Genomic DNA, 144,179 nt, shown 5'->3' with positions numbered 1-144,179 from the left:
ATGTACTGCGAAATCATTCCTATATCAGAGCAGTAGTTAGTTTGTTAGTTAAGTTTTCAATCTGAGTATGGGAATTCCTACCTCAGCGATGATATGATCTCATATATGTATTTTGTGTTGAATATTTGCAGGTTCCGACTGGGCTCTCCAGAAGATAATCCTTGAAATGATAAAGTGCTTCACCCTTCCTAGATGATATAAAACCCTAATCTACTATAGACTTTGCACTTTAGGGGGCAATCTGTTACACTAAAATTTGTCACGATGACTTTTTGCAGTCAGTATGGCTCCATCAATTGTCATACTATCCTCCTTGGCAAGTCTCATACCTCTGCTCCTCATGTCAAACTCCAAGAAAGAGAGAAAGTCTTAAAACGTCAATATAACTCTGGTTATGCAGTTTCTCTTACCCTTACCTGCGTGTACGCACCTCAAGTTCATAATACCTGCGTACTTGTATGCTCTGTCTGTAAGGGGGCAGGTGCGTACTCCTGTAAAGGTCAAAAGGTGCAAGTTTTACTTCAAAAAAGTTACTTGTGGTCGAATCTAGAGCATTCTAGAAGATGGTTTGACATGTATTGAGCGCCTCCAGATGGTTCATGTATCCCTATGAAAGAGGAACTTATCCCATCAAAAGGGGAGCTATCCCATTGAAATAGGAGCTTATCCCATTTATGGTGGACCTGATTAACTTCCTCCAAAGCATTATAAATACAGGCATTGGGCCAGAGGGAGGGGAGGCTGAAAGCTGAACATTCCTAAGGGTAGATGCTGCTGAAATTAGGACTCCCTTATAGAGCTTGAGAGGAGAGATTCCCATCCTTTCTTAGCTTCATTTGGAAGTGGGTGAGCTGATCAAAGTAAAGGAGAACTCTTGCTGGACCCTGGGAGGGACCTGCACAACACCAAGGCACTGGTTGTAATGGTTTCTTTTGTTTCCACTTAATACAATTAAGTTCATTTTTCTCAACAAGTTGTTATATATAATTTGTTTCATATACTCCTTGGTCTTTATGATGAATATGTTTTATTTTATGAGTTACTCAGGTGCTATGTAATCGTTTGCTTGTTAGTGAATGCAGGTTTCGAAGAGAAGGAGGAGCTCATCTGGATCGGAGAGGCTGGACTGCTACAAACAATGTTGGACTAAAGGTATGTTTTAAACACCTGATTGCTTGTATTCTAAATGCCTATTTAGGGAAAGATAGTACTTAATTGTCTTGTTTGTCACTAGAAAGCCTTAGCTTCTAGGGAGGTTGGTTTTGTCCGCAAAATTGACTCTTTCCGCATGAAAATTCTCATCCTCCCATGTGGAATATTCAACGAATAAGTTCTTCCACTTGATAAGATACTCTGAAATTGATCGATTTTGTAACTGTCGAGTTCTTGTTTCTGTCATTGCTTCTGGTTCCAATATAATTTTTCCTTCCATGTCAAGTTTTGGCAATATTGTTTGAACTTGGAGCTTGTCGCCTATAACCTTCTTTAAACATGAAACATGGAAAACTGGGTGCAATCGAGAAGCTTCAGGAAGCTCCAATTTGTATGCCATAGTACCAATCTTTTGCAACACCTTGTACGGACCATAATACTTTGGTGATAATTTATTATCCTTCTTAGCTTGCTTGAGGGACATTTTCTTATATGGTTGTAGCCGTAGGAATACCCAATCACCTACATCAAAACTTCTTTCAATGCGATGTTGATCTGCTTGTTGTTTCATTCTATTTTGTGCCAACACGAGGTTATCCTTTAAGAGTTGGAGGACATGTTGTTGATGTTCGATGTGATGTTCCACTGACTTAACCTTAGAATTTTCTCTTAAATATGATGTGATGGATGGTGGCTGATATCCATAAAGTTCCATAAATGGGGTCATTTTTGTTGCTGTATGGAAAGAAGTGTTATACCACCATTCAGCTAGAGGCAACCATTTGACCCATTGTGTCTGTTTATCAGATACAAAGCAATGAAGATATCCTTCCAAACATTTGTTTACTATCTCAATTTTCCCATCAAATTGAGGATGATAAGATGAGCTATGAGCTAACTGAGTACCAAGACAAGAAAATAATTCTATCCAAAACTTTCCAGTGAAAATGGGATCTCTGTCACTTACAATAATCTTTGGGTTTCCAAGTAGCTTTTGAATTGTTTCCATAAATGCAGTAGAAACTGTACTGGCTTTAAATGGATGTGATAATGCACAAAAGTGTGCATACTTGGTAATTCTGTCAACTACCACCATGATGACACTCTTTCCCTCAGACTTGGGTAAACCTGTGATAAAATCCATTGAAACCTCCTCCCAACATTGGCTTGGAATGGATAAAGGTTGTAATAGACCCAGTGTCTTAATTGCTTCAACTTTATTTTGTTGGCAAACCAAACATTCCGCCACAAACTTTTGAATATCTAATTTGAGGCCCTCCCAAAAAATTTCCGTCTTAACCCTGTGGTAAGTTTTTAAAAACCTGAGTGCCCTCCTAAGGGAGAAGTGTGCAATTCCATAAGAATCTTTTGTTTTAGCTGGGAATTCTCACAGAGGTATAAGCGATATTTGTACCATAACGAATCATTTTTCCAGTTAAATGTATCCGACGTACTAGAGTCTTGTTGTAACTTTCAAATAAGTGCCCACACTTCTTCGTCATTCTTCCATTCCTCCCTTGCTTCGTTTATCCAATTTGGTTGGATAATAGAAATGGCGCACAACAATGCTTCCACATCCTCATCCTTTCTTGAGAGGGCATCTGCCACGACATTTTGCTTCCCTTTTTTGTAGATGATTTCAAAGTCATAACCCAACATCTTTGTGACCCATTTTTCTTGCTCTTCAGAGGATAATCTTTGTTCTAAAAAGTATTTAAGGCTATCATGATCCGTTTTTACCTTGAAGTGTCTTCCCATTAGGTAGGGTTGCCATTTCTTAAGTGCATGGAGTATTGCCAACATTTCCTTCTCATAAATAGCTTTGTGTAAAAACTTTCCCATGATTGGATGACTTTTGAAAGCAATGGGTCTTTCATCTTGCATTAAAACAAGACCAATTCCATTTCCTGAAGCATCACATTCCACAATAAAGGTTTTTGTGAAGTTTTGTGTAGCTAAGACCAGTGCTTGGCACATTGCCCCTTTAAGATGCTCGAAGGCCTTTGTTGCTTCTGGATTCCATGAAAATGCATCTTTATTCAATAATGTTGTTAGAGGTGCTGCTATTCTCCCATAATTCTTAACAAACTTGTGATAATACCCTGTCAACCCAAGAAATCCCCGCAGATGCTTTATGGATGTGGGGATTTTCCATTCCTTAATGGCTTTAATTTTGCTAGGGTCTACCTTAACTCCTTCATGAGATACAATATGACCCAGATATTCCACCTCTTGTACTCCAAAGAAACATTTGGATATTTTTGCATATAATTGTTTCCCCTCCAATAGTTGTAGCACCCTGTCAACATGTTCAACATGATCCTTTTAAGACTTGCTGTAGATTAGTATATCATCAAAAAATACTAACACAAATTTTCTAAGGAATGGTTTGAAAATGGAATTCATCAAACCTTGAAATGTTGAAGGTGCATTGGTAAGGCCAAAAGGCATGACCAAAAATTCATAATGACCCTCATGAGTTCTAAATGTTGTTTTCAGAATGTCTTCAGTTTTCATTCTGATTTGATTATATCCTGAATGAAGTTCCAACTTGGTGAAGTAAATTGATCCATGCAATTCATCTAGTAATTCATCAATGACAGGAATGGGAAACTTATCTTTAATAGTGACCTTGTTGAGCTCCCTATAATCCGAACACATGCGCCATGATCCATCCTTCTTGTGCCCCAATATTACTAGAGAAGAGAAAGAACTTTGACTCATTTGAATTATACCTGCCTCTAGCATTTCTACAACCATACATTCAATTTCACTCTTTTTGGCATAGGGATATCTGTACGGCCTGATGTTTGGAGGAACACTTCCTGGAATCAGATGAATAGCATGATCATGATCACGAATAGGTGGGAGAACTTTGGGAGTCTCAAATACCTTGGAATGATTTTCCAAGAATTTTTGGAGATCTGGAGAAATAGATGATTCCAATGTGGAAACATCTAGCGAACATAATTGTGCAATTATACCTCTTTGTTCCTTTTTTAGAAGCTTCGTCATACTGTTAGAGTTGATTATCTTTCCTAGTTTCCCTGAAATACCCCTTAATTCAACTTCCTTTCCTTCCATAGAAAGTTTCATGAAAAGTTCTTGAAAATTAAAAGCTATTGTACCCAGGGATTGTAGCGATTGGACTCCTAGTACAACATCAACACCTCCCATTGGAATGGAAAGAATTGGGCTAGTCAATACATATTCTCCCATGGATAGCTTGATATTATGGCACTTTCCAGAGCAATTTATTATTCCTCCATTTGCAACCATCACTTGACACTCTAGTGCTGGATATAAGAAGCAATTCAATTCTTTTGCTACCTTACAATGAATAAAATTGTGGGTACTTCCTGAATCAATCAACACTATTACCTTTTTCTTCTTTATTTTTCCTTCTATCTTGATGGTTTGAGGAGTGGTAATTCCTGCCAATGCATTACAAGATATGGTCAGATTCATTTCCTCTTTATCTAGGGTTTGTTCCTGGAGTATATCCTCTTCTTTTGACCTTTCTTGCTCCTTTTATTCTTCCTCTTCAAAATCTATGTAGAATAATTTCTTCTCAGCACACTTATGACCTTTAGTGTATTTGCTATCACAACTGTAACAAAGCCCTTTTGATATTTTTTCTTCCAATTGTTGTGGTGTCAACCTTATAGGTTGTGGAGGACTAGAGGCAACAACACTTCCATCTTTATAGTTGTGAGTGGTATGCTTCCTGGTTCCCATAATTTTGCTTTCCATTTTTCTTGCTACCATAAATGCCTTCTCTAATGGATCAGGTTCCCAAAGGAGAACATCATGTTGGATATTATCCTTTAAAGTCCCTATGAACACATCAATCCTATGCTCCTTTGGAATATTTTTTACCCTTATGTTCAATTTTTGGAACTCCTCAATGTGCTCCATTATTGAACCCTTTTGTTTGAGACTTATCAATTGGATAAAAAAAATGTTGTTTTTTTATCCTCATAGTTTGTTGTCAATTCTTCCGTAAAAATTGCCCAAGTGATAATTTTTTTATGAGAGTAAATCCATTGATACCATAAAAACTGATTTGGTTCCAAATATAAAGTTGCAATACGTACCTTTTGTGTTTTTTGCAAATTATTGAGATCGAAAAATTGCTCCATCTGTAATATCCATGTTGCGGGATCCTTGCCATTAAACTTCCTCATATCGATTTTTGGAATATGGTGGGTCTTCAATCCAACATTAGAGTCTATGGAATCATGATTAACATTTATTTTTTTCTCATCGTGAGTTTCCTTTACTACCCTTTCACCATTAGTGACCATTTCTTGTAGCAACTTATTCATATTTATCTTCAATTTTCCATCTTATCATCCATGCCATCAATTTTAGCGTCCATGCCATTCATCTTAGCTTCCATGCCATCCATCTTAGCTTCTACACCTTTCTTTAAACAATCCATCTTAGCTTCTACACCTTTCTTTAAACCATCCATCTTAGCTTCTACATCTTTCCTTAAACCATCCATCTTAGATTCTGTTGCTTTTTGTGCAAGTGACACTTGTTGCACTTGGTCTCGTAATTTTGATATATCATGTTGCATTTCTTCCTCTGTTAGGTAAACTTGACTCAGGATAGATTCAAAGTTGACTAGGTTAAACAGTGATGGTTTTAGGACACATGGTATTGTTGACCCATAGTATTCGGCCTGTGGTATTATATGTAATGGAGCTTATAGAAGGCTGGAAGGAATTCATTGTAATGCGAGACCTAGAGGTGAGGGGTGAAGGCTCACTTGGTTGGATTGGCCAGGGTTTTGGCCAATGCTAATGAGATCTTATTAGGTTGGGCTTTTCCCCGAATTTGGGTTTTTCCTGGTTAAACATTTGTGTTTATGTGTTTATGTGTTTATGGTTGTTGCTGGTTATTTTTTTATATATAGTCCTCTCAGTAATTATTTATGTTATGCAGTTAATTTTTTGGTATCAGAGCCAGAGGTCTCGAGTTCAAAACACACTGGGCTCCCATTACGGGGGAGATTGTTGGCTCCCTATTAATGGCGGTGTAGAAGGTCAAAACTCCTCATGTGTTTCGTGGCATGTGCTGAAATCTGGCGATGTGTCTGCTTACTAATACCTGCGGGTTTTGGTGTAACGGTAATCGCGACTCCAACATCCTGTTCTTCATAAGTCATGCTAGAGCTTTTAGGTTTCTTACTAGGTGTTTTCATTTTCTTTCCTCGGGGCATCAATTACCGATTCAAACTAATTTTTCAAACCAAGCTTATGCAAAAATTTAAAAAAAACTACAAACCTTTTTTCACTTTGTAGAAGCTCGATATTGAATCTGATGTATCTCTGCAATTTCGGATCGTCCAGTTCTGAAATTACAACCTATAGTAGCCCTTTGTGTCCTCTTTCCAATGCCACCAGTCTGATCCAAGTTGGATTCTCCAAGGAAGAATTATGCACAATCTCCCAAGATGACCTGATTATAGACTAGTTCAGTAGAGCGAACTTGTACGACGTGCCACGAGTCACTGTTTCGACCTTTGGATCTAAAAAATATATACAAGAAACTACAGCCTGTCCTCTTTCTGTATCTTCTTATGAAATTTCAATCCGATGCTCAGAGAGAAAGTTATGACGATTTTCCCCAGGTCACCTGTTTGGAATGTAATTCAGGAGTCTGCAAAAAGACCAAATTCCTCAGATCATATCTCTGTAAATATAGTGCGAAAAGCTCTAAAATTTGGACCCAAGATTTAGTGCAATTTCTTATCAAATGGGTTTTTTTTATCTTCTGAAACAACGTAGAAAAAACATTATAACAAAAATTCCACGATGACCTGTTTGGAGCAGCGAAACCCTAGAATCCAAAGCTCTGATACCAAATGTTATGAAACCAGCTCACAAAAATATAAAAAGGAGAGATCCACGCCTTAGAATTCAGCCTCTTTGAGGGGGAAACCTCCTTTATATTACATAAATGTGCAATTCTTGGATGATTCAAATGACAAAACCTCCTTTCTATATATAGGAGTCTAAGTAGTCACAATATAACCCAACCGACCTAAGAATAATAATATAAAGCCACAAAAATAATAATAGAGGGATTCTTTGGGGCATAGTGATAACAATATGGGGACAATATGGGCACAACAATATTAATAAGGGATACAACTACAATAATAATGGGGTAATCACTAGTATTATAGGGACCCAACATTTTACACCCTATGGAGATGACTTCGAGCAGGCATTACAGACACTAGAGAAAGTCCTGGAAAGATGCATTGCTACTAGGCTTTGATTAAGCCACAAAAAATGCCACATGATGATGACCGAAGGCTTGATCCTAGGTCATTACATCTCAGCAGTTGAAATTCAGGTAGATCCAACAAAAATTCAGGTAATCCTCTTACTACCTATACCTTTCACTCAAACAGAGGTACGTAGTTTTTTGGGATTTTCTACATATTATCGGAGATTTATAAAAAAATTCTCCCAAATTGTTACACCATTATATGCTTTGATAGGAAATATCAATTTTATATGGACTGAAAAATGTGACATTGCCTTTGCATAATTAAAACGACTAGCATCAATAACCCCAGTACTACGGGGTTTGAACTGGGATTTATCATTCCAAATTTCATCCGATGCATCAGATATGGCCATTGGAGTTGTTCTTGGCCAAGAATAAGACAATAAACCCTATGTGATATACTACATCAGCAAAAATTTAACTCATGCTGAGTTGAATTACACAATGACTAGGAATGAGTTTCTAGCTGTAATCTATGCTATTAACAAATTCAGACACTATATAACAGGATACCCTATGGTCATATATACTGATCACTACTCTATCAAATATTTAGCTAATAAACCTATTACAAATGGAAGAGTGACATGATGGTTAATCCTTTTATAGGAATTTGATATAACGATCAAGGATTGACCAGGAAAGGAAAATCTGGTGGCAGACTTCCTCTCACATGTGCCAAGAACAAATGACGCAGTGGTGGTAGAAGACCACTTCCCCCAATGAGAACTTATCTGCGGTGACCATGAAAACACCGTGCTACGCAGATGTCGCGAATTACTTAGTAGTGGGAAAACTACCTAAACACGTGACGCCCAGAGAAAGAAAATTATTAGTGCAACATAGCACTCGATTCTCCTGGATCGGAGGATACCTCTTTCACACAAGAGCCGATATGCATATCCGTAGGTGTATTAGGGAAGAAAAAATCTACGATATCGTAAAAGCCTGCCACGATGGACCTTGTGGTGGACAGTTTACAGACTGCGGGACTGGACATAAAATCTTACAGATGGGCTACTATTGGCCCACCATTTTTAAGGACGCCAAGAAATTTCTCCAGGCATGCGATAGCTGCCAAATAATGGGCCACCCCAGCCAGTTTGACGAGATGCCCCTACATCCATAGTTAGTCATTGAACCTTTTGAACATTGGGCATTAGATTTCATTGGCCCAATAAATCCATCATCTAATCAAAAGCCATATATACTGGTTGCAACGGAATACGTGACTAAATGGGTGGAGGCAATAGCATTACCAAGAGCAACAGAGGACACAGTAATCCACTTCCTTTTTGAAATTTTCATGCAGTATGGCTTGCCCAGAGAAATAATTATGGATGGAGGGCCACAATTTGTAGGCCATAAGATTGTTTCTACAATAAAAATCATAACATTTTGCACAGAATCACATCTCCATACCACTCGTAGGAAAATGGCCACATAGAAAGTACCAACAAAGTAATCGAGGCCATTCTAACAAAGACAGTCGCCTCGCATAGATGCGACTAGGCTACTCGATTGCCAGAAGCCCTATGGGCATATCACATGACTTGGAGGAATACCACAGGATACTCCTGATATCATCTGGTGTTTGGTAAGGAACCTATCTTCCCCATAGAATTTGAAATTCAAACATTGAGGATAGCCCAAGAAGTAGGGTTGAATTTGAATGAAGCACAGATTAACAGACTACAACAAATAAATGAATTGGATGAAATCTGGCTATCAGCTCTTCAGCATACTGCACTTATTCAACAACAAAGAGAAAAATGGCATGACGCCCTCATCATGAAAAAGATATTCCATGAAGGTTACTAGCCACTTCTATACGATTCCAGGTTCCAGGATTTCCCGAGAAAACTCCATACTAGATGGTTAGGTCCCTACGAGATAAAAGAGGTGTGTGGTAATGGCACCCGTACATTAGCCATGATTGATGGGTCTACTTATTCTTTTAAATAAAATGGGTATCGGGTATGCCTCTACCACAAAACACTTACAAGGGAGTCCTTTTGCGAACAGATACACAAAGATTCTATGATGCAAATTCTCGCTGAAGAAGGAAACTCTTTGACAACACCAGTCAAATAAAGAATTTATTTTGAAACCTCTACATACAATTGTTTTTTTGTTTTCTTTCTATTCGATTGTATTTTATTAGAACAATAGAGATGATTGTTTGTTAGTTTTTTTTCCTGCCATTTTTTTCTTGTTCCCTACAAGGAACAGTTGTTGTTCCCTATAGGGAAAAACACTTTTCGTGTGCATTTTTTTTTCTATTCCTTATACGGAATAATTGATATTCCCTATAGGGAACAACACTTTTCATGTGTATTTTTATTTGATGTTCCCTATAGGGAACAACACTTTTTGCGTGTATTTTTCTTTGCTGTTCCCTATAGGGAACAACACTGTTGTGTGTATTTTTCTTTGTTGTTCCCTACAAGGAACAACTGTTATTCCCTATAGGGAACAACACGTTTTGCGTGTATTTTTCTTTGTTGTTCCCTACAGGGAACATCTGTTGTTCCCTATAGGGAACAACACTTTTTGCGTGTGTTTTCTTTTTTTGTTCCCTTAAGGGAATAGCACCTTGTGAGTATTTTTGGGAACACCCTTTCTTCCCCTTGCATGATCATTCCTATCCCATCCTATTTTACTCTTTATGAACGTCTTTACGGCACAAAAGTACAATACATATCTAAGGACAACAATTATGGAGTCTATTGAAGCAGACAAATATCTTGAATATTTTCATCTTTAACAAGATTGCTTTGTGATGATGGAAAAAGAAAGGACACAATTATCTATATCACTTCACTGTCCTCATTTCTGCTATAAATGAAACTGATTGATTATCTTTACCATGCTAGTTCTCCCCTATCTCGTATAATTCTCTTTGTTTATTATCAATAAGATTATGGGTATATTTTTTCTATTTATATGTTCAAACTTCTTCTGCCATCCCTACTCTTAAGGAGTACTAAGCCACCCTCTATATATAAAATAGGGAGTGTTTAATATCTCTCTCTCTCTCTCTCTCTCTCTCTCTCTCTCTCTCTCTCTCTCTCTCTATATCTATCTATATATATATATCTATATATATATATATATATATATATATATATATATATATATATAGATATATATATATATATTCACTAACAATTTTATGATCTTTTTTCCATAGATGGAGGATAGGGGGTCTCATCACAAGCTAGCCTACCATGATCATAAGGAAGGAGCGAAGTGGAATTACCACTATGGCCACCACACTAGGGATATGATCCAATGGATGCATTAAGAAACCAAGTCCTTGGAACAGGAGGTCTCATCACGAGCCGACCCGACCACTTTTGCTACTTCGCAGTGAATGGCAATGTGTTCATCTGGTTACCATGCCAGCACATTGGTCTCTACTATGGACATCATAGTGCACTTCCCCAATTATAAATAGAGGACCATGGCTCCCAAGGGTTAGAAAGCAACTCTGTCAAGGCTATGGATGCCTGCAGGCAACAAAAGCTCTGCTTATGGTATTGAAGTTTTATTTTATACATCAATAATTATTACAATGCCCACTTCTTATTTTTCTATTTTTTTCTACGGAGAGATTATTTCTCTAACTTACCTTGAACCTTTATGCATGAGTTAATCTTTTAAAATCAATCACAACATTTTTGAGTCGAATAACGGCGGTAAAGTATCATCTCCTGCGTATGCTGTCCGTTTTCTTTATTGCATCACCTCACAACATCTTATCACTTAGTAATAATTCTCGTTACATGCCTTGTTTTCATTACTCCAATATCCTTTTATGATCCTTTCATTAATATATGTACCCTGCCGCTTTCATTACCCAATCCATCACCCTTGTACTTCGCTACCAACTCGTCATCTTTTCATCCATTCGGTTGTAGGTGACCTATCATTTTGAGAGGGGCGAGGACCTCCAGTATACTCATGCATGTGTTGTCATCTTTTCATTTGATTCTATAGAATAATACAACATCCCATAATCACAGAGCATGTGGCATTCTAACAGTCTTCAATAATGGTATTTATGTTTATAAAACATCACCTAATAGAGCCATTACAACCATTTGTTGTTCCATATCTTGGCTCTGCTCATTGTTGTGCTTTCTCCACTATAATAATCGTTTGCAGAAGTCAAGCATCATGGGAGGATGAATAGTGTGCTGAGAACCATTAACACTGGCTGTCTTTGATGAAGCCAGGGAAATTCTAGCTCGTGCAGGATGGACAACATACTTTACAAGATTTCAACCCCCCAATGAGGAAATCACCATCGAATTTTTATAGCATCTACACAATGGAAAATCATTGGTAAGAGGTAGACAAATCACTATAACAGATGCTGTGATAGTAGAAGTATCTAGGTTGCTTGCAGAAGGACTAGTATGGGATGACAAGCGATTGAGTTTGCATGGCACTATGGAGGTTTTCAAGCATGAAGGACAAGAGCTAATCAAGAAGGGTCAAGGCATTCGACCATATTCTCTCAGAGAGCCATGAGAAGAATCGGCATGAATTGTCTAGAACTATATTACCTGCAATTAGCGTAGAGATGTGGTAAGGCCACGACAACTCAAACTTTTAGCAGTTTTAAAACACAAATGCTTTGTTAATCTGCCTGCATTGTTGAATTCATTATTGCATGACACTACCAAGAGGCTAAGATAGTCTCAACATCCAGAAACAATAGTTAGCCACCATTGTCTGATCAAGTTAATAGTTAGTCACAACCTTGCCTAACAAAAATCAACCTAGGATGATCTCATATTGGCCCTCGAAAGAGGTGAAAACCTGCCAGCACCTAACCCAAGAAAAAGGATTGCCCTTTCAGGAATCAAATCTCACAAACGCAAATGATCTACAAGGTTGAAGTCAAACCAGGGAATGTTTGAAAATACTCAAGGTAGTGCTCGTCAACCCATACAATTATCCAGCTCGGTAAATGTATAATACTTGCAATTAGAGTTAAGAGGACAAGATAACCTTGAACTAGAATCTGAGGAACGAGCAAGGCATCCTAACGATGAATGAAGAAATGAAGTGGGGCCTCCTCCAACACCAAATATGAGTTCTCAAGATGATCTTTTGCACAATTTCGAGGCAGGGATGGCCTAGGTTCTGGCTAACATGAATATCTACATGCAGCCTGAAGAACCGTTTAATCTTAACTTAGGAGAAACCCAATCTCCAAGGAATTTTGGCTATGCAAGAATTTTGTCTTCCTCAAAAGATACAAACCATGAAGTAGAAACAAATACAAAGGATATTGAAGAATTAGGGAACCAATCTGGTGAGATGCTCCTAGTGGAAAATAATCATGAAGATCTAGAGACAGAAAACATAGACCAAGAAGAGGAAGCAGAGATAGAGGTTATTCAGGAGTTCGATAATCAATCTGGAGACATGATCTTATTGGAACAAAGCCAAGGTGAACAATTGGGCTCCTTAGAAATAGAAGCTATTAACGAGACTATTAACAGACTAGTTACTCCTCAGAAAAGGTACAAAGCCAAAACGAAATTGAAGAAGCTAAGAAAAGAACACCAAAAGCTTCATAAGATAGTCAAGAGGCTTTGAAGAGAAATAAAATAAATCACAATGGGAAAGGTTCCGAAAAATACACCTAAGGTAGTAAATGTGGCTGTGCAAACGGAAGTATATGAAGGTAGGGCTACAGGAACTCAAACTGAGCTCATTCCTACTCAAACAATCATCACTCAAGAAGGACCGCATGTAGATTTGGTAGACGTAGCTAATCAGACGGAGGTTTGGACCTCCTACAATAAAGAAGTACAGTCAGAAGGTATCCCCTCTTATAGCATAGGCACTCAGACAGACATACAAGCCAAAGACATTATGATGCACCATGACCCCATTCTACTAAATCTTCAGGAGGAATTGACAGAAGCCCGACTTGTGTTGGAATGATTTGAACAAGAAACCATTTCCTAGCAGAAATATCAAAAGTTGCAGAACTAGCTTCGGGAAATGACTATAATAGAGAGTGAGAATCTTGACAGGTGTAGAAAGGCAGAAGAAAAAATGGTGAAGATCAAGTTTAAGCTAGACAGAGTCATAAGTCAGAAAAACACCATCTGCACACTGTATTCAAATGTCCTGGCATGCAAGTCTCCCGCCACCATTTATGCCTTGTTTTTATTAGAACGGTGCCTCTTATTGAAAATCAAAGCCGTAAGAGCTGGTAAACCAATTGAATTAGGAACAATTGAAGATTTTATAAATTGCTGCAAGCAACATGGTGTAAAGGTCCAAAGGCTTCTTTGTGAGTTTTATCTGCACAATTTTATATTAGAGAACGAGGTGGAAAAGAATCCTAACCCTTTTGTAGGAGATGTTCAATTCTATGCCTTTATTTCGTTTGCAATTAACCAACTCAAATTGTTTTAAGCTTATAATGCATTTCAAAGATAGGAACATGGATTGGATCTTTGGGTGAGAAGTGAACCTAAGCACCCCTTACAAATGTTTACCAACCATAAGAGTCTGATGAAACGAGAAGGGGTGATTAAAACTTTAGGGCCCATACATAAGGAGATTGTGTAGAAAGGAATATCATATTTCCTCTCCATTCAAGAAATATCTCTGACTGCATCTAAGCTTAGATGGATGTTCTCCTGTGAACGATAGGGAACCATTTAATTACATAAATTTTAAAGCTGCTCTGGCTCGTATGGTCACTTATATCAATCTTATTTTGAGAGAAGGACCTTATTGGTTAGGATGCTGGTTTCGCATCCCCATTATTTGGTATCCCCTTGAAGAGTATCGGGCTAACTACGAATTGCCTGAAGGAAAGGAAGGGCCTGCATTTGCACTCCTGGCTCAACATCATCGTTTTAGACCAATTTTTGATGCTTTCTCTCGAGCCTAATCTTTAAATGCACTGCATAAGAACTATTTAATTTTCATGAGGACATGAAACAGGGTAAGCAAGGGAGTATGTTGAGTTACGAAATGGGTATGTATTTACTCTTAATTCCATAACCTTTTTCCTCTTTGATTATCTCTTTCATTTCTTGATATGCTAACATATTGATAGATTATGATAAGAAATGGATGAACTACTTTCGATTAATATTTAGCCATCGTAACTAACTCTTATTCATTTTTATGAAGAGAAACGACGAAAGGAACAATTGTTGTTCCCTAGATACGGATCAGCATAAACCAACAAAGGAAGAATGAGGCACGTCAGTTGTAGTTAGGTGGGAGGACGAATTAGGAGGATCAACGCTAAATATGAAGGGTGTCAAAAGATAGAATTCAGTTGCAAATCCCTCAAGATCTCCCAATCTTGAGGGATCACATTTATCTTTTACCTCTTTCTGACTATAAAAGCAAAAGACTATAGGAAGAAAGGGGATCAATCTCTGTTTATTTCAAATTGTAATTCTAATTTACAGACTCGTGCTGTTGGAGGAACATGACCGTATTGTAATGAGAGTTGGGTTCAATGATTAATATATAATTTACGTTGTTGTTCATTAATATTCTCTGAAGTAGCTCAGTAGTATTCATTGGTGGCTAAGGGCCCGACCTGTGGTGGATCAAATTGCATCCTTTGTGTTATATATTTCTAATTCACTCAAGTTTGTGTGGTTTGATATTTTTCCCATTTTCTATGAGTTTATCTTATTTGTTGTTTACTGATTTTCTATATTGAATATTTTCTTTACATGTTTCGTAGCATTGTCATTTTATTCTATTTATGCTTATTGTAGATCAAATTAATTAGCCATTAAGACAGTGAACCTTATTGATTTAATCAGTTGAAAGAGTTTGGTTACCACTGTTAACGGGAAAAGTGTCTACTCAGAACGCCCCTATCCCACTAAGGTGTGACAGTACCTTAGAAACAAACAGAGAAAACTAATTTCGTATTCTTCTTTATGAACTATAAACGAAGAGGAATAGGATGAACCAACCTGTGTCTTGTGCTAGTCCTTTGATCCAATCTCTCACCTCTTTGACAGCTTCCAGCTACTTGCTCCCTTACTTGCCCAGCTTCACCAAGTTCCTGCAAGATCACAGAAGAGGAAAACTACACAAAGACATGGATTTATATTCATAAATAGCTTAGGATCAAATTTAAGCTAAACATGCAAATATAACAAAACATCATTGATACACAAGCATGTAGGAGAAACTAAAATAGTTTTATTGATATAACAAGAAGATCCAGGAGGAGTTACAACTGATGATTCCTGATCCAGCATCAACCCCCGAGCAAAGGAATCCCCTCTTCACCTCCAACAAAGCATAAATCACCCAATACACTGATCTCTATCTCAAAACCAACAGCAAATCTCTCCAATGTACAAAATTCCAGCCTCTGGATCTCTAGGATGAGGGATCCATATATAGATGTATGCAAAGAGGATGATTCAGCTTATGATTTGACTAGTGGCTTCTCTCTGTCAGTTCTTGCTTCCACTTGGAGACTGAGAGCCTCTTACTCATCCTTGGTCGAACTCAGTGAGGCAAGTGTCATTGGGGAAGATTCTGGAAGCTTCCATTGTCTGTCCACCTCGCAGAATGACACTACCATTTGTCATTTCTCGCTCAGCGCACCCTGGTAGTGCATTTAGGTGCGTTGCAACGCACCTAGCTAGTGTACTTGGGTGCTATGCAACGCAGCTAGCTAGTGGAGAAGTTGAAATGATCCTGATTTGACTGATTCTGAGCAGTTTCTGGTGGAGAACTTCTGGGAGAAGCTGTAATTGGTTGACCTTGTTCCTCTAGGGGTAGGAACAACACTTTTAGGGACTTAGGATCCATTGGTTTATGGACATTTCATGCTTAGAGCTGTAAGGCACAAAAATGTCTATAACAGTTGCCCCCTAAAGTATGAGGCCGTTTATCGGGTGAAATTCTTTTTTAGGAGGATCCAAAGTTCTTTCAATGCTGGGAGGAGACCTATAATAAGATACAATACAATACATTATCTTCATACTGTTTTCATGATCTAGCTGAGGCGGGCATTCCCATGCTCAGCTTTATAAATTCATTTTCATGTACATAGGACAGACAATCGTCTGATGGTAGACTGATGATTCTGATAGAGCCATCATCCCTTTTGGTAGGATGATTATCTGTGCTGCAATGCTATACATTTCAATGTCTTTATTTTCCTGAATATATATCGCAGCCTGGATGGATGAAACTAGATCTGGGGTCTTCAATCTCGTCCGATCTTCACTTGAAGTACAAGTCGATCCATGTGAGAAATGTTTTGAAGTTGAACATGGAAAGACATCGCTTGATTACCAGTCAATGATGTAAACTGTTAACAAGCACGAGAGGAATCACCGATAATGATGATGACCCTCAAGGTACTGCAGTACAATTTACGTGGTGTGAATAAAGGACTTCGCGTCGAACACCACGAAAAATCTTTCAGTCGAAGGTCATTGATGTATACCTGTCGCCGGAAGTGAGAAACTTGCCATTGAGGCATGCAAGCTTCAAAGTACTGAATGGGGTGTTCCTAGCTCAACTTCTTGGATAATGAGCTGATGTCGACAAGAAGCGATCCGTCAAAGGAGGGCCTTAATGAATCCCACATCAATGACACGAAACGGAGCAAACGATTTTGATGGAGGTGAAAACGATCTGATGATATATGGTTCAGGATGGCGGTCATGAAAGAATGAAGTGTAATGTAAGGTAGTGGATGGGACACGGATGACTTCTCTGGATGACTTCTCTTGAACATGTTGACGACACTTATGTGATGGATTGGTAGCATTTACCCCAAATGTGGATGGTATGGCGTGACCATGGTGATGTGACCGGTGAATGAAACAACCCATCCCGACTTAGGCACGGAATGGAAGTGTCATGTTCAAGAGCGACTTGCTACCAATAAAGATTCTTTGAGTTTCTTCCCAATTTTTCCCCAATCATTGCTGACCAGTACCTCTTTATTTTTGTCAAGCTTGAGGAGGATAACATATGCTTGTTCTATAATTTTCCCTTCGGGCAAACCCATCGCTATGTTTTAACGAGCCTAGCGATAGTGAAACTCGTTCTCGTCTAAAGACAAGTTTGTCGCTATTAATCTTTTTAACGAGTTTAACGACAAAGATAACTCGGTCCTTTTCATTTTTAGAGAGTTTGAAAAGGTACGTAAAGATAACTCCGAAATTCCTTTTTCGTCATCTAATCCCTTAAGTCTGAAAAAGTATAAAACAATACAGAAGGGATGAATTTTCGATAGTTTTAACGAGCTGAACAAAACAAGCGCTCGATCTTTTTGTGCAATAATCCCTCAGGTCCTAAAAGATTAAAATCTAGAGGAGGGATAGCGCTTCCGGTCACTTTAATGAGCTGGAAGGCCAAAACTCGGCAATCTTTTCATATTTTACGAGTCAGTTGAAAAGAGCTTAAAGAAGACTCGTCTTTTGAGGAACGAGTGATAAAACGGGTAGCAGCTAATTCCAGGTAAGGGTTGGAATTTTCCAATCACGGCAGTGTCACAAGGATGGCTAGTGAAATCACTCTTCGCAGCTGTTCCTCAAAATGGGTAAACAATCAAATGGATGTGAATGATCGGCCAATGGAAAAATGGAGGTGATGGTGCAAACACGACCAAGGCTCTAATGGCTGAAATGCTTCATTCACAGTGGTTATTTACCGGGGAATAGTTCATTTTTTAACGAGATTAAAGACAGGTGGAAACATTTTCTCATGTCTTATGTTTATTTTTTAACGAGCTTGAACTATGTGCTAAAACTGCTCGATTAGATGGTCTTGTTTTGATTTTTACCATAAATAGCTTCGTCTTTCCAAAGATAGTACTGTATTTTCAACTGCTTCATCAAACTAGTTAGAAATGAACAATATTTGCTTGAAAATGAGATTAAAATGCTAATATTTTACTTTGAACTATGTAAAAGCAATCAAAAAGTGTTTTTTACCTCTCATTTTACCATTTCATTTGAACTTGGTTTGTTGGAGCTTTGAAGGTGCCTTTTCCCCCTCAATTTTCATCAACTGATTTCAGGAGATTCTGTCGACGATTCTCGGCGCCGTCTGGACCAGGTAGGAGCTAAACCCGAGCTCTTTCATTTCATGGTTTCCTTTTTGCATTCTGTGCTTTATTCCCTGCTTTTTTGAGCAACTAGGGTTTGATGGGTTCATTCTGCCATCAACGCACCCTTAGTACATCGAAACCTGCGTTGAATGTTGGCTTGCATGAAGGCAATTTGACATTCAACGCAGCTGGAACACTGCTGCAGGTGCGTTGGGCGCAGAAAGGGAATTTTTTGCATAGTTTTTTATGAAAAGTTTTGCCTGTTTCTCATCAAAATCGGGATCTAACTCCTCTCTTGTTTGTTTTTTCAGAGATCTCGGAGCAAGATGACCCTTACATGGTGAGAATGAGAACATGAAGAAGAGGACATGATTGCCCTACATGATCCAGTTACAGTGAATGCGCTGCGGAATTGTGGCTTGCTGAAGTTCTTCCGCATCTCTAGCATGAGACAGCAGATCAACTTACTGCAGTATTTGCTCGATGCTTGGGATCCTATCAATCAAGTTTTCCAGATTAGGGGCAAATCTATCCCCTTGACTGCAGTAGACATCTACTTCTTGACTGGCTTGTCAAGGCGGGGTGCCCCCATCCCTTTGTCAGGTTCGGCCCGAGGAGGTGACTCTGTGAGAGATTATGTCTGCCAGTATTGCAAGGAAGGATCTTAGCCGAGTAAAGACGGCAAGATCATCATCCGTGATGTCACTGATAGGTCCCTTAGGTCTATCCTGTTTACTTTTGGTAGGATGGCCTGTAGTGCGTCTCTTCATGTAGCCAACAGATCCTATATGTAGCATGCCTTGGAATGCCTCCAACCGAAAGTATTCAACTGGTGTGACACGGTACTTCTTGTGATGAAAGATCAGTTGACCAAGATAAAGAATGTGAGGTTGGACAACTTTGGGTTCGGTTCTATTTTGACCGCCTTTGCCTTGGAGAAGATACCACTGATGCAGCCGCAGTACATTGCACTCGACTTACCTTCTCCTACTGAACCACGTATGCAGAGACGGGTTGACCATATGTCTAGGCATGCTGGCCAGTCTCAGATTTCGTTTTTTGATACCTTCTTCAGGTGGTTTGATTGTCAGGAGATGGTTTATGCCGAGTATCCATACGCTGGCATGGAATTCCGGGGTGATCCAGATTTAGTACTGCCGGAGGGCGAGCAGTGGGGTGCTATTGGTAAAATCTCTGACCATATTGATGTTTTCTATTTTTGTTTATAATGTCCTTGTGCTTTATTCTATCAAGACTTTAATCAAACTCGTGTATATGCAGATGTTGGTCCTGTTCGTCCAGTAGTTCGCCTGAGAGTGCCAACTGTTGCCCCAGCAGGAGAGGCCGCCGGGAGGGTTATTCTTCGTGACTTCGATGTGGCCGAGACTCTCACAGCTGTGCAGGAGAAGGTTGAGAACCTTACTCTCGGTATTCCAAATGTGAGGATCGACGAGCTGCCTTTGCAGTTACAGCGGCATACTACTGGTGTGCCCAGACGATGGACTCATCTCTTACGCATGATCGCACAGGCTGTGACTTGCTATCACGAGCATCATTAGACTAGGGTGCCCCCTAGCATTTTGAGTTTTTGGGTCATGTGACCAATTTTTTCTTGGTTACAGAACATTATATGTAAACCATAAACATCTATATATATATTTTGATTTTAGGGGTTTTATTCTGGTTGAGCTATATGATCCACATGTAAAACATTGATGATGTGTTTCTTTTTATAAATGTTGCAAATGTCTATCTAACACATAGTTTGCTAATGAGTCAGTTAATGTGTTTAAGTTTCTGGAAATATGTTGGTATTGAATAAGATCAAATTGTCTTTCCAAAATCTTAACCCTTAGGAACATGTGATAAATAGCTGGGTTTCGGACGAAATATATACCATTGAGTTGTAGTATTACGAGTTGTGAGTCTAGCCTGACAATTAGTCGGCGTATACCATGGGTGATGGCATCAGAGAGATGTTCTATCAACGCGCTATACTCGGCGATGTTATTCGTTGATTGACCAATACATACACCTCTGAAACTTACCAACTCGCCGCTTGGATCAAAAATGGCCCAGGCTGCGGAGGACAGGATCCGCGAACTACGGCTCGCTCCGTCGGCATATCCAACACATGTCTCCAAAAGGTTTGACATCTGCAATAAATGTAAAAAGGCAGATTACTCGACCAAAGCAAACACTTTAGTGAAAACAAAATATAACAAAAGCATATTGGTTACTATTTAAGCATAGTTGCTTGACGTACAACCCATTACGAGTTTGTGCCAGTGGAACTCCGTCATAATCCATTAACTCGTAGGCTCCTTTTTCTAACACTCGTTTAACAATATAGGGGCCCAACCATAAAGACTTAAATTTACCTACTCCCAATTTATCAGATTCTTGGTCGTACAGCAAGACCAAGTCACCTTCTGAGAAGACACGGGGTTTGACATTTTTGTCGAACTGCGCCTTGACTCGTTTCTTATGGGCTTCGTTAGCCAAAGCGGCATCACGACGGGTTTCATCCAATTGGATTAATTCCAAGAAACGAGCCTCTTCTTCTGAAGTTACGGGGAGGAGATCGATTGCGAGTTTAAGAGACGAGATTTCACACTGGACTGGTAAGACTGCTTCCAGGCCATATACCAGTTGGAAGGGTGTGAACCCGGTTGCATTCCTTACCGACGTTCGGTAAGCCCACAAGGCTGAGTACAGGATTAGGTGCCACCTTCTTTTGTGAACTCCAATCATCCTTTGCAACATGCGCTTCAGGACCTTGTTGATCGCTTCAACTTGTCCGTTGGCTCGCGGATAATACGGAGTAGAGCTGTCGTGAGACAATCCTAGTTTTGCAGCTAATTCGAGCATCATGTGATTGCGAAAATGCGATCCATGATTTGTGACTATAGCCTGTGGTATGCCAAATCTGGCGACTACATGATTGAAAAAGAAAAGGGCAGCTGTTTCACCAGTATTATCTAATGTAGGCATCGCCTCGGCCCCTTTGGTAAAATAGTCAACTGCGACTATGATATACCCATGCCCCCCGGTCGAGGTGGGGTTACATGTCATGAAATCGATGCCCCATTTGTCGAACGGCCCAACAGAAACTATTGGTTGTAGAGGTGCGGGTGGTCTTCTGGTTTTGCTATCAAAAATTTGACAAGCATGGCAACTTCTGACTGCGGTTATGCAATCTTTGAACATTGTTGGCCAGAATTATCCTGCTCGTAAGATTTTTTGTTCTGTAGCATATCCAGATTGATGCCACCCACAGGCTCCTGAATGACACTCATTCAGGGCTTTTTCGGCCTCCTCATGGGTGAGGCACCTTCTCAGAACTGTATCGATACCACGACGGTAAAGTGTATCACCGACGATCATGTAGTCTTTTGCTTGGTATCGAATACGTTTTTGTTCAGAGTGTGAGGTGTTTGGCCTAAACTTTTGGGTTTGGAGATAAATTATTATATCTCCATACCACTCATTGCTTGTAGATATCAGAAACAAATTCTCGTCCACGATTGATTCTTCGGATGTTTCATCGTTGGACGACGATGGGAGATCGCATAATAGTTCTGCAAAAACTAGAGCTTTCTTTGACTTGGATTTTACAAATTCCAGATCAAACTCTTGAAGGATTGCTATCCATTTTGAATATTTTCCCCCCAGCAACTGTCGCAACAATATATAAATCATGGGGTTGCAATCGGACAGAATGGTAGTTTTTCGAAAGAGGACATAGTTTCGAAATCTTTGTATCGCTTGAACAGCTGCAAGCGCTAGTTTTTCAACATACGAATATTTGCTTGCTGTATCATTTAGGTTCTTACTTAAATAATATATAGGATGTTCAATTCCATCGACTTCTTGAACTAAAACCATTGCGATGGTTGTATCTGCTGCAACCAGATATAGGTTAAAATATCTTTGATAATCGGGGGCGTACATTAAAGATGCTTTCATTAGGGAATCTTTTAAAGAATCAAAGGAAGCTTGTGCGACCTGATCCCAGACAAAGGGTACTGTTGTAGGGAAAAGTATCCGAATCGGATGACCCTATCCCACTCTAAGGGTGATAGTACCTCAGCAACAACTATAAAGAAAACTACTTAAGGTTTACTTCTTTATGAAAGCAAAAGAGAGTGGATAAATGCACTAACCGTTGCCTTGCGCTTAATGTCGAATCCAAACTCTTCTCTATGGCCGCTTACTCCCAGCTCTTTGCTCTTTTTCCGGCCCAGCTACAATGAGATCCTGCAAAATGACAAAGAAGGAGACTACAAGAGGCATGCAATCATAACTGATTCACGGATTAGCATAAACCAAATATACAATTATCACAAAACATCATTGGAACAAATGCATATAGAAGAACCTCAATAGCTTTTATTAATGAAGAAGTAAAGGTTCTGAGAGTGTTACAACCATTGAAGGTCCTAATCTAGCAACACCTCCCAGCAGAAAGAATTTCTCCTGTTCACCTCCCTCAAGCAATCACCCAATAGCTCTATAGTGAAACCAACAGCATATCATTACTTTGCACAAAATTCCAGCCTCCTGAGCTCATAGGAGAGAGCTCAATATATAGATGAATTGAGAAAGGATGAGTCAGCTTGCAACAGATGTGTAGCTGCCTTGTGTCCTCTCTCTCTTCAGTTAATCTTTAGTTGATCTTCAGTTCTTGAGTCCACTTGGAGAACCTTGCTTCCACTTGGAGAAACAGAGCCTCTGACTCATCACAAGGCGAAATACCTGATCCAAGTGTCATTTTTGGAAGATTCCAGAGCAATGACTCAGTGTGCCACTTGTCCCATCTCGCTCAGCGCAGGTGGCCTTTGTTCCACTTGCTTTGCAACGCAGGTACACCACGGAGCAACTGAGTTTCAGCGCAGAAACCTAGTGGAGCACCTGCTTTGATTTCAGGATTGCTTGTTTTTTAGTGTTTTCAGGTGGAGAACTGATCTGAGAGCTGTTGGTTTGCTGACCTTGTTCCTCTAGGGGTAGGAACATCATGTTTAGGGAACTTTGGATCCCTTGGATTATCGACAATTCATGCCTGTTGCTGTAAGGCACAAAATTGTCTATAACAGATGCCCCCTAAAGTATGAGGTCGTTTATCGGGTGAAATGCTTTATTGAGAGGATCCGAAGTTCATTCAATCTGCTGAGAAGTGTCCTGTAATAAGATACAATACAATACATTATTTTTCATACATTTTCATGATCTAGCTGAGGCGGGCATTCCCATGCTCAGCTTTATACATACATTTCCGTACATAGAACAGACGATCGTCTGATTGTAGACCGATAATTCTCTGCTGAAATTATCATCCTTTGAGAAGGATGATCATCTGCTGTAATGATGTACATATCAAATGTCTTTATGTCCTGAATATATATCGCAGCCCGGATGGATGAAACTAGATCCGGGGTCTTCAATCTCTTCCGATCTTCACTCGATGTACAAGTCGATCCATGTGAGAATTTCTTGAAGTTGAACATGGAAAGACATCGCTTGATTACCGGTCAATGATGTAAACCGTTAACAAGCACGAGAGGAATCACCGATAAGGATGATGACCCTCAAGGTACGGCAGTACAATTCACATGGTGGGAATAAAGGACTTGGCGTCGACCACCATGCAAAATCTTCTGGTCAAAGGTCATTGATGTATACCTGTCGCCGGAAGTGAGAAACTTGCCATTGAGGCATGCAAGCTTCAAAGTACTGAAGGGGTTGTTCCTAGATCAACTCCTTGGATAATGAGCTGATGTCGACAAGGAGTGATCCGTCAAAGGAGGGCCTTAATGAATCCCACATCAGTGACACAGAACGGAGCTAGTGATTGTGATGAGGTGAAAACAAACTGTGATGTATGATTCAGGGTGGCGGTCATGAAATGGATGAAGGACAATGTATGGCAGTGGATGGGACACGGTTGACTCTTTGCAGAACCACATCTCTTGAACATATAACGACACTGATGTGATGGATTGGTAGCATTACCCCAATTGTGGATGGTGTGGCGAGGACCATGGTTATGAGACCGGTGAATGAAACAACCCAACCCGATGTGATACGGAGGACAAAGTGTCATGTTCAAGAGCGACTTGCTACCATTAATGCTGTGAGGTTCTCCCAATTTTTCCCCAGTCATTGCTGACTAGTACCTCTTTATTTTTGTCAAGCTTGAGGAGGATAACATATGCTTGTTCTATAACCTGCCCTTCGGGCAAGCCCATCGCTATGTTTTAACGAGCCTAGCGATAGGGAAACTCGTTCTCGTCTAAAGACAAGTTTGTCGCTATTTAATCATTTTAACGAGTCTAACGACAAGGAAAACTCGGTCCTTTTCATTTTTAGAGAGTCTGAAAAGGTACGGAAAGTTAACTCCAAAATTCCTTTTTCGTCATCTAATCCCTTAAGTCCGAAAAAGTATAAAACAATACAAAAGGGATGAATTTTCGATTTCTTTAACGAGCCGAACAAAACAAGCGCTCGATCTTTTTGTGCAATAATCCCTCAGGTCCAAAAAGATTAAAATCTAGAGGAGGGATAGCTCTTCCGGTCCTTTTAACGAGCTGGAAGGCCAAAACTCGGCAAACTTTTCATATTTTACGAGTCAGTGAAAAGAGCTCAAAGAAGACTCGTCTTTTGAGGAACGAGTGATAAACAGGGATAGCAGTAGATTCCAGGTACAGGTTGGAATTTTCCAATCACGGCAGTGTCACAAGGATGGCTAAGTGAAATCACTCTTTGCAGCTGTTCCTCAAAATGGGTAAACAAACATATGGAGATGAACGATTGGCCAAATGAACGGATGGAGGTGATGGCATATAAACACGACCAAGGGATTTTAATATGGCTATCAAAGGTTACATTTCTCAAGGTTATTTACCAGTTCATTTTTTCTGGATGAGCTTGAACTGTAGGGAAAGATTGCTCACAATTTATGTTTATTTTTTAACGAGCATGAACTCTGTACAAAAACTGCTCGAATATGCCCCCAGCATAATAATGCAGACGAGGCACATGTCCCTTAATCCCTAAGGGAACATTTCATTTTTTAATGAGGTTGACCTTGTAAAGAACTGTCCTCTTGACTCCTTATTTCATTTTTTAACGAGGTTGACATAATATAAGAACTATCCTCGTAACTTTTAGATCCATCAAAAATCGAAGGCTTCATATTCTGTTGCACCCATCTCCGTAAGATTACTCGGCGGTGGTGGGGCAAAAGTACCCATTAAAGAAGGGCCTTTTAGGAAAATTACTCCGATATATTGGAGAGGATGGTTGCCTCCATGGATCGTTGGAATGCTTCTCGTGTTGGATGGCGGCACAACTTCTGTCGAAGTTGTTGTCGAACTGCCTGATCGACTTTTTCTCTCGCCATTCAACGACTACGAATTCCCATGGTTTTTGTTTAATGTTGAAATTAAAGCATCATCTTGGCGCTTAAAACTTGACAACATCATAACTTGTGATGGGGAAGCATTTCCACTGTCAACCAGATTCTGACTTGGGTCGGGAAATGGATTAGTCAATACGGCTGGAGTGTGTGGGTTCTTTACGAATCTTTTAAACTCAGCTTTGTACGGGCAATCTGCCATCCAATGATCATCGTCACATATGTGACATCTCCTAGGTGTTTTCTCCTTTCTACGAGGAGTTTTTCGAGGAGATGACTTTCTTTGATCTTTCTTCCCTTCGTTTTGATTCTTCTTGCTTCCTGGTTGATTGGTTTCTTTGCCTTTATCGGTCGATACGGCATTTACTTCCGAAGCAAGAACTTCTTCATGCGCATTTTTATTCGAATCCTTACGGGCCTTCTTTTGATGGGTCCTTTTCGGATTTGTGTTTGCCGTGCCAATCACGCCATCGCTGGCATGAGAGTCACTATTTGATTTAGGAGGAGGAGGGATTGAAAACTCTGGTCTAGGGGCGTCTGGTATTTTGTCATAGAGCGTGCCGGACTGAGTATATACTAAGTCCAAATATTGCGCACGAGCGATAACCTGCTCTTCTGTTACGACTCCCCCCTTTGCCACATCTTCCGTTATGGCCGGAAGTAACGACTTTATAAACCACTCAGCTAAAAGCTGATCAGGGACGTATGTTTTAACCATTCTTCGTCGACGTCGCCACTCATGTATATGATCTGATATATGAGTTGCGGTTGTCTGTTTGAAATTGGTCAATATCTCTGTTCCTGTTTCATACCTTATTGGTAATTGAAAGTGGGTTAAGAATGTCGTGGCAAGAGAGCTAAAATTGTCGAACGAAGCTCTTGGCAATTCTATATACCATTTTGCCGCTGGACCTGTCAATGTCCTCTGAAAGAGGCGAAGCCTTATCGAATCATCATTTAAAGTGTTCGACGAACACCATAGATGAAATGTCATCACATGATTCGATGGGTCTTCACCTGGATTTCCATTGAATTTAGGAATGTCAGATGGAAGTTTGTGTGGAATCACTGGCCACCATGGGGCGTAAGCAATTGGATCATTAGTTAACCGATGTAAATCAGGCAACTCTAAAGTCACCACGAATGGTAACTGTTGATTCAAGTTAGGTGAAGCGTAACCAGGATACGATGGAATCGCCTGAACGGTCGGTCTTTGCATACCAGCATAATGGAGTTGATGCTGGTATGATTGATACGGTTGATGGACTTGACCACTATAAAGTGGTTGATTTTGACCATTTTGGATATATGGTTGTCTATTATTCGCAAAGATTTGCTGTTCAGAACCTTGGTACACTTGTTGGAATTGTGGTTGTTGGTATTGCACTATCCACGGTTGTGATACCATGGGTTGTTGCGCTACACTAACCATTGGACCAAGATGTGGGGTAGTTGTACCCGATTATACTTGTGTCGTCCCACCAGTAGGCGATTGTGGTTGGGTCGCCGGGTCAAGGGGCTGTTGCATGAGAACCTGAGAAATCTAAGGTTGACATACAACAGGCATCGTTTGAACTTGCGACATGGTTACAATAGCCGGTGTAGTTGGGATGTTCGTCACAGGTACACACTGTTGCATGGAATATACAACTCTTGGTGGCTGGGATAGCATAGGTACCCAGCTATTCGTTACAATTCCACCATAACTTGAATAAGGTTGAGAACTCCCGTATGAGTACCCTCCCGGAGGGGGTAATGAAAAGGCATACTGCCCCCCATATGGTGGTAATCCAGAGCTCAAGGCAATTGATTGTTCTGGAGGACTGGATGGCCTAATTAGATTCCCAAAAGGGTCAATTTGATGAGTCTCACCATAAGAGTTACCAGAAATTACTCCGGAACAAACAGGAACAGACCATACTGTCGAGATAGTCTCTTGGTGGACTCCTTCTAGCGATTGAGAGCTAGTTGGGACAGATGGTATGCCGGCGAACATTGTTGGATTTGCAGCAGGTAATTCTGCCGTCGCCGTGTCATTTGACACAGTCCTAGATGTCAACGGTTGTTTAGACATTTTAAGTCTATCCAATTGATCGCCTAGTGATTCTACAGGAACTTCCACTGGTGATGGACAAAATTCTGTTGTAGCAGGAAATAGAGTGACCCCTACTCCAAAATGAGTTGGAGTGGATACTTGCGGTTGCGCTATAATTTCCTCTATCGCAATCAGACCAGGTGGAAGAGGAAGACCGTCAGGTCCGTAAAAGATTTCCGGTGCCGAAGAAGGGGTTGTATCAACAGCGACAGATGTTTGAGGAACAAAACTCTCTGGACCAGTTACAGATGGAACTGGTTCAGTTATACAAGTATTTGCCCCCAGACTAGGATCAGTATTAATGTCCTTCTGTGGCAGTTGAACTTCTTCTATAGAGGCAGGGTTTCCGGAAATGTTTGGAGTAACTAGAATCTCAGATGTTTTCGGAACACTTGTTCTAACTTTTAAAGGAGATTTTGAACTGGTTCGACGAGCTCGCTTTGTCCGGATTGTTTTCGATTCCGGAGACAAAGATGGTTGACTCGCAAGCCTCCGTGAACGACGGATATTCAATTGACTTTCTTCCACGATTGTGGATTACTCGATCAACTAAAATATAAAGGGGAAAATTTGTGTTTCCAATTTGAATGAATTTTATTAGACGCTTTTAAACATAACTTTGCTTTTTCATGTTTTAAGAGTCGAGAAAAAGCTAAAGATGACTCTAATCTCCTTCGATGTATTAACGAGCCCGAAGTGACAAATGCTCGGTTGGAATTTTTCAGTTATAGAGTTTGAAAAAGGCCAAAAGAAACTGCTCTGGAGATCTAGGCAGAGGGTGTGCCAAACCTTTCGCGAAACCACAGAATACGTTTTACGGTACGGGTGGTCGATCTTCGTGAATGCTGTGTTCACTGCATCGCGATCAGTAGGGCAGCCGACACGGCTTCCTAAGGATAAAGGATGATTGCCTATAGGGGTCTCCCAATATATACGCGACGGTACGTGGGAGCACAAGTCCGTATTAGTGCCACCGACTCTCAGGAGGAATCACCCACCTTCGTAGAAATCGACAGTCACTATGTTTAACGACGCCGGAACACGTCTCTACCTAGACCTCTATGTGTTTGCGTTATGTTTCAAATGCGTTGTTAGGTTCATTCAGTATATTTTAAGTTGATCTTTTTAAAGTTTGCCTTTCAAGGTTCACCACGAGATGTATATGACAAATTCCTAAATGCAGCCTAAGATGAGAAGCAAGCTTTTTCAAATCTTTTTGACTGATGAAAATCTTAACTACTGAGGGAGAAGAAAGGCAAATTCTTTTCACACAGTTCATACAGCACAAACTAATGCACTTTCTCCTAAATCATCATGCAAACTTTTTCCAATGCAAAATGCACAATGCATGTATTTTCTTTTCCCTTTCTTAATGTTGATGTATTACAGAAAGAAAGTTGTTATATAACTTTGATTTCGATTTAAAGCGAAAACAAACAAGTTTGTCCAAAATCAAAAGACACCTTAAGATTTACTTGCTTAATCACTGGAAATGCATGAAATCAAACCATAATGACGAAAGTAAAATGACTAATTAGCTATGGACAACAAACAAGTTAACTCTTTAGACCAGCAAAATGCCTAACACAGGTTCAGATCTAAGAGGCCAAAAGCAAGACTAGTTTACTCTTCGTTATGGGAAATCGTAAATGAGTAAGAAATACAAAAGAACAAGTACAATTTCGTTATATAACAGAGGCGGAATGATGGCAAGTAAGGTTGGTTTCAGAACAGGTACAAGACTGGTAACTGGCTGCCAAATCTATAGTGAAAACAGGCAAGAGAAAAGGAGGAAACCCCAACAGCACTAGGCAAAATTGGGTCAACGCAGGTGCTGCACAGCCAGTCTAGCTCTCAGCGCAGGTAGCCCCTTCGGGACCTGCGTTGCAAAGCAGGTAGCCTGTGTACTACCTGCTTTGGAAAACGAAATTTGCATTTTCACAGTTTCCGGGTCACAATTTTCTCAAAAATGCACAGTTTTTGCTCAAATCAGAAGCAATCAGTCAAGCACACTCAAAGGGATGATTAGGAGGATGAAAAGCTATCACTAAGAGCTTACAAGGATCCTTGTAGATCAGCTCTTCAAATCATGAACATGCTCAGAAATGAGCTAGAGTAGCTGCCCTCTACTTCGCTTTTGATATAGTCAAAAGCTTTTCGATTTGGTACTCTTTTGTTCAGGAAATGAATAGAAAAATACTACAAACAATCAAACAGATACGATCCCCAGCGGAGTCGCCAATTTGTTGTAGGGAAAAGTATCCGACTCGGATGACCCTATCCCACTCTAAGGGTGATAGTACCTCAGCAACAACTGTAAAGAAAACTACTTAAGGTTTACTTCTTTATGAAAGCAAAAGAGAGTGGATAAATGCACTAACCGTTGCCTTGCGCTTAATGTCGAATCCAAACTCTTCTCTATGGCTGCTTACTCCCAGCTCTTTGCTCTTTTGCCGGCCCAGCTACAATGAGATCCTGCAAAATGACAAAGAAGGAGACTACAAGAGGCATGCAATCATAACTGATTCACGGATTAGCATAAACCAAATATACAATTATCACAAAACATCATTGGAACAAATGCATATAGAAGAACCTCAATAGCTTTTATTAATGAAGAAGTAAAGGTTCTGAGAGTGTTACAACCATTGAAGGTCCTAATCCAGCAACACCTCCCAGCAGAAAGAATTTCTCCTCTTCACCTCCCTCAAGAAATCACCCAATAGCTCTATAGTGAAACCAACAGCATAGCATTACTTTGCACAAAATTCCAGCCTCCTGAGCTCATAGGAGAGAGCTCAATATATAGATGAATTGAGAAAGGATGAGTCAGCTTGCAACTGATGTGTAGCTGCCTTGTGTCCTCTCTCTCTTCAGTTAATATTTAGTTGATCTTTAGTTCTTGAGTCCACTTGGAGAACCTTGCTTCCACTTGGAGAAACAGAGCCTCTGACTCATCACAAGGCGAAATACCTGATCCAAGTGTCATTTTTGGAAGATTCCAGAGCAATGAATCAGTGTGCCACTTGTCCCATCTCGCTCAGCGCAGGTGGCCTTTGTTCCACTTGCTTTGCAACGCAGGTACACCACGGAGCAACTGAGTTTCAGCGCAGAAACCTAGTGGAGCACCTGCTTTGATTTCAGGATTGCTTGTTTTTGAGTGTTTTCAGGTGGAGAACTGATCTGAGAGCTGTTGGTTTGCTAAACTTGTTCCTCTAGGGGTAGGAACATCATGTTTAGGGAACTTTGGATCCCTTGGATTATCGACAATTCATGCCTGTTGCTGTAAGGCACAAAATTTTCTATAACAGGTACCTCCTTTTTCAAAAGACATGTATAACCTTTAGCAAGTTCGGCGTAATTTGGAATGAACCTCGTCAGAAAGTTTTCTTGCCCTTGGAGTTTCTGAATCTGAAGCAAATTTGAAGGTGGAGGCAAATTTATGATTGCCTGCACCTTGCACGGGTCGAGACGAATCCCATCTTTGGAGACTACAAAGCCAAGTAAACGACCAGAACTGATGCAAAATACACATTTGTGTGGATTGAGTCATATTTTGTAGTGTTGGCAACGTAGAAATATCGCTCTTAAATACTGCGGATGATCAGTCCGCTTTCGCGAATGAGCCGGAAGGTCGTCGAGGTATGGTTGAACGATGTTTTTGATGTCATGGAAGGCATAATTCATTGCCCTCTGAAACGTCGCCCCTGCATTCTTTAAACCAAAGGGTAATTTTCGATACGTGAATGTGCCCCACGGAGAAATGAATGCAGTCTTTGACTGGTCCTGTGGGTGGATATTTATTTGATTATACCCCGAAAATTCATCCATGAATGAAAAGATTTCGCATCCGACGCATTCATCAATTATCTGGTCGATGAAGGGTGTAGGGTAGTTGTCTTTTGGACAAGCTTGATTTACATCCCTATAATCGACACACACTCTAATGGTCCCTTGTTTCTTCATAACAGGGACAATATACGATACCCAATCAGTTAGAGGAACCGGGTAGATGAAACCAGCATGGAGAATTTTTTCAACTTCTGCCTTAATGGCAGCGGCTTTCTTGGGGTGCACCTGCCTTAGCCGTTGTCGTACTGGTTTAACATCTGGATACATCTTAATTTCATGTTCAACGATACTCGAGTCGATACCTGGCATTTCACTGTATGACCAAGCAAAGACATCTCTGAATTCGTGAAAAGGAGCGTTATATATTTCCAGTTCTGAAGGAGAACAACATTTTCCAACATAAATATTCTCTACAACATTTGTTTTAGTCAAGATATTTATGGCTATAGTCTCTTCAATGTTGGATAAGTTTCGCTCGAAATCCACCGTATTTACAGTATTTGAAAGAAAATCAAATACTGAGGGATGATAAAGGTCATGTTGAGTCTCTTCTTCACAATCCGGAAGAAGGGAACGATGGTGGGAATCATTCCATGGTGCTCCTTCAATTACCATAGCTTGGAGAATTCCTTCATCGGTGACATGCACTTGTGACCAAGGATCTGAAGGAGTACCATATTCTCTAGACCTATCTATCCAAACGCTTGATGAGCGTTGATTTGGGTTTGCCTCCCATGCTAGAAACATTGATTGTTATAATATTTCTATTGGGCTTGGGGGCAAAACCATTGCATGATCCATATTGATATCATTTTCTGAGATCTTTGTAGAAGATATCATATTGCAGGTTCCTATCGATGCTACTTCCACCAGATGGATTGGAGGTGGAAGAGCGAAAGTTCCCATTAGTATAGGATCTTTTAGTAGGCCTACTCTAATATTCTGAAGCGAATGGGGGCTTCCATGGATCATGGGAATGCTTCCTGTAACTTGATAACCATTGGGGAGGAAGTTTTGTTGATCGACGATTGTAATCCCTCCTTGAAAGGGAAATGCAATCTTTCTAAAATAGGTCGACACAATAGCTTCCATGGCATATATCTTTGTCTTCCTAGTAGGATGTTGTAATCAAGATTCCCATCGATGACTTCAACATCTATTTCTACCGTTTTTCCCCCTAGTTCAACTTTCAAGTTATTTAGGATAACATATGGGGTATATGTCCTTCTGTCGAATGCTTTTAATGTCGTCGCAGATTGCGACAAGGTTGGAGATCCTAGAGTTTTCCAGCAACTCATCGACATAATACATGTAGATGCCCCCTCATCAATAATCGTTCGATGAACAGTTTTGTTGAGGGCTTTCACTTGAACAAGGAAAGCTAGTTGAGCCGGTAACTGAGGATCGTATCCTTTGTGGTCGAAGGATACAAGATTGGAATCCTTTGGATCAATCCCACCAATGGCCGATAACAAAGCCTGCCTTTGGGATGGGAAATTTTGTAGTACTTCAAGAGCCGACATAGCGGATGGCGATTGGGCCAAATCTTCCACTATGTTATAATGCTGTGCCGCTCTAGCGCGGGGATTAAATGTCGACTTGTGTACTACTCCCTTCGGTGGTTTTATTGTTAGTTCAGGAATGGTGGGTGGTACAACTTCTGTCAAAGTTGTTGTCGAACTACTTGGTTGATCTTTATCCTTGTCGTTTGACAGCTGCGGATTCCCCTAATCTTTGTTCCTTGTCGAAATCAAAGCATCATTCTGCTGTTTCGAAATCGACAACATTAGCACTTGAGATGGGGAAGCATTTCCACTTTCAACCAGATTTGCTCCTGGATTTGGGAACAGATCAGTTAACACAGCTGAGGTTTTCGAACATTTAAAGAATTTCTTAAGCTCAGCTCTGTGTGGACAATCTACGGTCCAATGATCCTCATCGCATATATAGCATGGATTTTTTGGTTTCCTATTTCCAGGAGGGTTTGAAGAAGATTTTTCAGGTGATGATTCATCCTGTTTCTTCTTCTTCCCTTTTCCTTTCTTCTTGCTTCTTGGTTGTTTGGTTTCTTTGCCCTTATCTGTCGATACGGCATTTACTTCTGAAGCAAGAAGTTCATCTTTTGCATTTTGATCTGAAATCTTACGGGCCTTCTTGGATGTAGCCTTTGTCGATTTCGTGTCTGTTGTGCCAATCACGCCATCGCCGGCGTGAGAGTCATTGTTCGATTTAGGAGGAGGAGGAATTGAGAATTCCGGTCTAGGGGCGTCAGGTATTTTGTCGTAGAGCGTGCCAGACTGAGTATAAATCAAGTCTAGATATTGCGCACGAGCGATAACTTGCTCTTCCATTACGACTCCCCCCTTTGCCACATCTTCCGTGATGGAAGGTAATAATGACTTGATAAACCATTCAGCTAATAGCTGATTGGGAACGTACGTTTTTACCATCCTACGACGACGTCACCACTCATGTATATGATCAGATATGTGAGTGGCTGTTGTCTGTTTGAAGTTGGTAAGGAGTTCTGTTCCCGTTTCATACCTTATCGGTAATTGAAAATGGGTTAAAAAGGTTGTGGCTAAGGTACTGAAGTTGTCGAACGAAGCTCTAGGCAATTCAATGTACCATTTTGTCGTTGGACCCGTTAATGTCCTCTGAAAGAGGCGAAGCCTTATCGAATCATCATTTAGGGTGTTTGATGAACACCATAGATGAAATGTCATCACGTGATTCGATGGGTCTTCACCCGGATTTCCATTAAATTTAGGAATATATGATGGAAGTTTATGTGGAATCGCTGGCCACCAAGGGGCGTAAGCAATTGGATCGTTTATTAACCGATTTAAATCAGGTAACTCTAAAGTTGCCACGAATGGTAACTGCTGATTCAGATTAGGTGAAGCATACCCAGGGTAAGATGGGATTGCCTCAGCAGTTGGTCTTTGCATGCTAGCATAATGCATTTGATGCTGATATGACTGATAGGGTTGGTGGACATGACCATTGTAAAATGGTTGATTTTGACCATTTTGAATGTACGACTGTCCACTGTTCGCAAAGATTTGCTGCTCAGAACCTTGGTATACTTGTTGGAATTGTGGTTGTTGGTATTGCACCAGCCATGGTTGAGAAGCCATGTGTTGTTGTGCTATACTAACCATTGGACCAAGGTTTGGGGTAATTGTACCCGTCTGGACCTATGTCGCCCCACCAGTTGGCGATTTTGGTTGAGTCACAGGGTCAAGGGGCTGTTGCATTACAACCTAAGAAATCTGAGGTTGACATACAATAGGCAGCGTTTGAACTTGTGACACCATCACAATAGCTGGTGTAGTCGGGATATTAGACATAGGTACACATTGTTGCATCAAATACACAACCCTTGGTTGTTGAGGTAGTATAGGTACCCAACCACTTGAGGTAATTCCAGTATAACCTGAATACTGCTGTGAACTCCCGTATGGATATCTTCTCGGAGGGGGTAATGAAAGGGCATACTGCCCCCCATACGGTGGTAATCCAGAACTCAAGGGGATTGTTTGCCCTTGGGGACCAGACTACTCAAATTGACCTCCAAATGGATCAATTTGTTGAGACTCGGCACAAGAGTTTTCGGATATTATTCCGGATGAACAAACAAGAACGGACCAGACTATCGAAATAGCCCCTGAGTGGGCTTCTTCTAGCGGTTGAGAGCTAGTTGGGACAGATGGTATGCCGACGAACATTGTCAGAGTGACGGCAAGGAGTTCTGCTGTCGCTGTGTCAGACGACACAGTCCTAGATGTTGATGGTTGTTCAGACATTTGGAGTCTATCCAAAAGACTACCTAGTGATTCTACAGGAACTTCCACTGGTGGTAGACTAACTTCTGATGAAGAAGGATATAGAGTGATCCCGACTCCAAAGTGCGTTGGAGTACTTGTTTGAGGATCTTCTACAATTTCTTCAATCGCAATCAAACCAGGTGGAAGGGGAAGACCGTCAGGTCCGTAAAATATTTCTGGTGCCGAAGAAGGGGTGGAATCGACAGCAACAGATGTTTGAAGAGAAAAACTCTCCGAACCAGTTGTAGATGGAACTGGTTCGGTAACACAAGTGTTTACTCTCAGACTAGGATCAGTATCACTGTCCCTCTATGGCTGTTGAACTTCTTCTGTAGAGGCAGGGTTTCCAGAAATGTTTGGAGTAACCGGAATCTTGGATGTTGTTCGAACACTTGTTCTAACTTTAATAGGAGAGTTCGAACCGTTTAAACGAGTTCGCTTTTTCCGTACTGGTTTTGATTCCAGAGACAAAGACGGTTGACTCGTAAGCCTCCGCGAACGACGGGGTTTCAATTGACTTTCTTCCACGATTGCGGATTACTCGATCAAATAAAATAAAAAGGGGAATTATGTTTCCGAATTAAATGAATTTTAGACGCTTTTGACACAACTTGTTTTTTCAGTTTTAAAGAGTCAAGAAAAAACAAAAGATGACTCTAGTCTCCTTCGATTTTTAATGAGCCTGAAGTGACAAGTGCTCAGATGGACCTTTTCCGTTAAGGAGTCTGAAAAGGAACGAAAGGGACTGCTCTGGAGATCTAGGTAGAGGGAGTACCAAACCAATCGCAAAACTACAGAATACTTTTTACGGTACGACAGTCAATCTTCCCGAATGTTGTGTTCGGTGCATTGCGATCAGTAGGGCGACCGACACGGCTTCCTATGGATAAAAGGTTTTAAGCCTATAGGGGTCTCCCAATATATACTCAACGGTGCGTGGGAGCACAAGTCTGTACTGGCACTTATCGTCTCAAAGTGGAGGAATCACCCAACCATCAGTGAGGACAATAGTTACCAGGCTTTACGACGCCGGAATACATCTCTACCGTAGACCTCTAAATGTTGTGCGTTAAGTTCCAAAGCGTTGTTAGATTCATTCAATTTATTTTAAGTTGATCTTTCTTAGAAGTTTGCCTTTTGGGATCACCACGAGATGTAGATGTAATTCCTAAAATGAAATCTAAAGATGATAAGCAAACTTTTATCTCTCTTCAGCAATGAAAATCCTAGCTACAAGGGGAAAATAAAGACACAATCTTTTCTCAAAGAGCAAAGAGCACACTGTAAATGCACTTTTTCCTAAATCAAGCCAAACAACCTATCAATATGCAAATGCACATATGCATGTATTTGTTTTCACTTTCTTAATATTGATGCCTAAAAAGAAAGTTGATGTACAAATCTGAATTTGCTTTCAAGTGACAAACACAAACAAGCTTATTTTCGAAATCAAAAGGTAGAGAGGATTACGACACTTTATGATTTTGAAATAAACACTCGTTTCGACACTAGAAAATCTCAAATTCAAACCAGAGGCAAAAGTAAAAGCATAATCGACTGTCAACAGCAAATAAACTTTCTCCTAAGATCAAAATCGACACTTACGACAGATCTAAATCCAAGGACGACAGTATGACTATTCTACTTTTTCAATGGAAAACTGTAAATGATGTAACAAACACACAAAGAACATCTACAGTCTTTTTGTACAAAGGAGGCGGAATTAAGGCAAAGAAAAGGTGTTTTTAAACAGACACACACTGATCACAGGCTGCAAAATCAGAGACAAAACTGAAAAATGAAGCAAAGAACCTCAGCTGCACAGGGCTAGGCTGATCAGCGCACCTGTTACACAGAGAAACTGAATTACAGTGCAGGTAGCCCTCTCGGGAACTGCGTTGAAATGCAGAATCTCTTCATAGAGCCTGCGATGGGGCAGAAATGAGAATTCTATCCGGGTTCTGGGTCACGGTTTGCAGTTTAATCTATGGTTTTTGGCCGAGTAAAAGCAATCAGTAATGCACAATCAGAGGGTGGATTTAAAGGAGGTCTAAGAGCTATCACAAAGGGTAATCAGATCATTTGTGAATCAGCTGTTCAAATCATAAACAAATCCAGTGAACGGATTGAAGTAGCAGGTGTATACTTCGCATTTGATAATGGCAAATGCAGTTCGATTGCTACTTCTGTGTTTATGGAACAAACAACAAGAGAAACACAAACAAACTAACTAGACACGATCCCCAGCGGAGTCGCCATTTTGTTAACGTGAAAAGTGTCTACTCAGAATGCCCCTATCCCACTAAGGTGTGACAGTACCTTAGAAACAAACAAAGAAAACTACTTTCGTATTCTTCTTTATGAACTATAAACGAAGAGGAATAGGATGAACCAACCTGTGTCTTGCACTAGTCCTTTGATCCAATCTCTCTCCTCTTTGACAGCTTCCGGCTACCTGCTCCCTTACTTGCCCAGCTACACCAAGTTCCTGCAAGATCACAGAAGAGGAAAACTACACAAAGACATGGATTTATATTCATAAATAGCTTAGGATCATATTTAAGCTAAACATGCAAATATAACAAAACATCATTGATACACAAGCATGTAGGAGAAACTCAAATAGTTTTATTGATATAACAAGAAGATCCAGGAGGAGTTACAACCGATGATTCCTGGTCCAACATCAACCCCCCAGCAAAGAAATCCCCTCTTCACCTCCAACAAAGCATAAATCACCCAATACACTAATCTCTATCTCAAAACCAACAGCAATTCTCTCCAATGTACAAAATTCCAGCCTCTGGATCTCTGGGATGAGGGATCCATATATAGATGTATGCAAAGAGGATGAGTCAGCTTATGATTTGACTAGTGGCTTCTCTTTGTCAGTTCTTGCTTCCACTTGGAGACTGAGAGCCTCTTACTCATCCTTGGTCGAACTCAGTGAGGCAAGTGTCATTGGGGAAGATTCTGGAAGCTTCCATTGTCTGTCCACCCTGACACTGCCATTCGTCATTTCCCACTTAGTGCACCCTGGTAGTGCATTTAGGTGCATTGCAATGCACCTAGCTAGTGTACTTGGGTGCTATGCAACGCAACTAGCTAGTGGAGTAGTTGAAAAGATCCTGATTTGACTGATTCTGAGCAGTTTCTGGTGGAGAACTTCTGGGAGAAGCTATAATTGGTTGACCTTGTTCCTCTAGGGGTAGGAACAACACTTTTAGGGACTTAGGATCCCTTGGTTTATGGACATTTCATGCTTAGAGTTGTAAGGCACAAAAATGTCTATAACAACCACTATTGAACTCTCGGTTGACATAATTGCTATTTGATTTTCTTAATTGAGATTGAGTGTGATTTAGATAGAATCAGCTAGAAGATATTGGTTAATGCTACTACACTCTCGGTTGATGCTATTGTCAATTGAATTACTTGTTTGAGATTTGATTACTATTTCAGCAGAGGATTAAGTCTTGATGCTTAGATGTAATATTTCCTTTAATAGTTGCAATTTTAGTTTTATAAATGCATTCGTTTACTCTTGTATCAAAGGTTTGTTGATAATGCAACAAGATGATGGAGCTTAGTGGAAAGAAGTCGCCTTCACTAAGTGGGCCCGCAGGCTATTTTTGGTGCAAAGTCTATTTTTAGACATATGGATCATGGTCTATGAGTTGCCGGATGCTATTTGTGGATGATTGGTCATGTTGGTAAAAATAGATGGACTTCTATTTTTAGACATATGGGTGGTTTCTATTTTTAGACGCCCAGGCTAAAAATAGAACAGTCGAATATTATTGTCTCATAATAATATTTGGACTATAAACATTATCTTATCCTCTTGGAGCACTTCAGTTTGAGCTACAGATGTGGCACATGTAGCTATCAGAGGGAAATACAGTTTCTTTGTGGGTCAGTTGAGCTATTGCATGCAGGATTTCAGTTAGAACACATGTGGTTGAGTTTCGGTGGAGTTGATTGTGGAGTTGATGGAGTTGTGTTTAGTTTGACTTGGTTAAACTAGTTGTATTTTAGTCTAACTAAAGAATACACTAGTGATGAGTTGTGTGAAATAAATATTAATTAATTCACTAATTATTAACTCATAAAGCAACTAAATAATACATCAGTTAACTCAGTGCATGTACAGTTCAGTGGAGACAAGTGTTAGAGGTTGAGATTGCTATCAGTTGTGACTATAGTTGTGCATGAGATTTGCACGTGCATGGATGGAGATTTCCCATGAGGCTTGCATAGTATAATCAAAGGAATTCAATTTCACAGAGTGATTGATTCTCTTGCAGGATTGTGCAGTGGAGGCAGGCAAACAGTGGAGGAGATTTGAGGCATTAGATTTGAGCTAGTTTGTGTATAACAGGCGGAGATAGTACTGAGTACTTGTGAGGAGTATTGTACTATGTATTGTTACATGTTCTCTATCATTATAATATACAGATAGTGTGGGGTTTTCAGCTGTATGCTTTCCCCAGGTTACATACTGTGTTAACGTGTGCATGTGATTGATGTTTCATGGTTTTTAATGCTGCTAAATTGATGATCAACGTAGAGGAGATTATGTATTGTGGATGTATTCCGCAATAGTGTATAATCGAGATAATCTCTGTGAATATGTGTCATATTATTCAAAATTTCTACAAGGTTTATACTTCAGTTTAAGAAACATTACTCTCTGGTTTCACAGCATGCACATATTGTGTACACTCTTGGAATAAAAGGAGTTTCCCAGGTTGATGAATAATGTGAGGTAATTAGGAGTTTTAAAAGACACCTTTTAGCACCCAACAACAGAGTAGGGAATACATGATAAGTAATAATAAGGAATAAATTTTGAATAGTGGAAGTGAATAACTGTAAATAAGTAGTAGGGAATGATTGCTAAGAAACATTAATTTTCTAGTTAATCATTAGTGGTTTCTATCATGTATATTTAGAAAACCATAAATGGTTTATGATTTTGTTTTTCCTATTTATTGGGCAATGGCCTTGGAAGGAATCTATCTATGTGAGTTTTAACTTACTCTTATGTTGCCAAAATTTCTTTGAATTCTTTATGCTACTACTAAAATCTTTAATTAAAAGCATAAGTAAAATATAATTTATTTTAAAATATTTAACTACTGAATAATGCATTGAATTGTGCTTTAGAGTGTGGGGATTATCCATTTGAATACTTTCTCCATGGAAATATTTTTTTAATGACTGTATGCTTTGTTTTGTATTACCGACCATGTTTATCTAGTTTTTGCACATTCTTCTCTCATTTACTAGTGTAAGAAGTATATTACACACCTCTACTTCCTTTCAATCATAATATGCCAACTTAAATATATAATTTAAATTATGATTTAAAATGAAGATAAAAAATATTAAACAAAACAACCAAATCAATATAATTTATATGGAGGGTAGCTTACATTTGTAATAAAATGTTGAAAATTTATGAAATGCATACTCCTAGGTACTTTCTCTCATTTCAAGAATGGTAGCTAGGGTGAATTGGATTCATTAAAATCTTGAGGCTTTAACAATATAGGGCTCAAGACCATTGAAAAAATATACTTGTTTAAGGCTAAAAGATGTCATGTCACGTTTGGGAATTAAACCTGGGTAGGGAGGATAACATTTATTCCGTCCAACCACCTATGCTAGACCAAATTAACTTATCTATCTATACATACATACATACATACAGAAATACATGTGGTAACTATTATTTGTACCGAAGTGTTGAAAATTAAAAGAAATAATGCACACACACACACACACACACTTAAAATCATATATTTAATATTTTTTAATAACTATAATTTTAGTTTAATTTTTTAATGAAATGGTATGGAACAACCTAGGAAGGTTGAACATATAACCATACTCAACTTGAAACTAATCAACCATTGTTATGCTAACATGAGGGCTTGTTAGGGATAAAAAGAAGGGAAGTTTTTTTAATTTTTCCTAAGTTTGGTGATACTAGACAGAGGGTGGTTGACACCATGCACAAAATCTATGTCGATGCTTGAAAAAACATGTAGATGTATGATGGAAGCTGATATGACATCATGGTAAATGAAATATTCCTTGGCTGATAGGGTATCCTCTAGATGTGCAGGGTTTTTAGACATGGGTAGTGGTTGCGATTCAACTTGGTATGGTTTGACAAATGGTTGAGGCTTTTCCCATATGAGGATAGATCATAAAGGTGAGGTAGTTGGGTGAGTTGGATAGAGATTCCCTAGGACCAAATGTTAAAGATCAAGGCTAAATAAAGGGTTTCTATTGATGATCAAGGGTTTTGTTGACTGGTCATTGGTCGATGTTATTTTGGTTCTACTCTATTCTATTCAATGATGTTCTATACTGGTCATGTTATCTCATACTATTTTTGTTCTATTATCAAATTGTGTGAATGATAATGTTGAGGCTCAAGTAATTTGTCAATTTGTTGCTCTTATCTAGTCAATGTATTGTAATGGAATTGGCCATATTGGTAACATATGAATAATTGTAGCATGAGTTCTTGCAGTGATACTTTTGAGATATTGTATATTTACACTTTTGATGTTTAATATAGAGATGATCTATATAAAGGTTTTGTTCTATATTCATGACGATATTTCATTTATGTGTTATGTCAATGGTAGGATCACTAATTGAGTTATTGAGTTTGTGTTAGGTTTTTGGAAAATGTCTATGTGAATACTCTTGTTGTGAATAATGACATCACTACATAAATGAATGAACTATATTTCTATTACTATTTATTATTGGAGTTATTCCTATGCACACACGGTGAAGGCCAGTTGACTAGTTACTTTTTTATCTAAACTGTATATTATGTGTGATGTTTACTTGTAATAGATGGTGGGAATATGCTAATGTATGTATTACGAGCTTATGAATGTAAATTTTTTAATTTTTTTGTCTATTCTCCATGGAAACTACACTTGGATGGGTTAGGTTACTTTGAGCTAGAGTTATTTCCATTTCCCCTATCTCCTTGCATAACCCTCAAAGGTTTTACAAACCCATCAACATACCTCAAGTGAGACCTCGTTTTCTTGCAGGTGTTAAAAATTCTAGTATCTTAGGGTGCATTGTTCGCATATTTGCGAACCCTGGGTCACTCCCCCTACATACCAATAAATGGTTTTGTTTTTGGGACCTAAAGGTTTGTGGTAGAAGATGGGACATGGAGGTGGAACAAATAATAAATTTAATGGTGGTTTGTTATGCAACCAGATCACAAAATAGAAGAAAAGTTAGATCAACGACTTGAAAATTAGCCTCTTCGAGGGGGAAACCTCCTTTACATCACATAAATGAACAATTATTGGATGACACAAATTAAAATACCTCCCTGTTATATATAGGAGTCTAAGGGGTCACAATTTCATCATAGCCTAGTAACAATAATAATGTAAGGGAAAAAAAATAACAATTGTGGGCTTCTATGGGGCACAATATTAAAAAAATTGGTTTTACATGGGCACAACAATAACAATAAGGGGATGCACTAATATTGACAATAAGGGGCTACACTAGTAATAAAGGGACCTAACATGCCCCTCTCCTTAAAAAAAAGTTCTTTCCTCAACGCTGGAGTAGTTCTAGATGATTTTGTATAAAATTATCATCCTCCCATGTGGAATCTTCAACGGGTAAGTTCTTACACTTAATGTGACACTATGAAATTGATCAATTCCATAGCTATTGAGTTCTTGTTTCCCTGACTACTTTAGTCTCCAATATGATTTTTCCTTCATCAAGTTATGGAAATACTATTTGAAATAGGAGCTTATGGAAAACTGGGTGTGTTATAGACATTTTTGTGCCTTACAGCTATAAGCATGAAATGTCCATAATCCAAGGGATCCAAAGTCCCTAAAGATGTTGTTACAGCTCCTAAAGGAACAAGGTCAACCAATGACAGCTTCTCCCAGAAGTTCTCCACCAAAAATCACTCAGAACTAGTCAAATCAGGATCAATTCAGAAGCTCCACTAGCTGCCTGCGTTGCAAAGCACCCAAATACACTGGCTAAATGCGTTGCAATGCACTTGAATGCACTACCCAGGTGCGTTGAGTGGGAAATGACAAGTGGCAGAGTCATCCAACGAGGTGGAAAGACCATGGAAGCTTCTAGAATCTTCTCCAATGACACTTGCCTCACTGAGTTCGACCAAGTGATGAGTAAGAGGCTCTCAGTCTCCAAGTGGAAGCAAGAACTGACAGAGAGAAGCCACAAGTGAAAACATAAGCTGACTCATCCTCTCTGCTTACATCTATATATGGATCCCTCATCCCAGAGATCCAGAGGCTGGAATTTTGTACTTTGCAGAGAATTGCTGTTGGTTTGAGGTTGAGATTAGTACATTGGGTGATTTATGCTTTGTTGGAGGAGAGGAAGGGATTCCTTTGCTGGGAGGTAGATGCTGGATCGGGACTCACTTGGTTGTATCTCCTCTTGGACTTTCTTGTTCTATCAATAAACTATTTGAGTTTCTCCTACATGTTGTGTATCAATGATGTTTTGTTATATTTGCATGTTTAGCTTAATCTGATCCTGAGCTTTTTATGAATGTATATCTATATCTTCGTGTAGTTTTTCTCTCTTGTGATCTTGCAGGAATTCGGTGAAGTTGGGCCAGTAAAGAAGTAGGGAGCTGGGAGCTAATGAAAAGAGGAGTGATTGGATCAACAAACTAGCGAAAGACACAGGTTAGTTACATCCTTCCTCTTCATTTACATTTCATAAAGAAGAATACTCAAGTAGTTTTCCTTGTTTGTTGCTAAGGTACTATCACACCTTAGAGTGGGATAGGGGCGTTCTGAATAGATACTTTTCCCAACAACAAATTGGCGACTCGTTGGGGATCATATCTAGTTAGTTTATTTGTGTTTCTATTGTTGTTCTTCTCATAAACTCAGGAGTGCTGAATCGAACTGCATTTTCCATTTACAAATGCAAAGTAGAGATCTGCTACTGTAGTCCATTCACTGGGCCTGTTTATGATCTGAACAACTGATCCAAAAATGCTCTAACAGCCCTTTGTGATAGCTCTTAGTCCTCCTTTAAATCATCCTCCTAATTGTACCTCATTGATAGCTTTTATCCGGCCAAAAACCTTAGATCAAACTGCAAACCGTGACCCAGAACCCAGAGACAATTCTCGTTTTTTCTTCAGCGCAGGCTCTGTGAAGAGACTCTACATTTCAACGAAGGTCCCGAGAGGGATACCTGCGCTGCAATTCAGTTTCTCTGTGCAACAGGTGCGCTGATTAGCCTTTGCCCTGTGCAGCTGTGGTTCTTTGCATCCTTGTGTTCAATTTTATCTCTGTTTTTTGCAGCCTGTTATCAGTGTGTGTACCTATCTGAAAACCCCTTTTCTCTGCCTTAATTCCACCTCAGTTGTATAAAAGAAACTGTATTTGTTTTTGTGTATTTGTTACATCATTTGCAGTTTCCCATTACAAAAGTAAACTAGTCATACTGTCACCCTAGGATCTAGACCTGTCGTAAGTGTCGTTTTGATCTTAGGAGTAAGTGTATTTGCTGTTGACAGTTGATTGCGCTTTTACTTTTGTCTTTTGGATTGAATTTGTGAATTTCTAGTGTCGAAACAAGTGTTTACTTCAAAATCATAAGTGTCGTAATCATCTTTTTAATTTCAAAAATAAACTTGTTTATGTTTTTCACTTGAAATCGAATTCAAATTTGTACAACAACTTTCTTTTTAGGCATCAATATTAAGAAAGTGAAAAAAAATACATGCATTTGTGCATTTGCATATTGAAAGTTTGTATGGTTTGATTTAGGAAAAGTGCATTTAAAGTGTGCTCTTTGCTCTTTGAGAAAAGATTGTGTCTTTCTTTTCCCCTTGTAGCTAGGATTTTCATTGTTGAAAAGAGATAAAAGCTTGATTATCATCTTTAGACTGCATTTAGGAATTGTATCTACATCTCGTGGTGATCCAAAAAGGCAAACTTCTAAGAAAGATCAACCTAAAATAAATTGAATGAACTTAAGAATGCATTGGAACTTAACGCACAACATAGAGGTCTAGGCTAGAGACATGTTCTGGCGTCGTAACACCTGGTGACTGTCGATCTCGCTGATGGTTGGGTGATTCCTCCTGAGAGACAATAAGCGCCAGTATGGATTGTGCTCCCACGTACCGTCGAGTATATATTGGGAGACCCCTATAGGCATAAAACCTTTATCCATAGGAATCCGTGTCGGCCGCCCTACTGATCGCAATGCACGGAACACGGCATTTGGGAAGATTGACCGCCCGTACCTTAAAAAGTATTCTACGGTTTTGCGATTGGTTTGGCACACCCTCTACCTAGAACTCCAGAGAAGTTCCTTTTGGCCTTTTTCAGACTCTATAACGGAAAAAGTCCATCCAAGCATTTGTCACTTCGGGCTCGTTAAAACATCGAAGGAGACTAGAGTCATCTTTTGCTTTTTCTCGACTCTTTAAAATTGAAAAAGCAAGTTGTGTGCAAGCGTCGTTAAAATTTATTTTAAATGGAATATTCATACCCTTTTTCCTGCGTTGATCTTTAGGTTGAGAAAATGGAGCCTACCAACCAAGGAATTCCCCTTGGTGGAAATCCTAGTCCCTTCTCCTCTTGGGGAGATGTTGGTGCGCCCCATATGGCCACATTGTCGCTTCCAGCACTGACAATTGGTTTGCCGGTCTAGCTCTTCTCAACCAATGTTGTTCAGAACACCACTATTCCTGAATATTCGAATCAATAGTTGGACCAATCCAGAGTTACCCACCAACCTTATACTTGCTCTAATTCTTCCTCTCCTCCTTCCTCTTCACTTGATGGGGCTGGCAAAGCCAAAAGCCAAGTTCCTAAGGAGAAGAAGGAAAAGAAGAAGAAAGAGAAGAAGAAGAAGGAGCCAAAAGCGACTGGGGGCAAACGAGTGTCGTCTAACGAAAATCCACACACTGCACTGACCAGGTATAAATCGCCATGTGTCATTTGCAAGGGAGACCACTTTCACAGAGATTGTCCCTGCATCCCTCGGATACTAAGGGACTGGTCTCCCCGTTTGCACAATCCGGTGGCGTCAACCTCTGATAGCCATGTTGAATGCACACCATCAACTAGCAAAAGTGAAGTCCCAGGACAAAAAGGGAGAGCTAGATCTCCCTATAGACTGTGCGAAGGCAACCATGCGCTCCACCGTTGTCCCTTCTTAGACGAGGCTAAAAGAGTCTTGGATGATCGTCCGGTTTCACCGTTACGACTCCCTCCTAGATATAAAAAACTCTTGCCAAGTCCTTCGTTAGTTGAAAATCCAGCTGGCCTGCTCAAGTGGTCAGCTGAAGCGCCGGTCATTGAAGATGAACTAGCTGAATCCATACCCGACGAAAGTCAAAAGGTCGAGGTGGCAGTTGACCCGGTCTTGCCTTCAGAGGTTTTATCTTTGAATGATACAGTCACTGAGGAGAATAAGGATGACACCGTCCAAATTCTCTTCATCAACACAGACTCCGACGAACACGGGGGCAACCCACCCATTCCTTTATCGCAGGAAGGAAGTTCGTCAAAGCTGTACCCGGTCGTCTACTCGGTCCCACCACCAAGCAACCTAGTTGTATCCTTCGACTGGAATCAACTAGGCAGACCCCGTTTACCAGCAAGCATACCATTCAGAATTATCGTCCAAATATACAGAATGGTTATGGCTGGCACCATCATTGATGAGGGGGCATCTGTGAGTATCCTTTCCTCTACTGCTTGGAAAGCACTTGGTTCGCCATCGCTTTTGCCTGAGATGAGAAATCTGACAGGCTTTGATAAAGGAACCAGTCGACCTTTAGGGATCCTCCCCAATGTGCCCATAACCTTGAAAGGGAAGACCGTTCAAATGAATGTGATGGTCATTCAAGGACCCTTAGATTATAACCTACTCCTTGGACGAGACTATATATATTGCATGGGAGCCATCATCTCCTCACTCTTTAGAGTAATGTGTTTTTCGCACGAAGGAAGAGTGGTCAAGCTCGTGGACCAGCTTTCATTTCCCGGATCACGCATCACAAATAGTCATATACCATCCCTAAATGGTCTCTTCACGCAAGAAATGTCTCAACCCACGGTCCGTCCTCCCGATGAGCGCGAGTGATTCAGAAGGATATGACTGGAACCCAGGGGGCATGCGTCCTGGTCTACTTCGGCAGGAAAACTTTGGGTATAGGGTAGGTTTCCGCGGGAGAATATGACTAGTCTGTACCCCGTCCGTCTTGGAAGAGGGGTTATTCTAGAATAAGATTCTCTTGTCAAAGTTATGTGTTTGGCGCTCGTTGTCACTCACCTTTGTCTATCTCGGTAGACATCGCCGAAGAAGTGTTTTGTTTGAAAGATTAATAGAACAATCTTTGGTAACCTGAAAGAGGTAGGCCTTTCCTGGTAGAACAAATGTTTTATCTGCAAATTGAGGGGTAACCTTGAAATCGTACTTTATACCTGGGGGCATGCAAACCTTTTGGAGTGCAAGCAAGGGGCGGCTATTTATTTTTTAAATTTTTAGGTCCTCCCTTTAAACCCATAGGTCTAACCCTTTAAACTCGTAGGATTAGTCGTTTCCGAACTTGCATAACGAAAGGATGCGGGGCATAGCTTTGGTAAGGCGCAAGCTCCATAAAAAATGGCATCTTACATGAGAAATTCTTATCATATGACTGGATTATCGAGCAGTTTTAGCACATAGTTCATGCTCGTTAAAAAATAAAAATAAGATCGAGCAAGTGTTTCAACCCGCGTTTAAGCTCGTTAAAAAATGAACTATCCTCCGGTAAATAACCACCGTGAATGTAACATTATCAGCCATTAAAGCCTTGGTCGTGTTTTCACTGTCACCTCCACTTTTCCATTGGCCAATCATTCACCTCCATTTGATTGTTTACCCATTTTGAGGAACAGTTGCGAAGAGTGATTTCACTGGCCATCCTTGTGACACTGTCATGCTTGGAAAATTCCAAGCCTTACCTGGAATCTGCTGCTACCCATTTTATCACTCGTTCCTCAAAAGACGAGTCTTCTTTAAGCTCTTTTCATCTGACTCGTAAAATATGAAAAGATTGCTGAGTTTTGGCCTTCCAGCTCGTTAAAGCGACCGGAAGAGCTATCCCTCCTCTAGATTTTAATATTTTTGGACCTGAGGGATTATTGCACAAAAAGATCGAGCGCTTGTTTTGTTCGGCTCGTTAAAACTATCGAAAATTCATCCCTTCTGTATTGTTTTATACTTTTTCAGACTTAAGGGATTAGATGACGAAAAAGGACTTTCAGAGTTAACTTTACGTACCTTTTCAGACTCTCTAAAAATGAAAAGGACCGAGTTATCTTTGTCGTTAGACTCGTTAAAAACATTAATAGCAACAAACTTGTCTTTAGACGAGAACGAGTTTCACTATCGCTAGGCTCGTTAAAACATAGCGATGGGTTTGCCCGAAGGGAAAATTATAGAACAAGCATATGTTATCCTCCTCAAGCTTGACAAAAATAAAGAGGTACTGGTTAGCAATGACTGGGGAAAAATTGGGAAGAAACTCAAAGAACCTTTATTGGTAGCAAGTCGCTCTTGAACATGACACTTCCACTCCGTGCCTGAGTCGGGTTGGGTTGTTTCATTCACCGGTCACATCGCCATGGTCTCGCCATACCATCCACCTTTGGGGTAAATGCTACCAATCCATCACATAAGTGTCGCCGATATGTTCAAGAGAAGTCAACCGTGTCCCATCCACTACCATACATTATACTTCATTCTTTCATGACCGCCACCTTGAACCATATATCATCAGATCATTTTCACCTCCATCAAAATCATTTGCTCCGTTCCGTGTCACTGATGTGGGATACATTAAGGCCCTCCTTTAACGGATCGCTTCTTGTCGACATCAGCTCATTATCCAAGAAGTTGATCTAGGAACACCCCCTTCAGTACTTTGAAACTTGCATGCCTCAATGGCAAGTTTCTCACTTCCGGCGACAGGTATACATCAATGACCTTCGACCGAAAGATTTTGCGTGGTGTTCGACGCCAAGTCCTTTATTCACACCACGTGAATTGTACTGCAGTACCTTGAGGGTCATCATCCTTATCGGTGATTCCTCTCGCGCTTGTTAACAGTTTACATCATTGACTGGTAATCAAGCGATGTCTTTCCATGTTCGACTTCAAAACATTTCTCACATGGATCGACTTGTACTTAGAGTGAAGATCGGACGAGATTGAAGACCCCGGATCTAGTTTCATCCATCCGGGCTGCGATATATATTCAGGAAAAATAAAGACATTAACATGTACAGCATTGCAGAATAGATAATCATCCTACCAAAAGGATGATGATTTCATCAAGATCATCAGTCTACCATCAAACGATTGTCTGTCCTATGTACATAAAAATGAATTTATAAAGCTGAGCATGGGAATGCCCGCCTCGGCTAGATCATGAAAATAGTATGAAAAATAATGTATTGTATTGTATCTTATTACAGGTCTCCTCCCAGCATTGAATGAACTTCGGATCCTCCTAATAAAGCATTTCACCCGATAAACAGCCTCATACTTTAGGGGGCAACTGTTATAGAAATTTTTGTGCCTTACAGCTATAAGCATGAAATGTCCATAATCCAAGGTATCCAAATTCCCTAAAGATGTTGTTACAGCTCCTAAAGGAACAAGGTCAACCAATGACATCTTCTCCCAGAAGTTCTCCACCAAAAATCACTCAAAACTAGTCAAATCAGGATCAATTTAGAAGCTCCACTAGCTGCCTGCATTGCAAAGCACCCAAATACACTGGCTAGGTGCGTTGCAACGCACTTGAATGCACTACCCAGGTGCGTTGAGCGGGAAGTGACAAGTGGCAGAGTCATCCAACGAGGTGGAAAGACCATGGAAGCTTCTAGAATCTTCTCCAATGACACTTTCCTCACTGAATTCGACCAAGTGATGAGTAAGAGGCTCTCAATCTCCAAGTGGAAGCAAGAACTGACAGAGAGAAGCCACAAGTCAAAACATAAGCTGACTCATCCTCTCTGCTTACATCTATATATGGATCCCTCATCCCAGAGATCCAGAGGCTGGAATTTTGTACTTTGCAGAGAATTGTTGTTGGTTTGAGATTGAGATTAGTACATTGGGTGATTTATGCTTTGTTGGAGGAGAGGAAGGGATTCCTTTGCTGGGAGGTAGATGCTGGATCGGGACTCACTTGGTTGTATCTCCTCTTGGACTTTCTTATTCTATCAATAAACTATTTGAGTTTCTCCTACATGCTGTGTATCAATGATGTTTTGTTATATTTGCATGTTTAGCTTAATCTGATCCTGAGCTTTTTATGAATGTATATCTATATCTTCATGTAGTTTTTCTCTCTTGTGATCTTGCACGAATTCGGTGAAGCTGGGCCGGCAAAGGAGCAAGGAGCTGGGAGCTACTGAAGAGAGGAGTGATTGGATCAACAAACTAGCGAAAGACACAGGTTAGTTACATCCTTCCTCTTCATTTACATTTCATAAAGAAGAATACTCAAGTAGTTTTCATTGTTTGTTGCTAAGGCACTATCACACCTTAGAGTGGGATAGGGGCGTTCTGAATAGATACTTTTCCCAACAATAGGGTGTACTGGGGAAGATTCAGGAAACTTTAATTTGTATTCGATAGTACCAATATTTTGCAACAATTTGTAAGGATCATAATACTTGGGTGATAATTTATTATCCCTCTTAGCTTGATTCAGAGACATTGTTTTGTATGGTCATCGTGTTAAAAATACCAAGTTTCCTATACCAAAACTTCTTTCACTACAATGTTGATCTGCCCATTGTTTCCATTAGGGGAATTTTGAGGTCTAAAATGGTTTTCCTAAGGAAATTATAAAATAGTAGTGGAAACAATGAAATAAGATTATATTACATCATCAAATTTTAGAGGGGGAAAAAAAACTATATTTTCAACTTATCTCCCTATAGCTTTACTCAAATTTCAAGTGGAAACACTCGTTGGATGAAACTTTTGATTCCTCATCCAAAGAGTACCCATGTTGCATAATTTTGATGGACCCTACTACACAAAAAATGAGAAATACATGAAAAACATGATTGCAATAACATTTTTTCATGTATTTCTCATTTTTCTTGTAGTAGGGTCCATCGAAAGTATGCAACATGGCTACGCTTTGGATGAGGAATTAAAATTTTCATCCAATGAGTACTCCCACTCTAAATTTGAGTCAAAACCTTAGGGAGTTAAGTTAAAGATATGAGTTGAAAAAGTATTTTTACTATTTTATTATTTTTTAATATTTTTACTTTTTTAATCCAAAAATGGTAAATCATCCCCCATGGTTGACATCATCATATTGAATCCTATTGGTTCTTATAAATTTTATTTTTGTTGTACATTTTTCTTAGGGGGTCAATTTTAGACCTCAAAAGTCCCCTAATGATTTTATTCTGCACTAGAGTGAGGTTATCCTTTAAGAACTGGAGAACATTTTGTTGATGCTCGATGTGATCTTCCCCTGCTTGAAACTTAGAATTTTCTCTTAAAAATGATGTGATGGATGGTGGACAATATCCATAAATTTCTGTAAATGGGATCATTTTTTCTACGGTATGGAAGGAAGTTTTATGTCACCATCTGGCTTGAGGTAACCACTTGACCCATTTTGTTTGTTTATCAAATATAAATGAATGAAGATATCCTTCCAAATATTTGTTCACTATCTCATTTTGCCAGTCGCATTGAGAGTGATAAGATGAGTTATGAGCTAATTGAGTACCAAGAAAATAAAATAATTCCATCCAAACATTTCCAGTGAAAATGGAATCTCTACTGCTTACAATAATCTTTAGGTTTCCATGTAGCTTTTGAATTGTTTACATAAATGTAGTAGAAATTGTACTAGATTTTAAAGTGTGAGATAATGCACAAAAGATTGCATACTTGTTAGGTCTATCAACTACCACCATGATGACACTCTTTCCTTCAGACTTGGGTAAATCAATGATTAAATCCATTGAGACGTCCTCCCAATTATGACCTAAAATGGCTAATGGTTGTAATAGATTCGAGGACTTAATTGTCTCAACTTTAGTTTGTTGGAAGACCAAGCATTTTGCCACAAACTTATGAATACTAGATTTAAGGCTATACCAAAAAAATTCCTTCTTGACCTTGTTGTATGTTTTTAAAAATATCGAGTGCTCTCCTAAGGGGGAGGTGTGCAATTCCAAAATAATCTTTTGTTTAAGTTGGGAAATCTTATATAGATATAAGCGATCTTTGTAACATAATGAATCATTTTTCTAGATAAACATATCAGATGTACTAGGATCTTACTGCAACATTTGAATGAGTGTGCAAACCTCTTCCTTAGAGTAAAAGAGCACATCAGTGATATTTCTAGAAATAGGTCTGATAAATCAGGTCTTGCAGAGCATGCTTGTTCCTCCTCTCACTATATATGCATGGAACAAGCTAAATTAATCCACAAGGAAGACCACTATTTAAAAAGAAGAATTAAAGAGGCTATAGAAATTGAAAAATCTTCGAATAATTTGAATAGGGATGATGGTCTTAAACTAAGAAATACCTGGAAACCCTTGTTAAACAAAATAAAGTAACTGTAACTTATACAAATTCTTCCTTAAGGCAGCATTTGCAAGTCAAGAAAGTAAATAAATTAATATATATATATATATATATATATATATATATATATATATATATATAGATATATATATATATATAGATATATAATTACATAAATTAATAACTAAATTCTATTAATTAACTAATCAAAATTTAAATTTAATTTAAAATAATTTATTTAATTAATTAATTAAATTGGTTCTATTTCAAATTTAGTTCAAACTTATTTTATTTTAGGCCAAATTAATTTAATCTTATAAAAAGTTTTAAATTTATTAATTAAACTCAATCTAAATATTAATTAATTCATTAATTAATATAGTTTAAAATTTATTAATTAAACTAAATTTAAAATTAAATAAATTTAAAATTAATTTAATTAACTAATTAATCAATTAAATTGATTTAATTTAAATTTAGGTTAAATTAATTTTATTTTTTAATTTAGCTCAAATTAATCTAGTTAAAAATTTTTACTTTTAATATAAATAACTAAATTCTATTAATTAACTAATCAAAATTTAAATTAATTTATAACAATAATTTATTTAATTAATTAATTAAATTGATTTTATTTCAAATTTAGTTCAAACTATTTTTTATTTTAGGCCATATTAATTTAATCTTATAAAAAGTTTTAAAATTTATTAATTAAACTCAATCTAAATATTAATTAATTTATTAATTAATATAGTTTAAAATTTATTAATTAAACTAAATTTAAAATTAAATAAATTTAAAATAAATTTAATTAATTAATTAATCAATTAAATTGATTTAATTTAAATTTAGGTTAAAGTAATTTTATTTTTAATTTAGGTCAAATTAATCTAGTTAAGAAATTTTACTTTTAATACAGTTTTAAATTTATTTATTTATTTTTTAATTAAAGTATATAATTTAAAACATAATTAAAATTTATTTAATCCTTTTAGTTTAAACTAATTTTACTTTTAAATGAGACCAAATTACTTTAAGTGAATTTAAAAAAAAAAAAAAAAAAAAAAAGAGAGAAGTTTTAAATTTATTAAGCTCAATTTAAAAATTAATTAATTAATTAATTGATTAATCAATATAGTTTTAAATTTATTAATTAAACTAGATTTGAAAATTAATTTAATTAATTAATTAATTAACCAATTAAATTGTTTTTATTCGAAATTTAATTTAATTTTATTTTATTTTTAATTTAGGTCTAATTAATCTAGTTAAATAAAAATTTACTTTTAATATAGTCTTAAATTTATTTAAAAAAAAGAAATAAAATAAAAATAAAAATAAAATAAAATAATAATAATAATAATAATAATAATAATAATAATAATTAAAATTTATTTATTCCAGTTATTAATAAATTGATGAAAATCAACCCGACCTCTCCAAACCTAGGTTAAGCTATCCATCCTTCTATTAATAGGTTCTCATTCTCTTGACTCTCTCTTCTCAAAATGCAGATCTCATTACCCTGATGATGGACTCACCTTGCTAGTCCGAAACGTCGGTTTCAAAATCGCTCACAGGTCTTTCCATTAATTAAATACTCTTCCTCATTCTCCTAATTATCCCTTGATTTAGTTATCCAATTAGGTTGGTATTGATAGTGCTAGAACCACAACATTCAGGGGATCTACCTGGTATGAAGTCCCAACTAGACCTCACACCGTTTGGTGTAGGAGTCCCATCTGGTATGATGGCTCAATTTCCATTGTCTTAAAGGTTTGCCATAGCTCTTGCTTGTTAGCACATGAGAGAGGTTTTCTCTGTCTTTGAACAACGAGGTTCATGTGCCTGGTGAGTGATTAATGTTACTTGTGTCAAGGTTCTTTCACTACAGAGGGAGAGGGTGAGAGTGAGTCTCAAGTTGAAAGGGAATATTCCCAACTCTGGTAGAGACTCGCAACACAATATGATGTGTGCAACTTCTAGTAGAGTAGGCCACATGGATGCGACAGTCACAAACACATAGTGAATGGATAACACATACAAAACCCAGTGGAATAGTCCACATGAGTACGAAAGTCATTATAAAAGGTTTATGAGAATGGTTCTATCGAGCGTCTGGAAGAATAGTCCACATGGGTGAGACAATGTTTACAACTTATACAACACATTTTCAAAAGAATATGTACTAGAACAACTAAAATAGTTCAACTATCTTAATATAGGTTAAAGTAACATGCATTGCAAGAGTCTAAAGAATAGTCTTACAAATGAATACAATACATGTGTAAAAACATGCTGGCCTGTTATCCAGCTTCCGAACAAAGTGAAAATTCCAAGACGCATCGATACACCATACATCACTAACCCCAATAGTGGGGCATTGGAGCCACTTCTTGATCCTTAAAGAAAAGACTACAAAATCTCAAGGCTATGTGGGAAGAGCCAAGGTGAAAAGTGTTTTGCATGTACAAATGAGGGGTATATATATCCAAGGGTGAAACTAACCCTTGTGATTGTTCGACTTCCCTCATGACTGTTTGACTTACATAACTCTTCAACTTTACATCTGGGTCTCTTGGACTTCCATGTTACATTACATTAATTACAATAGTATGGTCCACAGTAGTGATGTGGCCGAGATGACTTATAAGATGACTTGACACGACAAAGATGCTATGTTCATGTTGCTAGTGTTGTGCATGTCGAGCTGCAGTTCTACTGAGTGATGAATGTGCTCTCAATGTATCATAGCTTCACCTCTGTAAGGAAAGATGTATGCAGTCTTTGATGGTATTAGTGTTTTCTTGATGTTGCATGTGCACGAATCTCCTTCGCTTGTACTTGGCATAGTTCATGTGTTCATCCGTTTGCAAAGAAGTCTCCTAGCATGCACTCCTTATTCATCTCGTTCATCGTCGGACCATGTCTCATCCACGTACCTGTATCTGCAGTCACTCATGATGAGAGGACATAAAATCCAAAAATCTCCTAGTCAACCATGATGCATGATATTTCGTTTTGGGGTACAGGTGACCAGAAGAGAGGACAAGGATATGAAATTGCATAGAGCACATTTCAGATCAGGATGCAGGCTCTGGGCATTGCCAAGGAAAACTGCGTAGAAGTCACTGGGAGGCTGAGATTGGCAGTCCAGATCAGTAGTGATTATCTGTGGGGTTTGGCTCAGCTAAGGGGAAAATCTGCATAAATTTTCTAGGGAGGCGGTGCAATTAGTAGGGAGGACACTAGCTGTGAAAAATGCGTAGATTATTAGGGGAGGCTGGTAGTGGGCTGTGGTAGCTTGCTGGCCAAAATTGCATAAAATTTGGGGGCTGGCCTGCAAGACATATCTATGTAGTTTCTGGGTTGAGCAGGGCGTTGGGAAGCTAGAGGACAACCTATGAAAACTACACAGTTTTTAGGAGGAGTGGCAGGCCAAATGACAGGGTGACTAGCTGATAAAACTACACAAACTTCTGGGATAGTGTAGTGAGAGGAAAATAGTGCTTGTCCTTCATGTCTACACACTTTCTTCAATTAGCAAAGGTAGGTATGCTGACAACTTCTTCATAATTTTTTGGAGGAGTGAAGCCTAGGGTCACTACTCGGTTTCTATAGGGATTAATGCACGGGTGTTTGGTCATGTAGAAAACCCTCAAGGATCTTCTCGGGATCCTTAGTAGACAGTTAGATTAGTTGCAAGTGTCACAAAGATACATGTATATTTATGTTTAACAAATGAATATCAAAGTGAGAAGGAATTATTACCTCGAGTCATACTGTGGTGTTGCTGGAGAGCCAATGGAGCTAGGTAGAAGACCCCTAAGCCGACTCCAGATAAAAACTTGCACATAGCAAAGACAAGCATAATATCACAGCATAAAACCTTGATAAAAAAATGCATGAACATATAAAAGATATCTAGTTGCATATAACTAAGCCACTCATGCTAGAAGATATTAGATCAACATATAAACAAGTTATACTACCAACATCACGGAGTGGACAACACAACTACAGTTCTATATTAATGTAGAAAGAGTGATTTCAACCATCAGTTGTATCAACCTTCCCTTACCCCTCTAGCTCCTGTCTCTCTCCCTTCTTAACCTCTTTTGATGCCTTAGTTTAAGACTCTACTTGAGAGTCAAATAGGCAATCCTTTCAAATGTTTTGACCCCTTTAAAAATGGCCCAATCCTTGCATATATAGCATGTAGGGTTAGGGTTTCGAAGTCCTTCATGAGTTCCATTATGAAAAATAAGTGATATTTATATGCTTTAGTGCTCTTTCCCATTTGGATACTCCATTAGGAATTATTAATTCCCCCAAATAGGTCAAGTTCTGATGTTTCCATGCTTTTATGAGCTGACATAGGAGAGAATCTATGGATATTTTCTTAGTCAATTCACTCCTTTGACCCATAGAACTGATGTAGGGTCACTAACGTTGTTCTCGAGGTAGCAAGTAGAGTTACTCTAGGCACTAACAAACACTTAAGCTTGCTAAGAAGCTTTATAAAGCAGGCTGATAGTGTCTAGACAATGTTAGCTTGACAACTGGGCTTATGAACTCGGTAAGTCCTTTAGTCATCATGTCTTTGTCCTCTGAGTTGATGAGGAGATAATTTTCCTGTATAACAGATGCCCCCTAAAGTGTGAGATCAAAGGCTATGATGATGGCTAAAATACTTTATATTTAACTCTCCTTTTCTTTGCAAAAAAAAGAGAGAGGATCAGAGCTTCAGGCGGTACGAGAAACTTGATACTATTAACACCTAAATCTGCCTTAGGCTGAAGGAAGGCAAAAATTAGGGTAACCACAAACCACGCTCAGTCTGGTAGCTAGCCCTACCAGAATAGGAGAGGGCTCTCTCCGAGTCACACTCAGTGAATAGATTTTTGAAAACGGTCTGAGATGACTTACAATACAATGTTTACCTTAGGCTAGTAAGTGAATAGGGATTCTGGAAACAATTTTATGAATGACCGAGCTTCTGGGATGTTATGGGACCGACGCTCAACAAAGAACAGAGAATTTAATACAAAGGCACAAACTATTCCATGAGGCAAGGTAGGCGGGAAATGTAACAATTTAGTTTGGGGTACTGCGGCATGAATAGATTGCTGAAGAAAGTGAAAAGAGCATAGTGACATGAATCCTTTTCAAAAGAAGAATAACACTGAACATGAAATTTTCCCACAGGCAGAGCAATAAAATTGAATTCTACCTAATCTCACTAAGAAAATTTCACTAGAAATGAACATGAATTGAATTATGAAACATAACGAAATACATATGAAAACATAAGAGACACATTTGCTACACTCACAACCACAAGAGTCTCATGAAACAGAGTCGCTGCCTTTCATTAATTCTCTGTAAAAAATACACAGTGAAGAAACAAAGTTTCTTTCCCACAGTCTCCTAGAAGTTACAAGCCAACCAACCCTTTGCAAATAAGTTGCATACAATATATAGAATGTGTGAGGAAGAGATAGAATTCCCAAGGGTTGGGGAGTTACTCAAATCATTGCAAAATGGAGATGGAGAGCCAACCATCAGCTACAGGTGCAATGCTACAAACATGACATTTGGCATGGGTGACCGTTTGCCTTCCTTTGCCACTTGGATAGAAGCCAATCTAGAGAAAAAACACTTTAAATTCCACCTTTGGTTCCAAAAATCTGGAGTGTAGATGAGCGGGCCCACTTGGAGAAGTCGTGAACCGAAATTTCGTGAAACGGAAGCAAATTGGCAATTTTTTCCTCTGTGCGCCACACCATTTTCTCTGTGCGTCGCGCTATTTTGGGGCCTATCTTGGGGCACTTGCATGTGTCAAAAATGTGCCCAAGTGGGTTTGCTGGAAATCCTATCATGTTTACTTTCTAACCCCACTAGAATTTTCAAATTCAGTGCTCATTTGCCCCTCCAAATATCCATTCTCGCAAGACTGCTTTCTATGTGTCAAAAAAGTGGCAAAGAGGCCATTTTTGGGTGTTTTTTGACCTTTAGGAGACCCAGATCTTGCCCAAATTTCTTGCTCGGACACCAGTAGTCGTAATTTTCCATGCTGAATCCAAAACTGCAAGCCATTCCTCATTTAGAGCTCTATAATTTTAGCGTCACGCTAGTGGCGCGACGCACAGGGAGAAAATCCCTGTTTTTTACCCAAAAAATTACCAAGTGACCAAAATTTCCCCAAATTTTTTGAAATTTGGGTTGGAGGATCTCTATGGGGTGTTATGATGGGCCAAGGAAGCCTCAGTCAAGATTCGAAGCCAATCTTGCTCTTTTTCCCTTTTTTCTCTTCTTGTTGCTTTCCTCAATTTTGCCTTCAAGTTTCTTATCTGGGCCTGTGTACTCATGTTTCGCACCCTGTAACAGAAAGCCATGTGTCTCAGTAGAGAAAGCTCCTGGTCAAATTTGTCTAGTAGCCTCTCCAAATGCATGTTGACCCTCTCAAGGTTGGCCTCCTGATTCTCATTGATTTCTTGCTCCAAAGATGTGAGCGCAACTCTTCTTCTTTGAGCAGCTTGGTGATGTTCACGAATGTTTTGCAGCTCCATGATCATCTTTTGGTCCTCAAGCTATTTGTTTCTCTGCTCCAGGTACTTCATGTTCCACTTGGCCCTCTCCAAGTCAAGGGATAAGGACTCAATCACTGACTGCTGCTCCTGGATGATCTCTGTAAGCTCCGCGTTTGTTGATTCTGCATCTGTCTCATCATCCTGGAGGAGAACAAACTCAGTCTCTCGCTCACCTGATGGCCCTTCCTCCTGCAATGGCTCCTTACCCTTACCCTACTCCTGTGATATTGATGTTGGAAGTGAGGCCTCTTCCACCCTGGGTGGAGATAACACTCGCTTTGCTGCTGCAAATAAGGGTCTACTGCCTCTCTGATAGGTGATGTATACTGGCATAGTAGCAGTCTCATGTCGCTCATACTGATGAGATGGGCCCCCTATCTCATGCTCTGCCTCTGAAACCACCTGTGGAGCGCTGAAGAAGTCATGGGAGATGAAGTCCTCCCCAACAATACCCTGCAATCCCAACTGACGGTCCACCAAAATCCAGATAAGGGCAAAGTGATAAACATTGTTGAGCTATCATCGAGGGGTCTTATGCTGCATGAAATTTCTCATCCTCTCTATGTTCCCGCAGATGAAAAATGGGAGGTTCATCATTCGCACCCTGGTAAAGTGCATGAGCAACCTGATGTGATGGGCATAAAGGCAAGAAAACCTCCCCTCTCAACTGAAGTACTTCATGATCAATTTCATGAGCGGGGCATACTCATCTTTCAAAAATCTGAATGGAAAAACTCTCGCGAGGTGGCTCAAACAACTATCTTTGATGTAAGGCTCATAATGATGCCTCTCTACCTTCTTTTTCTTATGCCACTACTCTCCAATGTTTGGTATGCCTATTGCCACTAATATGGTTTCGGGTGTCAATGTGAAAGTGACCCCAACCAAGATAGACTATCCTCCATGTAGGTGAAGTGCAAAAAGATGGGCCAACTCATGATGAACTCTGACATTTTCCACCCTCTGACAAAATTCAAAACATGGTAAGTGCTGGAAACAAGTCATAGCAAGAGGGCATGCCTGCAACTCGGTGAGGGTGTTTGGCTCATCTCTAAGATGTCTGCCACTCTGGTGATGTCTCCTGTCGGCCCTTTCTCCTGAAGCTGTGTCACTGTGGGTCTCCTCCTCATATTCTAATGAAACTTCGGATGCCATTACTATTGTTTTTACCCTGAGTTTTATGCTGCGCTTTGATTCCAATGAAGCTGGTAGTTACTCTGACAATCTGCCACCAAGGGGACAATAAAACAGGGGATATTAGGAATGGAATGATGTAATAGGAATAGGGGTTAAAGGGAGATATTTGTCAGGGACTTGGGAGTAGTTTGGGTATAGTGTTGATGGGGTAGGGTTTGAAACACCTTGGCAGCACTGTTACTGTAGCACAAACCTTAGGATCATGGTTTCTTTGTGTCTTCTTTTGTTTTCTTTATAAAAATTTTTGCATTTGATTTATACTCCTAAAACCATGCTATTCCTTTCAAGTCTGATGCAAGAGTGGAGGTAGGTTTCCTACCTTTCAAATCTGATGAGCATCCACAAAAATTTTCGGTGAATTAGTTGGTTTCTGGGTTTTATATCCCTGTGCACCGCGTGCAATGCCCAGTGCGCCATGCGCTCTAAGTGTGCCATGCCAGTGGCTGATTTACACAGTGGACGGGCTTTGTGTGCGCTGCGCCCAATGAGTGTGCCACACTCCTTTGTGTGTGCACCGCGCGCTCTGAGAACACCCTAAATTTCTCCTAATCGTTTGACTCTTCAACTCTTCGGCCATGCACCTTTCTTCCACCGCCTTGCTTGCACAATGAGTTGGTCTTATGGTGATTTTCTGATGACTGATTAGTGGAGGGATAGGGAGAGGATTTGGTAGTAATTTAGGGTAGGGGTTTTAGGAAAAATGATCAAGGGGAGATGGGAAAAATGATAGGTGAGGGGAAAAAGGTGAGTGGAGTGAAACCTTGGCACTAACAACACATTTTAACAACCCTAGCCATCATTTTCTTGGTGATTTCTTATGGTTGACCTTATGCATTTTGGTGAAATTCAAACATCTCCATAAACACCATATCATTGATAAAATTTGATGAACAGGTGATGTCGTAAGGCTTACCTCTTGATTTGATAGCATTCACCAAAATTTGGAGTGCTTTGGCAACGTTTTTCAGCCCCTGGTCTGTGTGCGTCGTGCCGTTAGAAAATTTGAACTGGGGGCAGGCTGCGTGTGTGCCGCGCCCTCTATGTGCACCGCGCTCCTGAGTATGTGCGTTGTGCCCTCTAAAGCCAGCTCCCACTCACTCAAATGCTCACGATTTCACCCTCACATCTTTGCAATGTCTCTCCAAAGCTTGTAATAGCACAATGCCCTTGATTTGGGTAAAAACATGTATATATAGCCTTGGGAGAGATGGGTTTAATTTTTTCTTCCTTGAAAACCCATTTTCTAATGTTGTGTTTTGCACTTTTTCACTAACTTTAAAACACAGTGATTTTCACTTTTCCTTTGAAATTTTGGCTCAAATGATGAAATTTTCGGCGCATATTTGGAGGGACTGTATGACAGGGCATTTGGCCACAGAAATCATGACTGCATCTGAAAAAGTCAACTGGCGATTTTTTGGAAAATTTTGTCATAAATGACACTGTTTGACTTTTCTTCAAAATAGAATTTTGAAGAAGAGTCGAAGTCTATCCACATGATGATGAAGCTCTCTGAACCATGGCTATGTAAGGGCCTCCCTCTGGCCATGCATGGCTTTACTGGACATGTTTCAAAGACCAAATTGATGAATTCCTAGACCCAAACATAGAAAATGACTTTTGTCTTGTAAAGGACCAGACCTTGACTATCATGGACTTTGGTGATTATTGACAAAGGACCTGAGCCAGCAGGAGCCAGACATGAAGGGAAATGATTAGCATGACTTTCTCCGTCAGATCATGGCATGCCCCTAGCGGAATGCAGCTAAGTGAATGGAGCGAGACACCTAAAATTTAAATGCACAAAGAGTTTTGATCTCTGACGGGGGGCTGACCAGACCGACTCTAACAGATACAACACATATATAAAAAAGAACTAAAATCATGTCCTGAGTCAGGCATTCCCATGGTCAGTAGCTATGTCAGAGTGATTTTCTTAGAAAAGGGATATGACAATGCTAGCCGCTGATAAGCACAATGCATAACCTCTGTCATAATACGATCATTCTGATGAGGGGTCTCCGAAAAACAATAATTGCAACTTGGGGGAGGAAACAAGGTTGAGTGATGCAAGCCTCTACCCAAGGTCTTGATTTTCGCTTCACCAAACATCATAGATCGATACAGGTTAATATAGGCATTGATGTCGAACATGCACGAAATCATCTGATTACCAATTTATAATGGAGACCATTAATAGACACGAGGATGGCCATCGATAATGGTGATGGTCTCCAAGATGCACATTACAATCTAGCGAGTTTGAAAAATATTTTTTTGTCGAACACTCATACAATCGTTTAACCAGGAGCAAATAATGAAAATCCCTGATCAAACGCAAGGTGACCTGCCACTGATGTCTGCAAGCACCAAGGCACTGAAGTGTTTCTAGGTCTTCTTCCTAGATAGAGTGTTGAAGTCAATAAAAAGAGACCTGTTTAAAGATAGGCATTAAGGTGTCCTACATCAGTTGACACGAAACAAGACAAGAATGATTGTTTTTTGAGGAATCTTTTGAGCATTGGGTCAAAGTGATAGAGGGCATGATGGTAGGATATGCTTGATGGTTTGATGGAGGAAACAAAAGATAAAGGTTTTCCCTTGAGCAATAGGAGGCATGACAATGGTTTTAACCATGCAGTACTAGACTCATGAACACCAAAGAGTGTTAGGATACAAAGATGCAAGAACATTGCGGTATATAGACTAAACTCATAGGATGGTAAGATTCATATTGAGAGGCTATCACAAGGAAGGTTTATCTAAGGGAGTGCCATGTTCAAGGGAGCGACTGCTGCCAAAAAAATATTTCAGAATACCTAACATAACACAGTTGTATTGTCCACTTTCGCCATCTTATTAGTTTAGTGAGTCCATATGGGTAAACTCATCAATATTTTCATGTTTTAAGAGTCTGAGAAGCATTGTAAAAAGAGTAACTCTATGCCCTATCTGATTAGTTTAACGAGTCCAGGCAGGAAAACTCGTCGAGCTTTTCATGTTTTAAGAGTCTGAAAAGGATTGTAAAAAGAGAGATTCTATCCTTCATCTGTGTAACTTAATGAGTCTAGATGAGATAACTCGGTGGTATTTTCATATTTAGAGAGTCTGAAAAGATTGTAAAGAACGACTCCAGGGTGGTCCCTTTGTCATAGTTTTTAACCAGGTGCGACAAAAGTTTAGTAGTATACCCGGAATGATTCCTTTTCCATGAGTTAATATACTGAGTCTGTATAAAGAGAAACCTATGCTCAATAAATTTTTGCCTCATTTTGTTACGAGTATGAGGAGATGGAGTAAACTCAATTTTCATTGTGAAATTTTAATGAGTCACGCAACAACAAATTCAATACCTTCATTGAATTTTAGTGAGTCAAATAAAGAAAACTTAGCGTATCTTTTTAGTTTTAGTGAGCGAGGAAAAAGAGGTAAAAGAACTGATCATTCCTCTACATAGATTTAACAAGCCCTAAGAAGGGAAAAACTCGGGGATTTTTTGATTTAAGAGCAAGAAATAGTCCCAAAAAAGAAAGCGCTCATATCATCGTCGTAAATGTTTAACGTGCCCAATGATGAAAACTCTGGGTTTTTTCGATTTAACGAGCAAGAAAAGTTCCTAAAATGAATGCTCGGAGCTTCTTCATAAGTTTTTAATGAGATTGAAGAAGGAACTCTAGTTTTTTTTAGTTTTATGAGTGAGAAAAAAGTCCCAAAAAAGAATGTTCAATCGATCTTTTTCAGTTTAGTGAGCTAGAAAAAGAGGGGAAAAGAGTTGCTCGGACCATCATCGTAAGTGTTTAACGAGCCTGAAAATGAAAAACTCAAGTATTTTTTAGTTTTAGAGAGAGAAAACATCCCATAAAAGAAAGCACTTATAGAGAATTGCACATGGTCATTTCTATTGTTCATCCTGAAAATTCTTTCATTAAAACATGTTTTTCTCAATGTGGGGTCATGGTGTACGATAGTTATGATTGGAAATGAACTAATTCTACTTTAGTGACTTCAATTAAGATAAGTAATGTCTCCAAAGTGACTATAAGGGAGTTCTTGAGCCTCCACTTTCACCATTTGCATCATTTGAGAGTTGTGAGAGTGTTTTGGAGCTAAAGAGGAGCAGATTTTCCACGGACGATTGTGGGGGCTCCGAGTGACCATTCAACGTGCCGTTAGTCCCAAGTAGGTGCAAAAACCTTAACCTTGCATTATTCAACCTTTTTTATCAGATTTTAGGGTGATTTTTTTGAGAACTGGGGAGCCCTAGTTCTTTAACTACGCCTAACGCCCCCTAGCAGGCCTGTAGGGGGCGTTAAATGCCCTTTACGACCTGCTGGAGGGTGTTAATCCTCCATGTATGTCACTAGGGGGGTGTTAATGAATGAGGGCACACCCAAAAACCCTAGGTAGTGATTTAATGAGAATCGTTTCCCCCATTTGCATTGATTTTTGGGTTGATTTGTGCAGGCTTTGAGCCGTTATGACTAGTATATGGAGAGAATGGGCCCATGATCAACAAGAATTGCTGATGTGAAATTATCCTGCTTGCATATTGCATTGTACCATTGTGGGTTGATGAAGTATGCTAAGTTAGACTTCATGAAAGGTCAGGAGGACCTTTCGAGCTAGATTATTTAGTGCTAGGATGAACACGAGTAGTTGTTCAGGATTGGAGATCATGAGTTGGCCATTAACCGTGTTGATATATACATTTTGAATGGTTTGTCCTGTAGAGGAGCATGAGTGAACCTAACGAGGGGTAGGTCTGATCCCCTATCCACCTTAGTGCTAGTTCAAGCTTACTGTATCCCTGAGAGTGGACTCGTTAGCAACAAAGTCCCTATAGAGAGGATTAGGTCCAGATCTGTGAGGGCCATTTTATGGTTGATTATGCATTTGGCGAGGTCAAAGAGTCCCCACGTTGCAACAAAGGCCCAACTGTTGCTTTTAGTTGATTGTGTCCAGCCTCATATTTTCAATTAGTACGAAGAAGTGCTTTGCCAATTGAAGGCAGAATTGACTGCATGCAAGGCTCAAACCCAACAGAGTTTTGGGTATGGCTTTCTCATTGTCTCACTCATACTTGAGAGGGTATCTATTATGCACCCGCATATGAGCTTAGGTCCCCTTGATTCGAGGGATCCGAAATAGTTGGATATGGGCATCACTTGATCCTCGCACAAGAGGAGGACCTAACCGACATTTTTTCGAAGAAAATTTCTTCGAATGGCTTAGTGGCCAAATTGTGATGATTGACTACTATTCCTATGAGGGCATGGACTTCACCAGTGAGCTTGAATTTATTCTTCCCCCTGGGACCAACTCAGGGCCTGAAGGTAAGAATGATTTTGAGAGTACTTAAATTATTTTTAAGCTTTTTAATATTTGTGTTATGTTTTTGTAGATTTTATGGGTGAACAAGTACTAACATGAAGCTTTTTTCTTGACACAGATATGGCATCGGTACGACCAGCATGCGAACCTTGCCAAGTGAGGCAGGGAGGCCAACTACTTGATGGGGGGGGTGATGCTAACAGTATTCACATGGTTCTAAGGAACCTGGAGGGCTTGAGCATGGGTGTGCCCCCCCTTCCTATGAGGGAGATCCTCGCTCATATGCAACAACACACAGTCGGTGTGCCTGAGTGGTTTCTGGTTCCTCTTTGGAGGATAGCTAGAGCAATGTTATCATTTCATGAGTAGTAGGCTATATTAGCAAGTGATTTTGTATAGCGAGTGGGTGTTTATAGCTAGGATTAGTAGCCATTTTGTACTTCAAACACCCAAGTTTTGGAATATTTTGATGTAAAAGACTGGATTCGATATATATATATATATATATATATATATAGATATATATATATATATATAGATATATATAGATATATATAGATATATATATATATATATATATAGATATATATATATATATATATATATATATATATATATATATATATATATATATATATATATATATATATATCTACATATATTTTGGTTTTTTATGATGTAAAAGTTTTTTAAGTGTTTTTGTAAAATTTTAATTGTGTAAATTTTTACTTTCATACATGTATCTATACTGAATGAGACATATGCCAATCTAACACATAGTTTGCCAATGAATCAACAACTGTATTAAATTCCCTAGGAATGTGCTCATATGCGATAATTTCAAATTAATGTTTGAAGAGTCGTACCCTTAAATAATGACGTAACAAGATTGTATTGCGAACGCGATAATGATTTGTCAATTGCATAACAACAAGCTAAGAGTCTAACCTGACCACCAGATTGGAGATGTCTCTTGATGACAATTTAGTGAGAAGTGGAATTACAGACATGTACTCAGCAATATTATTGGTGGTAGTACGAAGAAAAAATCCCCCAAAACAAAACAGTTCTGACTCAGGTGTGTAAATGACCAAAGTAGCTGGTGCAATGTGCTGTGTGTGATGACTAGCACCATATGCATATCCTACGTATGTTAAGAGTAATGAAGGCATCTGCATTACGAGAAATATGTATGAGACAAATACTTCAATAAATACCAAAAAAATCCAGTCACATAAAAAAAGAATAAAAACTTATAAATACATAAAATTACAAAGCACATGCCTAGTGCAGTACTAGGCATAATACTTTTTCAGATAAAGCCCATTTCGAGGCTCAACAAGCGAGACTCCTTCCCAATCCTTAAGTTCATATGCCCCTTTTGAGAGGGCTTTCTTGACGACATATGGACCGACCCATAAGGGTTGAAGTGTTCCTACCCCCAAGAGTTCATGTTTTTGATCATAGAGTAAAACAAGATCTCCCTCTCGGTAAGAATGAGGCTTGACCTTTTTGTTGTACTTTGCTTTGACCTGATGCTTGTGGGCTTTGAGTGCCAATTCGACATCTTGACGGGTTTCATCCAATTGATTAAGGTATAACAAGTTCCCTTCTTTGGTAGTAGTGTCGGGCAAGAGTTCAACGACGATTTGTAAGGAAGGAATCTGACACTCGATTGGTAAAACTGCTTCCAGGCCATAAGCGAGTTGAAAAGGTGTGAAGCCTATAACAATTTTAACTGAAGTTTGGTATGCCCATAGTGTAGGATATAAGATTTGATGCCAATGGGTTTTATTATTCCCTACTAACCTATGGATCATGGTTTTTAAGATGCCATTGACGACCTCTACTTGACCATTAGCTTGGGGGTAGTAGGAGGATTTTGATCCTGGAGAAAACTTAATAGTGATGTTAAGTCAGATATCATGTGATTCTAAAAATGAGACCCATGGTCTGTAACGATTTTGCAGGGAACACTGAAGTGATAGATGAATTGATTAAATAGGAATACCGTCATGTTTCTCCATTGGCCCGAAAGGTGGGAAGGGCTTCGACCCATTTCATGAAATAGTCCACAACTACAATAATATAGTTGTGTCCAGCAGAGGAAACAGGGTTGCAAGTTATGAAGTCTATCCCCCATATGGAAAAGGGGCCGATGGAGATAACTAGGTGCAGTAGGGTCAGAGGAGCACGCATTTCTTTGTAAACACTTGACAAGGATGGCATTGCTAGATAGCCTTGATATAATCTTTGAACAAGGTCGGCTAGTAGTAGCCTGCGCACAAAATTTTCTGAGTAGTAGATATGCTAGAAAGATGATTGTCACATGCCCTAACATGATAGTCATATAAAACGTGTTCCACCTCTTCATGAGTGAGGCAACATCGAAGAACTATATCCTCACCACAGCGATATAATGTATCGTTAAGCACTAAATAGTGTCGTGCTTGGTGGCAGATGCAACAACGGTCACCTGACGATAGCTCAGGGTGGAAAGTTTGTGCATGGAGGTAGACAAGAATGTCGCCATACCAAGGGTTAGTCATTTTGATAAGATAGACAGCTTCATCTGAAAGAGGATTGTGGGCTATCTTGTTAGGATCGACAATGGGAAGATTCGAAAAAAGTTTGGCGAAGACTAAGGAATTTTTCACCTTGGTAGTAGTGAAAACAAAATCAAATTTTTGGAGGATCACGATCCATTTTGAATATTTCCCTCCAATTCCTTAATGAGACAAAATATGTCTCATGGGATTCTCCAAGGTGATGACAGTAGTTTGTCACAGTAGTATGTAATGTCGGAAGCGGTTGACAGCAAAGGCAACTCGCAAGGATAGCTTTTCCACATGTGAATATCTGATTTTAGGCCTAGCCAGGCCTTTCGAAAGATAATATATCACATGTTTAGTCTGGTCATCATGAGTTTGAACGAAGACCATTTCTAGAGAGGATGGCGATGCTGCCAAGTATAGAAGAAAGTAGCACCCTTAATTAGGAGCACTAAGGAGTGGGGCTGATATAAGCGCCTTTTTTCAAGGCATCAAATGATCATTGAGATTGATCATCCCATAGATACAGTGCTCCCTTATTAAGTAGGTGCATAAAGCCTTTCATCAACTCGACATAGTTTACGATGAACCTTCGTAAAAAGTTTTCTTTCCCTTGCAAACGTTGGAGCTACAGAATGGATTGTGGTTCAGGAAATTGAGTAATTACCTTGACCTTATCGGGATCAACCCTATTATCGTACTTGGAGACAATGAATCCAAGTAAGTGTCCTAACTAGAAAAATAAACCACATTTATGCGGATTCAGACGTATGTTCTAAAACTGGGGCCAAAGAAAGATAGCTCTTAAATGATCTAGGTGATGCACTCGCTTCTTGGAATCGGCTGGAAGGTCATCCAACTAATCCTGAATGATATGTATGATATTGTGGAATGTGTAGTCCATAGCCCTTTGAAATGTTGCTCCAACATTCTTTAAACTAAATGGGATTTTTCGATAGGAAAATATACCCCATGGGAAAATAAATGTGGTCTTGTGCTGGTCTTTTGGTTTTATAGCAATTTGGTTGTAACCTAAGAAACCATACATGAATAAGAATGATTCACAACCAGCGCAGTTGTCAATAATTTGGTTGATGAATGGTGTGGATATTTATCCTTCGGACACCCGGTGTTCAAGTCTCGATAATCGACACATACGCGGATGGTTCCTTGTTTCTTATCGACAGGAACTCTATTGGAAACCCATTTCGTGAAGGGAATGGGATAGAAAAAACCAACACGTAACAACTTTTCCACATTAGTCTTGATGGCTGCCATTTTGTGGGGGTGGACTTTTCAAAGCCTTTGGCTAACAGGTTTAGCATTGTCATATATCTTGATCTTATGCTTGACAATAGAAGGATCTATGCAGGGCATTTCCTCGTAACAACAAGCGAATATATCGGGGAATTCCTTAAAAAGGCAAGTGAAGATTGCAATTTCCTTAGGGTTGAAATTTGCTCCAACCTAGATGTTTTCTACGATTCCTGTCATGACATACATATCGATGAGCAATGTCTTTGAAATATTTCCCATGTTTGCTTCCGAGTCCAAAGTTTGGATAATCGTATATGGTGAGGAAACAATTTCAAGTGCATCAGATGACTGGATTTGAAGAGGCATCATGTTCGAATCAAATATCAAAACATGATGGTGCGAGTCCTTCCAAGGTCGCTCTTCTAAACTCATGATCTCTCTAATAGCTTCGTCTGTTGGTAGGACTTGATTGATGGGATCGAAGGAAGGAATAGTTATGGAAGGGGCAGTGGTACTGTTAACCGTGAACAAAGTGACTGAAGACTTGGATGTAGATTGAACGGCTTGGTAGGCCAATTTAGCTGGTGATAGCTACATTTTTTCTCCATAAGTGTCAATGTTTGAAGGGGCCGGTAGGATCTAAGGATCGGTCGATTCATGAGGAATGGATGAAACCATATTGTCTGTCTGTGGAACAGCTGGTAGAAGAAGAGGGAAACAACCCATCATGGAAGATCCCTTCAATAGACCGGTTCCTGTACTAATGTAAGAGTCAGGTACACCACCCGCTAAGGGTACAGAGCTGCTGGGAAACAAGGAATAATCAGGGGTGCCAAAGGATAGCTGGTCCACTGTGACTATCTTTCGATCCAATGGAAATAGGATGATGTGAAAGAAAATAGACACAATGGCAGTCATGGCGTAAGTCCAACTATGACCCAACAAGAGATTATAGTTGAGCTTTCTATCTACGACTTCGATGTCCACCGTCACTGTTTTCCCATACAAGGTGATGGGGTAGTTAGGTAACCTTTTGGGATGAAAGTGTGGCCACCAAAAGCTTTAAGGTAATTTGATGGTGGGGATAGTGTTGGAGAACCCAAAGTGAGCCAACATGAAGCCACCCTTTCGAAAAAAAATTCACCTGAAATGCAAGCGGGTAAGAAAGGAGAGGTTTACATTTTTCCATGTCAAATATTACAAGCATGGAATTGTGAGGGTCGATACCACCAATAGCCAAAAGAAAAGCTTTCCTTTATTGATAGAGGGAATTACTCCCCTAGGGCTTTTTGGGTTGAAACCCTAGAAGACTGAAAGTTATCTATTCAAAGAAACATGCATTCATGCAGCCATTATGCTATTGTAAGCAAATTCTATGATAAGGGTACGTACCTTTGGTCCTACGTTTGAGAAGGCCTTTAGGGTCCAAACCCTTCTTGGAGTTCCCTTCTTCTCTTTTGTCCTGCAAAACAACCAATTCAAAGAACATAGCAGTACATGGACAAAACTTATAAAGAAACCATCTTCATGTTATAAAGAAAGGTAGTTAGTTATGAAATCCAAACAACCATTTACATATGAATTCTAAACATGACTATCATTAACATAAAGAGGATTCATTTCAGGAACCAAGACATGTGTTTCTTTTATTATAGACAAATAAAGTACATAAAAAGGAATATGTTCACCTGAATCACCTTCAGCAGGCTCCAAGCAAAGCTTCCTTCCAGATCCGTTCCAGCCTCAAGCCTCTAACAAAACTCCTTCCATGACTCTCTCCATGATGTCATAAATGGTGGATGAACATCAACACACAAGGAAACAAAGGTTTCCTATACAAAATGGGGGAACTACAGAAGGCACAAGGGAGTTCAGACCTGGTCAAGGGAAAAATCTCAGCATAATAACCTTTCTCTCTATTCTCTCCTCCTTTAGGCCTTCCCTTTGAGGTATTTTTATACCATCTCCAAAGTAGTTTTTTAGTTAGGAGTTGGTTGGGAACAGTTGGGCCACAGGCACTAACAGGTGATCAGCAGGTAAAACCCGCGATCTTCACCCGAAAATAAGAAGTGTTATATTTTTTTAAGTGTTTTAATACATACACACGGGTTGGCTATACACCTACCCACGTATACACGCGTTTAACTCAGGGCAATGTCACGTATAAGGGATAAAACACTGTTTTTTAAATTTTAGGACCAGGTCTGGAAGGAGAGGTTGCCCTAGGCCATGAGTACAGCATCACAAACCATAAGAGTGAGATTTGGAGCTATAACAGATGCCCCCTAATATATGAGGTCAGAAGGGGTACATGATGGCCGAAATATATTATGCGAGTATATGGAAAGGAAGTCTATCAAAAACCGAGGAGGACTTCACCAGAATTCAGCCTGCCAAGCCACCAAAGGAGATCAGAAAGAAACACTGTCTGAGGCGGGCATACCCATGCTCAGAAAAAGTAAAGCATGTCCGCATATCAAGTACAAGCGGATCCACTAAGTATACAAGTATAAATGACTGAAAGATACATAATGGATCATCTGATCATAATGAACAAGCACATGTCTGAATATCACATATAAGACTGTCAATGATGCTGAAAGATGCAACGGATCACTGATATCAAAGACTTATCCCCAAAAGGTACCAACTGAACATGATGGAATAGGATGGTACTACACTGTAAACTCAGGTGCCAGCATATAGAATGTCGCCATGACTGATTGCAACATATAAAGTGGAGTGGTATCAACTGGCAGCAACAGGAGCAACTGTCAAGTCAACCAATGAATGCTGATACAACCTGAGGTCTTCACTGACTGCCGTGGTACATTTCTACACCATGGGAATAAATGATCTGAAGTCAACCATGTGAGAAATAGTTTGATTACCAGTCATTGATGTATATCGTTAACAAACGCGAGACTACTCATTGATAATGATAATGAGCGTCAAGGTACCCAATACAATCTAACAAGTGTGAATAGATGAGCTGGAGTCGAACACCTGTAAGAATCTATCGATCAGGAGACAATGATGGTTTCCCACTGTTGATAGCGAAGGATCTGCCACTAATGACTGCAAACCCCAAGGTACTGCCAAATGGACTCTAGATCTTTGCCCCAGAGAAATGAGTCAGAGTCGATAGGGAAAGATCCGCTAGAAGGAAGGCATTAAGGCATCCTTCATCAATCTAGCGCGAGTGTAACCCGTAGGCCAATAATGTGGAAGGAATCAGATGAAAAAGATGTAGTAACCCATCCGAAGTACGTTTCTGGCATACACAAGATGTGGCTAGCGCACGGCAGAAACCCTCTGAACCAACTAATAATGAAAGCTGACATAGAGGCGAGGTATCCACCAATAGGGTCAAATGGAAACCAAGGTATTGCACGAATCCCAATGTGTGATAATGTAAGCTAATGTCGAACACAAGGGAAACCACTCAGTCAAAGACCCATGATACTGATCGATGCTGAGCACAAGGTAACCTATCAATAATGAAAATAGGGCCAGGGTGCAGCTCTAGGCCTGTCCTCAGAGCAAGATGTCGTCGTCGATAAGGACAAGACTCGCCAGCAAGAAGTGAATGGGGACCTTCTCAAACCGGCACCAGTAAAGGACCAATATAACTGATGTGATGATAGACATGACATTGACAACTAGGGATGGCCGACTGAAAAATGAGTCAAGAGACACCGCAGAGAGGCCGACTCAGGCTAACTTCCCTTGAACAAAAGCACGACTCAACGTGACTATGTGGCAGCATATGATGACTCTGTATAAGTTCGCTATGCAGGAGGCACAAACGCACCCTCCATATGATTGGAAGAGATAACCAATCGGGGGAGAACTGACTCAATAACAAGGTTATGGCGTACCTAAGTCAAACTAAATCCCACCCATGTGGAGGAGACTTTGTTTTGAGTGCTTTGTTCAAGGGCGACACGACTGACTCTAGCTGCCAACAATAAATGGAAATAATGTCCCATTCCCGCTCTTTTTGGAATATTTAATTTTTTTGTCTTTTTCTGTTAAGCTGGAAAAAGAATAAAAGAATGCTATGGTACAGTGGAAAGAACGAGTGTCGGTGAAACAAATGATCTAGTTCCTGGGAAAGGAACGTTCCTATGCTCAATGCAGGGAGGTGAAAACTGGTCAGTGACACTCAAAGGTATGTTCCTTCCACGGGTCACAATGTGTCAAGCTGTAGAAGTCAAGGGTATGCAAGGTTGATTTTGCAGATGTCATGGTCAAAAGTTGGCTTAAACACGAGTCCAAGTGAAGCCGACTCTAGGCCAAAAGGTGCAAGTGGTCAACATGCAATGCAGTAGTACAACTCAACACAAAGGAGCCTCTAGGGTATAAGGCCAGAACAAAGCGGAGAAGCTAAGAGGAATGAGTCTTCAACGCGTAAGTCATGGCGGGACTATAGAGGACTCCCGAGCCTAGGGATGAAAAATCAACATGAGTGCCAAGCGACAACAAGGTACTAACTAGGGCACCCATGATAAGGTAGGCTCTACCACACAAGTCATGATACTTCTAAGCAATGAGAAGGTTCTGCACCATAACTTGGTGGGGTTGATCCTAAGGCCAAATGGGAAAGGAAACTGATAAGTGCACAATGCAAGTGGAAAAACCTAACCTATATGCCAGTTTTGAGAACCAATACCTGTCAGAACGGACCAACCATAAACTTCCAAAGGAGAAACCTTCCATAGAATACAAAACTTGAAAAATGTGTACCTCATATGTACAATATGGTACAGGGGACCACGCAGCCTTGCGGCTTATGCATAATAGTTCTTCTGGCCAAGCCCTTTGCAGGGATCGGACCAAGGACTCCTTTGGTAGTCATAACTCATGGCTTCAAAGAGTTCCTCCTGTGAAGGCAAAACAAGTTCTAAGAAATCATGAGAACTACAAGGATCAAAAGAGGGAATTAAGGGGTCCCATGTCCCTATAGGAAGAATCTCTCAGTCAACTGCCGGGACCAAGTCCCAAGAAGGAGAATAATAATTCAAAGGATCCTTCTTAGAAGCAATTGAACATTGAGGACTCAATGCCACATAATTCACCCGTGGCAGGGTAGAGTCTACTTGAACACTTGGAACAAACCAAGGGGCATTCTGTAGTAAAGTCGAATTAGGGTGGTGAGTATCAGATGCATGCTGATCAATAGTGACAATATTCCCATTATGAGGAAAGCACATTACTCGAAAGAGTGAAGACACCACAACATTCATAGCATAGACATAATCACGCCCAAGTAGCATATTAAAGTCTAAAGGGCTATCAACCACCATCATATCGATTAAGACAGTCTTCCCACCTAAAGTGATAGGCAATTGAGGAAGAACACCCATAGATTCACCAGGTCTTCTATCATAGGCTAATAACTAACTCTGAGCTGTCAACAACTTTGGAGAACCGAAAGCTTTCCAAGTCAAAGAGGATATAATACTTGCAGAGGATCCTTCATCCACCATACATCGATAGACATTTGCAGAATTAACTCTGACCTTTATTTGGAAAGGTGCAGCGGAAGGAAGACGAGGCTCAACACGACTATCCCAATCAAAGGAAACACTCCTAGAACTTGGAGGGGGAACATTCGAAGAAACCAGAATGCCCCCTATACTAGAAGACTCTGTACTAGAGATCAAACAGACTCTTTTTTTAGGCACTTCACCCCCCAAAAGAGGAGTGTAATCGGCTAGTGATTGCACTGGCTCTACCACATTATCAACTAAAGGTTGATGGGATTGATGAGAAACCATATCAGGTTTAGGAGTAGAAGTACTTTCAGACTCGGACCATATCCTTTGAACCTCTGGAATACCAGTGCATAAATGAGTAAGATGGTCTCCCTTGCATATCTTACAAGGGAGTTTAGGTTTAAAACTTCTACGTCCAGGTTTCTTATCAACCTCCATTCCGCCAACATGACTAGCAGTGGCTTGCGGAGAGTCCTGAACATGACTTGCAGAGGTCGGTGACTCTTTGCTAGTATGACTTGCAGTGACTAGACCTGTGCCCCCAGCATGACTTGCAGCAGCTGAAGACTCATCTTCAACATGACTCGTAGAGGTTGATGATGAAGTGCTAGTGTGACTTGCAGTGACTAGACCTGTGCCCCTGGCATGACTGGCAGTGGCTGAAGGCTCATCTCAAACATGACTCGCAGAGGTTGAAGATGAAAGGATAGAATTATTCTTCTCCTTTGACTTCCTCTTTCTCCTCTTTTTAGATTTCTTATGACAAGAAGGAGGAGAAGAAGGAACCCCAGATTTCTCTTTGAGAGAAGATGAACAATGAGCACCCATGTGATGCCCTTGAAATAAAGCATTCAACTGAGAAGATTCAAGAGCATTTGGAATATTCAGAGTGGACCACAGCCAAACGGGTAGTCGAACATTCAACCCTGGAATATTCAAAGTGGCCATCAAGGGAGTACCAACGTTTCCAAAGAAAGGAAAAGCACAAGTATCCCATTTTGGGAGGGCACCTTGGTTGGTTTCCACAGTAATATTGGCCATATCTAACTGATCCAAAGATCCTTCCCCTCTGGGAATATAGAAATAACTTTTCAAGGAATATGGATAAGCAATAAAAACCATTTCCCTTGAAGAGGCAACTCCACAACTTCTGAAAGAACGACCAAAAACCTTTCAAGATTGGTAGGGTGGTAAGCTAGTCACTCAGAACACAAAGTCCAAACGTGACTAGAAAAAAATACCTAAAGCCAACTATATACCAGGAACAAAGAGCACACACTATAAATTCCCTAAAGATATCAGCCAGTCAAACAACTTCCAAGTATTTCCGCTCCGGGTGATTAAGACCAGATACCAAAATACAAGAAAGTGGAGTAAGGGGCCTTCTGAAGATAGTCTGGGATAATGACGGCCCAGTCCTATCAGCGAAGGTAACAGAGGAAGTTACGCTGACCTCCTAAAAACAGCCTGCGCTGGTGCAAGCCCCCAAGCTTCGCAAGGGTGCCCTCCAGTAGTACCATTGAAAGTGATGCAACGTCGACCTCAGGTGCCACGGGATTCCCCTCCGCAGCCATCTGTGTAGTTCCCTAGGAGTAGCAACTATGGATACCAACTCGTCGCAGAAGCCAGGTGGAACAGTCGTGAGGTAAGTTCAGACAAGTAAGAGAGGGGGTATCTCTCTTCCCTGTCTTCACAGACCCTCGTGCTTAACTCCCAGATCCGGAGCTTTCTTGGTCTTCCTAACACTATTGGATTTTCTCTCGTTATTCAGACTCCTATATTTGACGTTTATATGGCCTTGGAGAGTTAACTCTCCACTCGCCTAATCCAAGGCCCTAAAATCCTAATCTTGTTGGTGTAACTAACTAAAACAAAAAGTTCTAGTGAATTTTAGTTAGCGCTTGATTTTATTAGGCTGTTCTTTAAGTCACAAGGTAACGGAAGTGAAACTAGTGGTGTTTTTTGATGCAAAAGAAATTAATAAAAACTTAACTACATGCACATGCACTTTTTCGTTTTTCGATGAAGAGCAATTTCTATAGGGTTCAGAGGTACTTCTAATGAAACAAATTTTTCTTTTTCTTTTCAAACTCCACACTCACAAAAGTTAACAAAACTATGGATGGCTAAAAAGATATGCAAATCTATTCTAATGCAACAAATATATGCTGATGCAACAAAACTTGAAAGTTGCTTGCTTATCAATCTTTATCTTGCCACTTAAAATGCCTAGATGGAATATGAGATGTTACCATTCATTTCGTCTAAACACTAAAAACAAGTTCTAAGACAAGCATAAAGCACTTTCACTTCACTAAAAGGAAACCAAATGAAAAGCAAGTTCAAGAAAGCAAAACTAAGATTTTCAAAAGATTTTCTTCAAAGCAACAAACAAAAAAGTCTTTCCAAAAAATGCTCTCAACAACACTGAAACTTGTGATTGAAGAATAGGCAATTAAACACTTTTGCGAATCAACACCACTCAATGGATGAAAACTCAACAAAAATAAATGTGCTTGAAATCGCTCTTAACAATCAAAAGTAGCAATGAAAGCTTTGGCAATGAAAACCAAAAGATCAAAAAGACAAATTCCAAGAAAGTGTCAATCAACAACTTTCATGAAACAAAGAAGTGGATGGTCACAAAAAGTGGTTTTGTCAAGCAAACAAAAAGTCACCAAAAGAAAGATTAACACAAATATTGAATTCAATCTTCCTACCCTGATAAAACAGAGCAGCAAAGATTCCTAGCAAGAAATCTTGCGTGCTTTAGCCAAAAACGATGACGCTTGCAATCAACAAAAAACAAGACCAATACTCCTTATAATCAGAGAGAATTCAGAACGAGATGCTCGCTGTAAAACAAATAACTGATACTGGAAAATGACTGTTTCAAACTGACTCAAACCACCAGACAAACCTTCAGAGACTAAAAGATTTATAAATCTTGAAAATTGCAATGTATACGTGACTGTACTTAAGTACAGATTGCGTGTATACACGACTATGTTTGAGGAAACCTTCGTATACGTGGGTTCACTCAAAGAAACAAGCGTATATATGCCTCTGTATCTAAGAAAAATAGCGTGTATGAAAAGCTTCAAGAAAAATAAAAAAACAAACTGAAGAAACTAGCAAAGCTTAAAGTTCAAGAACAAACCAGACAGTAACAACAAGCAGACAAGGCAGCTGAGCCCTGATTAGCTTGAAAAATACCCTAACTAGGAACAACAAGAGTGTTGTCCCCAGCGGAGTTGCCACTTCTGGTAGAGGGAATTACTCCCCTAGGGCTTTTTGGGTTGAAACCCTAGCAGACTGAAAGTTATATATTCAAAGAAACATGCATTCATACAACCATTATGCTATTGTAAGCAAATTCTATGATAAGGGTACGTACCTTTGGTCCTACATTTGAGAAGGCCTTTAGGGTCCAAACCCTTCTTGGAGTTCCCTTCTTCTCTTTTGTCCTGCAAAACAACCAATTCAAAGAACACAGCAGTACATGGACAAAACTTATAAAGAAACCATCTTCATGTTATAAAGAAAGGTAGTTAGTTATGAAATCCAAACAACCATTTACATATGAATTCTAAACATGACTATCATTAACATAAAGAGGATTCATTTCGGGAACCAAGACATGTGTTTCTTTATTATAGACAAATAAAGTACATAAAAAGGAATATGTTCACTTGAATCACCTTCAGCAGGCTCCAAGCAAAGCTTCCTTCCGGATCCGTTCCAGCCTCAAGCCTCTAACAAAACTCCTTCCATGACTCTCTCCATGATGTTATAAATGGTGGATGAACATCAACACACAAGGAAACAAAGGTTTCCTGTACAAAATGGGGGAAGTGCAGAAGGCACAAGGGACTTCAGACCTGGTCAAGGGAAAAATCTCAGCATAATAACCTTTCTCTCTATTCTCTTCTCCTTTAGGCCTTCCCTTTGAGGTCTTTTTATACCATCTCCAAAGTATTTTTTTAGTTAGGAGTTGGTTGGGAACATTTGGGCCACGGGTACTAACAGGTGATCAGCAGGTAAAACCCACGATCTATGCCCGAAAATAAAGAGTGTTATATTTTTTGAAGTGTTTTAATACATACACGCGTGTTGGCTATACACCTACCCGCGTATACACGCTTTTAACTCAGGGCAATGTCGCGTATAAGGGATAAAACACTGTTTTTTAAATTTTAGGACCAAGTCTAGAAGGAGGGTTGCCCTAGGCCATGAGTACAACATCACAAACCATAAGAGTGAGATTTGGAGCTATAACATTTATGTTGGACATGTTTGTTATACTTCGAGCACCGACATAGCCGACGATGCTTGTGCCAAGTCTTCTACAATACTGTAGTTTTGGGAGGCACATGCAGATGTATTGTGCATTGTGCAACAAAGTTCCCCTTTAGGGGGGTGAATCACAAGGTCAACAACCGGCCTTTCAATATGAATATCGTTAGACGACAGTGTGTTTTGACATGAGGAGGGTTCCTAGAGCTCTATAAGATTTGGCTTTGGTTTGTAAATCTACTGTTTCAAAGGTGTAAATGGTAGACGATCCTTCACCAGCTGAAGGATGTTGTGAACAACCATTGCCCCCTTATGGGGGTTGGGGTTGGTTTGCAGTGAGGTGCTATTGCTGCTGCTGAGCGGGTAAAGGATTATTCAGGACAACAGGGGTCCTGCCAGTGTCCTTTTTAATAATGAAATTTGTGCATTCCTAAAGACGCGGACAATGATAGGTCATGTGGTCTTCGACACAGATTTTGCAAGGGAATTTGGTGGATTTATCCTTTCCATCATTAGAGGGCGCAGTAGCCTTCTGCTTTGGGTTTTGCTTCTTTATTGATTGCTCTTCAGAAGGAGCAGTCTTTTTCTTATTCTTATTGTTCTTACCACTGGATTTTTTTGTATACTGCATAGAGTTTATCGCAGTGGTAGGAAGAGCAGTCGATTTGGTAGAGGGGTCAACTAACATCTGGGAAATGTGACTGTTGAGTTGTTTTAAAACAACCCTGGAGGTTGCGCTGATAATCCCATTGGCATGCGTTGTGGGCTACTGAGTAGCAAGAGCATTGGAGTTGCGAGGGGCATTGGGAATTACATCGTATGTAGTGCTAGACTGCGAATATATAAGATATAAGTGCTGGGCATGCTAAATGGATTGGTCTTCTGTGACTGCACCACCAAAGGTGACATCTTTAGTGATTTGGGGGAGTAGAGACTTGCAGAACCAATACACTAATAGATAGTCGGGGAAGGGAGCTTTGACTAACCGCCACCTACATCTCCATTCATGTATATGATCAAAGATGCGGGTGGCAGTATCCTGACATAATGAAGTGAGGAGCTCCATCCCTATTTCATAATGGATGGGTAGCTGGAAGTGCTTTAAGAATTCCATCACTAGAGTGCTAAAGATATTGGCTGACGCATGTGATAACTCAATGTACCACTTGCCTGCATTGCCAGTAAGGGTGCGGGGAAAGAGATGTAACTAGATACTATCATCCACCACGGACTTAGAAACACACCATAGAAGATAGGTGGTTATGTGTGTACTTGGAACCTCCCCTTTTTTCCCTTTGAACCTCGGGATGTCTATCAATATTTTATGTGGGATTGGTAACCAAAGTATGTTATGATAGATGTGGTCACTTGTGAGTTTGTACAAGTTGGGGATATCAAGCATTGCCAAGAAAGACAAAGTGTTTGATGCCCCCGAATCGGACTAAGGTGATGACATATGACTTGAGGATCTTTACAGTCCTCCCATCATGTTGTTCCCAATATTATACACAGGTTGCGTGGTATAATAAGTGCCTTGGGGTATGGTATTATATTGTGGGTTTCCATTGGGATTGGTAGGCTAGGGGATAGAAGTGCGCCCAGGATAAGCATGTTGTCCTTGACTCATTTGAGGTTGTGAGTACGGTGTTGCCATGGATTGATTGGGACCTTGTTGAGGGTTCCCGCTCGCCACATAACTAACCATAGGTCCTTGACTAACATAAGGAGGGTTCATGTTAATCAACGACTAACCATGCATACCTGAAAACGAAGGGGGAATTATTATGCTCCTGGCCTCTATGTACATATTGGGAATGGTGCCCCTAGATACCTGAATCTGGATTTAGAACTAACAAAGGATACAAACCATATTTTTGGTTGAAGGGACCCATGCTAACTGTGCTATATTGAGCGTTATATGGAGTGATATATGTAGCAGTTGTCGAAGGTCCAGGAGCTGACATAAAAAGGGCGGAACCGAGAGTTTACTTGGTTCCACTTGTGGAGGGTGTCACAATAGGGTTTGAACCTGGGACAAATGGGATAGTGGGGTTTGCCATCAAAGGTGTGGTACTGACTGTTGATTGGGGAAGTTGTGGGGGATTAAAAGTGTCCAAAAAATATCACGACCCATTAGTCGTCAACGAGATGGGTGGAAGTGTTTCAACTAAAGACAACAGAGGTACAAATGAAATGGGAACCAAGAGTGGGCCCAACGAATTCATGATCAGAGGATTGTATGGAGGAAGAAATCCTTCAGTAAAGAAATCCTTCGGTATGCTTAAATCATGGGATGTCCAAATTGATTATGTGTGAGATCTCGTAGATTGATTTCCCGAGGACAGGGAATCCGGTTCACTGGAGCTTGGTGGATCCTACACAGTGAGTGGGGGAAGTCCTAACAATTGTCTAGATTGACGACGACGGCTGGATGCAACCATTGTGGTTGATAATTTTTATTAGTAAATTTTACAGTGATTTTTATTAAAGTCTCAGTGATAACACTCTAGCACCTAAAAAATGAAAAATACACTAAGTAAATCAATCAACAAGTAGAGGGAAATGACCCTGTCTAATAAGCATCGATCATTGGAGATGAAACCCAGTATCACAATGAACAACAGAGAGAGCTGGCCAAATGTACAGTTACAATTAATCTTGAGCTTCAATCGAGCATCATATTAAGGGGCCGAGTACTCTCTGAAGATGAGAACCCTCCCAAAAACTGAAGACAAAATAGGTTTATCTGTGTTAGGTACCAGGGCAGCCCGCCCCTGTCACCTTGTGTTAGTCCCTAAAAGTATGGCCACTAAGGATATCTCAGATCACAAATACTACCAGGGGGGACATAGTTGTAGGTAGTACATTGTGTGGGCAGGATACCTGAGTCCCCAACTCAGCTCTGGTATCCCTGAAGGGATCCCCACTACATAGAATACCCAAAGGAGATGTAAGAAAAGGAGGGCTACCTTCAATTACAGTCTGATTTTGTCTCGTATTTAGCTCTGCTTTTACTGGAGTGGTCCCGGATGGTATGAGTGTAGAAGGATTTCTCTCTTTAATGACACTAGTTTCAGTGTATGATCTTGGGCAGTTAACTCACACTGCCTATCCCAAGATCCTAGCCTAAACTGAACTGTGTTTACTCTAAAAAGAGTTGTTGATTGATTTTATTAGGTAGAGTTTAAATGCAATTCATTATAGCCTTCGGTAGGGGTGTTGACATATGAAATTATATGGGACTCTGACTCAAATCATGCAAAAACAATGCTTGTAAATTTTCACTTTCGATGAATACGCGGCTTCTACAAAGGGAGAGACATTCATATATCAATGTTTATTCCATTCATCCTATTCAGTACAACACTATCATAACTGATAGAAGTTCAATGCTCACTAAAAACTATTGAAACCAAATAATGCAAAACTTAACCAGCTAAGCAGAAAACTGTATTTTTTTTTTGTATTCTTTTTAATGAAAACAAAAACTTTAAGAATTAAAGCTATTTTCTTTAAAAAAAAGTTTGTTCAGGACACAAATCAGTCAAAAAAGTGCAGTTGTAGATCCCTGATCAGTGTACAAGAAGATTTCCCAACCCATGAGTTCACAGGGTAAGTTGTTTATCAAGGAATGGCTGAGTAGTGCTCTGTACTAGAGGCTACTGAGAGTTAGTTTCAACACTAACGCTCTGTTTGTGAGGGCACAGTGCTTTATAAAGCATTGTTTTCACTGGTAACATGCATTAGTGAGGAAAAACACTAAAAAAATGGGTTGTGGGGATCAGATCTAGGGCTGAGCACTAAGTGAAGGTGTTGTATGGTCCTAAGTGGTCAGAAAGGGAATGAAGAAGTATAGGAAGGCCTGGAAGAAAGAGAAATGTAGTAACTTTCTGGGAAAAACCAGGAACTAAGTGTAGTCCCCAGTGGAGTTGCCAATTCTGCTATAGGGATTAATGCACGGGTATTTGGTGATGTAGAAACCCCTTAAGGATCTTCCTGGGATCCTCAGCAGATAGTCAGATTAGCTGAAACTATCACAAAGACAGAAGCATATCTATGTTTAACAAATGAATATCAAAGCGAGAAGGAATTATTACCTTGAGTCTTAGTGTGACGTTGCTAGAGAGCGCAATGCAGCTAGGTGGAAGACCCCTGAGCCAACTCCAGATTAAAACCTACACATAGAAAAGACAAGCATAATATCACATCATAAAACCTTGATAAACAAATGCATGAACATATAAAAGATATTTAGTTGCATATAACTAAGCTACTCATGATAGAATATATTAGATCAGCATATAAACAAGTTATACTACCAACATCACAGAGTGGGTAACACAACTAAAGTTCTATATTGATGTAGAAAGAGTGATTACAACCATCAGTTGCATTAGCCTTCCCTTACCCCTCTAGCTCCTCTCTCTCTCTCCCTTCTTAACCTCTTCTGATGCCTTAGTCAAAGACACTGCTTGATAGCCAAATAGGCAATCCTTTCAAATGTTTTGACCCCTTTCATAATGGCTTAAGCCTTGCATATATAGCATATAGGGTTAGGGTTTCCAAGTCCTTCATGAGTTCCATTAGGCAAAAGCATTGATATTTCTATGCTTTAGTGCTCTTTCCTGTTTTCATACTCAATTAGGAATTAGTGATTCCCCCAAACAGGTCAAGTTCTAATGTTTCCTTGCTTTTATGAGCTGACATAGGAGATAATCTAGGGATATTTTGTAGTCAATTTGCTCCATTGACCCATAGAAACTGATGTAGGGTCACTAACATTGTTCCTGAGGTAGCAAGTAGCGTACCCTAGGCACTAACACACCCTTAAGCTTGTTGAGAAGCTTTATAAAGTAGGTTGATAGTGTCTAGACAATGCTAGCTTGACAACTGGGCCTATGAACTTGGTCAGTCCTTCAGTCATCATGTCTTTTTCCTCGGAGTTGGTGAGGAGGTCATTTTCCTATATAACACTGGTCAAATTCTCTGGTTTACCAGCAGGAAGCCTGATAGATTGGCTTACAGGCAGCGTAGATTGAGATGGCTTGCTAAGAAACTTCTGCACTATTTTGGGTGACAGTCAATCAGGTCAATTCCAATATTGCCAGTGTAGATTGATTTGGAGGCAGCCTCAAGCTCTGTGTAATTCTAGGCAATAGTACATGATCACTAAGGACTGAGACTACGGTGTGTAGCTCAGTGGATGTCTAGCTATTGGAGGCTGGCCCGGTCGATAGAACTTCAACAAAATGACCAAGTGTGTGAGCAAGTGACTTTGTACATGCACCCTTGCAGATAGACACTCAACATGACTCGACGACAAGACACCTTGAACCAACAAGACAACATGCTTAGTGTGACTGACCAACGGGTGTGGGCGGTAAGTGTGACACTTGTGATATATCATTGAACGACTGTGATGACACTTAAGCAACATTGCATACAACTTTATGTGTGAGTGCGACAAATGATTACATAACAAATATAACTTATACACATGAAGACAGACCTTGTGCATAACCAAAACATGACTGCAACCATGACATTGTGACCAACATGCTAAAAGATCTCTGGAAAATGGTCAAGCGAGGAGGGTGCAAAGACTCAACACGAGCTCATGGATGATCTTGAGTGCTTGCAAACATCAAGTAAAATACTAGGGAAGGCTCTTAAAGTGGAAGCCGGGTAAAATTTTTGAGGGTGTTGCAGCCACTACAACAGTTGGTGACACACTGGTTGAACACCAACTTCTCTATTTTGGTCCATTGATAGCACAGGGCCTTGGTCTATCAGGGAGTATTGAATCATTGTGAAGGTTACTTCGGCTTCCCCACTTACCTCATGGGAAAACATGGTTCACCTTTCTCCAACTCAGTCAAGAACAACAACAAGTTTCATCTTGATCAAAGTGTTTCAAAATCAGGAAGGGTAGCTTGGCTTGCAGGTTAAAAAATTTTAGAGTATAAGTTTTCATCTATGGTGTTGCTCCACTGCCAACAGGCCTGGATAGTACCCTGAAAAATTCACGCAGGAACACATGCAATGCTCCACTTCCAGTGAGCCTAGTAAGTACCCCAGTGGAGTTGCATGCTTCACCTCTCTGCATAGGAATCCTTTCTCTTATTTTTCCTTTGTATTATTTAAGGAGGATTGTACATAGGCAATTATTTATTTTCGGGCAGAAGAGGGATCTTTACTTATTGAGAGAAGAAGAGGTTGCTCATTCAGAGAAGCATGTAAGACCTCTGACATAGGTTTTATCGTTTAGATTTTCCCCTTCTCTATTTCTACTAGTTGGATGAGCTTGAATGCATAGAGTAGAAGGTTGAGTATAAGCATGGGGTTTCCCAGTGTGGACACAGGTTCATGGTTGGACCAAAGCTTCCCTTGTAGATGGCTCATATTTTTTGTCAATACTTCATTGGCCAAAGGTTATAACCAAGCACAGAGAAGACGGATGCATGACTGGCCAAGTGCTATTGTGTCACAAGACTCTTTACAACTCATCCACATACTCATTCAAAATCTAGAACTCAGTAGAGGGCAATACTTATTTACAAAACCGAAAATAACATGATACTAAGAAAAAAAAACAAATTAAAAGAAAAATAGTAAGAGAAGCAAAAATACAACAAGCAGTAAATGGACTGTGTACAAGGCACGACCGTGGCTTACTGGAAATAGTGTTTGAGATCTTGGTCGTTGAGAGGAAGGTTGTCACCCCTCCCATGAATTGATTGAAGATAGTACATGCATAGGCCAACTTGCTGGAGTCATGAGGTTTCATGTCTGCTGCAAACTTGTTCAATATGTGCAAAAACCTCTAATTGAAATCTTTTACCTTCTATTTCGACTCCATCTTGAAACTTCCAAACTCTTTGAGCAGCATCGTTACGTCTTGTCATCAGCTAATTTTTCCAAAAAGATCTGTTTGAACATACCCTAGTTATGGATGGAATTGATAGGAAGGCTCTGATACCATACCGCTGTGTGACCATCCAAGATACATGAAAATAATCTACAAGCAACGTTGTCGTATCATACCTCGAGTGTCTGCAACTGTAGGTAGAAGTTGTCCAAGTGGTCTTCTGCCTTCACTGTGTTGTCGGGGTAATACTTTGTCAGCATCCTTTCTAAACACTTTGGCATCCTGTGCAAAGCACCCGGGAGAGCTAACGGTCCCTGAGTCATCCATTACAAGTTTTGGTCATCCATGCCTTCTTCTTCTTCATCCTCCTCCTCATCTTCAAAATCTGACGGTTCCGAATATGAGTCTGTTGGTTCATCCTCACCTCTGTCTGCTTTGCTTCCTTCCCCTCCACCTCCTATACTGGAGCTTAAGCCCAAGATCATGAGGGTGTCCTCTTCTCCTTGTTGGAAGACTTGAGGTTCCTCTTCATTTTCAACAACTTCTTCTAGGCATTCGGGTGTGGCCAAAACTACTTCTTCCACCGATGACACAACAACTCTTGTGGGAGTGGTCTTCGGCTTCTTTGATGTGTACAAAAGATCTTCTATTCCTGGGATCAATCCGACTGCTTTAGAAAAATGATAGGTGATGGGACGGATAGAGCAGAGGTGCTGATACAAAATTTCATGTTCATGTGTGGGAGGTGAGGAGTAACCAATTTCAAAGTTTCTTGTAGGTGAGGGGGAGTGTGAGTTACTACCTTGACTAGAGGATTGATGAGTGGGGGTGAGAGGTTATTCAACAATAAGAAATTGGCAGCCCTCCTTCTAGTGTCAGAAAGTTTGACAGTGCTAGACCTACCAGCATTAAGGGAATCTCCTCAGTATGAAGTTCCAACTAGACCTCATACCATTTGGTTTAGGACTCCAATCCAGTATAATGACCTGGTTGCTATTGTCTTAAAGGTTTCCTTTAGCTCTTTCTTGTTAGCACACGAGGGTGGTTTTCTTTATCTTTGAACAATGAGGTTGGCATGCCTAGTGAGTGCTTAGTGTTACCTGTATCAAGGTCTTTTCACTACAGAGGGAGAGGGTGACAGCGAGTCTCAAGTCGAAAGGGAATAGGCCTAAATTTGTTCGAGACACATAACATAAGAGGACGTGCACAACTTTTGGCAGAGTAGTCCACACATATACGACATTCACAAACACATAGTGAATGGATAACACATACAACACCCAATAGAATAGTCCACATGAGTGCGATGACTATTATAACAATTTTATGAGAATGGTCCTGTCGAGTGTCCATCAGAATAGTCCACATGGGCGAGATAACATTAACAACTTATAAAACACATTTTCGAAAGCATATGTATTAGAACAACCAAAATATTCCAACTATCTTAATATATGTTAAAGCAACATGTCATACAAGAATCCAAAGAATAGTCTTACAAACGAATACAATACATGTGTGAAAACATGCTGGCTTGTTATCAGGCTTCTCAATTAAGTGAAATTTCCAAGACAGACTGGTACACCATACATAACTAACCCTAATAGCATGGCATTGGAGCCACTTCTCACTCCTCAAAGAAAATACTACAGACTCTCAAGGCTATGTGGGAGGAGCCAAGGTGAAAATTATTTTTCATCTACAATTGAGGGGTATATATAGCCAAGGGCGAAACTGACCCTTGTGACTATTCGACTTCCCTCATGACTGTTTGACTTACATGACTCTTCAACTTTACATGTGGGTCTCTTGGAATTCCAAGTTACATTACATTCATTACAATAGTATGGCCCACAGTAGTGATTTGGCTGAGATGACTCATGACATGACTTGACATGATAGAGCTGGTATATTCATGCTGGTGGTGTTGTCCATGTCGAGTTTCAGTGCTGCTGAGTGATGAATGTGCTCTTGGTGTATCATAGCTTCACCTTCGCATGGCAAGGTGTGCAGACTCTTTGATGGTCTTAGTGTTCACTTTATTTTGCACGTGCATGGATCTCCTTCGCTTATACTTGGCATGCTTCATGTGTTCATCCATTCACGAAAAAGACTCCTAGCATTCGTTCCTTGCTCATCTTGTTCATTGTTGCACCTTATCTCATTCATGTACTTGTATCTGCAATCACTTATGACCAGACAACATAAAATCTAGAAATATTCTAGTCTACCATGATGCATCATCTTCCATTTTCGGGTATAGGTGACTAGGAGAGAGGAAAAGGCTTGGAAATTGCGTAGAGCACATTTCAGGCTGGGATGTGGGCTCCAGGCACTGTCAAGGAAAATTTTGCAGAAGTCACTAGGAAGCTAAGATGGGTAGTCTGAATCAATAATCACTATCTACAAGATTTGGGTCAGATGAAGGGAAAATTTTCAAAAATTTTCCACGGAGGTAGTGCAGGCAATAGGGAGGACACTGGCAAGGAAAAAAGAGTAGATTCTTTGGGGAGGCTGGTAGCAGGCTGCAGGAGCTTGCTGGCCAAAACTACACAAAACTGGGAGGTTGGCATGCAGGACATCTCTATGCATTTTCTGGGCTGAGCAGGGTGTCAGGCAGCTCGAGGATAGGCCATGAAAACTGCACAGTTTCCAGGAGGAGTGGTAAGCTAGCTGATAGGTTGACTTGATGATAGAACTACCCAAATTTTGAGGACAATGCAGCAACAGGTAGTGAGTGCTTGTCCTTCATGTCTACACAATTTCTTCAGTCAACAGAGGTGAGCATGCTGACAGCTTCTACATAATATTTTGGAGGAGTGAAGCCCAAGGTCACTACCCGGTCACAATCTCCGGTTGACCAGTAGGAAGATTGATATATTGGCTTGCGAGAAGTGCAGATTGAGATGGCTTGCTAAGAAACTTATGTATTGTTCTGGGTGAAAGTCATTTGGGTCGATTAGAGGATTGTGCAGTGTAGACTTCCTGGGAGGTAGGCTCAAGCTCTGCGCAATTCTGGGCAGAAGTACATGATCACTGAGAACTGAGACTGTGCAGTGCAGCTCAACGAAGGTCCGGATGTTGGAGGGTGGTTTGGTCGACAAAGTTTCAGCAAAATGACTAAGTGTGTGAGTGTGGGAATTTCTCCATACATGACCTTGTGAACTCACACTTGACATGACGTGACAACGAGACACCTCGAACCAACATACAACATGTTCAGTGTGACTGACCAACGGCTAGAGGCGATAAGCGCGACACTTGTGATAGATCATTGAACGAATGTGACGACACTTGCATGGCGTTGCATACAACTTCATGTGTGACTGTGATAGATTCTTGCATAGCGAATAAAAATTATACACACGAAGATGGACTTTGTACATAGCCAGAACATGACAACAAACATGACATTGTGACCAACATGCGAAACGATATCCAACGAACGGTCAAGCGAAGAGTCTAGAAAGACTCAACACAAGCTCATGGCATGAGCACTAGTTCTTGCAAACATCAAGGAGAAAACCAAGGAAGGCTTCAAAATTGGATGTGGGACAAAATTTTGGAGGGTGTTGTAGCCGCTACAACAATTGGATAATACAAATTCCACAGAGAAATGCTTCCACATCCTCATCCTTTCTTGAGAGTGCATATGAAACAACATTTTGCTTCCCCTTTTTATATATGATTTCAAATTCATAACCCAACATCTTTCTCAACTATTTTTTCTACTCTTCTAAAGATAATATTTGTCCCAAAAAGTATTTAAGACTATTGTGATTTTCTTTTTCCTTGACGTGTCTTCCCATTAGGTAAGGTTTCTATTGATTTAGTGCATGTAGTATTTCCAACATTTCCTTCTCATAAATAGATTTTTGTAAATACATTCATATTATTGCACGACTTTTAAAAACAATGAGTCTTCCTTCTTGCAATAAAACAACACCAATTCCATTTCCTGAGGCATCACATTCCACAATAAATTTTTTTGTGAAGTTTGGTGTAGCTAAGACCAATGCTTGACACATTGCCACTTTAAGATATTGAAAAGCCTTATTTTTTATTGGAGTCCATGAAAATGCATATTTATTCATTAATATTGTGAGAGGAACTGCTATTCTCCCATAATCCTTAACAAACTTGCGATAATACCCTGTCAACCTAAGAAATCCTCCAAGATTCTTTAGAGTTGTGGGGATTTTCCATTCCCTAATGGCTTTAATTTTTTTAGGGTCTACCTTAACACCCTCATGAGATATAATTTGACCCAAATATTCCACTTCCTGTACTCTAGAGAAACATTTGGAGTTTTTTACATATAATTATTTCTCCTCTAGGAGTTTGAGCACCCTATCAACATGTTGAACATGACCCTTCCAATACTTTTTGTAGATTAGTATATCATCGAAAAATACTAGAAAAAAAATTCTATGGAAGGGTTTGAAAATGGAATTCATCAAACCTTGAAATGTGGAAGGTGAATTAGTAAGGCCAAAAGGCATGACAAAAAATACATATTGACCTTCATGAGTTCTGAATGTTGTTTTTGGAATGTTGTCAGTCTTCATTCTAATTAGATGATATCTTGAATGATGATCCAAATTGGTGAAGTAAATTTATTCATGTAGTTCATCAAACAATTCATCAATGACATGAATGGAAAATTTATCTTTAATTTTGATATTTTTTAGATACCTCTAATACGAGCACATACACCATGATCCATCCTTTTTGTGCACCAATATTATTGGACTAGAGAAAGAACTTTGACTAGGTTGAATTATATCAGCTTGTAGCATTTCTGCAACCATACGTTCAATTTCACTCTTTTGGGCATAGGGATATATGTAAGGCCTAATGTTTGGAGGAAAAATTCTTGGAACAAAGTGAATATCACGATCATAATCACGAATAAGTGGGAGGCCTTTGGGAGTCTCAAATACCTTGGAATGATTGTACAAGGCTTTTTGGAGATCTGGAGAAATAGATGTTTTCGATGTTTGAACCTCTGGTGAGCATAATTGTGAAATTATGCCCCATTTTATTTCTTAAAAATATTTTTCATTCCACTAGAGCTAATTATATTCCATGGTTTCCCTCCGATATCCCTTAAATCAATTTCCTTTCCTTCCCAAAAAAACTTCAAGAAAAGTTCTTAAAAATAAAAATCTATCGTCCCCGAAGATTTTAACCATTATAATCTTAGTACAACATCAACACCACCCATTATAATGGAAAGCATTGGACTATTCAACACATATTCTCCCATGGTTAGCTTAATATTATGGCACTTTCCACAGAAATTTATAGTTCCTCCATTTGAAACCATCACTTGAGACTCTGGGACCGGATATAGAAATTAGTTAAATTCCTTGGCTATCTTATAATGAATAAACTTATGGGCACTGCTCGAATCAATCAACACTATTACCTTTTTGTTCTTGATATATCCTTCTATCTTGAGAGTTTGAGGAGTGGTAATTCCCATTAATGCATTACAAAATATGTTCAGATTCATTTATTCTTTATCTAGGATTGGTTCCTGGTGTATATCCACTTCTTTTTATGTTTGTTATTCCTTTTCTTCCTCCTCTTCACAATCTATGTAAAATAATTTCTACTCAAAACACTTATGACATTAAAGTGTATATGCTATAACAATTATAAAAAATCCCTTTTGATCCTTTTTCCTCCAATTTTTATGGTATCAACCTTGTAGGTTGTGGAAGACTAGGAGAAACAACACTTCCATCTTTATAGTTGTGAGTGGTAGACTTGCTTGTTGCCATAATTTTGCTTTCAACATTTTTTTCCAAACTGAATGCCCTCTCTAATGAATTAGGTTAACAAAGGAGGATCTTATGTTATTTGTTATCCTTTATAGTCCCTATGAAGACATCAATCCTATAATCCTCTGGAATATTAGTTACCTTGATATTCAATTTTTGGAAGTCATCAATGTGCTTTGTCATTGAACCCTTCTATTTGTGATTTATCAATTGGGTAAAGAAGGTGTTTCTCTTTCTATCATCATAATGTGCTATCATATCCTCCATAAAAATTGACCAAGTGACAAGTAATTTACGAGAATAGATCCATTGATACAATACAAACTGATTAGGTTATAAATATAATGATACAATACGTACCTTTTGTGAGGGTTTCACATCATGTAGATCACAATATTTCTCTGTATGTAGTATCCATGTTACTGGATCCTTGCCATTAAACTTCCTCACAACAATATTTTTGATGTCATTGCTCTTTAATCCAAAGTTAGATTATCTACAATCATGATTAACATTCCTTTTGTTCTCATCATGAGTTTTATGGAATATCTTTTCGTCATTAGGAAGAATTTCTTGTTGCAACTTTGTCAAACCTTCCTTCAAACCTTCCATTTCTTCTTTTAAACCATCCTTCAAACCTTCCATTTTTATTTCTAAACCATCCTTCAAACCTTCCATGTCCCTTTTTATTTTTGGCGCTAAACCATCCATGTTCTCTTTTAAATGATCCATCTTAGCATTCATCATTGCTTCCAATTCATTTTGGGTTACTTTTTGTGAGAGTGGAATTTGATGCACTTGATCTCATAATTTTGATATATCATGTTGCATTTCTTTCTCTTCATGCGTCATATTAGAGCTTTGTGATTTATTACTAGGTGTATCAATTTTTTCATTGTGAGGTACATTGGAAATAATGATATATATTCTTCAATATCCCCTTTGAATCACTTCAAATTGATTTTTCAAACAAAATTTATGAAAATTTGAAAAATATACCTTTTTGCTTGTTTTTGGTAGCTTGATCTTGAAACTATTGTATCTCTATAAATTCTTCTCTCCAAGGTCCAAAATCTAGTCTTGTGATAGAACTTTGAGTCTTTTTCTTAACATCACAAGTGAAACCAATACTTTATTATTCAATATAAATTTATAATAAATCTTCCACGATGACTTGATTATGGACTAGTTCAGTAGAATGAACTTCTATGGGATGTCACATGTCCCTGTCTCAATCCTCGGTCCTAAAATTTCTACATGAGAAACTAAATTCCATAAAATTTCAGTAAATTTTTAATAAATTCAAATATAATGCTTGAAAATAAATTTATGACAATTTTCGTTAGTTCATCTGTTTGAGACTAAATTTTGGAGCATGAAAAAAACCTAACTTCTTCAGACCATATCTCATAAAATATAATGAACCAAGATCTAAAATTTCTATAAGAAGTTGAAAAAGATTGTGTATCCACATGGTCAAAATTTTTTCTTCTAAAACTTCTTAGAAAAAAAGCTATAGTGATAATTCCAAGATGACCTATTTGAAGCAGTGAAACCCTAGAATCCAAAGCTCTAATACCAAATTGTATGCAACCATATCACAAAACAGAAGAAAACATAGATAAACAACTTGAAAATTAGCCTCTTCGAGTGGGACACCTCCTTTACATCACATAAATGAATAATTATTGGACTTTACAAATGAAAAGACCTCTTTGGTATATATAGGAGTTTAAGGGGTCACAAGAGCCTACATAGCAATAACAATGTAAGGGAACAAAAATAACAATAGTGGGCTTGTATGGGGCACAAAAATAACAATATGGGATTTACATGGGCACACAAATAAAAATAAGGGGCTACACTAATAATAACAATAAGGGGGATACACTAGTAATATAGGGACCTAACATGGTTGGACTATAAATGGTAGAAGCTTGCGATAAAACAAACCACAAATTTTCATATTACTTGAGAAGAATGGTTGTGGAGACATTTATTTTCTGATTGCCATGAAATATTCTTTGCATAGCTCCTTGACATACTGTGGAAGTGGCACAAATTCCAGGCCAAGTGACGAGGACTATGGAATCAGATGGAGGCTTAGAACTAGTAGCCATAGTTGTTGTGAAGAGTAAATACTGTAAGTAATTGCATATCTAGAGTCAATTGTTTTAGGTTAACTAGCATGCTAAAAGGATACATAGTATAATTTACAGTAGAGTTCACCTAGTTATTCAGGGCAATCAATTGAGACTTCTTTAAGGAACTACAAGGTAGGTATTTTAGGATACTATAAACTTGGATTAAAATGTTGTTGTCCAACATAAGAGTAATGCCGTGGGAGTCCAACACCATGAGCAATTAAATCTCTATGTGACACAGGGAAATGAGGGATTGAATAAGTGATGGATTGAAGCATAGAAGGGATAAGGGGTGTGAAGAGTGGTGGAGAAATAAAGAAGTGTGCAATAGAAGAGTTGAGGGTTTAGAGGAAAAGTAGGGAGGGGTGCTAAGAAAGAGACTAGTGATGGGGGATGCAATAGACTCAACACTAGAAGAGGATTCGTAGAAAGGGTGGAGATCTCCCAAAAATTGAAGAAGTTCTAATGGCATGGTCAATATAAGAGCAACTGAGACCTACACATCATTGCAGAGAGTGGACAAGGAGAGTAGTGCTATTACCACTCTATGCATTGGGACCACGTATTTTTGCAGTTTAGACATCGGTAAGATAATTGCGATAGATGAAATTTCCAACAAAGGATTCAAAACGAGGCATGTTGCAAAAAATTGACGCATGCATATAAAATAATATTAAGGTCACCTTGAAGATTAAGAGGAAGCTATATTAAATAGTCATGTAGAGGATGAGTGCCTACATCGAGAGTGGAGCATTGTGCCATGTAGAGGGCCTTCCACCCAAGATAGATGAGAAGGTAATTGTTAGGAAGAGAAGAAGGGGAAGTGAATCGTCCAAGTATCACTAGAGAAGGAATAGAGGAGGAGGAATAATAACTCAATGCAAAGGAGCGATTTCACCCTATCATCTAAGCCATATCTATCCCTTAGATCAAACTAATCATCGCACATGCACCTTTAGAATATAAGGTAAAATATTCGTTGTTTGCTAAATTTTCACACTTATTAGTGTCAAGACATTTTAGACATTTGGATAGTGAAAGTGATATTAGGGATGGGGAGGTAGAAGTTGAATGAAGAGAGTAAGGAGTGAAAGTAGGATAAAAATCTGAAGCTATTTTTCTCATGATAGAGACAATGAATTCTAAATAGGTACACACTAGAAGACTAACCATGGCTGGTGTTAACTCTATGTTAATGTTACCAATATTCCATAGGACTGGAACTGAAGATCTTGAATAACATTGGTTCATGTGAGAAGTACTATAGACTATCAAACTAATTTTGGATGAAGGGATGAAGATAGCCCAGTTGGAGGAAACATTTTAGGACCACACATTAGCGTGGTTTATGAAGTAAAAGTATACCATGCCTTGAGATAACCTCAAATATTGGCATACATCAAGTATGCACTGTTGAAGAAATTTCAAAGGCCAAAGTTGGAGTCACAATGCATAACCAAAATCAAGGAGATTAAGTAGAATGTTGATGAGTCAGTATGGAATTATGACTAACGATTTACATTTTTGATGGATAGACTAACCTTCTAGATCCTAAATGTGCAACATAGGGAGTGGTTTATAGCAAGGTTGTCACCACATATTTGAATCTTATTGATCCAACAAAAGGTGACTTCTCATCCTAAGGTGATAAAGACCACCATGTGACTAGAGGTTACACCAACAAGTGGGGAGAGTAGCATAGGTATGGTGCAAGTGTAGTTATAGTTAGCTTCTATAACACTATACTTATAGGACCTCACAAAGGGTAAAGAAAAGTGTGAGGAGGAGTGGTGCACGATCTGTAGGAGGGAGGGTCACCACCACAACAAATTCCCAATGGTGACAAATCATGTGGCTATATGGGAAATGAACCTATTATACCAATGTAGGGGGCTATGGTGTGAAATTTTCTAGGTATGGGAGCACCTACCTACAAAATACCCCATGATCCAAAAATACCAGAGCTCAGTGAAAACTCCCCTTTCTCATTTTTGCTATTCTGTCAAGCATTAAATTCATTCTTTTCATGCACTAGAATTGATGTGTGAGAGGACCTTTGACACTTATGCATGCATGAGATGGAGGGAGGTGATGGTTGTGTCCAACGATACCAAGCTCAAGATTAAACTATGCTAGCTGAAGGATAGGGGCCGCCAGGGAGAGGATACGGCAAACCTATAAGAGGGAAAGAGGGCTTTGGATAAAGAAGAGGGCCAATGATCTTAGCCATAATTAACGTGAAGTAATTGAAAAAACTAGAAATCAAGCTAAAGGAGGCAATGGGAATCCTAAAAACCATGTCAGGGTGATGGCACAATCCCCCTTGCACTATTCTTATTAGATCTATTTTATCTTTTACACCAGGAAAAACACCACCTGGTGAATTAAGGTAAATTGAATTTTTTAACTCAATAGTTTTAATTTTCTTCAAGGATTCAATTCTCAAGGATGTTTAAGCTACCAAATATATAATGAATCATATTGTGAGTCAATGAGGTTCTCTTAGATATAACCACTTTGAACTATATTTAGGGTTATTAGGTTCTCTTAGAAATAAGTTACATGTTACATGCCATCAATTCACTAACTTCTTCTCTCATTTTATGGATTGTAGGTACAATGAAATAGGTACATGCCAAATCTATCTTCATTGAGAGAGGAAATTTTAGGTAGAGCGGAGGAAAGTCAAAGATCAATTACAGCTAATAGACAAAGATCAATTAGAGGTGACAAGATCAGAAGAAAATTATGTAGATGCATGGAATTTTTTCTTATTGAAGTGGGGACATGTTCGTATGATGTTGAGAGCATAGATGACATCAAGGTGTCCTTGAGGTGAAAAAATCTAGTGAAATGATGGGTTTCCAAGGACCTTCCTCAAGTAAAAATTGATTTTTGTCTCAACTATAGGATATATCTGATTGTCCCATCATCGTTACATGGTTCGGAGCTATTTTCCATGGATGGCATAAAAGTTTTTTTATATTCAAATAACTGAATTAATAGAATATGTTGAATCCTATTACAACTAGAATGATTGGATGCAATTAGTCCAATATACACTAAGTATTCAAAGATATAGGGTGGTTGCAAATTATATACAACTAAGAGACACTAATAAAAATAAAGGAGTGCATATATCTATTGATCAAAGGCAAAAATAATCGAGGAATATTGAAAGGGCTATAAATAGTACACAACTCGAGACAACAAATAAGAAACCTGATTTCATATCTGAGGGATGTAAAGGAAACTATGTATTCATATGTGCAATAAAATCAATAGCTACAAGAGAAGAGTTGTTGATCAATTACAACTTGAATCGAATAGATACAGTTGACAATGCTATTATGGGGGTAGTAAGTATCAAAATTTCACGACCAATGAACATCATATGATTGACTTCTGAAAAATTTCTATATGTTGTCATTTTTCATTTTTGAGTGGTAAATAAATGAATCCATGGTTAAATTTTTTATTAAAAAGTTTATATATGATCCAACTAACCATAGTCCAAATTTGATCTTCATCTGATTTATTATGTATTTATTAAGCCAAAAATTATATTATAATGTGGCAGGATGATCATGGAAAAGCACCAGTAGAGTCTGAACAAGTAAACAATTAAGAATTTCAATTGAGATTGAATTTGAAAATGATTAGTTGTTTAAATAATAATAATAATAAATCTTTTGTTGAAACATGTAGTCCAAGGGACATGACCATGGTGATCGTGATTGGTTTAGCGAGGAAGAGTTGTTCAATTCTCCCAACCCAATCAAAATAATAAAAAATCTTGTGGTTAAAGTGAACAAAGAACTTGTTCATTTGATTCACATTAGAGGTAAACTCTTGAGATTAAACATAGGATTGATGATATAATACTTTAGTCATGAAAAAAGGGACATCACGATGAGGAGACTAATGTTTTCACAAGAATTGCATCTTTTTCCACCGCCATCAAGATCCAACTCACCATTGAGGCTTTTGGCACCCATATTTTTGGAGAGCCATTATTCCATCCTCTTTAGAGGTCTTTGATACCAAAGTATGTATAGTCTTTTCTGGCATGGGAAGGTTGGCAATGTTTTTGCAGATCACAAAGGATGACATCTTGAACCTTTATGCAGAGACCCTAGAGTTATTCATATTACGAGAGTGCTATGGATTGTGCAGCTAGGGTGTTATGCCTACTATGTGTTGGGCCTCTCTTTTTCCTTGCTTTATATCACCTTTTACTGAAAATCACTCATGCTTTTGTTTAGCTTGACTAGTCATTGTCATAGTTTTGTGCATTCTCAGAGATAATAAGTAAGTATTTGTTATTCCTTTTCTTTAATGGGATTTAAACACTAAAGGCATATTTAATAATAGTTTGTGTGTTTGCAGGTTTAAAAAGATGGTTATATGCCTATTCTGATAGAGGCGAAGTTCCTGCACCACACATTCTTGCACTAGTACCCGTAGGATACTATGCTAGTTCAAATTTTACAACTTCCACCCAACTTCGCAGCAGTTTACAATAGCCAATTTACTCCTCGATTTCCATGCCAATCGTTGCAAATCTCAAAATTCGGAAACATGGATTTTCTTCCCAGAATAGGAAATCGAGTAATTTGTGGGCTGTTTTCCAAGATGGGTAATAGTTGAGGAGAAACGAAGAGGTCTTTGGAGGCAGTTTGTTAAAAATACCAATTTTTCTAGAAATCTAGAAAACACACAGATTTGGAAAATTCGTATTAAATCTATAATTTTAATAGGGGAATGGTTGTACTGATATTCTATTTAATTAGAATTAGTTGGTATGAAATCCCCATGATTGTTTACAAAGGATACATGTAAACATATTATAAAAGGAGGAGCGATTATGCACGTAGGGGAGAGGCGGTAATAGGACTGTGTTTCTAAATGGGAGATTGTACCTTTTGTTATCGCCCAAATCTGGGTTAGACTCTATATTTCATGATGTACTTTTCCTTTGTGAATTAATAGGAATGAGGAGCTCCACTTCATGTTTTTTTATTTTTATTTGTTCCTTTAAACAAATGAGTCTCATTTGAGTTACTCAGCAACGTTTTTATTTAAAAGGGAAACGCGTTGGTTGGCTAGGGCCCAGCCAACCTAGCATGTTTACCCTATTTTCTGTTTCTTGTAATTTATGTTTATATTGTCAAGTGTGATTTAATTTCAAACACATGTATTCTTGTCTGAGTGAAAGTGGATCCACTGTGCGATGTAGTTAAACTTCCTTTTCCTGCACTTGATTTCAGATTGGTTTTCCTGCCTGGTCCAAGCAAGAGAAATAAACCTGCACTAGTGCACATTGGTGTGCCATTCCTTTTCCTACACTTGATTTCGGATTGGTTTTCCCACCTGGTCCAAGCAGGAGAAATAAACGTGCACCAGTGCACATTGGTGTGCTATTCCTTTTTCTGCACTTGCTTTTAGATTTGTTTTCCTGCCTAGTCCAAGTAGGAGAAATAAACCTACACCAGTGCACGTTGGTGTGCTATTCCTTTTCTGTAGTTTTGTTTGATTTGTTTTCCTTGTCTGGTCGAAGTAGGAGAAATGAACCTGCACCAATGCACATTGGTGTGATGCAGCAAGCTTTTCTAGTTTACTTCCTGCAATTTTCTTGCTTTCATTAAATACTTTATGAAATGATAAATTACATGGATTGTTTCCTTATTTCTGCATTCTGTCAAAATCAGAAACATTCATTTTTATGTGTGCAATTTGATTTCACAGTATAATAGTTCTTTCAGTAACTAAGCACTTATTTTAAGAATTAAATGCTAAGTGCAAGAAGCTCTGATCTGGTGCAAGAACTAGTTTCTTGCCATGGGATCTGAGTGCTTTGAACCTAAAAAAGTTCAAGCCCTTGCAGGAAGTAAAACGCCTTTAGTAAAGACACTATCTATACCCTCTACATAAATCTCTGTTCCTGCACTAGTGCAAGCACACTGTACTAGTGTAGAACAGATTAGTGCAAGAAGGAAATATCGAAAGAAGCATGTTTAAGGGCCCATTCTATGAGACTACCAAGTGTCTCTGCTAAAGAAAAACATAACACATACTCAGTAATTAAAAATTGATTAGTTGGAGTGTTTTCCTTTTTATTTTGATTCCTTTGCAAATGCATTCTTTCTTGTTCCAGCACTAGATTACTTTGATGATTCAGTTATCTTTTACTCTTTCGATTCTGCAAGATTTTCTTTAAGAAAGTAGGAATGTCTATCAGGAAAATTCATACCATCTCTGGCATTGCTTGTGCTTCATCTCTAAGTTTACAAATCCCCCGAGTTGACAATTAAGTGTTGAGGAGTTTGCTTAAGTGCAATTCCTACACCCAACATTTTGGCGCCATTGCCAAGGAGGCGATTTGATTTGGTAAGAATTTTCTATTTATGCAATAGGGTTAAGTCTACCTTTATCCTTTTGTATTTTTTATGCAAGTGTGGTGAGCTTTATTTCAGCCAATAACTTTTAAAATCAATTATCTTCATATCCTAATCTTTAACATTATATCATTTTTGGGGTGTTGTAAGAACCCCCATTACTAGTATGTGTGTGGAGACAGGGACTATCAATCAACCAGATGGACTTAAAGATGATAACAAGTATGAAGGTTCTCTCTCAATCCCAAGTAGCTGCTAGGATCTTGATCTCTACCTCTTAGGATGAAAGCTTCTTAACAATAGTCAAGGACTTGTCCATTTCTCCACCATCACAAGAGGATTTAGAAGTCTCTTTTGAGGAGATGAATGAATCATGCACTATAATCAATGAAGAATATCCGTTGGAACCTGAGAACAAAAAGTTCTTGACATGTCTATCAACAGATCTAGAATGTGATCAAGAGACTAATCACCCTAAGGAGGAAAATCAACATGATAAGGAAGAAGAAGATGTGCAACATGGGCCAAATCAAGAAATGGACCAGGGCTACCATGATTACATCAAACATTGGTTCCAAATAGCTACTCAAGCAAGGCAACATTATCCTCTTCTAAAACTCTTGTTGTCATATCATATACATTCGTTGGTTTTTCATGCTCATGCACAATTTCAAGTTTGTATGATAAATTTGAGCATGAATATATATTTTCACCTGATCCGCACATGGCTTCATTGGAGGTACTCCTATACATAAAAGGAAATCTTCCACCTCTTAATTAAAGTAGGGTAGGTGAATAAAGTTGTTAAGGTGCTATTAGGGTTTTTGATTTTTAAAGTGTAGTCATTAAAACTACTTTTGATTTGCATTGGTTGTTAACACGCACATCTATGACACATCTTGTTGAGTATGATTCACTCTAATACCTCATTATTTTTCAAAGTAACCATCACTAATCACTCTAAGAAGTTGTCATCTGATATATATGATTTTAGTTTCCCTTAGAAGGTACTATTGGAAACCCCCTATGGAGGATCAGTCTTGTTAAGATCATAATAAGCTATTGATGAGAACACTAGCATTCTTAATTCAAGGAGTCTTTTAGTCATTATCTGGGATATCTTTAATAAGTCTTTGGGGTAGAGGAACTAGTCAGTAATGATTAGTCATTAAAAGCTTTTCACACCATCCTGTACTCTTAAGGAGTAGATCTGTCTCCCCACTTATTAAGTAACCTTTTAGGTTAATCATAATCAGAGTATACAAAAGATTTAGGGGAGGATATGAAGTCTTGTGATGAGATGACCTACCATGATCATGAGACCTAGCATGCATGACATTATTGTTTCTTGTCACCAAGCCAGAGTAACGGTTTTCAACCGAAAAGTTGGAAGACAGGAGGTCTCATCATGAGTTGACCTATTCATGCATGTTACTTCTTGTGAGTGGCATTGCCATTAGTTGGTTACCAAGCCAGAACAATGGCCTTCATCTAAAATTAAAATAAGATAACTTTGAATCCATGTCTAGTAAGTGGGACACAGACATTTCTATTGAGAATGCAACAAGATGATGGAACTTAGTGGAAAGAAGCCGCCTTCAGTAAGTGGGCTCGTAGGCTATTTTTGGTGCAAAGTCTATATTTAGACTATGTCTATTTTTAGACATATGGATCATGGTCTATGAGTTGCAGGATGCTATTAGTGGATGATTGGTCATGTTGGTAAAAATAGATGGACTTCTATTTTTAGCCATATGGGCGGATTCTATTTTTAGTCTGCTAGGCTAAAAATAGAACAGTCGAATATTATTAGCTCATAATAATATTTGGACTATAAACATTATCTTATCCTCTTGGAGCACTTCAGTTTGAGCTACAGATGTGGCACATGCAACTGTCAGAAGGAAATACACTTTTCTTGTGGGTCAGTTGAGCTATTGCATGATGGAATTCAGTTAGAACTCATGTGGTTGAGTTTGGTGGAGTTGATTGAGGAGTTGATGGAGTTGTGTTCAGTTTGACTTGGTTAAACTAGTTTTATTTAGTCTAACTGCGGAATACACTAGTGATGAGTGATGTGAATTAATTGTTAATTAATTCACTAATTATTAACTCATAAAGCAACTAAAGAATACATCAGTTGACTTAGTGCATGGACAGTTCAGTGGAGACAGGTGTTAGGGGTTGAGATTGCTATCAGTTGTGACTATAGTTGTGCATGATATTTGCACAATCAATGGATTGAGTAATGCCAATGAGGATTGCATGGTTCAGCCAAGGAAATACGAGTTTGGATCAGCCACACTCATTCATTCTCATGCAGGATTGCACAGTGGAGGTAGGCAGACAGTGGAGGAGATTTGAACCTGTGATTGATTCAGATCTGAGCTAGTTTGTGTGTAATAGGTGGAGATAGTACTGAGTACTTGTGAGGAGTATTGTACTATGTATTGTTACATGTTCTCAATAATTATAATATACAGATGGTGTGGGGTTTTCAGCTGTATGCTTTCCCTGGGTTACATACTATGTTAATGTGCGCATGCGATTGATGTTTCATTGTTTTTAATTCTGCAAAATTGATGATCAACGTAGAGGAGGTTATGTATTATGCATGTATTCCGCAATAGTGTATAATCGAGATAATCTCTATGAATAAGTGTCATATTATTCAAAATTTCTACATGGTATCAGAGTAGAGTCGATCATCAGATCTATTATTCAGAAAGTGTTTACATTTTATTTCTTCAGGCAGAGTCTGTAATCGGGCCAGGTAGCCTCTGGATTCATCCTTCCTTTGGAAGGTGAGATATCCAGTAAAAGCCCATACAGTTAATCTTTGTACGAGAAATAATTTTTTCTCATGAATTTTAGATCAGAAGCGGTTGAGTTTTGAGCTATTGGAATTCGAATTTGCAGTAGTGTGTTCTTGGTGTCAAAGTTGAAATGTCTTTCAACGGATTGTGATTGGAGTATGCTCTTGAGGGTAGCTCGAATTATATTGCATGGAAAGACAGGATGGAGGTGGTGTTAGATGATAATGGGTTGAAGGAGTTCATAGAGGCTGAGGTACCAAAGCCTATTGATATTGCTCAAGTTGAGGCTTGGAAAAAGAAAACAACAAAGTGTCGAAGGATTTTGTTGGAGGGCATGAAGGATCACATTGTGTCCAGCCTGCATGGAAAGGCTTCTCCATACTTGATGTGGAAAGCGTTGATAGATCTATTCCAAAGCAAGAGTGACCAGAGGAAGTTGGCGCTCAAGGATAAACTTAGAAACATTAAGTGTGAGAAAGGAGACAGTATGCCCAAGTATCTCATGAAGTTCACTCAGTGCAGGGATGAGCTGGGAAGTGTGGGGGTGACTGTCGATGATGAGGACTTGGTGAGCTTGGCTCTCCTTGGTATTCCGAAGAGTTGGAATTCCTATCAAGACTCTATCAATGGTCAGGAGAAATTGCTAGGATGGGAGAGACTTTGGTCAGATCTTGTGCAGGAGGAGTTCAGGCGGAATACCAGGGACGGATCTTCATCAAAGGCACCTGATGAAGAAAATTGTGCTTTGGCTGACAAAGCAAAGAAGGGGAAGAACAAGAAAGCTTCTCATTCTAGTGCAAAAGGCAAGAAGCAGGACATGTCCAAGGTGAAGTGCTTTCACTATCACCAGCACGGACACTATGCCACAAGTTGTCCGCAGAAGAAGAAAAATAAGCAAGTTGCTGAATCTGCAGTGGGAGAGGCCTTAGCCTCACAGTTTGAGCTTGATTTTTCATTGATCGCATGCTTGGTATCAAGTGTGATGGGATCAGTATGGTTCTTGGATAGTGGTGCGTCTTTTCACATGACAGGAGATCGAGATTTGTTTTCTAATCTGGAGGAGAAAGATCTTGGAGTGCACATCGAGATGGGCGATGATGGTAGACACAGTGTGACCGGTATTGTTACCATTTCCTTTGAGAGGGAGACTGGTAAACCCTTCATATTGAAGGAAGTGATGCATGATCTAGGATTGAAGAAGAATCTTATCTCTGTGGCGATGTTAGAAGACAAGGGATATGATTTTGTTTTCAGCGAGGGAAAGGATTTCCTGCACAGTAAGACAATTGGAGAAACCCGGAAGATAGGGGTTTGAGTTAGGAACCTTTATCAGTTGCAAGTAGATGGCTGCATAGCAATGGCATGCAAGGCAAAAGGATTGGTGAGCCGGGATGATGGTGAGCTATGGCACAGGAGATTAGTCCACCTTCACCATGGAGCCTTGAAGATACTGCAACAGATTACTACTGGGCTTCCTAAAGGCACTCTTGCGCAGTCAAATCAGTGCAAGGGGTGTACTTTGGGAAAATTTGTGAAAGCCACCTTTCACGAGAAGGATAGTCGTGCCACGACGATACTTGAGAGAATTCACACAAACATGTGTGGACCTTTCTCAGTAGCTTCGACAGCAAAGCACAGGTATTATGTGATCTTTGTTGATGATTTCTCTCGAAAGTGCTGGATCTTCTTCATGCAGAAGAAGAGCGATACATACTGAAAGTTCTGTGAGTTCAAAGCAATGGTCGAGAAGGAGTCGGGGAAGAAGGTGAAGGCTCTTAGGAGCAACAATGGTGGTGAATTCATCTCTAGCGAGTTCAAGGACTTCTGCATCGTAGAAGGGATTCGAAGAGAGCTCATAGCTCCCCATAACCCACAGCAGAATGGGGTTGTTAAGCAGAAGAACAAAACGATCGTGGGTGCTACACGGGCGATGTTGCATGATCAGGGCCTACCCCTTCACTTGTGGGCGGAAGCATGCAATACTACAGTATATCTGCAGAACTGTTGTCCTCACAAGATACTTGGCATGAGTACACCCGAGGAGGCTTATTTTGGTAAGAGGCCTGATATTTCTCATTTGAGGATTTTTGGTTCTAACGTTTACATGCATGTGACGAAGGATGCCAAGAAAGCTGGAGCCGACCGTAGAGGTTGGGATATTTGTGGGGTACACTGATATGCCCCATAACTATCGTGTGTATTTGCTAGATAGTCGCAAGACTGTTGTGCGATGGGATATAAAATTTCAAGAGGAGAAAGCCATGAAGTGTTCGCTTGAGAGGGAGCCACACTTGCATGCAGATGAGGAGCTATTAGTTCCTAAGGATGAGCTTCAGGACGTGGATCAGCCACAGGATGAAGTTCATGGAGTGGAAGAGACCACTCGTGCAGCGCCAACCATCAGAGGGTGAAAGCACTTGACAGAAGCTGAGCGACTGGCTCAAGATGTAGAGAAAGTTGTAGGACCACCTATAGCTCAACGTAGACAGAGACAGTCACCTGATCGGTACAGTGGATACATGGCTCTTGTGAGAAAATGTGTTGTGACTGAGCCATCCTCTTTCGAGGAAGCTATGGAGGATCCCACATGGGTAGATGCCATGGTGGAAGAGTATGATTCGATTGTCAGAAAAAGTGCATGGGAGATTATCCCAAGACCGGAAGGGAAATCAATGGTGGGTTCGAGATGGATCTACGAAGTGAAGCAGGCAGTTGACGGGAGTGTGGAGAAGTACAAGGCAAGATTTGTTGCCTGAGGCTTCTCACAGATAGAGGGATTGATTATGAGGAGACCTTTGCACCTGTCGCAAGGTATTCTTCCATACGGACGCCTCTTGCTCTCTCAACGTAGATGGGGTGGCACATTCATCAGATGGATGTGAAGACTGTGTTCCTCAATGGATTCATTGAGGAGGAGGTGTACATAGAGCAGCCCGAAGGTTTTGAGATCTTCAGCAGTGAGTCGCATGTGTGCAGGCTCAAGAGAGTGTTGTATGGGTTGAAACAAGCACCACGTGCTTGGTACACATGGATAGTCAATTATTTCACTGGACTTGGATTCTCCAAGGGTGAGGCGGATCCTAATCTATACCAGATTGTGGTGGAGGGTAAGTTGCTTATCATTTTACTTTATGTAGATGATTCGATTCTGACAGGTGATGAGTTTTTGATACTTTCATGCAAGGAGGATCTTGCTAAGGAGTTTTAGATGAAGGACTTGGGCCTCCTTCATTATTTCCTGGGATTGGAAATTTGGCAGTGTAGTGATGGACTATTTGTTTCTCAGGGTAAGTATGCTCGGGAGATACTGGAGAAGTTCAACATGCATGGCTGTAAGCCTGTTGATACTCCTCTTCCTAGAGGTTGGAGGAAGGAGGATGCTACTTCGTCGGAGGTTGTGGATGCGACTGTTTATTGACAGTTGGTGGGGTCACTTATGTATCTGGTCAATACATGAACCAATATATGCTATGCTGTTAACCAGCTTTCACAAGCTATGGTTAACCTAACCAAGCTCTTTTGGAAGGTAGGCAAGCATGTACTGCGTTATCTCAGAGGCACATCACGATATGGATTGTGGTACAAACATAAGGATGAGGTGAAGCTATGTGGCTTCACGAATGTAGATTGGCTAAGGAGCCCAACGGACAAAAAGATCACATGTGGAGGGGTCTTCAGTATCAGGTCGACAACAGTTCCTTGGTACAACAGGAAGCAGAGATCCATGGCACTCAGTTCAGCAGAGGCTGAGTATATGGTAGCAAGTTTGGCTGCATGCGAGGCTATATGGATGAGGAAGATCTTGGTCGGGTTGTTCGGTTCATACTTGGAGCCTACTGTGATTTATTGTGATAACTAGAGTTGTATTAAACTCTTGGCTAATCTTGTATTTCATGATAGCTCTAAGCACATTGACATCAGGTACCATCAGATCAGATATTGTGTGCAACGGAGAATCATGTTACTTTCATACATTCCAACGGAGGATCAGGATGCTGATATCTTGATGAAGGCACTCACCAGGAGCAAATTCGAATACCGCCGAGGTAGGATAGGGGTTGCTAATAATCCATATCTTGTTGAGAGGGAGTGTTGAGAATGCAACAAGATGATGGAGCTTAGTGGAAAGAAGTCGCCTTCACTAAGTGGGCAGGCAGGCTATTTTTGGCGCAAAGTCTATTTTTAGACATATGGATCATGGTATATGAGTTGCAGGATGCTATTAGTGGATGATTGGTGATGTTGGTAAAAATAGATGGACTTCTATTTTTAGACATATGGGCGGATTCTATTTTTAGACTGCCAGGCAGAAAATAGAACAGTCGAATATTATTAGCTCATAATAATATTTGGACTATAAACATTATCTTATCCTCTTGGAGCACTTCAGTTTGAGCTACAGATGTGGCACATGTACCTGTCAGAAGGAAATACGCTTTTCTTGTGGGTCAGTTGAGCTATTGCATGATGGACTTTAGTTAGAACTCATGTGGTTGAGTTTGGTGGAGTTGATTGAGGAGTTGATGGAGTTGTGTTCAGTTTTACTTGGTTAAACTAGTTGTATTTAGTCTAACTGCAGAATACACTAGTGATGAGTGATGTGAATTAATTGTTAATTAATTCACTAATTATTAACTCATAAAGAAACTAAAGAATACATCAGTTAACTCAGTGCATGGACAGTTCAGTGGAGACAGGTGTTAGAGGTTGAGATTGCTATCAGTTGTGACTATAGTTGTGCATGTGATTTGCACAATCAATGGATTGAGTAATTCCAATGAGGATTGCATGGTTCAGCCAAGGAAATACGAGTTTGGATCAGCCACACTCATTATTCTCATGCATGATTGCGCAGTTGAGGCAGGGAAATAGTGGAGGAGATTTGAACCTGTGATTGATTCACATCTGAGCTAGTTTGTGTGTAATGGGTGGAGATAGTATTGAGTACTTGTGAGGAGTATTGTACTCTGTACTATTACATGTTCTCAATCATTATAATATATAGATAGTGTGGGGTTTTCAGCTGTATGCTTTCCCCCAGTTACATACTATGTTAATGTGCGCATGCGATTGATGTTTCATTGTTTTTAATTCTACAAAATTGATGATCAACGTAGAGGAGGTTATGTATTATGCATGTATGCTGCAATAGTGTATAATCAGGATAATCTCTGTGAGTAAGTGTCATATTATTCAAAATTTCTACAACTATGATGGGTCAAAAGACACCCCTGCCGAGGTTATGGACACCTGCAGGCAACAGGGCTATGTCTGTGGTATTAAAGTTAATTGCATACTATGATTTGCTTGGCTATCTTTCTCTTCCACTAAACTTATATTTTTTTGGAAAATGGTTTTAAAGATGATTTGAACATGATGCTTTGAGTTATATCTTTAAAAAATCAAGAATATTTAAGGATGTGGTACGCTTAGTAAAGGTTATTCTTTGTTCTATATTAAGAGGAAATTTAGTTTGAATCTGGATGACAAAGGAATTTGGAGTGTTCAATAAAGAGGTTGCTAATTGGTATGGTAACTCATTTTGACTTTCATGGTATTTAGAGTGATGAATTACTAAATGATGACTGCTCACAAGATGTTGGTTGGCAACAATGTGTATTGATGGTGGTTGCCTCTAAATATGCACTGCATAATCTAGGTACAAGATTGCTATAGTAGGTGCATGAACTGGTGGTAGTTATTTTTAGATTGCACCTTTTCAACAAAATTTGATTTTCATTATAAGACTTTGGGTTGAAACAAAACAAGGAATTCATTTGGGACAAGGTAATAGGTATGTACTATACTCTTTTGTCTATAATTTCTACTTTTTGTACCTAATCTTGTTGCATTCTTACAATTGATATTTCCATTAGAATTGTAATGTGGTTAGCAGTCATACCTTCTATAAGCATCAAAGAAATGGCGAAGCAAACCTTTTGTATGATTGAGGAAGTCATGTTAAAGTCCAGGCCACGTTTTACCAAAATTCCCTATTTTTTTAGCAGATTTTATGCTTGCACTAGTGCAATCATGTTGTAATATACAGTAGTGCAAGCAGAAAAGTGCCAGCAAAGTAGCGCAGTTTAGGTGGTGTAAGCAGATCAGTGCAAGCACGCACCATCCTTGCAATTTGGTATTTTTATTGTAGTCCTTATGATAGATTTTCTTGAAATTAGTATAAATAATCAAAGAGTCCAGCAAACACTCCGTTCATGAAACAAGCTTTATCTAGCATAGGAAATGTGATCACATAGAATCGTAAGAAACATCATTACAAATGCCCATAAATGTTTTTAATCTTGCTTTTTGCAAGGGAGAAACAATGCGACAATTGATTTCCTTGCATGAGGACATGCAAGAAGGTCAGCATGGGGGGATGTTGGGCTTCTATTTTGTCTTGCCTTATATCACCTTTTACTTGAAATCACTCATGATTTTGTTTAGCTTGACTAGTCATTATCATAGTTTTGTGCATTCTTGGAGATAATAAGTAAGTATGAGACTTAAACATTAAAGGAATATTTAATAATAGTCTGTGTGTTTGTAGGTTTACAAAGTTGGTTATATTCCTATTCTAATAGAGGAGAAGTTCCTACACCACACATTATTGCACTAGTACCGGTAGGATTCCTGCACCACACATTCCTGCACCAGTTCAGATTTTACAACCTCCACCCAAATTTGCAGCAATTTCCCGACAGCTGATTTACTCCTCGATTTCCACACTGATCATTGCAAATCTCAAAATTATGAAACATGGGTTTTTTTCCTAGTATAGGAAGTTGAGTAAGACATGGGCTGTTTTCAAAAATGCATAATAGTTGAGGAGATGCGAAGAGGTCTTTGGAGGTAGTTTGTTAAAAATACCAATTTTTCTAGAAATCTACAAAATGCCCAGATTTGGAAAATTAGTATTAAATCTATATTTTTAATAGGGGAATGGTTGTACTGATATTTTATTTAATTAGAATTAGTTGGGATGAAATCCCCATGATTGTTTACAAAGGATACATGTAAATATATTATAAAAGGAGGAGGGATTATGCACGTAGGGGAGAGGCGGTAAGAGGACTGTGTTTCTAAACGGGAGATTGTACCTTTTGTTATCGCCCAAATCTAGGTTGGACTCTGTATTTCACGATGTACTTTGCCTTTGTGAATTAATAGAAATAGGGAGCCCCACCTCATGCTTTTCAAATCTTATTTGTTCCTTTAAACAAATGAGTCTAATTTGAGTTACTGAGCAGTGTTTTTATTTAAAAGGGAAACACGTTGGTTGGCTAGGGCCCAGCCAACCCAACACGTTTACCCTATTTCATGTTTCTTGTAATTTATGTATATATTGTCAAGTGTGATTTAATTTCAAGCACATGTATTCCTGTCTTAGTGAAAGTGGATCCGCTATATGAAGTAGTTAAATTTCATTTTCTTGCACTTGATTTCAGATTGGTTTCCCCGCCTGGTCTAAGCAGGAGAAATAAACCTACACCATTGCACGTTGGTGTGCTATTCCTTTTCCTGCACTGGATTTCGGATCGATTTTCCCGCCTGGTCCAAGCAGGAGAAATAAACCTGCACTAGTGCACATTGGTGTGCTATTCCTTTTTCTGCACCTGCCTTTAGATCGGTTTTCCCACCTGGTCCAAGCAGGAGAAATAAACCTGCACCAATGCACGTTGGTGTGCTATTCCTTTTATGTAGTTTTGTTGGTTGGTTTTCCTCGCCTGGTCCAAGCAAGAGAAATGAACCTACACCAGTGCACGTTTGTGTGATGCAGCAAGCTTTTCTAGTTTACTTCCCTCAATTTTCTTGTTTTCATTAAATACTTTATGACATGATAAATTATATGGATTGTTTCTTTATTTTTGCATTTTTTCAAATTTAGAAACATTCAGTTTTATGCGTGCAATTTGATTTTGCAGTATAATAGTGCTTGCAGTAACTAAGCACTTATTTTAAGAATTAAATGCTAAGTGCAAGAAGCTCTGATTTGGTGCAAGAACTAGCTTCTTGCCATGGGATCTGAGTGCTTTGAACCTGAAAAAGTTCAAGCCCTTGCAGGAAGTAAAAAACCTTTAGTGAAGACACTATCTATACCCTCTACATAAATCTTTGTTCCTGCACTAGTGCAAGCAGACTGTACTAGTGAAGGATAAATTAGTGCAAGAAGGAAATCTCTAAAGAAGCAAGTTTAAGGGCCCATTCTACGAGACTTCCAAGTGTCTCTACTAAAGAAAAACATAACACATACTCTTTCGATTCTGCAAGCTTTTCTTTAAGAAAGTAGGAATGTCTATCTAGAAAATTCATACCATCTCTGCCATTGCCTATGCTTCATCTCTAAGTTTATGAATCCCCAACATTGACAATTAAGTGTTGAGGAGTTTTCTTAAGTGTAATTCCTGCACCCAACACTGTGCATGCACAACCATGGTCATGATGATTTTGCTAATTGTGGGGAGAGAAACAGAGATGGAAGCTTTCAAGTGGGATTCTTATCTCATGGAGCTACGATGGAAGAAATCCACTCAATTGATTCAATTTTTGTTAAACAAAGCCATCCTGGCTATAGGTCTATTTTATATCCCCACATATCTAGTAGATAAACACTCTAAAACCATAGATATCGAGGAACTTTTTCAGATCTCCTTCCAAATTTTTGCAAAAACCCATAATGGAAAATCACATCTCTTAGAGGTTTTAGATCTAGTATGAGATTTGAAAAAGAAAGTGAAAAATACCATGGGTATACCGGAAAATATCAAGAGATTGATTTATGAAGGAAACATTTTACAAGATGATATATGGTGTAACTCCACCATTATATAAACCTAAATTTGTGCAAAGGAAGTCTAGAAATGAATAGCCACAATACTACAAACCCTAGAAATAGTACGATCTATATTTCATTGAGGCTGCCTTGAAAGGAAATCATGGCACTTCAGCTAATCATGTCCAAAATATTCTAGGTCCCTACATCATTGAGCAAATAGATAAGGTACCAACTTTAAATGTAAAAGCCCCACAAGTAAAATCATATTTTGATGAAATACAAACTATGGTTTTGATCTATCATTTTATTGGGTTCTGGCCAAAAAATGAAGATTTATACTACTGGGTGTACTCCTGTTGGACTACAAATTATGAAATATAATAATGCTCTAAATTTTTCTTCACCGTTCAATTTTTCTCACAACAAGATATTGGTAAATCTCTCAATGAAGGGCCATGTTTTTGGGGCAGATTTGGGCTCTTTGTCACTCCTTTGTTTCTAGAGTTTGATGCTAGTACCATGGTGGTAACAAGGATGTTAGTTTTGGTGAGCTTTCCAAACCTACCTCTTCCTTTATGACACCACAATGTTATGGAGGACATCACAAATATTTGGGGAAATTCAAAAAGATGGATTTGGATAGAACAACAAAAGGTATTTTTACCCTTTTAAGGACATGTGTAGAGATCAATATTAGCAAGGGTCTTCCTAATTATCTTCTCTTAAAACAAGAAAATTTTTAGTGGACACATGTATTAGATTATGAGAATATGACATTCAAATGTAGACATTGTTTTCAACAAATAAAATTATAGAATACATGTCCACAAGATAAAAATGCCTTCGAAAAGAGAAAGAGGTAGGCTTGAAAGCCAAGGGTGTGGAAATTCCTTGGCACCCCTGAAGAGGAACGAGAAGAACTTGAGGAAAAAACTCAAAACACAAAAGCACAAACTCAACTTGGAAACAAAAATAATGGAGATGGAGGGGATCAGGTAGGAACTATGGAAACTAGTCAGAAGGGCCCTGAATGAACATAGATCATAGTAGTTGAGAAACAAAAAATGCAGACATCCATGAAAACTTAAATAGGAGGAATAAAGAGACCCCATGTATCTGATATCTCAGAATTTGATAAGGAAATACCCTCACAAGTAGATGGTGATAAAATGGTAATAGTAACAATAACTCCCAATCAAGGTGTTTTGCGAAAGATGGAGAAAAAGAAATGAAAAAGGGGAAACTAGGTGATTATTATCACACTTAGCCTTGAAAATATATGTAATTTTGTGTTTTTTTAATTTTTTGAGATATGATCGAATGGTTTCAAGAATCTACAAAAATGTAATTTTTTGCTTTGAATAAAATTTCTATTATTCTTTGGAAAAAAAGATGAAGATCTTGAATGAAGATCTTGAGAGATATTAAGTAATAACAATATTTTAAAGTTATTTTTTTATGTCATAAGTTGAATTGTGATTTATTTATTTTTACTTTTACATTATCTAATTGAAAAAGAATTATTCTTGCTTCTATAGGATTATTTGGCAGAGACTCCATTATGTCCAACCACCATGATCCAACATAAACTTGCAAGGCTATTCGCACCTTTGTTTCTATGCCATGAGCACATGTTCCCAAATACAAACACATAAATATCTTTTGGAGGTGGTGATGGAGTTGACCCTATTGATGATGCTATGGGTTCATTTGTTTGATCATCGCATGTTACTAGAATGGGGACAATTCCATGCATATCTTTGGTGAATGAGAAAGGAATTCCAATAAAAACACCAAAAATACTAGGCAATTTTTAATGTTTTAAATGTTTCACCTTTTCTATCTCAAATGTAAATCATCTAGATTATTACTTTCAAAGTAATGATCATATTTTTTGTGTATAGGAATGATCCGGATTTAAACAGGAACGCAATAGATTATAGAGATAACCATAAAAACAGAGATGCAATAACCATAAACACGGAGATGCAGTGGAAATAATGCTTCATTTCATTAATGGAAAATACTGAAATATGCTTACAACCAGAAATGGAAATAAACTAGCTAGGGCGATGGTAGCTTATCTCTAAGAAGAGATGTGGTGGCTACATGCCTCTGAACTGTTCCGAACTATATTACAATGAGGCTCAAAGGCCTATTTATTGTTGAAAAACAATGGAAAACCCTTCACATCCAGAAACCTAACCCTAGAAGATGAAACGCCAAATTGTGGGCCCCGTTTGGGTAAATTGGTACATCAATTTCCCGGGGTCGTAACTTTGGCATACGATCTCCGTTTGACGCGTACGATAGCTCGTTAGAAAGATATATCCGAGTACTACCACTTTGGGAGGCAACATTGATCCATGGACCCATGTTGCCCCAGATTCCCAAAACAACGTCGTTTAGGGCCTCAAAACGGCTCTGGAAGTTCAGGACCCGAAACACTGCTAAAAATAGTAAACTGTGCTACAATTTAGGAAACTACAAAAGCTGAAAGAGACAGTTGTGGGGGTCCAAATGGGATAGGTGGGTGGCCACCAACATCCACCTGGATCATTCCTCCCCCCTTAGGAAGCAATGGTCCCCATTGCGTTGAGTTCCTCCCCGAGATGAGGAAGCTTCTGCTGAGCTGGGTCTCTGGTGAGTTGTTATGCAATCTCTGATGTGTCCAGAAATTGTGGAAAGCATGGTTGACAATGGTCCAAATTGAACACTCGGTGCAAGCGAAGGAATGGAGGAATGTTGTGCTTCAAAGCATTGTTTCCCGTAGCCTTGGTATTGGTGTAAGGACCATGTCGGAGTCGCCTGAGTTTCTGATGGGTTCTGGTAAGGCGTTCTCTCTGCAGATGTAACCAAACTTTGTCACCCACCTGAAACTTGTGTGGTACCCCTGTGGGTGAGGAGAAGTTGTTCCTGTGTTTTTTCATGACTGTATCCCTTTGCTACTACTGCTGCGTGGAGGAACCCTTTGCGGGGGTCATGGATGTAGCAACGATCTTCCCCTTACTTTGGGAGTGAACCAGACAGATGAATTTCTTGGTCTGGGAGATGAGCTTGCTGCCTTTCTTAGCAGTGATCAAAGATGTGGCTGTATGTGGGGCTACCTCCGGTATCTTGTATAATGAATTATTTAAAGAAATAATGACAGCACGAGGCCTTGACTCATACAAAGCATGTCGCCTCCACAAGTATGGCTAGCCTAATAATACATCACAAACATCCAGAGGTGTAACATCACACAATACCTCGTTTGTGAAAGGTTTGATGCTGTAGGGAAGGCGGCACTGTTGGCGAACTTTCAGATCTCGTCCTTCGTGAAGCCACCTGATATTGTACGGCTGTGGGTGTGGTGTAGTTGGTAGGCCCAACCGCTTCATGACCTCTGCTGAAATGAGGTTCTTTTGGCTGCCATTGTCGAAAATGAATTGTAGCGGCGAACCCTTTACCCACATCTGTGAGTGGAAAAGACGCTCCCCTTCCTCTGGATTTTCGGGATCATCTTTCTGGATCTTGGCAGTGGCAATAGTGGCGCTGGGATCCGCATCAATGATCTGCTTTCCTTTGCCATTCCCCTTGTCGGGTTCTGGCTCAGGGTCGGAACATGCATCTGATTCGGAAGCCTTCAACTCGGCCACCAGCGACTGCTTGGTCCGACACTCACTTGTGTTATGAGTGGGACTCTTGTGGAACTCACACCACTTCCCTGTGTCCTTCTTCATCTTCGTGGTGTTGTTCTTTTCTTGCGGCTTCGAAGGGTTGTCTTGGGTCACCCCGCCTTGGCTTTGTCCTTTGGGCTTCGAATTTGCAGATCCAAAGTCTCCCTTCTTTTGTTTGAACTTTTGCTCGATTTTGACAGCGTATCGGTATGTTGTGCTGAGTGAGGAGATGTTCAAGAACACCATCTCTTCCTGGATGTATTTGTGCAAGCAACCACGGTATTTGAGTACCAGATGCAGCTTAGAATCTTTGATACCCAACTGTGTGCGAAGGGTATGAAAAATGTTTGTGAACTCCGGCACATCTTGGTCTCGTCCCTGCCGCAGTGTGGTCCATTTGATGTATTTGTCCTCATAGCTTCCGACATGGTAGTATTGCTCCTTGATGGCATCCCGGAAGTCATTCCAAGTGGGTGCGGCTGAAAATAGTGAGCCTGTACTTTCATCCTTCTGCTCGCAGTAGGTTTCCCACTAGTCCTTGACGTGGGGGGCTGCTTTGAGAAGAGCGAAAACAATCTTTTCCCGACTTGAAAATTCATGAACAGAAAAATACCCATCTAGCAGATTTAACCATTTATCTATAGCATCTGTGTCTATTTGACCCTCGAAGATGGGGATTTCAAAATTAACTTGTACCTTAAATGGTGTGGCATTTCCAAAGTCGTTGTTGGAAGCCGATGCGTCGCCTCTGGGTAGCCGCTAAAGGATCTGCGCGAAGCTATCCATCATCGCGTTCCTTTGCCGCTCGAGCGCTTCTTCGAGCAAGATTTTGATAGGATCTCTTACCCCCTCGTCTTTCTTCTCATCCGCCATGGGAGGCCGTCGGGATTTGCGAGGCTGGTCTTGCAAAGGTTCGACCAGTTCAAGCCCTAACTCCTTATATCCCGACCTCGTTGGGGACATGCAAAGAAAAACAGAGAAAAAGCAGACCGCTCTGATACCACTGATCCGGATTTAAACAGGAACGCAATAGATTATAGAGATAACCATAAAAACAGAGATGCAATAACCATGAACACAGAGATGCAGTGGAAATAATGCTTCATTTCATTAATGGAAAATACTGAAATATGCTTACAACCAGAAATGGAAATAAACCAGCTAGGGCGATGGTAGCTTATCTCTGAGAAGAGATGTGGTGGCTACATGCCTCTAAACTGTTCCGAACTGTATTACAATGAGGCTCGAAGGCATATTTATTGTTGAGAAACAATGGAAAACCCTTCACATCCCGAAACCTAACCCTAGAAGATGAAACGCCAAATTGTGGGCCCCGTTTGGGTAAATTGGTACATCAATTTCCCGGGGTCGTAACTTTGGCATACGATCTCCATTTGACGCATACAATAGCTCGTTAGAAAGATCTATCCGAGTACTACCACTTCGGGAGGCAAAATTGGTCCATGGACCCATGTTTCCCCAGATTCCCAAAAAAACGTTGTTTAGGGCCTCAAAACGGCTCCGGAAGTTCAGGACCCGAAACACTGCTAAAAATAGTAAATTCTGCTACAATTTAGGAAACTGCAAAAGCTGAAAGAGATAGTTGTGGGGGTCCAAATGGGATAGGTGGGTGGCCACCAACATCCACCTGGATCAAGGAAGAATTTTTTTTTTATAAACACATGAATGACCAATCATTGTTGATTTTGGGCTCACCATATGCACATAGTGGAAATACCAAAATTACAACCTAGAGAAAGAGCTTATGGACCACATTGAAGGTATCTTTGGGGTAGATACCTTAAATAAGAGCACGATCATGTCCATAGTTGAAAAATATTTAAAATATATATGAGACATGTATAGGGGTCACTTGGAAAAGAAATCTAGCTATGAACATCTATTGATGATTCCTGTGAGGGAATGGAAGGTCTCATTGTCGACATAGAGGAGAAGAAACTAAGAAAAGAAGGAAAAACATCACATGGTACACCAAGGTAAATTACAATTTCAATTGAATACTCTTAATTTTAATTAGTTTTAAATAAAAAAATTTGTATATAACATGAAATTTTTCATAGGCTCCCTAACACTTCAAAATCCACCAAGGAAAGGCTTGAGAAACATGGGAAGCATAAACTAGGCCATGGTGGGTATTCAAAGTTATAGGCATGAGTTGTAAGTAGCCAAACATCTTAACAATATTTTTTTAATATCTCCTTCCAACTATCTGGTAATTGTGCTAGCCAATAACAAAAATAAATACTCTTATGCATTGGATGGTGATGAGTTCGAAACCCAAGCCATAGAGGAAGACTTCCAACTTGGTTTCAAGTTTGGCTATCACACTGTTGTTTATTGCCGAATAAAAATGGGATAAACTTCAAGGTCTACTTTGAAGGACACAATAAATAAAAATAAGTACACATTAACATTTAATTACTTATAAAATACAATCATGTTTAATATCATCTATAAATTTAGTGTGTTGCTTTATTTTAAGTAGGGGAGCAACAATGTCAAATACTAGTTCATTAATAGTGGAGTGTAGCTAGAACATGGTTGTACTCCTATGTGGCCCCATGACAATGGGGTGCAACCATACGATATTGCCTCAAATGAGGCCCATGACAGTAATTTTATGATTGTGCTTATAAATTTTATGATAGTAATTTACGATTGTGTGCTTATAAATTTTGTGCTTTGAATGGCAGAGCATGTTGTACATAAGGGTCCTCTACTAGAAGAGGAACATAGGGTGGCTATTCCAACAGTGTCAACTAGTGAACTAGGTAAATAATTACATTAAAGTGGTATTTTTAGTATTAATGAAATACTTCAATGATATTTACTTTGAATGAGCTATTTGAATCATTGGGTAGCCTCATATTTTCTTCATTTAGGAGGATTACAATTAAAAATATTTAATTGCAGATGTTGTATTAATTATAACCTTCCTTGTTTCAACTCGAGAGCATGTAGATGATGAGGCTAGACAAAAAAATACTCCGCCTTCCTCTACTAATCATTCAGGCAAAGAAAAATCTAATGATATTTTTATTAATGAAATACTTGCAATAATTATAACAAAAAAATATCAGTTCGACATTTCTTTATTGTTGCAGCTAATCAATTGCCCCTCTTGAAACAACCTTGATGTCTTGAGTACATGATCAAGTTGTAAATAAGACTTCCAGAGGCCATAACAATTGAAGGGGAAGAAAAAATTGATGTTCCCCTTTCTCAATACATGTCAAAAATAAAAATGAAAAATAGTTATTTGAACTAGTTATATAATTGTAAACATCATGTACCATATTCTCAAAACATATTTTTGATGATAAAGTTTATTGCGATTAGGTATTTTGTGTCTATGATTAATGAATGAATGAATGCTATATGTTAATGGATGATTTCTATATGTTTCTTTATGTACAAAACCACATATTTTTCTCTATGAATATTTTGTTTTGCTAGTGTTTATGAATGAATCTTAAAGTGTTGCTTTAAACTATTTTCTAGTAAATAGATTGGGTACTAGGGAATTGAGAGTGATGTGAAGGGGCGAGGGGTCATAATATATTCCACCTTCACATGGTTGGCCTTGTTCAATAGAGAATAAATTTGGATTCGAATAATATTGGAGAAAACCTCCCTCAATCCAAAAAAAGACAACAAATTCAATGTTGACTTCCTTGCTGCTTCGTCAAATCTAGAGAGGTTTGCTCCAATATTATATTACTCCAATAAATTATTCTTGAAAGCAAGAGGATTTCAATCAGGTATTCATGCACTCAAGTATTTTTAATTATTATTTTTTAATAAAAATCCTTGTTAATTTATTTTATTATTTTGTTGATTCTTTAAGTGTAGGTTGAATCAATAGAACAACAATTGGAGGAGATCTGAGCATTCATCTTTGTGTCAGGGCCTAGGACGAGTTGGAGTAAGAAGCTAGGATACCTTCAATAGGGACTCAAGGTAAAAAAAAATTGGTCGATGCAATATGTCTTTTGTTTTGGATATAAATCGATATGATTTTACCCTTAATTATCTTGTGTATTCAATATCTTATGGAAAGAAATGGTATATCTAATCTTCCTTGGGTAGATTAGGTTAGATCTATAGTATTCAATATTCCTATTGCTTGAAATGGTTTTCTAGTGGTGTTCTTGATCTCTTGTGTGTAGGAAGAAAGAACTGGGATGATTTGAATTTAAATAGGAACGCAACAAATTATAGATCTAACCATAAACATAGATATGCATTAGAAATAAAAATTCATTTCATGAATATAAAAGAATTGAAATATGCTTACATACCAAATGGGAATAAACTAGCTCAGGCGATGGTAGCTTTTCTCTAAGAAGAGATGTGGTAGATACATGCCTTTGAACTATATTAAAATGAGTCTTGAGGGCCTATTTATTATTGAGAAGCAATGGAAAATCCCAAACATCCAAAAACCTAAGCCCAGGAAATGAAACACCAAACTATGGGCCCCATTGGGGTAAATTGGTACATCAACTTCTCAGGGTCATAACTTTGGCATACAATCTTTGTTTGACACATATGATACCTCATTAAAAAGACCTATCCGAGGACTACAACTTCTGAAAGTGAATATCTAGTTCAAGACTCGTATTCACTATGAATATAAGTCTTCAACTCAATATTCACTGTTACGAGTTGTAGTCCTTAGATAGATCTTTGTAATGAGGTATCATATGCATCAAACGTAGATCATATGCCAAAGTTACTATCTGAAGAAGTTGATGTACCACGGGGCCCATAGTTTGGCGTTTCATCTCCTAGAGTTAGATTTTTTGATTTTTGGGGTTTTTCATTGCTTCTCAATAATAAATAGGCCCTCAAGCCTCATTGTAACACAATTCAGAGGCATGTAGCCACCACATTTATTCTTAGAGAAAAGCTACCATCACTCGAGCTAGTTTATTCCCATTCTATATGTAAGCATATTTCAGTTCTTTGATATTCATGAAATGAAGTTTTATTTCTTTTTCATCTCTGTGTTTATGGTTAGATCTGTACTTTGTTGTGCTACTATTTAAATTTGGATCAGTGGTATCAGAGTGATCTGCACTTTCTCGATCCTTCTTTGCATGTCCCCAATGAGGTTGGGGTATAAGGAGTTAGGGCTCGATTTGGTTGAACCTTTGCATGATTATCCTGGAAAACCTCAACGGTTTCCGATGGGGAAGGAAAAGAAAGACAAGGGAGCAAGAGATCCTATCAAAATATTGCTCAAGGAGGCCCTTGAGAAACAAGGAGAATGATGATGGATAATTTTTCCCAAATCCTTCAACAATTTCCCATCGTCGATGCATCCACATCCAATAGCCACACTAGAGGTGCCACTCCTCTTAAGGTATAAGTGAACCTTGACATTCCCATATTTGAGGGCCAAATAGATGTAGAAATAGTAGATAAATGGTTATATTTGCTAGAAGGATATTTTTTTGTTCATGATTTTTCCAGTCAGGAAAACATTACTTTTTCTCTTCTCAAAGCCACCCCCACGTCAAGGACTGGTGGGAAAGCTACTATAAGTATAAAGATGAAAGTACACCCTCACTTTTTTTTTGTTGCACCCACTTGGAATTCGTTTCGGGATGCTATCAAGGAGTAGTACTACCTTGTCGAGAGCTATGAGGATAAATACATGAAGTAGACCACGCTATGACAAAGAAGGGACCAAGACATGCCAGTGTTTACCAATGTTTTTCATACCCTTCGCACGAAGTTGGGTATTAAAGATTGTGAGAAGCATTTGGTACTCAAGTACTGTGGTTGCCTACACAAGTACATCTAGGATGAGATCGAGTTCCTGGACATCTCCTCACTTGGCACGACATACTAATATGTTGTCAAGATTGAGTTGAAGCTTAAAAAAAAGAGAGAGACTTTGGATCTGTGAATCCCAAGTAAGGGAAAGGTGCCGTTAAACCGTAGAAAAAAGGAAAAATCCAAGGAGGGGCAGCCCAGGAAAACCAGCCAAATCTGCAAGCAAAGAAAAACACCATGAAGCCAAAGAAGTTCATGAGAAATTGGTGTGAGTTCCATAAGAGCTCCACTCACAACACAAGTGAGTGTTAGTCTAAGCAATCATTGGTGGATGAGATGAAGGCTTCTAAATAAGATGCATGTTCTGAATTTGAGTTGGAACCCGACAAGGGGAATGTTGGAAATAATACTGAGAGGGGGGGTGAATCAGTATTATCAAGCAATTTACCAAATCTTCCTTATTTGATCTTTTGAATTATTCTTGCATATCAGTACCATAAAATAATGAGCATGAATAAAGAAAATAGACAGTCACACCAAAGAACACAAGATGTAAGGTGGAAACCCAATGCGGGAGAAAACCACCTGCTGCAATATGTCTCTATCTTCTTTCAAGAAATTCTTTTTACAATGATTTTGTACTGGTGCAGTCCTTTACCAGCACGCAGGCTGCAACCTGCAGAGAGCTACAACTCTCTCTCGTTTTCCAGTCTCTCCTGGAAGGGAGCTACAACCCCCTACTTCTTTTCATGAACAATCAAATGATCAACAAGTATACAACAGATACAGTCCACTACAGATATCAGATCAGTAATTACAGAAATAACCCAGAACACCTTATGAATAGAAATATACAGTCAACAGATCATCTTAAGACAGGGACGCATATTTTCTTTCTGTGGCCTGCGACTGGACGCAGTCTACCTTCTTCTGTTCTGCGTGCAGACGCACTGTTCTTCTAAGCTTTTCTGCGACCGACGCACCCAGCAGCACTATCGCGCCGCGTCTTTCGCTTCAGAGACGCACCCAATAACACAGTCGCGCCGCGTCCCTTGCCTCAGAGACGCACCTGAGCTTTTACTTCACTGCGTCCCGGCGCACTTGCTCTTCACTGAACCTGCGTCCCTTCAGATATAAGAAATATGAGGACTTCAGAACCAACTCAAACACTCAGATCCACAGATCTGATCATGCGCCATAGAGATCATAGTCTATTAGAAGATTCGCCCTTATAGATCTAGACTAGATCTCACCAAGAGATGTTCAACCAAGATGATGCACAATCCAAATGAACTCCTTTGCTTTATATAGGCAAGCTTCTCCCCAAAACATGGAACAATACCACGAGCCGACACCATAGAAACACAAAACCGTCGGCTAGATACCACACAAGAAACCCCCACGTGCTTTTCTTTGCCTTGAAATGTGTGCACTGGGCGGACGCACCTCCCGAACGGCTGGCCTGCGTCCCTGGACGCGGGTTCTTTATCGTATACCTGCGGGGACGCACGTGCTGAACATATTTCCTGCGTCCTTCTTGATTTATCACCTGAATGGGTTTGCCATCAAGGACAACACCTGAATCATAATGCCAACAATCTCCCCCTTTGGACTTGATGGCAACCACATAATCTTCAGCTTCATTCTCCCCCTTTGACATCAAGGGCAAAGGGTATGCTCCCCCTATGCTCATGCATCTCCAGATTTGTAACCAGAAATCCATCATGAAGGAGATAGAGACATATTGCAGCTATTTCCAAGATCTCCTTCTCCATAATGCCAACAATGCATTATGTGCTCCCCCTGAGCCTATACCACCAATAGGAAGATGATCAATAGTAAGATGATGCATCAACAACCCCCAGCTTTTGCCTGAGGTATTCAAAAGTGTCCCTGGGCAACGGTTTGGTGAAAATATCAGCAACTTGTTCCTTAGAAGGAACATACTCCAACTTGACCTTCTGTTCAAGTACTTGTTCCCGGAGAAAATGGTACTTGATTGGTATGTGCTTGGTTTTTGAATGCATAACCGGATTCTTTGAGATGCTGATTGCACTTGTGTTGTCACATAAGATAGGCATTGGAGGAGTACAAGTGATTTGATAATCCTGCAAATTCTGCATCATCCAAAGGAGTTGGGTGCAACAAGATGCAGCAGCAACATATTCTGCTTCAGCTGTAGACAAGGCAATTGAACTCTGTTTCTTGCTGAACCAAGAGACCAGTCTGGGACCCATAAAGAACGCACCACCACTTGTGCTTTTCCTGTCATCCACGCTTCCGGCCCAATCTGCATCTGTATAGGCATGAAGAGTAAGATCTGTATCTCTAGGATACCATAAGCCATAATTTTGAGTCCCTTGAAGATATTTGAAAATTCTCTTTACTGCTTGAAGATGAGTCTCCTTCGGATTTGCCTGAAATCTTCCAACTATTCCAACTGCATGCATGATGTCTGGTCGGGTACCTGTCAAATATAGTAAACTTCCAATCATAGATCTGTAGGTTGGTTGATGTACTGCTGCAGAATCATCATTTGCACTGAGACTACATCCTGTGACCATGGGTCTACATACTGGTTTTGCATCTTCCATGCCATATTTCTTCAAAATCTGCTTGAGATACTTGGTTTGAGATAAAAGGATTCCTTCTTTCTTTTGTTGGATTTGCAAACCAAGGAAGTATGTCAGTTCTCCTAGCAAGGACATTTCAAATTCTTTCTGCATGACTGAGGCAAAGCTTTGGCTCATAGCTTCTTCATTGCTGCCAAAAATAATGTCATCTACATACACAACAAGTATTAGCAATTTGTCATTTTCAATTTTTATATATAGATTGCTATCTGCTGAACCTTTTGAAAAACCTTGTTGATGAAGATATTTGTCCAACCGGTAGTACCAAGCCCTTGGGGCTTGTTTGAGACCATAGAGAGCCTTTTTCAATCGGCATACAAGATTTGGATCATTTCCAAGAATGAACCCATCTGGTTGTTCAATGTACACTTCTTCTTCCAAGTCTCCATTCAGAAAGGCTGATTTTACGTCCATTTGAAATACTTTGAAGTTCTGAGAACTTGAGAGAGCAAGGAACATTCGGATGGCCTCAAGTCTTGCAACAGGAGCAAAAGTTTCTTCAAAGTCTATTCCTTCTCGCTGTGCATACCCTTTACAAACAAGTCTGGCTTTGTTTCTAATTACTTCTCCATTTTCATTCAATTTATTTTTGAAGACCCATTTTGTTCCGATAACATTCTTATCCTTTGGTCTAGGAACTAGCTCCCAAGTGTTGTTCTTTTCGATTTGCTCGAGTTCTTCATCCATTGCTTTCACCCAACATTCATCTTTGCATGCCTCTTTCACATTTTGTGGTTCAGTAGAGGAGAGTAATGCCAAATAACTTGAAGCTTCTGCAACTGTTCTTCTAGTTTGTATACCTGCTTCTTTTTGTCCCATGATCTGAGATTCTGGATGGTTCTTTTGACATATCTGGATGGAGTCTTTTCTTCTATTCTTGTTCGTTCTTCTGCTTCTTCGTGAGGTTCTTCTTGAGATTCTTCTTGCGGTTCTTCTTCTTCATCATTCTGTCTTTGAGGGTAGCTTTCATCTTCTTCGATGTCTTCACGATGTATTTGCCTAGGAATGTATCCCTTCTCATCAACCACTACATCAATGCTGTCAACAATTCTGCCAAGTCTTTTATTGTAGCATTTGTATGCTTTGCTATGTGGAGAATAGCCAAGAAGAATGCCTTCATCTGCTCTAGGATCAAGTTTTCCAAGCTGCTCCTCAGTATTCTTGATATAGCATTTGCTCCCAAAGATTTTGAAGTGCTTTACCGAAGGAGTTTTACCACTCCAGAGCTCATGAGGGGTTTGAGTGCTGTTCACCCGGACATTTGTCTTGTTGAGAATAATAACCGCAGTATGTGCAGCCTCACCCCAGAAGGTTGCGGGGGTTCCTGATTCATCAAGCATAGCACGAGCCATTTGTTGGATTGTTCTGTTCATTCTTTCAACAACTCCATTTTGCTGAGGCGTTCTAGCTGTAGAGAATTCTCTCCTTATCCCATGTTCATCACAGAAATCGAAAAATTCATTTGAAGTAAATTCCCCACCTCTGTCAGATCTGAGGCACTTAATTTTGTGACCTGATTCATTTTCAGCCAAGGCTTTGAAGGTTTTGAATTTTTCGAATGCTTCATCTTTGTACTTCATAAGCCCTAACCAAACAAATCTGGAGAAATCGTCAATAAATAATATCAAGTATTCCTCTCCTCTAGGTGTTCTTTTCCTGAATGGCCCACATACATCTGTATGTACTAGCTCAAGAGGCATGCTAGCTGATCCTTCTTTCTTTGGAAAGTTAGTCCTGGTTTGTTTTCCAAACTGACATGATCTGCATATGGTGTTGTCAGGAATTTTGATATCTGGAAGATCGCGAACTGCCTGATATTTACATGCTTTCCTTATTTGTGAGAAGCTTAGATGTCCCAACCTTCGATGCCATAACCAGTGCTCTTCATCCTTGCTTAGATAGCATTGTTGTTGTCCTTCTTCAAATATGTACAGATTATTTGGAGTTCTTTTCCCTTTGAGAACTGTTTTCCCTGTATCAAGATCACGAACAAGACATCCATTTGATCTGAATATAACCTCGGTTCTTTGATCACACATCTGGCTGACACTTAGTAGATTATGCTTCAATCCATCAACAAATAAAACATTTCCAGCCTTAACATCTTCTTTTAAAGGAGCAATACCTTTTCCTTTTATAGTTGCAGGAGTATCATTTCCAAAAGAGACTTTCTTTCCCTTTTCTAAATTAGAATAAGACTCAAGTTTTTCTTTATCACCTGTCATATGCTTCGAACATCCACTGTCAATGTACCATAGATTTTCTTGTCCTTCTGCATAAAATGCTATCCCACATCTTTCTGTTTGAGGTTCCTTTATTCTCCATGTTTTGGCGCCTGAGGCTTGTTCCTTTTTCTGCTCTTGTACCTTTCTTTCCGGAAACCTGCTTCTGCATTCAAAGTCTTTATGTCCAAAATTATTGCAAATAGAACATTCAACTTCATTTTCAAGAGCTGAAAAGTTGTTATAGGTCCTTTTTGTAATCCCTGTCATACTTCTTTGTTTTTGAGCTTCCCTAGTCATGATTGTTTTATACGCAACACATTGAGCTGCTTTGTGACCAAAGTTATGGCAAGAAAAGCATTGTCCATTGAAGAAGCTTCTGCGATTATTGGATCTACCAGCCAACTGATTGTAATTTCTATTTTCATCTATTCTTGAACCAAATTGAGAAGATTTTACCTGTGGCTGGTTGTGGCTTTTGTTCACCCTTGAGCTGGATTGCCCTTGATAGTTTCTGTTTGACATTTGTCCCTGCTTTACCTGATGATCTTCCTTGTGCTCTTGCTCATTTCTTCTTGCTGCATCAAGATAACTTTTTGAAGTGGATGCTTGAGAAGTTTCTCCATTATAGCCCAAACCTGTCTTATTTAGTGGAGACCGCTGCATACTGATAATCTCATCCAAAGTTTCAGATCCTTTGACAAACTTGAGATTAATAGTTTTTGTTTTCTCAATTTCTTTTCTAAGACCAACAATTTCACCTTCTAATTTTTCAAGATGTTTTTCTTTTTCATCAATTTGGAATTGTAGAGTATCAATAATCATGTTCTTTTCTTCTATGCATCTCTTGAGTCTAGTAATTTCATCATAAAGGTTATCCACATCTACAGCATCCTCATAATCATCATCTTCAAATGCCATTAACAACCTATATTTATTACCTTGTTCATCTTCATCACTGTTTGATAAGCCATCACTATCTTCATGGGTGTAGTAGCTTTTCTTATTTGCACTCTGTTTCTTGTTCCATCTAACTGGTTCCTTTCCTTTATCCTTATAAGAGCATTTTGCAGCATAATGACCTACTCTTCCACAAGCAAAGCATTTAAAAGGTAGCTTACCTCTGAACCTTCCAGAACCCCTTTGAAGATTTCTGACAAAATTTGATTCTTCTTCCTCTTCTTCTGGAACATGACTTGCTTCATAGTGATCTTCTTTGCCTGATGCTTTAAAAGCAGCTTCCCTTCTGTCTGATGGACCTCCCTTTCTCATTTCATAAGCAGTTAGAATTCCATGCAGCTGAGACATAGTGAGGACACGGAGATTTTCCTTTTCTTCTACTGCAGATACTTTAGATTCAAACTTGGGGGATAATGATCTTAGAATCTTTTGAACTACTATAGTCTCTTTTATTTCTTCACCCAAATTTTTCATACAATTAACAATCTCATCTACCCGAAGAAAATAATTAGCCACACTTTCATCATTGTACATCTTGAGAGTCTCATATTGAATCCTGAGAGTTTGAAGTTTAGCTTCTTTTACCTGTTCATCTCCTTCATAGCTAGTGATCATTTTGTCCCATATCTCTTTTGCTGATTTGAAGTGCATGACCTTCATGAACTCTGTTTGGGATATACTTCCTAATAGAGTACTGACTGCTTTTGCATTTGTTTCATACTGCTTTTTCTCAGCTGGATCTGTAGGAGTAACTGAAGGAAAGGCATAGCCTGTTTCTACAATGTTCCAAACTTCTGTACCAAGAGATTGAAGATATGCAGTAATTCTTACCTTCCAATAATTGAAGTTTGTCCCATCGAAGACGGGTGGCCTGATTGATGCTTCTCTCTCGTAGTTGCTCATGATGAACGATCTACCTTCAAGCGATCAAGCTTTTCTGAAGGACCTGCTCTGATACCAATTGTTGGAAATAATACTGAGAGGGGGGGTGAATCAGTATTATCAAGCAATTTACCAAATCTTCCTTATTTGATCTTTTGAATTATTCTTGCATATCAGTACCATAAAATAATGAGCATGAATAAAGAAAATAGACAGTCACACCAAAGAACACAAGATGTAAGGTGGAAACCCAATGCGGGAGAAAACCACCTGCTGCAATATGTCTCTATCTTCTTTCAAGAAATTCTTTTTACAATGATTTTGTACTGGTGCAGTCCTTTACCAGCACGCAGGCTGCAACCTGCAGAGAGCTACAACTCTCTCTCGTTTTCCAGTCTCTCCTGGAAGGGAGCTACAACCCCCTACTTCTTTTCATGAACAATCAAATGATCAACAAGTATACAACAGATACAGTCCACTACAGATATCAGATCAGTAATTACAGAAATAACCCAGAACACCTTATGAATAGAAATATACAGTCAACAGATCATCTTAAGACAGGGACGCATATTTTCTTTCTGTGGCCTGCGACTGGACGCAGTCTACCTTCTTCTGTTCTGCGTGCAGATGCACTGTTCTTCTAAGCTTTTCTGCGACCGACGCACCCAGCAGCACTATCGTGCCGCGTCTTTCGCTTCAGAGACGCACCCAATAACACAGTCGCGCCGCGTCCCTTGCCTCAGAGACGCACCTGAGCTTTTACTTCACTGCGTCCCGGCGCACTTGCTCTTCACTGAACCTGCGTCCCTTCAGATATAAGAAATATGAGGACTTCAGAACCAACTCAAACACTCAGATCCACAGATCTGATCATGCGCCATAGAGATCATAGTCTATTAGAAGATTCGCCCTTATAGATCTAGACTAGATCTCACCAAGAGATGTTCAACCAAGATGATGCACAATCCAAATGAACTCCTTTGCTTTATATAGGCAAGCTTCTCCCCAAAACATGGAACAATACCACGAGCCGACACCATAGAAACACAAAACCGTCGGCTAGATACCACACAAGAAACCCCCACGTGCTTTTCTTTGCCTTGAAATGTGTGCACTAGGCGGACGCACCTCCTGAACGGCTGGCCTGCGTCCCTGGACGCGGGTTCTTTATGGTATACCTGCGGGGACGCACGTGCTGAACATATTTCCTGCGTCCTTCTTGATTTATCACCTGAATGGGTTTGCCATCAAGGACAACACCTAAATCATAATGCCAACAGGGAATGAAAAAGGGAAGCAAGTTATCAATGCAGAGCCCAATGCGACTTTTACCACAACAAAGATCTAGAAGGATGAACCCGAAGATCCAGAGGAGGAGGAGTGCCTCTTCCACTCCAGATGTGGATAAAGGGTTCCCCGCAACAATTCCTTCTCGACAGTAGGAGCCAAAAGAATCTCATTTTAGAAGAGGTCGTGAAGTGGCTGGGCTTACCAACCACAACACGCCCACAACCGTACACCATCAGGTGGCTTCACCAAGAATAGGATCTTCACGTTAGCTAACAATGTCGCCTTCCATACAACATCAAGCCCTTCATAGATGATGTATTATGCAACGTTTTTCCTCTTGATGTTTGTGATGTATTATTAGGCCAACCATGCTTGTGGAAGAGAAATGATGTGTATGAGTTAAGTCCTCACATTTTTATTGTTATCTTGGGAAGTAAGTTGTACAGAATACAATAGGTATCACCACTTAGCACCATCTCTTAGGTTACTGCAAAACAATGTAGTAAGCTAATTTCCAAATCCCAGAAATTTGTTTTTCTTGGTGATACATCCTTAGAGAAAGAAGAAGACGGTGGCCACAACCTCCAGACATGGAGCCTCCACATGAAAACAAAAGATGTATAAGGTCATGGAGGAGTACAAGGACATCTTCACATCCCTCGCAGGGGCGCCTCTACAATGTCAGATTAAGCACTCCATTGATCTGGCCCCAGGTGTGTTGTTTCCCAATGGACCAATCTATCGGCGCTCTATTCTAGGGAAAAATGAAATAAAGAGGCAAATTCAGGAGTTGCTGCAGAAAGGTCACGTTCGATTGATTTCATCTCCTTGTAGGAGCCTAATCATGTTGGTACAGAAGAAGGATTGGACTTGGAGACTCGGTATTGACTATCAGGTGTTGAACAAGATCACTGTCTAGAATAGGTACCTGATCCCATGGATTGATAACCTTCTGGACCAACTCAAGGGGGAAAATGTTTTCACAAGATCAACTGGAAGTCTGGATATCACCCGGTATCAATTGAACCCTTTGATGTGTGGAAGACTACATTGAAAGGAAAGGAGGGTCTTTTCAAATGGTTAGTTATGCCTTTAAAGTTGATGAATGCTCCTACAACCTTCACGAGACTGATGGATGACACCTTGTGGCCATTCACCAACTCATTTGTAGTGGTATACTTGGATGACATCTTGATATTTAGCCAGAGTTGGGAAGAGCACCTCCACCACATCTGACAGGTTCTTCAAATACTACAGAAACACAATTTGTGTGCTAATTTGGAGAAATGAACTTTTGGAATGACCCAAGTTTAGTATCTAGGATACATTATTGATGAATGGTGGGTGCATGTGGATCTAGCCAAGATCCAAGTTATTCAAGATTGGCCAACCTAAACTGCTCTGACAGAGCTCTATGTATTTCTAGGTCTTACCAATTTTACACTGCATGTTCTTATTGGAGTTCTCTCATATCACTTGGCCCTTCAGTCAAGTAACCAAGGGAGGAGTGAAAGAAAAATTATTTTGGTCTGAATCTCAATAGAAGGCATTCGCAAAGTTGAAACATCACCTCTACTCTGCACCAGTGCTCACATTACCATACTTGCAACAACCATTTGAGGTAGAGACATATGTCTCTAACTATGCTACTGGGGAAGTCCTTACTCAATAGGGGTATCCAGTGGCATATCATAGTGAGACACGTTTAGACACAGTCTGGAAGTATCCCACTTATGAAAAAGAGATGTATTACATTGCGTAGGCCTGCCGACAATGGAAGCATTACAATTTGGGGAAGGAACCGGTCATCCACACAGACCACCGATCCCTGTAGTTCATATAGATGCAAGGCGAGTTGCATAATGATCACCATCAGAAGTGGTCAACATACCTACAACGGTTCCATTTTAATATCAAGTACAAGAAGGGCAGCACCAATAATGTTGCAGACTGGCTCAGCTAACCACCGATCATGGTGTTAACCACAATGCTCAACTCTTGTGGGAACACGAATTCTAATTGGCCACTTCTCTACATAGGTAACCCAGAATTTGGCCACACATAGTAGACACTCTTGGAGGGTCAACAAGTTCCATATTTTCACCTCTAGGATGCATTGTTATGCCAACTAGGACACCTTTGTGTTCCTTCAAGTGAACTTGCTAAGATGATTTGGGAAGCACACTATAGTTGGGTCGCTAGGCATTTCGGGGTCAAGAAAATAGTGGCAATACTACAACAAATATTTCTATTGGCCAAATCTTTGATAGGATGTCAGGAAGTACATCATATCCCGTGTGGCCTGTGCTATTGCCAAACTGACCATCAAGAAGCAAGGGCTCTATACTCCGCTGCCTAACCCTAGCTAACCTTGGGAATCCATCTCCATGGATTACATGTCAGGCTTTCCTTCTACTAAGAAAGGAAACAACTGTGTTTGTGTGGTTGTCAAAAGATTCTCGAACATGGCCATTATGGTGGCCTACAAGAAGAATATCACAGTAGAAGCCACTACTAAACTATTCTTTGAATGAGTGTGCATACACTTTGGGATCCCACAGTCTATCATCTCAGATCAGGAAAATAGGTTCCTCAATACATTTTTATCCAGTCTCTAGTTGATGTTGGACACCAAGCTCACTAAGTCCACATCTTTCCATCCCCAAATTGATGGCCAGACAGAGGTTGTCAACAAGATGATCATACACATTTTGCACATGTATAACTCAAAGCATCCACACACATGGGATTTGAGCCTTCCCTATGTCCAACACAGCTATAACCAGTCTCTCCACAGCTCGACTGGCGACAACCCTTTTCAGGTGGGCTTGCGATTTCAACCACTATGTCCCATTCATGTGGCCATACCATTTGCATCTACTCAAGAAAATTCGGCTCGTGTCCACTTTGAAGCCAACAAGGCAAATAACTTCATTGAGAACATTCAACACATCCACCAATAGTTCCATAACATTACGGAGAAATCAAATGCCAAGTACAAGCAACGACATGATCAACATCGAGTGCCACACAAGTTTGTGGTGGGGATAAAGTTGGGTTGCATGTGTAGAAGGAACACCTTACCGAAGCCTATCGAAAACTCGGACCACTCTAATATGATCCTTACACCATTACTAAGGTTGTGGGAGACAATGAATTTGAGCTCATCATTCCCCCATTCCTTGGCCTACACCTAGTGTTCAACATGGACTGCCTTCGACCATACTTCCCACCATTGTTGGACAAATTATACATTGCAGAACAACTCACACCTACAGAGTTAAATCAATACTACATGCAACAAGCCATAACTGATCAGATCATGGTGACATAGATCAATGACACCCGACAACAAAGGATCCAACTATATTGAGTTTTCAAAGTAGGCAAACTCCTTCACTAGGGCAAGTGGCTCACCAGGGACCAAGTTCAGTAGAAGTTTGCTAATATCATGGAGGAACTCAACATAATGGGGACCATTGATTCTTGTCGGGAGAGGAATGATCTAGACGGATATCGGCGAGCACCCGCATATTCCACTTGGACCCACACCATTGTTTCTTTTAGTTTTTTCAGTTTAATTAATTATAGTACAATTTACTGTTCTTGGCAGATTTTTGGGTCCTAAACTTCCAGAGCCGCTCTGAGGCCCTAAATGACTTTTTTTGGTAGTAATTTTCCCAAATGATGTCATTTATGGCCTTAAAACAGCTCTGGAAGTTTAGGAATGAAAAAACTGCCAAAAATAGTAAACTGTGCTACAATTAAGGAAACTAAAAAACTGAAAGAAACAATGGTGGGGTCCAAGTGGAATAGGAAGGTGGCCACCGATATCCACCTGGATCATAGGAATTGGAGCTAGATCTTTAGGGCTATATCAACAAGGATTATGCAAGGATAACTATCAAATAAAGGGTATGGGCCAAATTCTCCATTTCCTTAGCATGTATTAGGATTGATTACATGTGATATAGTCGAAAGTTATATTGTAGCATCAAGAATTTTCATTTGGTGAATTGATGCATAGTGAATTTTCATTTTCATATCTAAAATACTTCAATTCCCCTTTCGAGAAAACTAGTGCACCATTAAATAATTGGGAATTCCACTTAACCTTTATTTCCAATATTCAATATACCAGTTGTACATTATCAAAAAAAAAATTGCTACACAATGGTTAAATCCATTTAGGCATCTTGCTGTCTTAAAATTGATCCACTTGATTTATCCAATTTACTAGTTATCCTTTCTCCTTGTCCATGTCAGATTGAAATAAGCTATAGCTAAAAAGATACAAAAATTCGTTTGGGAAGGAGCAAGAAAAAAGCACAGACATTTTCATTTAGTGAATTCATAATAGTGAGAGCCCCCAAATTTCATGGTGGGATAGGAATAAAAGACCCTTTTTCGGTCAACCAAGCCTTAGGATCTAAACTATTATTGAGATTGGTCATCAAGAAATTCGACAAGTGAAAAATAGAAATCCATAAAAAATGCCTCTCTATAGACCAACACCATTGTTTGTTAAAAATGTGTTGTCATTGATGGAAAAGGTGACAAGGATGAAGGCAAAAATAGAAGTTCTTTCAAGGAGTATGAATATCAGCTCAAGGCATGTAAAAGCCAAATATGGTCAAGGTGTAGAGACTTTGAAGACATTTCTTGTATATAAATCATCTCAAATGTAGTTCAAAACCAGTTAGATTAATAAAGCTCTGGAAGAGATTTCTAATGGTACATAGAAGTTCCAAAATGGTCCCTTGGATTGCCACTTATTTCTAGTCAATCTCAGGTACCCTCAAAAGTCAAAATTGCAGAGTTAAAGTTGGTAGAAGTGTCAAGGTTGGTGAAAATTAGCAGTCAGGCACAGTTATAGCGAAGTCTTGGGGGAGCGGCTAAACCAAAGTGTCAGTTAAACATTTCCTAACAATAATTACAATGGAAATAATTTTATTGGCATGGATCGGAGCCATTTATATAGCTCATTGTCATAGGGATACCCTAGGTTCAAAGCAGGGCAAAGACAGAGTACCCAAGACGATGCAATCCGAGGATGACATAAGCCTAAGGAACAAAGGCATAAAATAGCAACATTTCATTGGTAGAGCTTTATAATGTGATGGGCCATATGTAACAACTTAGAAAGGGAAGGCTTCCTCAGAAAAAATAAAGGTGTGCACAAAGGTTAAGCTCAGGATGACGTATGGCCAAGCAACATGGCAGTAGTAGCAATGGTGTAATAAGGAAAGGGACCCTTTTATCTCTCCTCTTTGACAAGTGTGTCGCAACATTTTGTTAAACTGGGATGACATCATGGTCACATCATAGACCCCACATGGTGCCATATGAGTGGTGACATGTGTCACTCATATTTGGCCCCTTTTAACACCTTAAAACGTGCAAAATGCATGCCACAAGTCCCCAGATATGACATCATGCTCACGAAATCTCAGACTAATAAAAAATTTTCATGTACATGTCAAAGAGGAGAGATAAAATGGTTCTGGTCCTTATTACACCATTGCTATTAACACATGTTTCTCAACCATACATCTTCCCTGGATTAACCTCTGTGTGTACCTTTGTTTCTTCTAGCGATGTCTTCCTGGGATGAGATTTTACACATAAATGTTGCATTAAAAAACTCTACGAATGAAATGCTTCTTTTGTATGCCTTTTTAGCCTAGGATTATGTCATATCAGGCTTGCCTCATCCCTGTTTTCTCTTCTTTGAACATTCATGGATATCCCTACAAGGATAAGCTATATAAAGGGCTCCAGTATAGGCTAATAAAATGATTTTCACTATGATTCTTTCCAGGCCACGTTCGCCCGACACTTTGGTTTAGATGCTCCACCAAGACTCCATTATAATGATGGACGACTGTTAATTTTCACCAACCTTGACCATTCTGTCAACCTTAACTCTAGAAGTTTCACATTTGAGGGTACTTGCATTTGACTGAAAATAAGTGGCGATCCAAGAGGTCATTTTGGAACATTGGAAGTCTATCCAGAGCTTTATCCATATGAGTGGTTTCCAACTACATTTGAGGTGATCTACTATAGAAGAAATGGTTTCAAAGTCTCTGCACCTTGATCATCTATTCCTTTTACTTACCTTGAGTTAATCTTCATACTTCTTGCAATCACTTTTTCTTTTCCTTCATCTTCATTACTTTTGCCATCAAATACAACACATTTATAACATTCTCCCTCTTTGGCATTGATGGAAACACCATTCAAAAAACACCATAAAGAAACAAAAGCAAAGTTTGCTTGATATTTCTCCTTGTCTTCTCTTCCTTTGGGTGCTTCTCCCCTTTTGATTCTACTCCTTTGTGTGTTGCTACTCTGATATACTTCTGCTAGTGTACTTATCCTTTTCTCTTGTATTTGAATTTATCCTCCTTTTTTTGTTTGATCACCAATATTTATCCCCCATTTTATATTTGTGGTTTTGAAGTTATTTCTCCTCCTTTGACGTTTTTTATATCAAATCTATGACTCAGGGCGAAAGTATCTTCTCTAGACCTAGTGGCCTGGTCTAGAAGAACATAAATCAAAGACTATAAAGTTTTCCTTAGAATAATTTGAGAATGGAAATATTACTTGTGATCCGTCGCAATCTCTTCTCTCCTCTTCTCTTGTGAGTTCCAATCGTAGCTCCAAATGTTGTAATTTGAACCTGCAAAAACAAACAATACAAACTATCCAATTATTCTATTGAATGGATCAACATAGAAATAAAACACATGTACATAAACATAACATAACACATGTAAGAAAACGAAATAATCTTTATATTAAAATGGAAAGGAGATACTTTATAACGAAACATGGAAGCTGATCTTATAGAGAACCTCCCATGTTGACTTGTTCTTCCTTGCCATAGTGTCCACCTCAAAGTCACCCTAATGCATGGGAATGATGTTTCTCTTATGATAAAGGAAGAAGTATAAGGGTGTGATTAATCTCCAAAATCCAACCGCTATCTTGTGGATATGTTGTGTCCTTTGTTTGAAAATTGAGTTTTGAACAGTTGACCACATTTTTCCTAGAAATAACTATTGGGAAGTTATGGAGGAGATAATTGGAGTAGAGGAGGAAACCTGAAAAATACCAACAACTACTGAAGGATGGCTAGAGGAATTGAGACTAAATTAAGAAACGACTGAGAAACAAAGACAACAAAGCGAAGAAGGGTGTTGACAGTTGAGGAAGTAAGAAACAACCGAGAAACAAAGGCAGTTGAAAGGGAAAGAGGTGGAGAATCCAAGAGAGAAGTGGTATTTCAAGTGAGTGGGAGACTTAAGAAGGGCAACGATAAAGCCGAGAGGAGGACAATATATTGGGCGATACAAGAATGATTTTATGAAGCCATTTGATCCCACTTTGTATCTTGTTGCCTTGATCATATATTGTTGTGTTATGTTGATGGCTGTTCTATCTAGTGGGCCTTCGAGCCTAATGTAATGTTATATTGTTGTTGTGTTAATGGAAGGAATGGTTACAAAGATATTTGTGAAACCTATGTATGATTCTTTTTGGATTTCTAAAAAAATTTAATATGCTTTCATTCGTCTGATATTGCTCCTTTGTATATGATGATTCATTAGGATTGGATCCACACTGTTATATTTATGAGTTATTTTCATTGTTAGCTTCTTTGGGTTTATCTCAACACTTGATTCCAGTCCCTCAACTAATAAAGGTCACGACACCCCTCAAGTGAGATGCCTTATTCATCCTAGATAAGGTAAAAATGTTGGCGTGGTGCTAGACTAAAATGAAGCCTTTGTCAGCCCTTGTCCCTAAACCTTGGGTCTCAAGCCATATGCTATTTTTCTACCAATAAATGGTTCCATTCTCAGGACCTGAAAATTTCCAAAGGGGTATGGAATATGGTGTCGAGGATATTGAAGAAGGAACTTAAATATTGGTGGCATGAACCAGTAGAATGATTCACTTATCAACAAACTTAACTCTACTAACGAAGTTTGAAGAGTTGAGAAAAGAGATCTTGTACGCGAAGCCTACGAGTGATCAATACGAGACATTCTAGAGCAATTTTCTAGAGGATCTCTACAACTGGTTGTAGAGACTACAAATAAATGGGAATATCAATGGACATAACCAATATCGATGTACTTGGACTCAAGAAGATCTAGTTGAGATGCATAAGCTTGACACCGATTTGACATGCGCTATATATTTCTAGGTGTAGACAATATTAGAGGGATATATTATTGATTTTTCTGCGGAGGGCGATTAGTCATTTTCTAAGGATGAGGCCATGTTCAAGTCAGGTCACGGGGAAGAATAATGAGGGAATTTCCTCTTTGGGTTAAGAATCTAATGGTGGAAGTGTTAGTGTTCCAAAACCCTTTAATGGCAGCTTAAAAGCCTAGTATTGGGGGGAAGACCTGAGGGGAGGGATGCTAACTGAATGGGAGAGATGAAAATATTGAAAAAATGGACACAGATGAATTCTAGAGGGCCAAATATTTGATGGTTTAGAGAAGATCACAGATATATTAGGGATGGCGGGAAAGAGATCTACAAGAGATTGATAAAAGACTGAGGGGAATACACTTAGCGAGAGTGGTGTTGAGCAGTCCATAAGACATGGAAAGAGAAAGAAGTCGACTGAAGTTGTAGAGCAATGTTGATAGTTCTAAGATAAAGATTGGTTCAATAGGAGGAGATGAGACAACTATAGTGAAAAATTATCAAAAGAATAATAGAGACTCCGCCCCTCTAGCAGAAATGGGAAAGCCAGATGAAATTGGCTACACAAGTCGTGAGGAAGGCTTGAATGATGATATGTACTTTACCATGAGAATATTGTTTTCCAAGAATGATGTTTCCTCTAAAAGTCATTATTGGCTTCCTAGCAGCTCAGGTAGTCCCTCCCACAGCCTTCCCCTAGTACTTTATCACAACCCTAATCAATTTTTATCCAAGTTAATTAGAGTTATAAAGGTTCAAAGTTTGAATGCAACCTACAACACTATTTTCATTACAAAAAGGAGTAGTAACAGTAGTCCATGTATCCAAGGATCATTGCAATCTAGTTCTCAATATTTTATACTTATTCCTCAAGTTCAATGGGCCATGGTGGGATCATTTTCCTGATATCCTGAGTTATCCGGAAGGGGGAATGAAGACATAGAGCAAAATTGGTACCTACATGAAGCTATCTATGGGGCTTGCTAGACTCCAGATGCTTCGAAGTTGATTGAATTTTAGACCAAACTTCGGGAAAGAGAATTGAGAAGGTTTATCAAAAGGTCTACATTGCAACATAATCCAACGGTATAAGAATTCATACGGGAGTTTGTTCGGGAGTTTAAGCTCCCTTCGACTAACCAACAAGGGTTTCCTGAGTTATGGGAAATCAAACACTGAGAAGGAGAGAATGCTTCAGAGATAATCCAAAGATGCAATTGGTAATTTGAGCTACCCGATCGACCCTAACCATCAACAGGGTTGGTTCATTAAACCATTGCTACCACTTGCACACCATTGACTTAGTAAAATATTGATACTCTACAAGATGCTTTGGAGAAAGCACATCAAATTGAGGCTATGGTCGGATACCCACGTGAACATCAGGGAGGGATAACTTCTGATGGCCCCTCTATTTTGGGACTGCAACATTAGATTGTGTATTTGAAGGAGAAATTGAGGGGCCTACAACCAGTGCGTCCTGCGTGACCACATGCATGGTGCACCAACTACCTCATTGAGGTGATTCACACCATAAAGTGCCCAAGTTTGTGAGGCCCAAGCACTTTCTTCGTGCTAATGGGGTCGTCCACATATTTACCCAATGTTAGAGTTATGCAGGTCGGTACGTAAGGTATGTATATAGGACACACTCAGTTCCAGGTGTTTCCAAATTAGGAGGGTGCGACACCAACTGAGTATTGTGAGGTATGAAGAACATATGGAAATCTCCCTCGCCTCTGTCCAGTCCTACATAAGTATTCCAATATTCCAAACAACAATTTTTGTGAATTCTGTGGCTCACCAAATCATCACATGGATTAGTGTAGAGCACTAGATGCCTTAGAAGGTCAATTGTATCGATTTTATTATCGAATTAATGAGACCCCTCAAGGACAAGGAGGTGGAAGAACAAGGGGAGGAAGAATAGGAGGCATAGGTTTGATCCATTGCTACAACTATGATTAGGAGGGTTGTGTTGCAAGAGATTTAACTTTACCAAGAAGACCTTGATGCTTCTAGTGTACAGTCAACACACATGTAATGGAAGATGGTATAGAGTTGATTTCCAAGTGCGAGGAGCGCAACAGCAAGAGGGGAGAAAATTTAATTAATGCTGAACTAAGGATGCCTAAGACAAATCCCATATAAAAAATTAATATAGTCAGCTGAGGGGGAAAGAAGACCAAAGTTGACTAGGGAACAACTGAATAGCAAAAAATTATAAGACCGACCTTACTGAAGTGTTCATACAATCTTGATCAGTAGAAGTAGTACTACAAGGAAGTTGTTAAGACTTTTAAGAAATTGACTCTAAGTATGGCATCCTGGGGGGAATAGGTAGGGGTTTCAAAACCCAGGAGCTTAGACCCACCTCAACTCTATAATCAACCCATAGAGGAATGGTTCAATCTGTTTCTACAAATTGTGAATGATGACCAAATGCTTGGGAAATTGTGAGAAATCCTTAAAAAAACTGTAAAGAATGGGGTGGCAGAAGAAGGATTCATCTCCACTAATTTTCCTGAGAGACATTCCCAAAATGTGCATAAGAACAAGAGGAGGATAACAAGGGATTTTTGGATCGATACTCAAATTGCAAGTTTCCAAGTTAAGGATACAATGTTATACCTAGGATCGTATGTGAATATACTACCACAGAAGACTTGGGAAGGCTTGGTTAGGCCTAAGTTAGCTTTCTCTCTGATTCAACTACATATGGCGAATCAATATTGTATAATTTCGGTTGGAAGGTTAGAATAAGTAGAAGTTGACATAGTAGGGGTGAAAGCCTACATTTATTTTGAAGTAACAAACATCATGGGGGACAAAGACCCCTACCCAAAATTTCTTGGAATAGACTGGGCCTTTGAGAACTATGCAATAGTTGATCTGAAGAAGGATACAATGACCTTTGAAATAGAAGGGACCAGAGTGATCCAACACTTAGAAACCTACCAAGGGCCAATATTGACTGAACCAATAGATGACTAAGAAGCACCTGAGTTGTTGGATAAATTATACCATCTGACAACAAGGAGAAGAGTTACATCAACCCAACAATAAGTGGATCGGTCAGCTGGATGAGCATTCAAAGCTCCGATGTTGGACTCAAGACTGAATGGGAAGTAGGGCAAACATGAGATCAAAACAAGGTATTGTGTTACGATCCATCAGATCAACTAGGTTGGTATTGAGGTACATGAATTTCCTATCCTCATTGGAATATGTCTTATTAATGATTTTCTTAATGAATTTGATGCAACCATTACTGAGGAACTTAAAGTGCCTTTATTAGATGTCGCTTTTCAAGGAACATTGACAAGGTGGTGGGGTTGTAACCACAACCATCTAAGTCCGAGAATGTAAGGAAATTAAGACAAAAATGAGGGTTAGATTTGAGCCTTTGGAGAATTCTCTGCAGAATTTTCTTAAGTAACGAGGGAGATCTGATCCCTGATAACATCTACAAGCTTGTGAGGCCAGGTGGACCCACGAAGGGATTCAAGAAGACTTGTGGGTACACTATTTCGTAGACACCCTAGGAACAATTCTGAAGGCATGGTATATAAGGGAAGAGATAAAGGGACAAACTAGCGATTGGAACTGCATAAAAGCCCAGTTTATCAATGAATTTTCCTTCATAGATATTGATGAGAGAATGATAACTACACTGCAAGTTGTTAGAAGATTTTTCATCGCAGGACAATTGGTGGAGGGATGTATAGAACATAAAACTCTTGAGCACATATATAAATCCAAGTTCCATGAATCCGTAGCTTACAAAAAGGTAAACCAAAAGCCTAAGGAATATGATTTGGAGGAGTTAAGGCATCTAACATTCAAAGGGACTGAAGGAGAATGGGGTGTTGAAGATGGGCCTATGACCAATAGTCCATAGTTGGCATTCCTGAAGTTTTTAAAACATAACATTGGCACTGAGGAAAAGTTAAAGCTATCCTCGATTGGAGATTACTAGGATGAGCAGAGTGCCAAGAATATATTCGATCCTCTACGAGAATATGGAGACTTGTTCCCTTCATTGGTTACGTAGCTAAAAGCAATTAAGGGGGAGATAGGAGATATGAATATTGTACTTAAACTTGATGAAAAACCAGTAAAACATTGACCATAAAGGCTAAACCCAAGGACCAAAGAAAAAGTGAAAAGGGAGATAGATAATATGTTGGTAGCGGGGATTATGTTTCCAGTAGATGAGGCTGAGTGGGTCAACCCAATTGTAATACAAAACAAAAAATGGTCTAAATAAATTTTGGTTTGCATGGATTATCGAAGTTTAAACAATGCCTATGTTCATGATTCTTTCCCCACCCCTTTCAATGACCAAGTACTAGACAACGTGGTGGGGAATGAAGCCTACTCTTTCACAGATGGATTTTCTAGATGCCATCAAGTCTGAATTGTAGAAGAAAAGAAGAATAAAACTACATTCACTTCTGAGTGGGGATCTTATGCATATCATGTGATTTTGTTTTGACTCAAGAATGCATCAACAATATTCTCAAGGATTGTAATTTTTGCTTTCATAGATTATATTCACCTATTTCTAGAAGTTTAGATGATTGATTTGATTGTATATAGTCTACTGAAGAATCATTCTAGTCTTCTTCGGGTGATGTTTGATCGATGTAGGCAACTATAGATTTATTTGAATCTAAAAAAGTGCATACTTTTCACCCCCTTCAAAACAATTCTGGGTCATATTGTTTGCAAAAAGGGAGTACATGTTGATCTTGCTAAGGTCACGGTGGTCGCGAAGATAACCCCACCAACAAGTGTTCGCCAGTTGAGGTCCACCCTTGGTCACACAGGATACTACAATAGGTTTATCCATGACTATTCCTTGATCGCTACTCCCCTAGAAAAGATGTTGAAGAAAGATGAAAGGTTCGAATGGACATATGATTGTGAAGCCACTTTCAACATGCTAAAAGAAAAACTAGCAAGTGTGTTGATTCTGGTTTATTCTAATTAGAATAAGAAATTCCATGTTCACATTCACACATTGGGTATTGCTTTGGGGGTCATCTAACTTAGCCTAAGGAAGGAAACCTTGATAGCCCCATCTATTTTTCTAGTAGGAAATTATCCACAACAAAAAAGAATTATACCACAACTGAACGTGAAGTGCTTGCAATGGTATAATCATTACAAAAGTTCTGACACTATCTTTTAGGGGCCTGTTCAATTTTTTCACTGATCATTCTACCCTAAATTATACTTGAAGGAAGGATATATAGATGGCGGGTACTATTTCAATAATTCACATTTGAAGTGATTATTTAACCCAAAATATTGAACGTGGGTATGAATCATCCTTCCCGGCTCGAGTTAGCCGAAGTTGGAGGGCAATTAGATGATCAATTTCCAAATGTTGATCTGTTCCAAGTTGAAGCCATACCAGACTATCTGGAGGTCATTCCATAATTTATAACTACTGATAGCTTCCTAGAGAAATACACAATGACATAATGAAGACACATGGTGGTTCACATTGCATACTATCAGTTGACTGTGAGACAACTGTACAAGTTGGGCGTTGAAAAGATCTT

Source organism: Pinus tabuliformis, chromosome 5_2, assembly GCF_031772625.1.
Source record: "Pinus tabuliformis cultivar Carrire ecotype Pingquan chromosome 5_2, CPIR1, whole genome shotgun sequence".
Classification (NCBI taxonomy): Eukaryota; Viridiplantae; Streptophyta; class Pinopsida; order Pinales; family Pinaceae; genus Pinus; species Pinus tabuliformis.
The sequence above is the reverse complement of the archived record's forward strand: the minus strand, read 5'-3'. Positions refer to the sequence as shown.